The sequence below is a fragment of the Diplotaxodon limnothrissa genome, linkage group LG22, assembly GCF_057381915.1.
Source record: "Diplotaxodon limnothrissa isolate DT_005_m linkage group LG22, D_limnothrissa_male_GT1.1, whole genome shotgun sequence".
Classification (NCBI taxonomy): Eukaryota; Metazoa; Chordata; class Actinopteri; order Cichliformes; family Cichlidae; genus Diplotaxodon; species Diplotaxodon limnothrissa.
This window is the reverse complement of record NC_140616.1, coordinates 16262467-16363480: the sequence shown is the minus strand read 5'-3', so window position 1 is coordinate 16363480 and position 101014 is coordinate 16262467. Positions and strand designations below refer to the sequence as shown.

Sequence of the window (101014 nt, the reverse complement as noted above, 5' to 3'; positions counted from 1 at the left end):
GTTTTATGGACTGATGAAATGAGAGTGAGTCTTGATGGGCCAGATGGATGGGCCCGTGGCTGGATTGGTAAAGGGCAGAGAGCTCCAGTCCGACTCAGACGCCAGCAAGGTGGAGGTGGAGTACTGGTTTGGGCTGGTATCATCAAAGATGAGCTTGTGGGGCCTTTTCGGGTTGAGGATGGAGTCAAGCTCAACTCCCAGTCCTACTGCCAGTTTCTGGAAGACACCTTCAAGCAGTGGTACAGGAAGAAGTCTGCATCCTTCAAGAAAAACATGATTTCATGCAGGACAATGCTCCATCACACGCGTCCAAGTACTCCACAGCGTGGCTGGCAAGAAAGGGTATAAAAGAAGAAAAACTAATGACATGGCCTCCTTGTTCACCTGATCTGAACCCCATTGAGAACCTGTGGTCCATCATCAAATGTGAGATTTACAAGGAGGGAAAACAGTACACCTCTCTGAACAGTGTCTGGGAGGCTGTGGTTGCTGCTGCACGCAATGTTGATGGTGAACAGATCAAAACACTGACAGAATCCATGAATGGCAGGCTTTTGAGTGTCCTTGCAAAGAAAGGTGGCTATATTGGTCGCTGATTTGTTTTTGTTTTGTTTTTGAATGTCAGAAATGTATATTTGTGAATGTGGAGAGGTTATATTGGTTTCACTGGTAAAAATAAATAATTGAAATGGGTATATATTTGTTTTTTGTTAAGTTGCCTAATAATTGTGCACAGTAATAGTCACCTGCACACACAGATATCCCCCTAAAATAGCTAAAACTAAAAACAAACTAGAAACTACTTCCAAAAACATTCAGCTTTGATATTAATGAGTTTTTTGGGTTCATTGAGAACATGGTTGTTGTTCAATAATAACATTATTCCTCAAAAATACAACTTGCCTAATAATTCTGCACTCCCTGTATACTGGTTACTTTATTTGTTACATCTTGCTAGTACTTTCCATGACACAGATCCAACAAGGTCCTGGAAACATTCCCCAGAGATTGTTCTCCATATCGATGTGACAGCATCACAAAGTTGCTGCGGAGTTGTTCATGATGTGAATTTTCTGTTCCATCGAGTCTGAAGGCTGCACTACTGAATATGGAGGCCATCTGAGTACAGTGAACTCATTGTCATGTTCAAGAAACCAGTTTGGGATAATCTGAGTTTTGAGACACGATGCGTTATCCTGCAGAACGTACCCATTGTGCTCATAAATTCGGATTCTACCATCTTAATGTAGCAACACAAATCAAGACTCATCAAACAATGAAGTGGTTTTCTAATCTTTGATTGTCCCGTTTTGAAGAGTTTGTGTGAACTGTAGCCTCAGTTTCATTTACCTAACTGGCACAAGTGGCTCCTGGTGCGAGCCGGGGTCTTCTGCTGCTGTAGCTCTCTTTAGAGACACTCTTCTGCTTAACTTGATAGTAACTGTTGCCTTACTATCATTTTGAAGCTGTCTGGCCATTCTCACGTGACCTATGGGTTCGACAAGGTATTTTCACCATGAAAACTGCCGCTCACCGGGTTTCTGATTTTCTCTGTGAGATGGCCTCCCTGTCTTGCACCAACAACTATGCCACATTCACAGTCATATAAATCACCTTTCTTCTTCATTCTGATGCTCAGTTTGAACTTCAACAGGTCATCCTGACTATGTCTGTGTGCCTAATTGATTTGAATTGCTGCCATGTCATTGGCTTATTAGATGTTTGCTTTGACAAGCAGTTGAGTAGATGTAACTAATGAGTCTATATTGTAAGTTTCTGGATGTGAAACAAGTCAATACAAATTTAAGAAGCTGGGGACAAAATCAACAAACCTCACCCAGTCCCCATCTTTCTGCTGTCCAGTGGTTAGCAGTTAAACAGCCCAAATTTACACTCTCTGTACACGAAGAAGAAAAAAAAGACTGAATTGAGTTGCTAAAACTCCTCTCCATTTCAGTGATGAACCATTGTCTGGACACTGAGCTACTAAAAAAAAATCAAACACTGGAAAATACCACCTTTATTTGGCTAACTGAATCCTAAAATTTGGCATAAACAGGCACTGAGCTGCTCAGCTTACCTGTCCTGTGGAGTGCTACTCAGCCTGTGGAGGCTATTGCATAATTTGTTGAGACTATTTGTGAAGCTTTCCAATTTTGGGAAAATAATGCTGTAATCAGGATTCTCTACATTTTAGATTTTAGCCTGATGTCTTAACATCTTAACTCTGCATGTCCTCCTTCACTACATGAACATCCTTTGAGGTCTTCCTCTTTTCCTCCTGCCTGGCAGCTCCAGAGTGAACATCCTTTGACTAATATATCCACCATCCCTCCTCTGTATATGATCAAACCATCTCAGCCTCGCCTCTCTAACTTTGTCCCTGAGCTGGCATGTGAGCATTGTTAAAGGCTTCTTAAAATTCAAACCTCTCCTTTTAATATGTTGCTTCTTTGAGCAGACACCTCCGTGCTATGTGAATCATCAGTAGCCAGATTAACACTGGGTTACAGGTTAATTTGGGAATGTGTTGTGTTTAATTGCTGTTCAATTACATCTTTTTGGGGGGTTTCTGTAAAGATTGGACACTAATGCACCAAATCATCTAGTCAGTTGTTGTAGTGCTTACGCCAGATGCCACAGGTGAAATTAAGTTACCACAAACCAATTTCCACAGTCCCTGAGGGCTCTCTCAGTCTTTTTGCCTTCTGAGCTGCACCGATTCAGTAAAATGTTTTTTTACAGGACTCGTCACAGCAGCTATTAAAGCAAAAAATAAATAAATAAAATAAGTTCATTGAAATATTTTCAGATGCAAAAACTTGAAGTGCAGCATCCCTACTCTCGTGTGAGCCCCACTGCAAACACTAACTCTGCATATTCAAGAAGTAACTCCGCTGAACTTTCCAACTCGTACCGTTTTCGTCGATAACAGGCGGAACAGTGGGCTGCCGACCGTCATCGTTTCGTTGCGTTTTGTGGCGATTGCAAACTCCAGAGATGGTGCAGCGCAGGGCGGACTCTGCTGCCTCTGGAGGCGGTGGTTTCGCTGTATGCCTATCTTACGCTCTATCTCCGCCCTCTGGGGAGAGACTCCTCCGTTTACCGAGCACCTTTTTACGCGCACTGGCGTTAAATTACAATTAGGGGCTGACGGACTGCAGGAGCGCAAAGGACACCGCGTCAATTTGGTACCGGATTCCCCCTCATTTTTTCCTCCTCCTCCTCGTAATCAATTTCTGGATTATGGGGACGTCGCTGAGCCACGCAGGGTTATCTACAGACGCTTTCCAAGATTAGCTAGAAACATGGAGCACGCCAGAAACAATGTGCATGAATCAGACTTTGTTCCAGTGCTGCTACACATTTCAGTGATCTCGCCTGTAAATACGCCAGGATATTTATTTTAATGCTTCTGTGCGTTTCTTTTTCTTTTAGTGCGCGCAATGTGCAGCACCGTGGTTGTTGCTGCTGCTTAGAGTTGGCATAGCCCCACAGACATCAACCTTAATAATCATTCTTTTAAATGTAAGTGATGCGCAGACCTCCGTGGCTTTAACCGTAACCAATCCGCCGTTTTTAACGTAAATACAAGCGACAAATGATGAAATAATTGGCTGTGTTGATCGGTAGACACAAATGCGTTAACAGGAGTTCACGTTATCCACAGATTTGAAAAATAAAAAAAATAAAAAATTAAATAAAAGAAAAAACCGCGACGCAGGGGCTGTTTGGAGTCACATGCGCCCGGGACAAACAATTAAGATGACAAAAACGCTCCCCAGTAGAGATTGTCTTTATTGCCGAGGAAGCCGCATTCTTATCACATCACAGTTTCTGGATCGTAATAGAGTTGGAGGACAGGGAGCAGCAGAGGGAGAAGAGAGGGAGGAGAAGCAGATGAGAGCTGCCGAGCCGCACACCGGAGCCGCTGCTGAGGGGCAGGATTTGGCTTCAGTGGTGGACTGAGCTGAAGTTGAAGGGATCCCTATGACAGTCGGCTTCACGTTTCCCCCCGAAGCCTTCGCTCTGGACAGAAGCACGTATGGACACATTGCAGCACAGGTGAGGGACAAGAGGAGCTCTGCCAGTTGGCCTCATGATTAAAACACAACTCTCTCTCAAAGAGGACAGCATCGGGCTTTCATTTGGAAACCGTCTCTCAGGTCTGCACAAACTGATTCTACCTTCATCCCAAAAAGAAAGTAAACCTGCAACCTCAGCCTCCCGCTCCCCCACTCCCAAGTGCCCTGCAAAGCCCACCGGATACAGTCTGCATCCACAGATGTAACTAAGATTTCTTCTTAAGGAAGTCCTATAATTTTGGGTAAGTGTTATTCTCAAGTGTGGACAGATGGAAAATGTCATGTTGTGGAACTTAGGGATCTGTGTGAATGCACAGTATTTCATTGATCTCCCTGTGAAGTATTCACCTAGTGTTAGTGACAGCTGGTATGGTGATGCTAGCCCACCTCACAGCCTGCATATCTTCAGCAAAGACAGGAGGGTCTGCACCAGCTGTTCATACAGAAGTGAAACTCAGCAGACCTGCACACAGCAGGCAGGTGTCCTGGTTCAGCCTGTCGTTTTTAAGGTCATGCTTTACAGGATGCGTGACCTGTGAAGGGTTCAGCCAAGGTGTGACATCACGCCTGATGTAAAACAGTTTTACACAAAACCTGGCGCTGTATATGTGTGTATTTTTGCTTTTTCAGTTTATTGTTAGAAATTCTTCTCAAAATATTAAAGCTGTTCAGGTGATTTTAAGTAAATGACTGTAAACTCCCCCCCCCAAAAAAAAAAAAAAAAAAAAACGTGCCACCCTCACCCTCTGGTTTGGATTAGAGAAAATTTGCAGAAAATTTTCCTATTTGTGGATTTTTTTTCATAGAGCATATCTAAAATATTCGCCAATTATTTTCATTAAGACGATAGCTTAAGGTATGTTTGGTGTTTTTAAGTGTTTTTGAGGGGGGTCTCAAGTATTTGCGTATTTCAGGTATTCAATGGCAGTTGTGGTCCCTAACCGCTGGTATTCACAGCGGTTAGGGACTACTCAAAGTATAAGCTAAGGCTAAAGCGCTACATGTAGTACACCACCTTCTAAATTAGCAACATGCTGTCAGTATCCCTAGTACCCACTTATTGTGCCACCACAGACTGTATATAAAAGCTCAGTGTTGCCTCCTGGTTGTTAGTGATCTGTCGCGATGCCTGAGCATTTTTGCCATCACTACCCTGGTGGTATGAACACGAGGAGTGAGCGGTGGATCTGGCTGAGAAATTGGAGAAACGCTCCATGCTAATTTGGTAGCAACTTGTCATTCACAAGCCCTAAGGCATGCGCTGCTTTATCCTCCATTCTAATAGAGGCATTGTTTGGAGCAGAAGAACATCATGTTTATTCATTAATAGGTAAAAGTCTTAACTGAGCCAGTGTGCTCATTGGAAAAATATTTACTGTAGTCAAAGATCAAGAGAGACAAAAGGTTCTATTCCCATTGACTTCTATATAACCAGATGTTCTTGCTGAGTCTCCCCCTGCTGGCTTCACTTCACAGACCCAGAGACTGTGTCCATCTTTTGTATACAGTCTATGGTTTGCACGTACAAACTTCTCAGTGTCTGCTATGTTGTTTGTAGGGAACAAGACTAAATATGACAGTAGTTTTGCCCAGGAAGCCTCCTGATTGGTAGAAAGAAAATCATTCATAACATGTAATGTAGAAAAAAAAACTATTCATAAGTGTTTAAATGTCATAGCTCATGTTTTTAGAGATTTTCCCCAGAGGCACTTTTTTTTTTCTTTTTGCAGTACTAATGCATCTCAGCTGCATTCAACACTTTGTGCCCCACGCTAAGAAAAACAAGATTCATTAATTTACTTTATTTTAAGGGGAACTTCCATCTTAATCAATGCACAAACCTGCTGCTCTCTCTTGGCAGTCAGCGAAACTTTGCTTGCACTAATTTCACTGACACCTGTAGTTTCTTAATGAGCTATCTGTGGGTGTTGCACATTGAACACCTGCATGGACTGTGGAGAGGATGCAGGTTATCCATAATGATAGTTTAAAGAGCTCAGTCTTTATTTTTTTAAAAGATAGAAAAAAACAAAATCATTTAACTGGGTTATTTTAGCCCTGTCAGGTAGTCAGTTTACTATGACAACAAGAACTTTGGCAAGGTTTCGTTTCGTTACATAACAGCACTGGTGTTAGTGAATATCTATTATTAGGCCAAAATGGCTTTTGCCAGCAAGTGTCCCAGTTTCACTGGACTTTGTACTGGGTTCAGTATGTGTAGTTGGGAGCAATAGATGATTTGCCAAACTACGCATGAGTGATTTCATTTATTGCTGGTATTCCTCCATCTCTACTGGCAACGGATTGATGTTGGGACAGTGAATGACCACCATCTTCATGGTCCATTATGTCACACCGTCTCTGCACTCAGTAGGCTCTTTTTAAACCGTTCCCCATCCTAACCAAAAAGCATACTGTAGTGGAGACAGCAGTGCTTCAGTTAATGAAATGTCTAAGGCTGCACACTTGATGGAACAAGATAAGTTTGGCTCAGTCTGACTCATTGTCCCTCGCAGGATTTCCTCATCCTCCTCCATATGAAATGGGTATCTTCATAAGAAACGCCTATCTCCTACATCTCCTCCAGAAATTATTTTGTTAGTTTAGCTGAAATAGAAAGGCGTGAATCACGGACGTCTATTAATCTTTCTCAATTTCTCATGAACTGTTGAGAATCTGGACTCCTTGCCACTCTGTCACAGTTGTCAGCTGGGAGCCCAGCAGCCGGCAAAGAGCTGATTCTGCTCCAGTACCAAGTTTCCGTCGTAATTCTGCTGTTCTTCAGCCATCTTCAATACAATGCACAGAGGGGGCTTCTTCTTGCTGCCAAGGACAGCAAGGCTTTGACAGTCTAGCTGAATGTTCTCTGAAAAAAAAAAAAAAAGTTGGGAGTCTTGTCAATGAGATCCTGTCCTGCAATTTTCTCAAATTGTTTTCTTTTGCCTCAGGCCATGGATTTATTTCTCATCCTCTTCTTTTTTTCAGCCAGCTAACAGAAAAAAGTGGAGATATTTTTGTAGTTCTGGTAATTCTTTCCTATCCTGAGCCTCTCCTCCAACTTAACACAGTCTGACAACGTAATACCTTATAATACTCATCAGTTTGCTCTCGCAGAGCTGCCCCTCAACTCTGTCCCCACATTTTTCTCCTCTTAATCTCTTCTCTTACAGCCACTGGAGGCATGCTATAGTCACACTAGGGGAAACAGTAGTTGGAAACTGCGACACGACAACTTATTGCAACCGTGTGCAATCGCCTGCAATATTGTTGCCTTTGCAATGGTTGCTCTGAAGACGTTGACCAGTCTGCGACCAGTCTTCAAAGTGACTTTGTTACATCAAGGGTGGGAAGGAAATAGCAATGAGATGGACTCAGTCTGCTTTCAATTTGCAGTTGAATGAGGTCAAGTTGGCAATTAAATGCAATCTGTTTGTGATAATGGGGTAATTAACTTGGTGAAGATTTGAAACAGACATGTAGAAATTCATGTAGAAACACATAAAGTAGCTGTGAACTGACACAGGTGCTCAGCAACATTGTGTTCTGGATATATTCCTATATAAAAACAATCAGCTGGCAACCAGTTTTGTCCCCTATTGCACAGATGCTCATCGGCTCACACTGACTCACATTGATTGCAACACATTGCCAATCTATTCAAGTCATTTTTATTTATATAGCGCCAAATCACAACAGCAGTTGCCTTAAAGTGTTTTATATTGTGTGGTAGACCCTATAAATAGTACAGAGAAAACATAGAGAACCCCAACAATCATATGATCCCCTATAAACAAGCGCTTTGGCGACAGTGGGAAGGAAAAACTCCTTTTTAACAAGAAGAAAGCTCCAGCAGAACCAGGTTCAGGGAGCGGCGGCCATCTGCTGCGACCGGTTGGCGGTGAGGACGTGCTGTGGAAGAGAGCCAGAGATCAATAATAACTGATAATTAAATGCAGAGAGGTGTATAAACACAGTGAGTGAGAAAGGTCTGTGCTTATAGATTAAACGGTGATTATCTGCAAACGTTTGACAATCTGAGAGTGATTGCAGTCAGATCAAAATTATTCAGAAACAGGTTGCCTCACCTTGCAATCCAACGTGGTCACCCAGGGATCGAGGTTGTTGCACGGTGGTCCGTTAGTAACTGCAACTGCATGCAACTGGGTGCCGAATGTAGAAAAAATGCAACGCAATCACTAAAGAACCAGAGATTTATTTTTGGTTGCCATTCTGTTTTTGCTCTAGTGTGACTAAAGCCATAACCCACCTCAGATTTCTGTGGGTAGTCTCCCTTGTTAGCATCTCATACAGCTGTATTTTACGAATCAGTCAGATGCCCTGATTAGGACTCTCCTGATGTCATAGAATATTTATTTAAAGCTTTCAAAATGACTGCAAAAATCTCACCTGTAATGTGAGTTTTATTTTAAGAACCAGGAATTTAAAAAAAAAAAAAAAAAAAAAGTGTGCTAACCCCATCCACTCACTTTTTTTTTTTTAATCTCTTGGATGACAAACTGTCACTGTACAGAAAAGTGTAGCTTCAGGGCTTTTTTTCTTTCACATCCATCTGCTTAAGGTGGGTTCGGCTAAAATTGTGTGTTTAAGCTTCTTTCTCTGTGTAATTTGAAGGTCAACCCTGCTCCGGTAAGCATCTTAAATTGAGTATAATGCGAAAATCTGAAGCCTTCATTTGTTAAATACTGAAAATATGATGTGTAATATCAAGTATTTTTTAACCTTTTAAACAAAACAAAAAAGCACATTAGCATATTCATTGATACTTGATTTTTTTTTTAAGAGGCAGCTACCGTAAATGTCCTTTTAGGGAATTTAAAAGCAGGAAATTGAACTTTTTGTTGGAGAAATCATATCACAAACAAATCATCATTCAAAGCAGGATATTTTTATACTTCTTCCACCACACCTGGAGGGGATCCATGTCTGTAGGAACGCTTATCAATTAATGATGGAAGCTGCTTGTGGCTCTGCAGCATCGTGACATTTAGCTAGCAGATCTAAAAAAAAAAAGGGCAGATCTGATGGGGTGGATGAAGAAGAAGCTCATGCCGTGCTTTGCAGCCCAAAAACTGATATCTTTTTAATGACATGGACAAGTTTGTGTGTTCGCATGCTCCACAGCAGCCCCAGATGGTACCTCTCATATTACTGCATTTGAGTCATACAGCTAAACATCTGTTTCTTTTCTTTTTTTCCTGAAAGATAATTTCCCGCTGCTGTTTGTCTACAGCAACATTTTATCAACAGAAACCTCAAAGACATTCATACCATGCAGATGAAGAACGATTCCACCTACTGCACAGTAAAAAGTCATTTCAACTCCACGTTCAGCGCTGTTTACTACTATCTATAAAATTACATTTCTCTTTCATTTGATTTGTACAGTTTGACACATTCTCTCTATTAATGTTGCTTTACCGTTATTTTCAGGCACAATAACAGGTTCACGTTTTTTCCTCTGGTTGTTTTTAAAACTTTTTGTCATTGTTGTGTTTTTGGGGGTTGGGGGATTGTTAGTTCACTGATGTCAAAAACTAAAGGGAAAACTCTACTTGTGTCTGTGCCATATAGCTGCATGGACACATCTTCAAAGACGTGGCTGCCCCATCAGAGTCAGTTTGGGTTGGTTGGTCAAGCGGAGGCTTGCTGTGGTGGTGGACCTGGAGTTTTAACCCCAAGTGAGTCAGTTTAGCCGAGACCCAGTCAAAGTCTCCTTTTTTTCTCCGTCGTCAGCTTTGCGTATTGTCATTTCTTAGCCTCTTCTCCAGTCTGTCATGGTCCAGTAAGGTTTTTATCTGTTATATATGTTTTTCTATGTCCCCCCTCCTCCCCCTTAGTCTTCTGTTCTTTCTGAAATGCATCAACACTGCTGTTGCTAGTGGTTAATGAAGGGTTTAACATGCACTAGCCTCAGATATGCCGCCCTGCTTTTTTTTTTTTCCTTTTCCCTCCTCTGCCATGGTTTCCCAATCCTTTTCAGCATTATAAAGATTTACAAAAGTACCTCAGCACATTGATGATTTCATTTTTTATTTTTTTAAACCACTCGATCCTCCACTGGAGCGTCACTCACCGTCAGAGCCGCGCTCCGAGTTTTATTTTGACATCCTCTAGGTTTGATAGCGCCATTTGCCTTTTTACTCGGCTTTGATTCATTCCTCCTTCCTCCTCACTGTGCTCCCTTTACCTCCCCAGATGAAAGCAGTCATTTCTTTTCCCTTCAGGGACGGGGAGAGAAATCATTTTATTAGTCGGCGCAGTGTGTAAAGCTGTTGTCTTTGCTTTCGACATTAAGGCCTACAAAAAAACATGTTAGAAACAAAACAAACAAGGGGCGGTCAGAGGCGACTGTAGGGGGGATGGTTTTTGAGAATCGCCTCATTTTTGATGTGTGCTTTCACGAAATAATATAATATCTTAGCGGGGTCGATATCAAGAGCGGTATCCACATTGCTTCTTGATCTTCGTTCTCAGCTCTTTAATTTGGATCTGCTCATCTACAAGCATAGCATTAGAGCTTCTAAATACATTAGCAAAAACGGAGGTAGTTGGATAGAGAGCAGTGCACAAGCTGCGAACATGTTCCTATGGTAACTAGGCCACACTTCCCCTGGCTAGTACGTACACACACGCACGCACGCACGCACACACACACACACACAGAGGGAGGAACAAGGCAGGAGAGAGACAGAAAACACACACGTGATGGAGAGCAACTTTAGATTGTTTATTCGGGTTACTGTTCTTGTGTCTTCCTCCGCTCAGAGGCCATTTTTATACAGTACTGTCTTGGCCTTCAGAAGTAGCGGTTACACTGCAGAATACTCAGTGTTTCTCCAGAAATATCTGCCAGTTTTCAAGCCGATCGCAGGTTCTTCCCCGTGGCTCCCTCGCTCCCATACTGCCCCTGCTTCCTCAACCCCTCCACCCACCTCTCCTCTCTCATCCTGCAGCTCTTCTGTGCGTTTTACTTCTCCTTGATTACAGTGCTGCTTCTAAACTTAGAAGCAGAGTGGCTCCGAAGAGTCAGAGGTGTCGCTTTTCTACTTAGAATAAAGCCAGCTGTCCACATTTTTGTGAGGCGTGTTGAATTTAAAACATCTCGGTCTTTTGGGTGTATGTGCTGGGCTCATGAAACCGAGCTAGTAAGACCGTCATCTTTGGGTCCTCGCTCGAAAGGGTTTTTAAGTCTCCTAAACAGCCCTAATGTTTTCTCACTTCAAATTTAAATGCAGCGGGCACTTCAGGACTTTATACTTTATCTGATTCTCTAAATGCCAGCAGTTTGTACCTCTCTGCGCTCGCCATCTCCCGTGTCATTCTGTGTTTGGTAAATCACTGCTCACACTTAAACCGTGTCAAACCTCCTGGGGCAAGGCTGCCGGGCTGTCAAAGAGCCACGGAGTTGATGCTGCGAGGTTTTGCTTCTGTCAGTCATGCAGGATGATTGTTTGGACAGCTTGCTGTAAATGAATGGCCTTAACTTTCTACACTCATTACACCGTCTGCGTTTGCTTTTCAGCACCTGTGACGCTGCTCGAATTCACAATGGTGGATGAACCATGGGTCGTACTTGGCGTTTAGATGTTAAACTCTGGCTCTGAAGAGTCAGTTCATACAAATGAACACAAAATAAATTAAAATACATTAAAATACATTTCTCACTTGCTTCTTGTGTTAATGAGCCGTGCAAGCAGTTTTCTTATATTTCTCTATTTCTTCTTATAGATTATAGTGAATGCCTTTATGCCCATGGCCTATTCAGTTGCCTATTTTTTCTGGAAAAAGCCATAAATACTACTGGATTAAACACTATAGTCTGACACTTGAAACAAGAGTGTAATGAAGTGATTAAAAAAAACAAAGTGAAGTTTTTCCGCCATCATGAACAAAGTTGCGTTTACTTTCATCATACGGGCGCAGAGAGAATCTCAGATACATCAACACTTTGACTCGTTCTTAAATTACACACTTTAATGAGGCTGCATGTTTCAAATGTGATTTTAATCCTTTTTAGTTTATATTTGACCAGTTTACTAGTTTAAACAAAAAAAATCGACATAATTGTATTAGAATGTTGTTTTCTCACTAGAATCACAAACCCTTGCCCTAAACTGTGATGTAGAGGGAGATGCATTTCACCAGTTGAACATTTGAATACACTTTTTAAAAAGTTTATTTTTAAAAACATCTCTAAAATCTTTCGTAACAAATTTCTAAGCGTTGTGGTATAAAGAACTTTTGTTCTGTTCTTAATCAAGATGGTCCCACACTGCTTCAATAATCCTGAGGTTCAGGCTCTGGGGAGATTTTGATCTGCATGTTGGATCAAAATCTGACAGCACTTTTTTGGGTGCCATCAATTTTAATAAGATCCCCAACACCGCTGGCTTAAATGCAGTCCCAAACCATGACAGAGCCTCCACCTTTTTACACAGGACTGTAGACACTCATTGTTGCGCCTTTTCTGAGCTCTTCTGTTTGTATTGATGTAGATTTGAACCACTCCATCAGACCTGTTCTCGTGGATTTTCAGTCCAGTTGTTGTCAAATTTGGCACACCTCAGCCTTTTTTCCTGGTTTCCCTTCTTTAAGAATGGATTCTTCACAGCCATCGTTTCACTGAGACCATGTCTGATGAGGCTTCGGTGAACAGTACATGGCTCAATTGGAAGGTCCAGATCTATGTCTCAGATCTGCTAAAGATTAGGGTTTTTTTTTTTTTTTTTTTAGGCCTGACAGTTCTTCTTTTGTCCTCTTTGTCCAGTTATCTGAATTGATTTATGGACACACTGCACACCATTCTGACACACACCAAGTTTTCAGATAATGGCTCTCTGAGAATCACCTTGTTGGTGAAAATTGATGCTTGTCAAACTTGACATTTTTCTTATATTCGCCTAAGACGTGTTTAAAAAGAAAAAAAAAGGCTAATTGTAACAAAGTGCGTAAAGATACAATTTAAAATAGGTTCTTTTAAGTTTGTTTCAACACAACACTGGTTCATTTCTTGAGTCAGATGCCTTCTAAACGCCAACAAAAAAATAATTAATCTGAAAATGGTCAGGTGTCAAAAGAGAAACTTTAAAAAAACTACGACAAAGTTAAAATGTAAAGAAATGAGGGATGGCTCAAGACTTATGCACTGTACTGAATATGCTTGTGTATGTGCAAATCTCACTGTAACCTGGATTAAAGGTTATCACTGATGTAGCTGGAAAATCCAATATGCATATAAATGTACGGGACATGCAACGACATCCAGACTGTTTCTTCCTTGGAGCCTGTCCCAGCTGTCATAGAGCCATGAAGGGCTAACTCAGAATGACAGGCAAGCGCACGCTCTCACATCCCCACCTACGGCCAGTACAGATTCACAAGTTCACCTGTCATGCACGTCTTAGGGAGGAGGCACCCACACAGGCGCAGGGAGAACATAGAAATGCCACACAGAAAGACCTCAGCCAATCAGCATGCTCACCCTGTAATAAAATACCAGCCAGCTGTTTCACTGAATTATGAAGTTGTGTATCATATTATAGACAATCTAAACCATTTCAGAGCTTATGATAGTGAAAGTCATGACCTGTCTAAAGGGTTAACTGTCAGACATTGTAAAACATATATTTGGTTATTATAAGTTATTAAATGTACAAAACTTCTATTCACTTGAACTTAATATCCAGTAGGGCTGCACGATTTTGCATAAAATGAGAATCACGATTTTTTTTGGCTTAGAATTGAGATCACGATTCTCTCACGATTTTCTTTTCCAGTATAAATATTTGTTGCACTTATTAACTGCACATCAACTTCGTAACAGTTGAGACTGAACATAAAAACAATAAATAAACATAAAAACAACAAATGTCTCACGTTTTGTGGTTGCCGCAAAATGTTGTACTGCTTGAAATTCCGTCTCCACCGTTGCTCGACTCTGCGTGTATAGAGCAGGTAGTGCAACAATAGAAAAATAGTTGCGGGACGGCACTGTGTAGCGTTTGTCTAGGGTATTGATCATTTTCCTAAATCCCTTGTTTTGCACAGTGTTGATGGGAGCCATATCTTTGGTCAGGTGATAAGTGATAGCCTCCGTAATTTCTTTGTGCCTGCGGAAGTTCGACGGGTATAGGGAAGCGCTGTATAAGGTTCCCGTTATTGATGTTTGGGTGGTTGACCGGGACGGATTTTCTCCTGTCACTTTCTCGTCATCCCTGACGTGCTCTCCGTTGTTTTTTCCCTGCTAATTTTAGCATCACGCGGCACAGCTTCTGTATCACGTGGTATAAGGCTCCGCCCTTGTCATTTGTCAAGCAGGAAGAGTGAGCGCTTGTTTTCATGCAGATTACGTCCCGGATCAAAATGCGGTGCAATCGTTGTCGTCGTCTTTTTTTTAAATCGTTGTCATTTGGAAATGAGATCGCACATAAGTATGAATCGAGATCGCGATTTTCTAACGATTAATCGTGCAGCCCGAATAGACAGTGATGAAATCTTAATCCATAGTTTGCTGAGCCTATTGTTACATTACCATTAGGGTAGGATTAACTGCCGCTACCTTGACAGTTTGGCTTACTTTATGGGTACTCGGAGCTGTCATAAAAAGAGCAACTTCCCATGGCATAATCACGGGTTGGTTGTTGACATGGCAGTATTTACTCGTTGGAATATGGCAATTACGGAGACTTCCATATGACATGAAAACAACATCTGCCCCAGCAGGCCTGGTCTGTGAGTCACCGGAGCCTCCTTGTTGTCATATGCTTCAGACCACACATAACGAGATTTGGTGCGTGTGAACTGGAAACACTGTCACTCCGGGACAAACCGGACGCCGACATCGTGGAAAGACGTAGGCCTCAAAGGCCGTCTAACATAGCAGCATGAATGTGGATTTTTATCCTGCTTGAAAATAGAGATGCAGTAACAAGAGAGAGAGAGCAACTCTCCCTGAAGGCCAAGAGCTATACTATTTTATGTTTTTATTACAGCATGCTCACCGTGGCCTGTTATGCTGATATTGTGACGTTGTAGGGCGTCATATTGAAAAAATAAAAAGTGTGTTGCACAGCTCTCTCCAAGCCCTTCCATATGACATATTACTTGATATGGTTTCAAGAAATGCTTTTTTTCAAGGTGACCTTCATTGGGTGCTAACAATGAAGGTCAAGCTTAGCCAACCTAGGTACTCGTGTCCCCTAAGACCTGGTATATTGTTGTGAAGTTAAAAAATTGCGGGGACTGCTAACAAACAAACAGAAGCGATTATGTACTGTACTATGTCAGAGGGAGAAACTATGGAAAGGTGTTAAAAGTAAAAGCACTTTAATTGTCTTAAACTGATTTTTAAAAACTTTTATAACAAAGAGGACGCCGTTTTATAAACCTATTGACTTTATTTAACCTACATAAATCGAGCACAATATGTTTTCTGCATTGTGTTTACATTCGACTAAATAACCCTGAAACCTACATTTTCCTCTGCTATGGTCTGTGGGAATTTGAGCCATACTTTTACTTGTTTATTTATTTCTTTTTGAGTAAAATAACATTATGAGCGAATAAAACTGCGAGGGGCTATTAACAGCTTTTATAATATGTGTGAAAACCTGCTCACGTTGAGTCTTAGGACTGTCTTTTTTTTTTCTTTTTTTGTTTGATTACAGCCAAAATCCAAGAACTAATTATGGTATTATTTTAGGTAAAGACTCAGTTTTTTGCTTGATACTGATTGAATACCTCATCTCAGGGTACCTGCAGATCTGATACCAGCCTTCAGCTAACATGCTAGCACTATGCCTCTCATTACACTGATTGCTGTGAAGATTTGAGCTCCACAGACTGTAATTACTGCAGCTGCCTTTGGTGATCCTCTGAATTTTCTTTTTTCTTCATCTAAGGGAAGTGACTACTAAACTCTGACAGTCCCCTAACTTTTCATGCAGGTATCATCATCAGAAATAGAAAGGTTTATGATCAAATACCTTTAAAACTAATGAGCTTCACTGTATATTGGAGTTAGCTCTAATTAGCAGCGAGTAAGTTGTGTGTGTGTCTGTGTGTATCCCATCCTCTATTTAGGCTAAAAGCAAGAAAACAGATTAAGTGAGGGGAAAACAGTTGTCTAGTGTCTAATTAGAGTTCTCATTATAGCTAATATTATCATCCTAGGATGCAAACATCTGACAAGATAGCATTGTCATTATGAGTGAAAGCGTGCTAATGTTAGTGTTTACCTCAAATCACCTTCTGTGGAGAATTAGAGGCTCTGGCATGGCTGCAGCCCCTCAGTCTTGTTGAGCACCAGTAATGCTACGGTCCAGTGTTTTTTGAAGTGTCCTATTATGTAAGGTGGCATGAGACGCAGGATTAGTGAGGTTGCCTGTTGTGACGGCATCATTGGTTCAGCTAATGCTTATTTGGTAGATTTGGTGAACTGGTGGGTTATTAGTGTTTTTTGTAGATTTCACAAGTGTGTTTTCTGGAATCAACAGAGTTTTGATCTTTTTTTTTTTTTTTTTTTTTGTAGACATCTGCAGAAAAATCATAATTGTTAAATTGCTGTCGTGATCAGTCAGTTTCAAGGATAACTCATTATTATATACATCAGCTTTCGCACCTGATTGAGGATGGGGGGGGATTATTACCTGAAAATGATTTTATTCAAATGATTCTATAAAAGCAAAGTTTCCAGATATGTATTAATAGAGATATACATGCTAAAGGTTGAGTATGTTTCTCCAACACCCACTCACAGTCTTCCTCTTTCTGTTTTCTCTCTCTGTATCACAGTTAGCTAGAGGCTGTTGCCACCCACGCACTCAGTCCTGACAGCAATTTACATTCAGAATAGCCGATGCGAACGTATCCATGTGTTCTGATATGTCACGTTTCCTTAGATCACTGCATGCTGCAAGTGACTTTCTCAGTGGCAGGTGAAAATACAACCTAAATATTTGTCTGCTTGGTCATTTGATCCATTTGCTCTCGCGCTGAGACACGAGGCAGAGTTGGGATTCAGCCCCACAACGATCGAGGAAGATTTCCGCTCCCGCCCATCCCTCGTGGTCGGGCCGACAGGTCTGAGCATTTTTCTCACGCGTCTGTCGGGAGAAACAGATGCGTTGTGCTGCGTGTTGGTGTGTTTCATCATCTTTACTGTGCAGTTGTGTGCCCGTATCTTCTGCAGTTCAAGTAGGAGCCCTTGGAGTTGTTTCCATGGATACCAAACAATTAGCTGGGATTCAGAATAGAACCTGGAGAGTCGCCTATTTAGAGGCTTTGGGAGTGAGGAAATCATAGGATGACAGAGTGTCTTGATTCTGCATTGCAAAGGGAAGAAAAAAGGGCTCCCGTGTGTGATATCCTGGATTAGGCTCTTAAAAGGATCAGGACAGAAGGACGTGGATAGGTGCCTTTATTGAACAGCAGGACATCACACACTAACTTGTTGTTTCTTAGCGGTGCAGAAAACTACCCTTTTTTGTTGTTATATATTGGTCAACCAAGAACTAGCCCTGTAACAGGCACTTCTGTATTTTACCACTGGGGGGCAACAATTCACTCTATTACATTCCTCCCCTTTTAGATTTGTAATTGAAGTAAGCAACCCTTTAAAGAATGTATTTCACTGCCCCCACCAAAAAGAAATATTCTGTGGCCCTTACGAACAATGAACAAATGTAGCCATTACTTCCATTATTAACTCTTCACTTCTAAAATAACTGGCAGTAAATAACTAAAACATAACTCTACATTTTCAAAGATTCAGTCTCTTTGGGGGAACTCTGCGTCTCTCTGGGTATCTGCGTTCCACAGATGGGCTTTGGGTGGTTTCTGGGTTGGATACTGGTGGTTCATCGGTTGTCTGTTTAGGTGGTTCAGGAGGTAAGGAGTGTGATGTTAAAATCCCAGGTGGACTTGGTGGTATCTCTGGAACAACACTGTCCATAATCACTTCTGGCCGTCCCTCTGAAACCGGTGAAAATATAACTGGGGGTTTCTCCACAGTCTGTCTCCATGGTAACAGGTGATCCACATGTATTGTGCGTGTTCTCTGTCCCTCTTGTATCAGGTAAGTAACACTTCCCATTTTCTTCCGAACTGTTCCCTGAGTCCATTTTGTTTCCCCCCCCTGAAGTTTCGGATACGCACAGCGTCTCCCTCCGAAAAAACACGAACAGGTTGGGTTTTGTAATCATGGTGTCGCTTCTGCTCAGACTGTTTCTGTTCAATGTGTCTGCTTAGTTCAGGTTTCAGCAGGCTGAAGCGAGTCCGGATCTGACGTTTCAGGAACAACTCTGCTGGTGTACGACCCGTTACAGTGTGCGGTGTACTGCGATACATGATAAGGAAGTTTGCCAAACGATGACTGAGTGGCAATGTGGGCTTACCATCTGCTTCCAGCACATTTTTCATCAGGGATCGTTTCAGGATTTGTACTGACCTCTCTGCTGCCCCGTTTGATGCAGGATGATAGGCAGGAACAGCTGTGTGTCTGATCCCATTTAACTCCAGAAACTGATTGAATTCCTTTGACACAAGTTGAGGTCCATTGTCTGAAACAAGCTCTTCTGGAAGTCCATATGAAGCAAATAACCCTCTCAAAACCTCAATGGTGTTGTGTGAGGTAATGGATGGCATAGGGAACACTTCCAACCATTTTGAATGACTGTCAATGACAACTAAAAAGTACTGCTTGCCTTTTTCAGCGAAATCAATGTGAATCCGTTGCCAAACTCTCTCAGGCCACTTCCACGGATGGAGTGGTGCAACGGGTGGTGACTTCTGTACAGCCTGACAGACTGAGCAGCTTTGAACCAGTTCTTGTATATCACCATCACAGCCTGGCCACCACAGGTAACTGCGAGCGAGTGCTTTCATACGACAGATACCTGGATGTTCATGATGCAGGTCTTCCAGCACTTTCTGTTGGTAAACCGGTGGAATGATGACCCGTTGTCCCCAAAGAACACATCCTTGTTCTGCTGACAGCTCGTGTCTGCGTGTAAAGTAAGGCTTAAGTGATTCGTCTTGCATATAACTTGGCCACCCATTCATGGTGTAGCTCCAGACCTTGCTGAGGATTGGATCCTTCATGGTTGCTCTCTCAATGTCTTTAGCTACTATTGGTAGCTCTTCCACATGTGAGAAATAGAAGATACTTCCCTCAGCGGCAATGTTGTCTGGCGTATTCCGAGGTAGACGTGACAATGCATCTGCATTAGCATGTTCAGCTGATCTTCTATATTCAATGTCATAATTGTATGCCATTAGAATAAGAGCCCAGCGTTGCATTCTTAGTGCAGCGAGTGTTGGGACAGCTGACTTTGGCCCTAGTATAGCCAGCAGTGGCTTATGATCTGTTATGAGGGTGAATTTCCTTCCATACAGATATTTATGGAATTTCTTTACTCCAAAAATTATGGCAAGGGCCTCTTTTTCTATCTGGGCATACTTTCGCTCAGCTTCAGTTAATGTTCTTGATGCGAAAGCCACAGGCCTTTCCTCTCCATTTTCCATGACATGAGAGATGACTGCGCCCAATCCATAAGGTGATGCATCGCAGGCTAACTTCAATGGCAGATTTGTGCTGTAGTGCACCAACACTTTGTTCTGCAGCAGTAGACTTTTTGCATCCCTGAATGCTTTTGCACATTCCATGGTCCAAATCCATTTAGCATCTTTTCTCAACAGGTTATGCAAAGGCTGAAGAATGGTGGATGGATTTTCCAAAAATCGACTGTAGTAATTTAGAAGACCAAGAAAGGACTTCAGTTCAGTGACGTTTGTTGGTTCTGGTGCATTTGCTATGGCTGCTACCTTTTCCTCTAAAGGATGCAGACCATCCCTGTCAATACGATGTCCCAGGTACTCCACACTGCTCTGAAGAAAGTGGCACTTGGAAAGCTTCACTCTGACACCATGCTTCTCCAGATGTGTGAGTACTTCCTCCAACCTCTTCAAATGATCCCTTTCAGATGAAGCAGTGATGAGGATGTCATCCAAAAAGCAGGTGACATGCTCCATCCCCTGAAGGATTTGATCCATCACAGACTGGAAAAGAGCCGGAGCACTGGAAACACCATAGCTGAGGCGATTGTACTTATAGAGACCTTTGTGTGTGTTGATGACCAGATACTTCTCTGATTCTTCATCTAACTGTAGCTGCTGATAGGCATGAGAAAGGTCAAGTTTACTGAAGGATGTTCCTCCAGCTAAAGTGGCAAACAAATCTTCAGTATTTGGAAGTGGATATCTTTCCTCTTCAACACACTGGTTGACACTGACTTTGTAGTCACCACATATCCTAATTGTTTTGTCTGCCTTTGGCACAGTAACAATAGGGGATGCCCACTCACTTTTCTCAACCTTTGAAATAACCTTCACCTTTTCCAATCTGTCCAGCTCCTTTTCCACAGCTTCTTTTAGTGCATAAGGAACTGGGCGAGCTTTACAGAAAATTGGTGTGGTGTTTGGTTTAGTGTGGATTCTAGCTTTAAATCCCTTTATGCAGCCTTGGTCATCCGAAAACACTGCCTGATGGCGCTGAATCACTTCTAGTACTCCTGGCTTTGCTTCTTTCTGCACCAGTACCTTGTGTACTGTGAAAATCTGTTTCCAGTTCAGCTGTAGTTTCTTTAACCAGTTTCGTCCAATCAGAGCTGGTCTGTCTCCCTGAACAACGATCAGTGGTAGGGTGATGTTTTGAGTCCCATACTGTACTGGTAACATAATATATCCACGCACAGCAATGTGTTGGCCTGAGTAGGACTTGAGCTTTAGCCCACTGGCTGGTTTTATAGGGAAATGAGTGAGATGCATCTGATAATACTTGTCTGATACTACCGACACTGCTGATCCTGTATCCAGCAGCATGGTGGTGTTCTTGCTCCCAAGTGCAACATCCACTGTGTATCCCTTCTCACTGGAGGTGATGGAGTACATTGAATAAACTCCAAAAAGTTCAGCTTCATCATTCCTACTTGAGCATTCATCCTCAGTTTCCAAATACTGAGTTTGCTGACTGAATTTTTTATTCCTGCAAGCACGTGCAATGTGTCCTATTTTTGCACAAACATGACACTTTTCGCTCCTAAATTTGCACTCACGTGCTGAATGCTTTCCACCACAACGATAACATGGTTGCTTCATTCCTGTGTCTTTTTTAGGTCCCTTCCAGTTCTTTGGCTTGTTATTGCCCTTTTGCCTGTTCTGTCCTTTCCATCCTTTGTTGAAAAAATTTGGAGCATTTGTCAAGGCATTTACGTGGTGAGGGTCCTGGCGTCCTGAGAACTCCATCGTATTTTTCGAAGCGAGTTCCATGGATATGGCAATCTCACATGCACGTGGAAATGTAAGATCCTTTTCCGATAGTAGCTTGCGCTGCACAGCATCAGAACGCAGCCCACTAACAAAACGATCCCTCAGGGCCTCATCCAAATATTGTCCAAAATCACATGTGGCTGACAACTGCCTCAGGGCGACAACATAGTCAGAAACTGCCTCCCCTTCTTTCTGGTTACGTTTCTGAAAACGAAAACGCTCGGCTATCACCACTGGAGTCGGCTTATAATGCGCACTTAACGCCCCAGTCAGCGCTGCATATCCCATGGTACTCGGTACCCTCGGAGACACAAGATTCTTTAGCAGCCTGTATGTATCTGCTCCGATCACAGAGAGAAACGTGCACACTTTCTTCTCATCGGAAACATCATTTGCCAACATCCATTGCTCCAACCGCTCCAAATATGACTCAAAATCTTCCTTCGATTCATTATACTCTTCAACACGACCCACATGCATCGCCATGTTAGCTCACCAAAAGCTGTTCCGCTGCAGCCGTGAAGAAAACGTCTTGATTTGTCTTTTTCTTTACATGTGAACACAACCCTCCTACAGCCTCTGTCACGCTGTGGAAATCTTTAGAATCCTCGTCGCCAGTTGTGATATCCTGGATTAGGCTCTTAAAAGGATCAGGACAGAAGGACGTGGATAGGTGCCTTTATTGAACAGCAGGACATCACACACTAACTTGTTGTTTCTTAGCGGTGCAGAAAACTACCCTTTTTTTGTTGTTATATATTGGTCAACCAAGAACTAGCCCTGTAACAGGCACTTCTGTATTTTACCACTGGGGGGCAACAATTCACTCTATTACACCGTGGGTAATGGGTAACTTCTAAAGGAAAAATAAATAAATAAATAAAATGCTCCAGCAGATCAATCAGAGACAAAAATAGAACAGCAGAGCGACTGTGAACATGAAACACGATCACGTTTCCTTATGTGCTGTGAAACATATGGACGCTCTGAAGCTAGCTTAAAAGAATGCATGCATATAAAAGGGAATATGACCGTATTGCACAACCTGGGCTCACTTGCGGGCCGTATTGTAGCTTTTGACATGGCACATTCCCACTTGTGAAAGGCTGAACAGTGTGTAGCTGAAAATGTGATTGCTTTTTAAAAAATAAAACTTTTTTTAAGAAAAACCTTCATTCTTGGGGACATGAGGAAAGGCTAAATATAGATTGTGCTCCCATAGGTTTGCACATAAAGGTACACAAGCAGCCTATTATCTGAAGACTATATATATATATAAAGTGATATCATATGTATGGTGTGATTGTTGCAATAGCCAGGAGGTGATTAGCATCTGCTTGACTCAGAGAGAGGGAAACATGCTAGCTTTATTCTGCCTTAAAATAGCTTTGAAGATGTTAGCGAAGTTGGCGAAGGTACATTTGGGATCAGATTAACAAAATATAGATTAAGTAATTTGTTTACATTTTAAAAACTGAATGTTGTGGTTTCTATTGATGTTTATGTTCCAGAGTATTTGCTAGCTATGGCCTGTAACCTTAGACTAGAGCGACCTTGTTTTATTTCTTTTAGCTAAAGCTAAACAGTTATAGGCCATTGCCTGATATTTACTTACAGATAGGGCAGTCAAGACATTAGATTTTCTATGTATGATTACAGTGGCCAATGGAATTAAAGATGGTGACATTATCATGTTAACTATAGAAAATGTGTTACAGGAACAGCTAGGTACTAGCTAGGTTAGCTAGATGTAATTTGATTGAGATTCTGCAGTCAGTAAAAGAAAGAGCAAATAGAGGAAATATTGGAAAGTCTGGTTGTTCTTCATTGCCTCATTGCTTGGCTGTTTTTGTGCACAGCTGGGATTCTCGATCTGTGTCCTTGACTGGCTTTTTTTTTTTTTTTTAATGCTGCATCACATTTTATGGTGGGTGGTAAGGTGTTATATCATTAATTATAATCTCTGGAGAGAGTGCATTTATTTGTGGTGCTAAAACCAATATCATATAGCTCCATATAGTCCTAATGGTAAACTGGTATTAGTTGGACATAAGTAAAGGAAAAAGTTGACGCATCTTAATTTAACCAGTTTAATCTGACCGTGTCAGCAAACACAGAAACATTTTGGCCTTGCGGTCTGATGAAATCCAACAAACTGGTTATTGATTCTGTGTTATGTGAGTGTTATCGTGAGATCAGTGTTCCAGTTTTTCCCACAGTTACTATTTTAACTTGGTGTTTGAGGAACTTGAACAGTTAATGAATACCTCTCTTAGATTTCTGTCGTTCATATTTAAAGATGGGGATAATGTGGGATGGATATATTCGTACTCTGTGACCCTCACGCTCCTCTGCGCTGGAATTGCCTTCCAGGTCACCACATAGACACACACACACACTCGTGCAGAGAAAGTCTCAAAGATAGATCCATCACCATGTTTACTCAGTTGCTACTAGCCTAAAGTCAAACCAAGACCATGGGTTTCAAGATGACTCATCAGAGTGTGGGTCTTCCTCCGAATATAGTTCTCACATCAGGGTTTCTTTTTCTTTTTTTGCGTCATTTTCCACTGGCATTAGATATAAAAAGTTTTCCCTTCTGATGACGAATATCTGTTTGGGCATGCAGTTTTTTTTCAGACACTGTGTTGTTTTTTGTGTTTTTCTCGGGGGGCTGTAGATGTATGTTCTTGTTGCTGGTGTTCTTCAGCTTGAACTTCTCTGTGCTGGTATCTGGCCTGCTAATAATGTGTGTTCTGTCAGTGTTTTCTGATGATGTTTTCCTTTCTTGATGGGACTGAAGTGGCAGCTGCAAGGTAATGACGCAAGCTATGAGTAGGAAGTTTGTTGTGAAAGCAGTAAAACATTTCTAACTAATGGAAAACTAACTGTATTGTGACCTCAGAGAGAATGAAACAAAATGTAACAATAAAGAGCTGGCTGCCAGATTGTACTAGCTGGAGTTGCCTTAACATTGGTTGACATAAATATTGAACTGAATGTGTATGTAAATACAACCCAATTTAAAGACACAATAAGTGATAAATTTAAATGGCTTGAACTAAGTAGATGTAAGTTTAAAATTACAAAATTCTTACTGGTTTCAATCCCTGATATCCCCACAAAGTCTCAGCGTTTAATAATTATTGTGTTCGAGTTATGCTCTGTCACAGTCTGGCGAGGGCAGACTGTATGAATTGAAAAAGGACCCAAAATGCAGACTCCAAGGAACAGGGAACAAAACTTGAATGTTAACAAAAAGCGAGCCGTTTAATATGGCTGGTAAAAAAGGTACAAACAAAGGGCAAGGCAAACTGAAGCAAAATTAACACAAACCTAAACTGGGAAATCTAAACAAACAATAAGAAAAACCTAGACAAGAAACTTGGAAACATGGCGTGGACAACAGACGACCTGACAATCACACACTGAAAACAGAGGACTTAAATACACAGGAGGTGATTAGGGGAAGTGGCAACACCTGGGGAAACAGCTGGCACACATGAACATAATGACGTCACAGTGGGAGAGTAAAACTGAACACGATGAACACAGAAACGCCAGACCTCTTCACAATAAAACAGGAAACAGAGTGAGATATAGACATGACAACCTGAACTTGACAACATAAGCCACAGACATGAAATACATGAAAAGCAGGGGAGACTTAACATGGTGGAAGCACGAGGGGGAAATAATAACTAGAAACACTTAAGCATGATAACAAATGAACTTAGGAACCTGAAGGGCTTACATAAACTGAAACATCAAAAATGAACTAAAACTCAAAACACTGGGTCATAAGACCCAGGATCGTGACATGCTCCTGCATTTTTGAAGGTTTCAGTCTTTTCCATTTCTTATTTGTTTAACTCTGTTATTCTTGCTGCTTTTGTTTGGCACTTTTTCTTCATAGACCAATCTCGCAGGGCAAGTTTTGCCTCTGCAAGACAGTCAAGCATGGAAACTCCTCCCAATACGACCCCACAGCCTTTCAGACAGCCGGTAAGTACAATAAAACCATACAATGCACGCTCAAGTATGTGATGTAAGCTTTATTTATGCTTGTGTAGAAAACCCCATAGGGTAGCTAGCTCCTCTGTAAACTTCCCACTGTAAAACCATAACTTATTTTCCTCCTGTTTTTTTTTTTTTTTTTTTTTTTTTTTTTAATTTTTAGAGCTTTCTCAATCGAAGGTTGAAGGGTTCCATCAAGAGGGCAAAAAGTCAGCCCAAACTTGACCGGACCAGCAGCTTCAGACAGATGATTTTGCCCCGGTTTCGTAGTGCTGACCAAGAAAGGTAAGTAATCATAATATATATTTCCAGTTTGTGATCTGTCCATTGCTCTCCATTCCAGATTTTAAATATTATTACCTCAGAGCGACGATGTGCTCACAGTTCATCCAATATTCATAATGAAAAGTCAGAGGAGGCCATGGCTGCAGTTTGAAAGAGAATTTTTGATATGGTAATGGTCTGTAATCCAGAGACAAAAGGCAACCTGGAAAGTTACTGCTTTGCCATTTCACTGATTTTATGACAAAAACAAAAGATAAAAAAAAAGATTAGAGCATGAATTTGAATGCTGAAGGAAGTTAAAGTATGCAGAAGATACACAGACAAACCGCAACTGAATATAAAGAACCAGAGGCTGTAAACATTAACATTGTTTTCTGCTAGCTGATGTAAGCTGGAAAAATTAGACTGCAGATATCGCCAGCAGGTGTGGAATTAGTAACGTCCTGGTTATAACGAGCTCAATTGTATCATAGCCATCACTAAGATAGTGGATACAGTCCATTTATGCACCGAGCTTGGGAGCTAAACCATCAGCAATCAGAATCTGTTCTTTCTTGGGTGTCTGACAATCCTGTTTTTGTGCACTGTGTGTTATTTCAGTGGCTACTTCACATCACAATGGCAAAACCTCTTAACTTTTTTCCTGAAAGCCGTGAGGTTTTTTTTCCCCTTCTTTTCGTTGAGTTGCTAATGTCAGTAGAGTAGAGAGGCAATCAGTTAAGATTGCCTGTTACAAGCCGACTGACAAGCTGATTCATTTCAGTAAACTCAGGGATTTTGTTGTTACAGCCCTACTTACTCTGGTATGAATGACCAGTTGCCAAAATGTTAGCAAGCTCTAACCAACAGAAAATACATTTTATTGTCAGGCGCCTGGTCCGAACACTCATCCAGAACCATTCGTCTGTAAATGATTAATCTATACGGACCTTTTTTGCAGCAAACATCTGACTTATCACAGCTGGAGAAGTCGGTGTTATTTCCAGTAAGATTAACTTTGACTCTTTTCTATTCAAGTGTGCCACTTATTAATTTTCATTTTTTTGTATTTGCACTTTTCCAGCTGTGATGTCTGCTGTGAAAAAGGCCTATGGAGGACAACAGATCAATAAAAGAAAAAAGTAACGGGTCTGCACGCTGGCTTTAAAGCTTCCAAATATAGCTTAGGCAACATGGGTAAAAAAGGGACTGTTTTAACTTTAATGGTGACAAAAAGTGTATAAACACTGAACTGGCTACATCAATGCTGACATCATTATTTGGCTATTCTATGATAGGTCTCTATGCATGATAATATTAAATCCATTATCACTGATTGAAATGCTCTTTTCTTCTCTTAGGGCGTTTCTTTAAATCAACCGTACCTGCGCTTCGGATTATTACTCACATGTCATGCTCACATGCAATCATTAAGATTTGTGTTACCGTGATTAGAGATATGCATTAATCCTTTCATCACAAATCTATTTTGTGCTTTTAAAGGGACACGTTTGTCCTCAAGTGGCTCAAGCAGAATGTGTATGAATCTCCGAGGAGCTCATGACAGCCTTCGCTCCCACTGTAGCTCCTTATCAGCCACAAAAGCAGAGCCCCGTTGAAAGAAGGACGCTGCCTTTAGCGATACCTTCACAGATGGTTTCAGCCAGTGACGAAAGATCTTCATTTGAGTGATATTAATAGAAGAGCAGTCTATCCAATCATTGCAACGATGCTCTCTGAGCTGCGATTTATTACAGATGAACAGAAAATAAATAGGGGGTGAAGGCTTGTATTATCACAACACGGAAAAGGTTTGTTACTTCAGTTTGTTTTATGTCTGCACAAAAAGATTAAACAATAGCAGCTTAATTAGATGCACATTTATTTAAATATTAGGGGTGCAACGATATTCGTATCGATATTGAACCGTTCGATACAGTGCTTTCGGTTCGGTACGCATATGTATCAAACAATACAACATTTGTAATTTATTTTATCAATTTTCCTTCTGACGATGCTGTCTGTGTTGAGCGCTCAGTGAATCTGCATTCGACTACTCCGCCTAGGCTCGACAGTGCAGCCTAGGCGGAGTAGTCGAATGCAGATTCACTGAGCGCTCAACACAGACAGCATAGTCAGAAGGAAGAGCGCAGGGCAAGCTAGCGAGACAGAAGTTAAGCTCTCCTTGTAACAGGCAAATTGAACCTCATTCAGATCTGGCGTTTGGAATTATTTTGGTTTTCATGTGAGGTATGACCCTGAAGGTAAGCGAGTCATGGACTAAAGTAAAACAGTATGTTGGATGTGCCATGCAATGCTCAATTACATTGGTGTGAACTAGTGTGTTAGCGCAGTTAGCTCGTTAACGTGTTGGCCGTCTAGCCCCGTGCACGGAGCGATCGGCGGTAGCTCGTTAACGGAGATTTGCCGTGTTAGGTCATTTCAACGAGATTAACCTGAAAGCACTAGTGGGAACACAACGAATATGACTGCACATTTACGCTGACATCATCCTAGTGCAAAGACAAAAACAACAAGCATGCTACTAACTTTAGCCGAGTCATTTAGACAGCTGTTAGCACATGATTCTCCTTATGCTGCTGAGAATATAGCCCAGAAGAAGCGGATAGTATAGCTTTTATTTTGGAAAGAGCCATTTCTCTGTAATAAACTCTCTTTTCCAAAGATGAGTGATTCCTCAATCAGATACAGGGCTCGCAATATCGCTAGCCCGACGTCCCGGAGCGAGCGATTTTTTCAGTCGGGCTACCAAAATCTATCTCTTCCCTGCCCGTCGGGCTATTGTAGGAAAAATAAAGGTCAATGCTTTTGTATTCTTTCAGAAATGTAGCTGGGTAATTATGTCATTGGCATCGGTGAGCCACTGTCAATATGTGACATATTGAAATCTCGTTTGAATTTGCGCTTGTTTTTTTGCTTTCACTTTGCAATCGTGCGAACTGTGTATAGAGAGTGACAGCACTGATCTGTGAGTGATGATAATTTGTGCACCAATTCCTCTGACATCGTCTTATTAATCGTTAGCTTACTATGCAAACATGACAAGTGAAATCTCCCGCAGCAAGCTTAAACATGTGAGAGGTTGATCGCGCAGAGAATCGCTGAGCTTATGTGAGTGCGTGTGTAAAAGCATTTCAGTTCTGCTGAGCCAAATAAGACAGGTCAGGGTGAAGAAGTGACAGCCAAAGAAAAGCTTACCACAAAACGGAGAAGTTATGACAAATCAGACTATAAGGCAAAAAGAAAGTGCAGCTTTATGGTTTCATGGACAAAAGAATTTCTGTGGCTGCAATATGACGAGCTAAATAACCAGGGCTGCACACAAGTGGTCCGCAGGTGCGCATTCGCTGTCAAAATAAAAAACACGCACAAGGGTTAGGGTTAAATTTAAAAACTGTACTTTTGAGTTAAAATATATATTTATAATTTTAATAAATGACAAATAAAAAATGCATGAACATTTTTTTTGTATCGAAAAAATATCGAACCGTGACACCAAAGTATCGAACCGAACCGTGAATTTTGTGTATCGTTGCACCCCTATTAAATATGTACTCATACTCATGTATTTTTTATTGAGATGTCTGTATGAGAAGCCTGCTCATATATACAATTAGAATCACTGGTTTTCATCAGCACAAAGTCAGGAAAATAGAGCTGAAATGAGTGTAGTGTTGAAATCCGTTGGGCATTGCAGTGGAGACACTAGTGTGATTTTTCTTGTCGGGATGCAATAGCTTGCAGCTCTAGAGGCTTTCACCGCAGCTTTTTCTTGTTTTGCATTCTGAACTGAGGTCACATCCCGATGGATTCTCGCTTGCATTGTGATCAAAATTTTATGCAGTCCTCACACAATCCAGTCACGATGCACATATGGGAAGTACAAAGATGTAGAGAGGGAGAAGGTAAAAATCTAATGCTGACACTACACTTTGCCCTCACTACAGGAGATGCTGTAACAGACGCATTTAGGGCAGGTGTGGCTGACCGATCCTGGAAGTAATCAGTGTGTCATTTTTGCAAAGCGCGTAGAAATCCTCTGTTGTAAAATTCAGATTGCCGGTTCAGATGTTAAAGCAAGTTTTGCATTAACCCGAGGGTTTCTGTGGGGGCAGCAGTGAAGGAGGAGGAGGTGGTGGCGGGAGCTAAACGGCGATGGGGTTAAAGTCTGCCTTGGTCGATCTGCCTTTCCCCTCTAACCACAGCCGTTCACCGCTGCCTCAGACAGCTGCCTTCACAGCCTGCTCCGCGTTCTGCCCACACACGCTTAATTCACTCAGTAGTGTTAAGTTGACTTTGCAATAAACCCACAGCATTCAACTTCACACTCTAGCTTTCCAACGCAGCTGCTCGGCCTTTGCTGCCAAGTCGGTTTACCATGTCCTGCGTTCTGCGATGGCACCGTCAGCTCCCTTAACATGATGATTCACTCGTCTTCTGATCAGTATTAAAATGCAGCCTTAAATTTCTCTTCTCCTTTTACTGCATCATTATCCATTCAGTCAGGACCAGGATAGTCAGAAGATTGTTACTTCCTGTTGCAGTAATTTATATTTATAGCAGCGTGATTCTGCTCTGGGATCATCATAAGGGTATATAATGTGCATGGACCAGTTACTGCTACTCCAGGCATCAGTTACTACAGATATGACATTGATTAGGCCAGATACAACATGAAAGAAAAGCTGGGATGTAGGTGGGTTGTAAAGTGGCTTGCAGATGTGTAGTAACTGCAATAACAGCTATCAAATGAAATGTGTGTGACCTGCGTAACTGATGCTGCGCTAAGTATGTGCATTCAAAGCACCACTACATGCTGAGTCATACTTTTGGTGCAATTAGACCCCATATTCTTTTGCTAATCGTACTTTAAAGTTAATTTTGAAAAGCTTCCATTGTGAGAAATTTGCTTGATCACTTTCTGACCAAGGTTTGTTCACAAATACATTATTTTTCCCCATTCTTTTTTAAAAGATCCCTGTCTACATCAAAATGCAAATGCCACAACAACATACTTGATGTGGCGATATAACCTTAACCGTACAGAAATGTTTATCAGTCAAAAGCCTACAAACAGTGACACAATACTACGATATCTAAGAGGAAAAAAAGGTGATAAAGGAACACACCTTTAAAAATCGCAAGACTAAATCTCAGTTTTCACTAGCTGGTTAACGTTGCTTTGGCTTGCAGGAACATCTAAAGCTCAAAAACATTCAAAATCACTGTATTTTTCTTATTTCTTGCATGGAGTATATAAAGGGTTAATGACCGAGCCTTCGAGGATTTTGTTTGTTAGGAGAACAGCTAGGTGTTTGCTTAATAAGATTTTATAAACACTGTATGTTCCTTTTTTTTTCTTTCATTAAAGCCAGTTTTGGAAAACATTATAGGAATAGACTGACATTTTGGGTAATCTATTTCCATATCTTTGGAATCAGCCGTTAATTCCAGTTCTCGTCTAACTAGAAAGCGAGGAGTGTTATTTTTAATTACAGAATTTAAAAATAAAATTTTTAACCATTCAGTCTAAACTGAGCCTCCAGTCGTGACTATAGAGCAGCCCATAGCCCTCTACATCTCTAATGTCTGTCTGCCAGCAAATCAATTTAATGGTTCTCATTCAGTCTCTGTTTGCTGCAGCCTGAAAAGCTACAGTTAAACCAAAAGGACAGGCGCCCACTCACTAGTTGAGATGGTAACACACACAGCAAGTTAAACAATAGTTTATATTTAGGTTTCCTCCTTTTCCCATTACTGTGAGCAACAAAATCCCTTTCCTTGCTCCATTTTTTCCCAGTTCTGTTGCCTGTTAAAGACAGCTTCTTTCACATTTCTGCGTTCAGTTCCACCACTTTTTCTGTTCTTTGACAGAGCTGCCCTCTTCAAAGGTTATTCCATGATCAAGCCATAATCCTCCCTGCGTTTTTATACCTGCACTAGAGTGCACACTGCTGAGCTGCTTCTCAGCACTTGAATTTACATTACTAGACAGTAATATCGACCTTTAAATTCAGTTTTTGTTACTGTAGTTTAGTTAAAGGTATATTTGCATTTTCAGACGACACCACGAGCTGGGCTGGTATAGGCCGTTTCCTAATACACATTATGAGTCACATGAGCAAAGTCAATACACCAAACTGAAAACGCAAGAACTGAAAATCTGGTGTGGTTTACTTTTTCCATAAACTCATTATAAAAGGATCACATCTAAAATAATTGTGTTGAAATTGCAGGAGTGACACATGAGGATGTTTGAGCTACAGTGACTCATATTGTGTGAAAACACCACCATAATCACATCTGAATTCTGAAAGTAAGTCAATATCTTCCTCTTCTTCTCTAGGACTCGCTTGATGCAGAGCTTCAAAGAATCCCACTCCCATGAGTCCCTCCTTTCTCCTAGCAGTGCCGCAGAGGCTTTGGACCTAGTTTTGGATGAAGACGCCATAATCAAACCCGTCCATTCTAGCATTTTAGGACAAGAGTACTGCTTTGAGGTGCGTTGCGGTTGTTTAACCTTTTCCCTCTCCGTGGTTTCACCTCCCTGCTGCTGGATTTGTTTTATCTCACTGTATTTATGTTGCAATTCAGGTGCCACTACAAAGCCACTTCACACCTCACTTGAAAAATAAATGAGGTGACCCAGTGGTTTATGGAATTAGTGCTTTAATAATTGAGTTAATTATATAAAATTGGAAACTGAGAATTGATAGAGTTTGGTCTGTTCGGAGTTACCAAAAAGCACAAAAAAAAGAAGTAATTTGAAGACACAGGACCAGATTTACTAACTGGATTAAGTACCTCGAGGCTGCAAAAATGTGCCAATGGAGTGTAAGGTTCTGCAAGTGATCTATAAGCATGGGCAGCAAATACTTTTCACAAGTGACCCGATGCGATATATGATGTAAGAGCAGCACAAATTAGTGAGTCAGAAATGATCAGATCTGCGCAAGTTTTTCTCTCCATCAACAGCATGCCAGTTCAGCTGCAGGAGAATCGATATGTTTTGATACGAGGGCTAACTTTACTATTAGAAAGTGATGGAGACTGTGTAAGATGTAGCATCTGTTTATGGATAAATCAGACAGCCTAGATGTTAGACCTCAGCTTAGATAGCAGAACGTACTCAGAGAAAAGACTGCTTCATTATAGACGTATAAACCTGAAATCAGCATATAGCAGCTGACCTTCGTGTAGAACCCGAACACATATTATTTACCTTATGGTCTTGGCCACTCTAGATGTTTATAAAGCTGCTAATAATGTGCAAGTAAGACCATGTGGGGGTGCAGCTATGTATTAAAAAGCCAAATATAGGCAGTTTTTGCAAAATCCCAAATTAGAATTAGTGAAACCTGATTGACATAGTTGTCTTTATTTCAGTTTGTTATGTAATAAAACTGTTACTAGAGAGAAGTAAAAAAAAAAATAATATAAGAAAATGACACAAAAGTCCATTTGTGATGTTGCAGAGCTCAGTGTGTGCGCATGCAGAGACTTTTATGTACTTTGGGCTAATCTTAGTGTAGAAATGTGGCTAAAAACCTGAAACACTGAGAGGTAACTAGGCAGAACAACACAGCTGGCGTACTCAGGTGTCCCCTGTAGAGGTGGGATGCAGAGGAACTCTGGCCATGAGGTGAGCCACTTTTCTGAAGAGCATGAGGGGGATCAAGGACAGGCCTTCCAACAAGTTATCAAGTCACTCAGAGGCGACTGAGCAAAGCAGCAAAAGGCTTTGGAAGAAGAGGAAGGACTCTAACTGGGCTAAGAAATGTCTGCCATGGGGGGTAAAAGCAGAAAGGGCATATACCTGGGGTGCCAGGTATTGCAGTTGAGCTTTCTGGTGGTGTCATGGCGCTGTCAGTGGAACACCAGTGAAAGAGGGTGCCCAACTGGTGGCCTTGACAATGTTTTTTGCCCCTTTCTCGATGACAAATACTGTTACAGATTCCAACAAAAAGTCCTATGAGCTGAACTAAGTTAATTGAAAAACACTAAAGATGATCAAAAATAAAAATCATTGTTAACTATAGTTTTCTAAGGAATCTTTCTTGATCATGAACGCAAAAAAGTGATATGTTTTATCCACAGGTAACGACTAGTTCAGGGACAAAATGTTTTGCCTGCCGTTCAGCTTCAGAAAGAGACAAATGGATCGAAAACCTGCAACGAGCTATCAAGCCCAACAAGGTAGATTCAGTAGAACAGATTATATTTCATCCTAGTATTACACTCTCACTGAAAAGGATCGACTACATTGCAACATTATGAGACAGTTTTAAGTAAGGACTGTTATAATGCAGTAACAGAACTCCTCGTTTCACTTCCAGGATAACAGCAGACGGGTGGATAATGTCCTCAAGTTGTGGATCATCGAAGCGCGAGACCTTCCAGCTAAGAAACGCTATTATTGTGAGCTGTGTCTGGATGACATGCTGTATGCACGCACCACCAGCAAGCCCCGCACCGACACCGTCTTCTGGGGCGAGCATTTTGAATTTAACAATTTGCCTACCATTCGTAGCCTTCGTTTGCACCTCTACAAGGAAACGGACAAAAAAAGACGCAAGGTAACGGAAGTGTCTCGTGAAGTCATTTTTAATGCTTTTCGCCTAAACATTTGCAATAAATACGTGAAATAAACATGTTTTTTCTTAAAAATCTAGGAAAAAAGCACATACATTGGCCTTGTTAGCATCCCCATATCCAGCATCACCGGCAGGCAGTTCGTCGAGCAGTGGTACCCGGTGATTCAGTCCAGTGTTCTGGCCAAAAGTGGCGGTGTTGGAAGTACCAAAGTTATCAACGCCTCACTACGCATCAAGTCTCGCTACCAGACAATGAACATCCTCCCGATGGAGCTGTACAAGGAGTTTGCGGAGTACATTACCAACAACTACCGAACACTGTGTGGGGTTCTGGAGCCTCTGTTGAGTGTGAAGAGCAAAGAGGAGGTGGCATTTGCACTGGTGCACATCCTTCAAAGCACGGGGAAGACAAAGGTAAAGAGAGGTCAAATTATGGCTTGTTGGTGTATCTTAAATAATTTATTTTCTTGTCTCCCTCTTTTCTGTTTGATTTGTGTTTTTTAATTTGCAAGAATTTTACAGAAGTACGGTTAGGTCCAAAGGTTTCTGGACAGTGGCACATTTTATTGTGTTTTTTCCTCTTTACAACAGCTCAGTGGATTTTAAATCAAGCAACAATCAAGACTGCAGACTTTGAGCTTTAATTCAAGGGATTTTATAAAAAAAAAAGATTTAAATGAACAATTTAGGAATTACAGATATTACAGTGTGTTTGTGTGTACAGCGTCTCTTTATGTCTGTCTCCACGTTGGGTGAGTGCTGAGTAATTGCATATGAGAGCATGAGGGTGGGAATGGATGTTTGTATCTGTGTGTGCCTGTTGGTTTGTGTCTATGTGTTAGGTTGGGTATCAGACGCCACCTCTCTGGGGACATCTCAGGCCCTCCAAGGTATGGAGGCCTATCTCCCCCCACCACTTCCCCTGCCAGTTGCAGATGCCCTCAGACATCGGTGCATTGGTGGTTCTTTGTGTCCGGGGATGGGCGTCCAGGTACCCACCGGCTCACTCCTGGTGGCTGCTTGTCGGGGCCTGGAGCCTGGGGCTCGCTCTGGCTCCTTCGGGGGTGGGGTGCCCTCGGCCTCTCGGCCTGGGGCTCGGTCACTCTGGCACAGCTGGCTGCCGGCGGAGCTCACGGGCACGTCACTGCAACCCCCCCTGGCTTCTGCTCCGCGGTTGCTGAGCGACCCCTCATCTGGGGCTCTCCTCAGCTCTTTCCAGGATAGTGGCACGGTTGCCCCTCCCTTGGTCTCCTTTGCTCTTGGGGCCTCTGGATGTCTGGAGTCTTGATCTCCTCCATGCGTGCTTCATGCCCAGGAGGACGGGGCTGTGGCCCCCCACACCCTCTAGCAGATCATTACATGAAGGAACCTTTTAAATACAAGCGCGCTCATGCTCACAGGTGTACACACGGGTGCTCACACACACAAACTACACCCTTTTTGGCTCCTACCTCAAAGCACACTGTGCTTATTTACTTTAGTTGTTACGTGTGTTAGAAGCTCCAAAAATGAGCAAGCATAAGGATTTGAGCAAGTTTGACAAACTGTGGCCAAACTGTTTTGGCTAGATGAGTGGGTCAGAGCATTTCCAGAGCTGCAGCACTTGTGAGGTGTTCCTAGTCTGCAGTGGTCAATATCTACAGAAGTGGGCCAAGAAAGAACAGTGATGAACCAGCGGCAGGTTCATGGGCAGCCAAGGGTCAGTTATTTGTAATGTTAATGTTGATGTTGGTTCTGATAATACATTTCTAGGATACACTGTATAACCACAGACCAGTCAGGGTACCCATGCTGACCCCTGTCCACTGTTGAAACGCCAACAATGGGCATGTTAGCATCAGAACTCGACCACGGAGCAATGGAAGAGCGTGCCCTGGTCTGATGAGTCATGTGTTCTTTCACCTCATGTGTATGACCAGGTGCGTGTGGTCTTTTACCTGGCCAGCTGAAGCAATGTGATGCTTTAGGCCAGGGGTCAGCAACCAAAGAGCCATTTGGGCCCGGTTTCCACGCAAAACAAAACACTGGGAGCCGCAAATACTTTTTGACATCTAAAATGAAGATACTGTATATATTGTTTTTTACCTTTATGCTTTGTGTGAACAAATAAAGAGTGTTGCTTATGAAATCTATGAAGTGCTAAAGAGAAAATTACATTTTATTTATGCAATGAACACATTTTGAACTCTTAAAGAAATATAATAAAAAGGAAAGACACCCAGCTGAACTAAAATGATCCATGTAGCAAAGAAAAACTTGTGTACTGCCACCCTTATATCGCCTTTGAGCTTTTGGAGCGTAGCAGAGCCTTGACCTCAATTAAAAAAATAATTGGTGTAAAGCACTCTGCTACTAAAAAATTGAAAAATAAATATTTGCAAAATTCTGCATAAATATTTATTTATTTACTTATATTTATTTTACATGGTAAATGTGTGTGGCGAGGCTTAGTTTGCAGTGCCGCTGCATGGGAGTCGGACGCACCTGAGCGGCACCCGCAATCACGCCTCGCCACCTTAAAGTCTGTGCTCTCTTTGCTGTTGTGTTGTTGGGCTGTGAGCTGAAAAGCTACAGCCAGCTTTATGCATACAGCAACCGTGTGTGAAAAGTGGTCAATAAAGAGATGCTGAAAAGCATGTTCATGGAAACATCGTCGGGTCTGCCGTGATATGTTTACAATGGGACTTCTGCTCCTGAACCTCTGCGCACAGTGAAGTCACTTTCATCTTTACGCAGGACTGTAAGCTGTCATCTGTGAGGCGTGAGCGGTGTTTGTTTTTAACATAGTTCGCGGTGGAGCTGCTGACATAATGTGGATCCAAAGATCCATAATTGGCCTACCTGGGGTTGAAAGTCTCAGTAAATGCACAGCGTTTCGGCGGGTACACCGGCTTCCGCGAGTGTGACGCTTATTTTGAGCGACGAAAAATAATAAAATATAATTTTATTTTTATATTTCAGTATCACAATAATCTTCCAATTTAGAACTACAAGTTTAAAAATAACTAATACAAAAAATACACTTCAGCTAAATACTTGTCATTTATTTTCCCAAACCACGCGGAGCCGCAGTATAAGGACTAAAGAGCCGCAGGTTGCCGACCCCTGCTTTAGGCAATGTTCTGGTGGAAAACCTTGGGTCGTCCCATCCACGTGGATGTACCGCCTACCTAAGCATTGTTGCAGACCATGTACACTCTTTCAAGGAAATGGTATTTCTTGATGGCTCTTTCAGTAGGATGTGCACCCTGCCACAAAGCAACAATGGTTCAGGAATGGTTTGAGGTGTTCACCTAGCCTCAAAAGATCCAAGATCTGTGGGTGTGTGCTGGAGAAATAAGGACAATCCATGGAGGCCCCATCTCGCTACCTAAAGGACTGAAAGGATCTGTTGCTAATATCTTGGTGCCAGATTTCACAGCACACCTTTAGGGGTCTAGCGAAATCTATGCTTCAATGGGTTAAGGCAGTTTTGACAGTAAAATGGGGACCAACACAATATTAGGCAGGTGGTCATAATGTTATGCCTGCTTGGCATATGAGGCATTTTCAGAGCCTAAAAAGTAATTAGATCATTAATTGACAAGCAATACTTTTGTTAAACTCCTTGAATTAAAGCTTAATTTTCAATGCATGCACAGTATGATTGTTTGATTTCAGATCTGCTGTGGTGGTGTACAGAGGCAAAACTACGAAACAAAAGTGTCTTATAGACTTAACTGTATGTGTACTCAGCTGCACTGTAAGTGTAATCTCTTCTCAGGAGTTCCTGTCAGACATGGCGATGTGTGAGGTGGATCGATTCATGGAGCGAGAGCACTTGATCTTTCGGGAAAACACACTCGCTACAAAGGCCGTGGAAGAGTACCTCAAACTGATAGGTCACAGATACCTCAAGGAGGCTATAGGTAAGGCTGCTTTATCAGTGCCCTGCTGACTGAATGAAGGTGTGTGTGCTTGAAGCTCTAAGTAAATACCTTTTTACTTCTTACTAAAATAGGCCAAGTTCATGCATAAGTAGCATCTGGCATTTAGTGTAACCGATTGTGCCATTGTTTGATGTTGTGCTTGTTTTTGTGACATGCACAATTACTCCCGTTTGTCGTGGCTCAATTTCAGAAATGCAGTCTCTATGAAAAATAGTCTGTCGCATCAGCAGAGACAAATTATATTTTAATAGGATTTCTGTGGCACAACATTAAATGCAAATGTATTTTTTGTTAGCTTACATCTCAAAATACAAATGAATGGGGTGTCCGGTGTAAGACAAGTGTAACTAATGCAAGTCTAGTTAGACTAGCTGATTTTCTTTTTATAAAAACTAGCTAAAATCAAACACATTTAGACATCTCCACTTTCATCCTATTTTTCATTATTTAAATGAAGAATGGTGAGAATTTAAGCTGTGCATCTCTGTGTGTGCGTGCAGCACCACTTTTATTAATCCTTGAAATACTCCTCTGCATTTATAAAACAATCTGTAAAGTAAAAACTATGCATATTTTATATTTATGTTTTTAAGATTCAGCCATTATTAAAGCAGTGTTATATTCACAGTTTTACATTTATTTACTTTAGTTGCGCCATTTTCTAGGGAAAAGGAAACAAATGTACAGTATGTGCAGTTGTGTGCAGGTTCAGTTGTCATTGCAGCTTCTTTTTGTATATAGTTTTTTTTTTCCTATAAAAGTAAAGACTACGTAATCTACATTTTGTAGGTGACTTTATTCGAGCCTTATATGAGTCTGAGGAGAACTGCGAGGTGGACCCCATGCGTGTCCCACCATCAGTCCTCGCTGACCATCAAGCCAACCTTCGAATGTGCTGCGAGCTCCTACTCTGCAAGATTATCAACTCTCTCTGGTCAGTCTTGTGCCCTCAGAAAGCTCTGTATGTGCAGAACTGTTCTCATTGCATATTAATTGGTGCCTGAAAGTAACAGAGGACTGAAACTTTCAGTCTGCCGTACATTTTGCCCAGACGAGTCATGTTCTCAATTTCCTTGAAAGCTGCAGAATTAAGTAGAAGTCAGTTAAAAAGGATATTAAACATTTTTTAAACTGAGGAAAAGAAACTGAATTATTAAAATAAACCCTGAACAAATACATTGTTTTGAGCAAGGAAAACTGCTCTTTTCTGTATGTTTTAAGTCTCCTGACCTTGAATTCCCAAGGGTTTCGCATAAGCTATAGCATTTTGTCTTGCTGTTCTCCCTGACAGTGGGAAATAAAATCATGTTCTTGTTTCAGCATATTTCCCCGGGAGCTGAAAGAAGTTTTTGCCTCATGGAGAGCCAGATGTGCTGAGCGCGGAAGAGAGGATCTCGCTGACAGCCTCATCAGCTCCTCTCTGTTTCTTCGCTTCATGTGCCCAGCCATCATGTCACCCTCCCTGTTCAACTTAATGCAGGAGTATCCCGCTGAACGCACGTCCCGCACACTCACGCTCATAGCCAAGGTGATGCAGAACCTGGCCAGCTTCAGCAAGTGAGTGTCTGTATTCACCTGCCCTCTTACGCCAGCTGTGACGTTACACTCATTTGATTCAGTTCAGTTTTAAATCTGCAGGCGTCTGACACTTGTGCTAGGTGGGATGGGTGTCACAGACTGACATCATGCAAATAGAGATTTGCAGTTTTGACTGCCAGGTTATAAGCTGTTACTCACCGACGTTGAACTCTGAGCCACCGCTCTGCACTCAAAGAACTGTCTTGAACATCATAACGAATTCCCCTGGTGTAACTAGGCCCCTGTGATTAGGACATCAAAATCGCACACAGTGGTAATTTATTTGACGGCTTTAAAGAACTGTTTAGGATGTGCTCTCAAGGTCACACCTGTTATACCAAAAATAACTTTTAAGATGAAACTCAGGCTTATTCTTAATTATCCCTTCTAACAGTTACAGACCTGAAACAATTAACTGATTAAACTTAACCTTCTGGATGGGCACTTTTTTGTCAAACAAGTTACAGAAAAAAAATCAAAACAACACTCTGATAAAAGAGACTCACTTTGGTGACACTGAGATAATGAAAGTAATTTCTTCCAGTCATACTCCGAGTTTTTAATTCCACACGTACATATAATAAAACATCAAAAGTAGCCAATCACATTTTATATAAAAGAGTATCTTTGAAGAGACCTTAGTTATGAACTAATCCAGTACAAATATTTTCAGGTGCACTTGATCAGAAAATTGCAGGCCATTAATTTGGAGTGTCTTAAAGTGCACACTAGGATTCCTGTTATAAGTTTTTAAAGTGTGTGTGCAACATATTCATATAACAATAAAAATCCACCCTTTTCTCCTCCTCACTTGCCTCCATAATTTTCTTCAAAACTGCTTTGATCCTTCGCTCATACCGAGAGTGCTAGCTTGTGGCTGCCTTAGCTAAAGCTAATGCTCTGGATAGCATTAGCTTTAGCTGCTTTGCCTTCATTAGTGTCTTTAAGATGTCTAAGTTCACCGGGGGTTTGATTAGGTGTGTAATTATGTTTGTTGTTTTGAACATTTTTATGATGATCCCTCGCTGTTTACTTGCTTACTGAACTTCTCGCTCAGAGTGAAGAACGTGCTAATGGCTACAGCCAAACTGTAACAACACCTGGCTGCTTATAGCGTGTGGCTGTGGGTGTGTGAGCGACTATTTGCCTGCTGTGCTTTGTTGTGCATCCATGAAACAGGCAGGCTCGTAATACGACATACGTAAGGCTGACCAGTCTGGACCGAGCGTACTGAAAATCAGGCGATCAAGCAGAATATCTTCAGTTCTTGTACTTATTAAAATTTGATGCCAGCAACATGGTTTAAACAAAGCTGGATCAGAACACTTTTGTAATAAGATACAAAGTAAAATCATTTAACAGTAGTGTTTGTTGAGTTAAAATAAGAATTTAGGTATTTAATATGTCTACTGTATAAAATGTTTTAAAAGGTTCAGAGAAACAAGGGAAATCTCCTTCTGTGAGGTTTAAGGTCACCAACTAATGCAACATTAAAAACTGTGATTCTGTCACTACACTCAACAACCAGGGATGTCAAATTCATTTTATATCGTGCGCCACATACAGCACACTTTCATTCAAGACCAGTAAAACTCCCCTTTCTGTCAGTGTAATGAAGTTTAACTACAGATTTAATCCCTGATATATCTTGATATAAGAACAAGCACTGCAATTTCAACAGCACATCTCAGTTTTTCTACACGATAACGAGATGCTGCTGTAGTAAATTAAAATAAATCAGTATGCTTGTTTGGGCTTAAAATGTAAGAAATAAATATGAAAAATTACAGAAAAAGCTTTAGTAGTTAATTCCCCAGACTGCCCTATAATTATGAAACAGAAAATTTAAAAATCACTTAAAAGAAAAAAAAGTGGACACACTGTAAAATACAAAATAAAACAAAAGACCTCCGGGAAATTTTTTATTTAAATTTTTGGACTTTTCTCTCATTTAATTTTTTACCTCTACTAAATCACTCTGAGACCCTGGGATGGTCTCTATCAGTGGATAAAGCTGTAAAACCTATTAAAATACATGTAAAAGTCCAAAATTTATGCTTTCCTTGACATTTTCCATCAGTGCCCAGTGGGCTGGATTTCAGCCTGTGCTGGGCCAATTCTGGCCCTCGGGCCTTATGTTTGATACCCCTGCTCTAAACATCTATGCATCCACAAACACATGTTAGCTCTTTCCCGCTTGGTTGCCTATTAAGGGTAACCCTTTTTTTTCTTTCCTGAAGGGAGGGGTTTCCGGCCCACTTCCAGAACTTCCAGTTTACTTACTGAAGCTACGCTCGGAAAAACTCGGAACCAATTGCAATGGTCGTTAAACCACATCTTTATTGATACACATGTTGAGGTGTCTTAATCCGTCATTAACTGCACCAATTAAAGGGAAAACATAAATGAGACAAAGAAGAAAACTGTCATGTGGTCTGATTAAAAACTTTTTTTTGGAAACTATGAAAGAAGCCAAAAGAGAGAGTCTTGGTTTTGGTATAAAGTTAAAAAGCCAGCATCCGTGATGGTATGGGGGTGAAATAGTACACTTCTGTAAAAGCTTCCTGAATGCTACATGCAGCTTTTGGGAGCAAACCCATGCTACCATTCAGATATAATCTTTTTAGGGAAGGTCTAGTTTTTGTTTGTTTGAATATTATTAATTTATTTTTTTTACAATAAGACAATGACAAAACACATTAAGCATGTATTAGAGCATTAGAGCAGCATGGCTCTGTAGTACAAGAATCCAGTTGCAAAACCGGTGATTGCAGTCCAGACTCGTCACCCGCTGAGAACATTTGATGCATTTCAAAATGAAAAATGCTACAAAGGTGCTCTGACTTGCTGAGCAGCTGAATTCCTACATCAAGCAAGAATAGGAAAATGGTTAGCAAATGCTCACAGTGTGCCGTTATAAGAAAAAAGTGATGCAATGTAGTGGTAAACATACCCCTGTCCTGGCTCTTTTGACACATGTTGCAAACATAAAATACAACATTTGCATTTATTTAAACATTAGAGTTAAGTGATTTGCGCATTATTTGGTGCAGCGTGCTGTAACACACTCATAATATCAGAATTACAGAACAACAAGAAAGTCAACGAGCCTTTTGAGTGTATTTCATATAAAACTGTAACAGCTCAAACCCTACGCTTTAGATCCGCTAACAGAGCGCGCAGCGTGTTTCCAAATTCATCTCTTGTCTTCACGTGTCCTACAAATGTTGCCTGTGATGTGTGTGCAGATTTGGACCCAAGGAGGAATACATGTATTTCATGAATGAGTTCCTGGAAATGGAGTGGGGCTCCATGCAGCAGTTTCTCTATGAGATTTCCAATTTGGACACTGGAGGAAACGCAGGAGGGTTCGAGGGCTACATTGACCTCGGAAGAGAGTTATCCATGCTCCACAGCTTACTGTGGGAAGTCATGGGCCAGCTTAGCAAGGTAGGTGGAATAACTCGATGAGTTCAAATAAACATTTAGTGTCTGTTTGAAAGTTGTTGTTAGTGGAAAGTGAACCATAGTTTTCTGACAAACACAGGAGAGCAATCAGCTTTCTAAAAACTGAGATATAATTGGTTTTATAATTAAACTCCAACTTCCTCTCACAGTCCACAGACATGCATCGGGTTAAGTGAACTGGCCATATGTGTGAATATGAGCATGAATTGTTGTCTATCTTTGTGTGTTAGCCCTACAAGACTTGTCATCTGTCCACCTCTCGCCCTGTGGTGGCCCTCTGAATCCGTAAACATGTCAGGAATTGTGCAATGCTCAATTTCCTGATAGTTAGCTAGCTGAATGGAGCTGTCAATAAGACCCCTGAGTGAAAGGATGCAAGTTATAAATGAAAGCTGGAACACACGATTAAAAACCCCCAAAAGACTGATGTGATGTGTGGACTGGCTGCATGTTTAATAAAGTAGAATATGAGTCAGTTTCATTGAATCTCTAATAAATATTTATTATAGCTTTAAAATATTTGTATGGCAATTTCCTGTCTCTGCGCCCTTTTTTAAAATCACTCCCTGTCAAGCCTTCACCAGCAGTATAATGAATTAAAACCTAGCTCATCAATACACAAGATAATTCCTTTTACCTTTTTATCTCGTCTTTTTTCCGGTTGGATCTTTCTCCCAGTTGGCAGTGCTGCTAAAACATGGTCAATAAAATAGCCGGCAGCGGGAAAATAAAAAAGAGTGTGGGAACTGCTGTTTGCAACCATTTGAGCTTTTTGTCTATTCTTGATTTTGAAAACCTGTCCGTTCTGCAGGATGCTATACTCAAACTTGGACCCCTGCCTCGACTGCTGAACGACATCAGCGTCGCTCTGAGGAACCCGCAGCTTCACATGCCGACAAATCACCAGCCGGACCGACCGAAGGACAGACTCTTCTCCCGCCCGTCCTTCAATCGTCTTATGTCCTCTGATTTCCAAAGTCTTATGATGCGTGACTTAAACAGGTACCTTCTTGTGTTTGTGTTTTTTCTTGCCAGCGATTCTGGACATGAAAATATATTTGCATACACCCAAAGGGAACAAAGCCACAGCAGGATCAGTCCCCGCTGTGACTCTATCAAGACAATATATATTATGCTCACTCAACCCACATAAAGACAGTTTCACAAGGGTGTAATTAGCGACAACACATAAAAAGGCCAAGAATACATAATAAGAGAGTTTTTATTAGCTCAGGACTACACGGGTGTATTTCTAAGAGCCTCTAATGCTAATGCTAATGCACCTCTTCAGGCTTTTAAAGTATTTTATCAATCAGTAAATGTGGGCACCATCTGTTCCCAGACTCTCCTGCCTAAGCTTTTTTCCCTGTGTGCTTTCATTCATGCTAGCGCTGTCAGATTGTCAAGAGACTGTTGTGCCATGACTGCCTGTCTAAATGGCCCTTTAACGTGAATAACAGTGATTACATTTTGTGGCGCATATTTTGTGTTTGTTAAACGCAAAGTGCAGTCATGTGAAAAGAACATTTGCACATGACTGTGCAATAAGTACACCCTTACTGCTTACACAGGAGGGTAAGTAGCAGTCAGCTGCTGCTAATCAAAGGTACCTGATTGACTGATTATCAGCAAGTGTGATCAGCTTTATGAAAGTTTGTTGGTCTGGAGCATTCAGGTGTGTGTTAAACGCAATGCTGGAAACTTATTTTTAGTTTCTCTGCACAAAGAACAAAACAAAAAGTTACATCTTAGTGTCTACAGGCCTCAGTTAGCATGTCAAATGTTAAAATTCATGACAGTACAATTAGAAAAAGATTGAGCAAGAACAAGAAAATGTCCTTTTGACTGATGAGACCAGAATGAGATGTTTAAATGTAATGCACAGCCCCACATTTGGAGAAAACCAAACACAGCATCTCTGCAAAAAGAACCTCATACCAACTGTTAAGCACGACAGTGGAGTGGTGATGATTTGGGTTTGTCCTGTGGACACATGTCCTGGGCACCTTGCAGTCAGTGAACCATGAACTCGTCTGTATACCAAAATATTCTAGATTTGAAAACGAAATTGGGTCATGCAACATAACAATGAACACTAAGCAGAGCAGTGAATCTCTAAGAGAGTCCAGACCTTAATCAGACTGAAATGCTGTGATGAGACCTTAAAAGAGCCGTGCATGAAGAAATGCCTGCAAACTTCAAAAGAGTGGGCCCAAATTCCTCCACAATGACTGCAATTAAATTCACCTTACCAAACATTTTATTTGTTAGGGACGAGACCAGAACTAAAACTGTAAAAATTCATTTAAAATCTGCTCATTGCAAATTTAAGAGGACAGTGATGAAACACCTGGAAAGTCAACATCAGGAATGACACACCTGCCGGCGTTAACTCCAAGAGGTATCACACTGACAGAAATCATTCGTCGGATTAGATAATTGTTTTTTTTTCTATAGTGTATACTGTACTCTCATAGTTGTAATGCATGACTTGCTACAAGGCCTCTAGTGTCTAGTAGGAAAATAAAATCAGTCCGCCAAAATCGAAAACTAAGACTTTTCCCATAAATACTCCCTACGTATACAGTGTTTATTTATTTATTTTTTTTGTACTTCAGATGGGGTGTGGAAATTATGGTTATAGAGTTCATTTTGTGTGTCACCCATTCTACCCTGCTGGATCACTCACTACTGAAAAACGCACTTTTATTTAGTTTCAAATGTGCGATTTCAAATTCGACTGCTACACTTTGGAAAAAATTTAAGCTATTTATCTGATTATTCAGATTTATTTATATATATATATATATATATATATATATATATATATATATATATATATATATATATATATATATATATATATATATATATATATATATATCAGTTTAAATCAATACAAGCAATAAACAGGGGTTACAATATTAAAATACCTCCTTTGTATCAAGGAAAAAAAATTGCCAGCTCTGCAGTTGCTGGACTGCTGAACTGCTCTACCACCTGAGCCAAAGCCACATGACAATCAAATGGGATAATCGAAGATAATGAGCAGAAATATCTTGATGGAGCTCTTTGGTAAGGTGTCTGTTTATTTTTTCTTTAGTTCAATAGACATCTCTCGCCTGCCGTCCCCCACTACTGGAGTGTCAGCTGTAGAATCCCTCACGTCTAACCTGAACATGAGGCGGCACGCTGAACGCGACCTTCGTTCGTCGAGGGAAGTGTTCTATGTGACCCGCCCACCCCTGGCTCGATCAAGCCCTGCGTACTGCACGAGCAGCTCGGACATCACAGAACCTGATCCGAAGGTACTGTGGGTCAGTCACCTTGCATGTGTGATAAATTTCAAAAATCTTTTTTTTCATGGATGCCAGACTGCCACACTTGTTCATACCACCCAGGATAAACAACAAACCACTAATGACTCTATTAGAGTCTGAGAAATTCAGACCCTGTTAACAGTCAGTGGCGTCCCATGTCGGACAACAAATTGGTTGGTTGTTCGTTATTTAAAAGGGACAGTCCACATTAGTAACCATATCTATGAGCTTCAGATTGGTCCCAGAGCTGTTTTTCCCATCTTGACAGATGGTCATCCTAAAAACAACATATAGGCATATATTTTCTTTGCCATGAGCCAAAAAAAGCTATTTATTAGTATCTATGCTTCTCTTTGGTGCTGTATTGTTTTCTTCTGTCTCTCAGGTCCACAGTGTAAACAAAAGTGTGTCTATGATGGACCTTCAGGACTCTCGTATGAACAGCATTTCCAACCTGAACTCTGTGGGAGACATGCTCACCTCCTCTCAGGCCTCCATCGCAGGTCTCGGCCACAGCTTTGGGAACCTCGGCGGTCCTCTTCGTATGGGCGGGCATTTGCCGAGTGGTTCAGCGGGCTCTGGTCTGAGAATAAGCCAGATGGGTCATGTAGGGGGCCCGACCGAATCCATCTCTCAGCAACAGCAGCAGGCAGCAGCAGCTATGCACTTCCCCCTGTCTTTCCAGAACCCACTATTCCATCTGGCCGCCCAGAACTCCCCGGCTCAGTCGGCCCAGCCTCCCCCTCCTCTTCTCCTCGCCCCTGAGCCTGAGAATGGCCATCACGACTACCCACCGGCCTTTGGCAACAGTGCTTTCTCTCGCAGCGAGGACTTGTCCGCCCTGCAGTCACAGAGCAGTCTGGTACAGCCGAGCATCGTCCACTCACACAGCTACAGTGATGATTTCACCCGGCAGAATCAGAGCAATGACTATGCCTGGCACCAGCTGTCGCTGCAGGTTCAGGTAGGAGTCTAATTTTTCCTGACACATAGAATAAGAAAGTTTGATGTTTCTTTGGGTTTCATAAATAACAGCAAAACATATACAGTTAGGCTCATATGTATAGGGACAGTGACTACATTTTTGCAGTTTGCTTCTGAAGACAGCTACAGTGGATTTTAAATTAAACAATCCATAATACGTGATTTAAGTCCAGAGTTTGGGCTTTAATTCAAGGGATTTAACAAATGTATGTCATTAACTGTTTAGGAATTTGCAGCCATTTCTATACATCAAAAAAATTAGACTGGAAAATTTTTAAATATGAGGATTTTTTTGAGTTTTCAAAAATTATATGGTGGCTCATCTGATGCTTTTTGATTTTTCTGATCTCATATGAAGCAAATCTCTTAGAGGACTTACTATTTAAGCTGCTTTAGCCTGACAACAGTTGTATCTGCAAGCCACTTTGCAACCTCCTCCTTTCATGCCATCTTTATCTGTTGTCATCAGTGTTTTCATTGTTTTACATGCATGTTTTGCGTCTGCTCTCCTTGGAGATGTCAGAGTAGATTTAAAGCATTAAATAGTACTGCACCCCTTTGTTTCTTAAAAGAATATATTAATTAAAAAAATTATATTATAAAAGTTATATAAACAATGCATTTATGCTGGCTATTTTTGTTAAAACGGGTATCATTTTGTGTTGTAATACAGCAATGTGCAAATGTCTGGAGTAACACTTTGTTTCTTTATATTTTTGCTTCCAAGGAGCCAGACTTTCATTTTTTTTTCACTTTTTCTCAAAAATGGTCTTGAACGGTACTTCATCAGGCTTTCTTTGGACTTTGAAAATGGTCAGGTACAAGGACTGAACTGAAAATGAGTGAAAAAGAAACCGGAGGAGTGTTTTGTTTGGTTTTTGTGATTCACTTAACTCTAAACTATGAATCATTAAGGCATAAAAAGGCACCTTACTCAAGGGATAAACCAGTGTTTTCTACACACAACATATAACTTAGCAAAAAAATAATTTAAATGTTATATTTTGCCATTTTGTTACTTTGTTTTTATAGACACATCATTTGTTCCCTGTATTTAAATCAGTGAAAAATGCCAAAGATAACGCAATTTGTCAGGCCCAAAAGCAAAATATTTTTGCAACAACAAGGTGATTCCCAAAGACTGATTAGCTGTAACCTTGGCATATCTTAGCTTGGTGTGCAGTGCGTCCTTAAAAAAAATCTGAGGAAACTGAACAAGAGGACAACAGAAAAAGAAGCGGTAGGCCTAAAAAATTATTTGCAAAAAATGAACAGTATCTGAAGAAACGGGGAAAATATCCAGCAGAGAGCTAACACAGGACCTGAAGGAAGTATCTGGGCCTTCAGTTTAACTACTGTTCATCAGAAATAGTTTCAGTGGAAGGGTGACTGTGAAGAAGCCATTATTAAAGAAAGGAAACATGGAAAAAAGACTTCGGTATGCCAGATTACACAACTGGACTGAAAATCAATGACAACAGGTCCGATTGAGTAAAAAATTTGTAATTTTTTGGTTCAAGTTATCGTCATTATATATGGACGAGCTCAGGGGAGTGACAACCATGAGGGTCTACAGTCATCTGTAAAACATGGTGGAGGCTCTGTCATGGTTTGAGGCTACATTTCTGCCACTGGTGTTGCAGATTTGGTTAAAATTGATAGACATGCAATGTTATCTGGGAACCAGCCTTATTTTTCAGCATGATCCCAAATGCACTGCCAATGCAGTAAAAGCATACCTGGATAGAAAAACTCACAATGGCACACTGTCAGTCATGGATCTTGGCATAAAACAGAATAAAAGGCAGCAGATATCCAAAAAGAGCCGTGAATGTCCATCAAGAAACCTGGAGAACTATTCATGCCGATTAATTAAAGAAATTATAATAAAGCTTTGTCAGTTAGTTAAGGCTGCATTGAAGAATAACCATGGTCATACCGAACACTGACTTTTAAGCTCATTAGAATTATATAGCAGTTTTTACCTCATATATTGCATTTCCATGTATTTCCATGTTTGAATAAATGCTTTGCCAATTTCCCACTTTCCTAGCAAATATAGAGCAACAGGAGGTGATTCAGAACAGTTGCACAAGTTTTTTTGTTTTTTTTTAAATTCCCTAAATATATGATTTAAAATATCACTACTGCGTCTTTTGCATGTTGTGATGAGGACGGCCACAGCCAAGCTCTGTTAAAAAAGATCTGTATTGTTTTGGTTGTTTTTTTTGTAATTCCCAGCCAAATTGCCTAACATACTTGCCATTTATTCTTAGTGTGAGTTTAACACCTCGACTGAGTCACTGAATTCAGATTAGCAGTTGGAGTCCATTAGGTCCTCCTTGCACTTTTGTTTTCGCTGTGTTGAGACTGATTGTCAGATTGCATATAAAGCTCAAATGTTTTTTTTGTTTTGTTTTTTTAAATGGCCCTTTCCTGAGCTGCATGATATGCAAATGCGACAGAAACCTAAGGGTACTTGACAGGCTACAGACAACGCACTGAAGTATCATTCACTCGCCTGCTCTGCTGAACTTTATAGAGCGCTTGACATCCATCACACACTGTGTCCTCATTTCGACGGAGCTGGATACTCGCGGTCGGTCAATAGGGCAGGAAAAAGTGTTGAAATGCAGATACTACGCGGGTAGTTATTAATCAGTCTGTGTCGTAAGATTGAAAACTTGAGTTAAAGCAATTAAGTTAAACTGCCATTTGTTTAATAGAGTTTAGAGATTCTCGCATTTTACAAAAAATGTAAATGAAACGGCTTGTAGTGAACTTTTTGGCTTTTTGGGGCTGTTGATCCATCACAGTGACAAGTTTACTATGACATCTGTGTAAAATGATAGCGTTTAATGACGGTGTCATGTAGTTGAGCTATTTCTGTCCTGATGCGTGGGCTTTAATGGAACAAACATCACAAGCCTCCTGCGTATTAATGCAGATGGTGTAATCAGGAGAGTGCTTTATGAATTCATTACCTTTCCATCTATCTGTTTATTCATATGCATACGTCTGATGTTTTAGCACTAAATGGCTATTCATGACCATCCACACCTCTCGGGTTAACTGGGGCGGGTGTGTTTATGTCTCCAGTGTCAGAACGAAACATCAGCTTTTGGTGGTTATATACTCACCTGAAGGCCGAACCCAGAAACCCTGGGTTTCAATTAATATGTGTGGCACTGAGGTAGTAGCCATTAAATACAGAGCAAAGTAAAGGTTAAAGACAGGCTGATGTCCAATCAGCTGCTTTTGTGTTTTCACATGCACCTCTGTTCAATAAGTCAGAAAGGTTGAGTGAGTATTATTAATTATTTGCCTTTAATTCTCCTCTTCTCTTAGGAGTCTCTTCAGCAGCAGCACCTGATGGGCGTCACATCTCAGACACCCACAGGCACAGGCACGCCTGCATCTTTGGCCACGCCTCCCACCACAGTCCATCCTGTCCGCCAGACATCCATCGCCGCCCAGCACCTCAAGTCCCAGCGGTCCATTAACACCCCGGCCACTTCCACGCCTCCAAAGGTCCGTCCTCAGAGCAGAAACCTCCTCCTTAACTCTTCTGAAACAAACTCGAGCGGCAGTCAGCCAAAATCCCGGCAGGCTCAGCAGCAGCCACAACAGCAGCAGCAGCAGACGCAGCAGCCGACGGTGCAGACGCAGCAGGACGGGCAGCTGTCGGTGACAGACAGTCCGGCTCCTGGGCTCCCGTACCAGACGAGCTCCGCCAAAGAGAACCAAGTCCCGCCGGCAGGCGCAGAGGAGGCAACGGACACGCCCACAAAAAGCACCAAGAAGCCTCAGCAGTCACAGCTGCAGCCGCCACAGCAGCATCTGCTCAAGCCAGTCGTCAATAAGCAGGTGAGTTTCAAAACAACAAAAATATACACAAGAATCACTGTTAAATGTCATGGGACAGAATCTAACTACTTAGACCAATACGTGCTTGTTTCAGGGTTCTCAGTCCACTTTGAACACCCCGTCCCTGAATGAGCGGACGGTTGCCTGGGTGTCCAACATGCCACATCTCTCTGCTGACATCGAGAGCCTGCGGCCGGACCGTGAGGGCCAACTCAAAGAGTACTCAAAGAGTATGGATGAGTCACGGCTGGAAAGGGTTAGCAATTTTTTCCCCCCCTACACCTCTTCAAATAATACACATAACGTTTGCACCTTTCGTCCACACGTAAACGGCGTTTTCGGTCACTGAAAACGGAGATTTTTAAAAACTCCGGCCAGGGTGGATATTTTTGAAAACTCAGTTTTTGCATTTACGTGTGGATGAGAAAAACAGAAAACGCAGCATCAAAGGTGTGCGCCTTTTTTGACGTCACACTGTGCGCCACGTTATTGTTTTGGTTAGAGATGGCACGATACCACTTTTTTATGTCCGATACCGATATCATAAATTTGGATATCTGCCGATACCGATATGAATCCAATATAGTGTTTTTTAATCAACAAAACTGTTTTTTAAAATATCTTGCTGCATTTTGCAAGTCTGCAAGTTCATACTCAAGTTTAAAACAACAACTACACTAAAGCTATTCTGTTATACCTGTATACAAAAAAAATATTTCATAGTTCAGCAATACTGATCAATCTAATAAACTTAGACCTACACCATCCTCCCTATTCTGGTATTTTAAAGAGTACTTAGCGTAAATATTAAGCAACCTAACTAATAGGGTTCCAACTCCCAGCAACAACAAAATTAAATAAATAAAAAATAGGGAACCACCCCTCACGCGCCACCTCATGATGCTTAATCGACGTAATCAACCTTAATTTGATGCAGTGTGAAAAAAAATGCACAGAAATCAATTATTTTTCAAGAAATATTAAATAGATTCAACATCTTTCTTCAACAAAATTGCAGACTGCACAGATGGTACCTTCCCAAAGTAAAAAGTACTATAGCTTACTAGGGTATATATATTAGACTTAATAGTCACTATATACAGTAATTGATTTCTATTCATTTTACATCAAATTAAAACTTTGGGTGTCAGATAATTATTTATTAAAAGCTAGACATTTTAAATGAGAATAAGAAAGAAAAGTATGTCTTTGTGCCCCCTTTTCCCAGTTAATGCCCTATCGGCCCCCCTGGCTAAACTTTGCTAGATCCGCCCCTGCACAGTTACCAGCCGTCAGCTACGTAGAAAAAGATCCTGGTGTAGAAATTAATATTAAATAAATTCTAACAACAGCTTATCAAGCTTAAACGTGCTGCTGTTGTTCAGCCGCTGGTTTGCTCTTTCTGGCGCAAAGTGGACCAAAAACAAACGAGAGACAGACTCGCGACAGAAAAGCCGATCAGCTGATTTAAGCAGTTTCACGATTGAAGTAGCAGCCGGAGAGCGAGAGGCAGTCGCTTGTTAAGCTTAACGTGGGAATGCTTTACAAACATTCAGAGATGGACTTACACACTTGCTTTACTTCTCTCGGGGATAACTTTGTCGGAGATGAAATGCCAGGTTGCTAGCGAAGCTCCACATGCTATCCAGACCACCAAATCAAATCAAATCAAATCACTTTTTATTGTCACATCACATGTGCAGGCACACTGGCACAGCACATGCGAGTGAAATTCTTGTGTGCGAGCCCCACAAGCAACAGAGATGTGCAAACACAACAACACAAACGAGCAAAATACAAGAATGGCCAACCTGAAACTAATAAATATATGTACAATATATAATAGTGTATGCATTCCTAGATGTGTATACTAAATATTTTCCTACGTGTGTGTGTGTGTGTGTGTGTGTGTGTGTGTGTGTGTGTGTGTGTATACACATTTTTACAAATTAAATAGTAAAAAAATAAAATAAAATAATAATAATAATAATAAAATATATAAAATATACAGAGTTGAATATGTGCAGGTCCTGCATGCCACAGCTGCTCTATCACGTGATGCATACGTTCTGAGGTGAGTTACGGCGTGTTGCAAGTTTTGTGAGGTGCTTTCGTGATATTTAATGGATCGGATTACATTTTTTATTTTTCTCCGATATCCGATCCAGTAATTTAGGTCAGTATCGGACCGATACCGATACGTAATATCGGATCGGTCCATCTCTAGTTTTGGTGAAATGAATTTCTACAATACTGTTACTGTTAATTGTACTCTCTGCAGTTTTTAAATGCTTACATATACACACAGTTACTGTCCCTCCACACATACCACTCGGTTCTGCTTCTATGCTCCATCCTTGTTTACTATTTCCCACCGAGGCTTCTAGACTTCTGATTGGCCAACATTTCTACACGGTTAGGAATATATCGCCACCTGTTGCTTTGGCATGTTCCTAGCAGCGTTTTCCTTCATTTCTGCGTTTACGTGTGGACGGGATTATTTTTTTAAAACGAAAACGGAAAATCTCCGTTTTCAAAAATACCCGTGTACGTGTGGACGTAGCCTCAGTTAATGCAATGTGTTTAGGCTCTGTGGCTGCAAACCAGCACAAATTATCACCCTTCCACCACTTGACAGCTGGTATGAGGTGTTTTGTGCTGGTGTTTGGTTCCTGCAAAACGTGGTGCTGGTCATTATGGCCAGACATCTGCACTTTGGTCTGGTCTGTCCAAAGGGTTTTGTTGTGAAAGTATTTTGGTTTATTCTTTCTAGAGAAAACAGGCTTTCTTCTGGCAACCCTTCCAAACAAACCGTACTTGTTCAGTCGTTTTCAAATTTTATTGTCATAAACTTTAACATCTAACAGGATAACTGCGGCCTGTAAAGTCTGAGATGTATCTCTCGGGTTTTTTGTCATTTCACTGAGCATTTTGCCATTTGACCTTGGGATGAAATAGCTGGGACGTCCACTCGGAGGAAGATTGTGGCATTGTGTTTACTAATACCTGAATGCCCCAGACCAGCAAACTGCCAGAACTTCTGCTTTTCTAGAAGAGCTCACAGTTGTTGAAGATCAGTTAATCAAGTGCATTTGATTAGCAGCACCTGCCCTCTGCTTACCCTCTTAGTTCCTATAGAAGCTTTAAAGATGTACTTAGTTTTTTATAGGGCTGTAAAGGTGTCATCCTTGTGTAGCCATGAATCACTTTGATCACTGCTGTCACATTCTGACCACTTGTGCATCTGCGATGTGTGTTGGATCTCCTTCATTGTGTCTGATCAGGATCCTTTAACTGAAGTTTAATTTAGAAGAAGCAGCTGTGCAGATTCAAATTTCTTATAAAGAAATTTTGGGGCGACCGTGGCTCAGGGGGTTGGGAAGCGCATCTGCAACCGGAAGGTCACCGGGCTCTCTGTCCTGGTCGTTGTGTCCTTGGGCAAGACGCTTTACCCTACTGCCTACTGGTGTTGGCCAGAGGGGCTAACAGAAGCCTCGCTTCTGTTAGTCTGCCCCAGGGCAGCTGTGGCTACAACCGTAGCTTGCCTCCACCAGTGTGTGAATGCGAGAGTGAATGAATAGTGGCATTGTAAAGCGCTTTGGGTGCCTTGAAAAGCGCTATCCAATCCATTATTATTATTATTATTATTATTATTATAAAGCATGGTGATGACTGAATATTGTGTTGCTGTGTTTAAAAAATAAAACAAACACAAAAAATGCAAATTCTTTTTTTTTTAAAGTCAATGAATGCGGGAGGACTGTCGTATGCTGGCATCTGTCACAGCTGAGGTCGTCAACCAAATGTTCTCCCTCAGATGCCTCATAATGTTTAGGATACTGCGTTGACAGATTGGCCCTGAGGGTACAAATTGTACAACACAGTAAAAATCAACAAAAAGACAAACTGGTGTGTGAGGATCTTTCATTTCTGTGTGGATCAGTTGAATCAGACTGATGCAGAATTTGATATTTGCTCTGTGCACAAGTTTGAGTTCCCTTGTGAAATCACACATATGCACAAATGGTCAGAACAGGACTTGTAAAAATAGCAGCCACGCTGGAAGCAGCCCAGAGGTGCACAAGGAGATGACCTCAAATGGAAGATTGGCTAAATATAAAAAGAGTGCAGTTGATTTTTATACATATGCATGCTTCTCTTGCCTCCAGATTGGAGCTTTAACACAATTATGCAGGGGTATTGGCAGAAAGCATTTTGTATAATGAATAACTCCCACACTTGCGCCTATTTTAGAAACAATGCAGTGCTTAAGAGATTGAAACTGGTGCACATTAAAGCCCAACACTACTCCACTTCACATTTATCCCACTTGTTGCTCAGCATAAAAGAGAACTGAACAACAAAGTGTCGTCTCCATGGATAAAATCACTCATCATTCAGGATTTTTTTTTTTTCGGAATACCAATAATGACATGAGTGAAGTGCAATTATTTCATTCATTCTTTCAGGTTAGAGAATACGAAGAAGAAATTCACTCGTTAAAGGAGCGACTGAAGATGTCTCATCGCAAACTTGAAGAATACGAGCAGCGACTTCTGTCGCAGGAACAACAGACCAACAAGATCCTGCAGCAGTATCAGAACCGCCTGGAAGACAGCGAGCGCCGCCTGAAGCAGCAGCAAATGGAGAAGGACTCTCAAATCAAAGGCATCATCAACAGGTGATTAGTGTGGCGTTCAAGCTCAGGCTGGTAGACGTGAGGCTGTGCCAGTTACTGCCGGGCTTCATCGTGCTAATGAGATTTATCACACTGATATACATTTTTTTTAGTTGGCTCGCACACCAAAACTTTAAGTCAACACTAAGTTTCAAAATAATGCCCAACATCACAATAAAATATCTAACTGTAAAGTGGAGTGCGATGAAACAGAAATGGTGCTTTTAGCATGGGTTACACTCAACACTCATGGGACCTGGTCAGATAAAGACTTCTGTCATTAGCAGTCCATTTTGTTTAAAAGCACTGCGAGCTGTAGACTGAAGCTCTAAAAGGTGGTTAAAAGATGGTCACCAGCTTCTCTAGGTTTCCAGAAATTGCCTCTAGCTGTTCTGAAGCTCAGAATAACACCGCTCGGCTGAGTGGAGGAAGCAGCATTAAATGCCATTCGAAACTAAACTCAAAGACCTTCACAAACTATGACTAAATATTAAGTACTGAAATGCAGCTTGCGTCATGCCACATGTATCATTGTTCAGCATTTTGGGAAACGTTCTCTTTCTTTCTTGCAGAGAGTTTAGAGAGAAGATTGGAGACAGTTAGCATTAGCTTAACCGTAGCGTTAGCATTAGTTTTTAGATTTCTGTTGGTTTTTTTTTTATAGGATTCAGAGGATTTCACTATGTATTTCTTACTTACTCACTTACTTTTGAAAACTCTTTACGCCAAGCTAAACGCCCCCTGCTTTGACTCTGTGGAATTTTTGTGTAAAATCAACTGATCGTCACCTTTTGTGTATTCATCCACCTATTTTTACGCATGTTACACAGCACATACAGTGGATACTGCACTGTGCAAATGTTTTGAGGCGCTGCTCATTTCTTTATATTTTGCCTGGAAAAATGGTAAATAGATGTAGCAATTAACAGAGTTAATATAATTTTAACCCCCCCGCCCCTTTATTCTTCAACACAGCCTGAACCCCTTGATGCAGCTTTCATGTCATTTCTTTAAGTAGTCTTCATGAATAGTTCTACAGTCTTCTTGAAGGACATTCAGAGCTCTTCTTTGGATGTTGGCTGCTTTTTTTGTTCTGTTTTCTGTCAACATGATCCCACACTGCTTTATAATGTTAAGGTCCAGGCTCTGGGGAGGCCCATCCATGACTGATAGCATTCCACTGTGTATTTTTCTATCCAGGTAGGCTTTTACTGCATTGGCAGTGTGTTTGGGATCATTGTCATGCTAATAAATGAAGCTGTTGCTGTTATGATGTCCAGATAGTATTGCATGGCACCTCAAAACTAATATTACCTATCTCAGTTTTCATGCGATCTCTAATAACGCTATCTTAAATTCTGAATATTTATAGATGACTGTAAACATTTATCTCAAATTTGAAATTTACATTCATCACTCCTTAAGACCTGTTGCCATACCTCAGCCTTTTCTTCCTGCTTACCTTCCTTAAGAATGGCTTCTTGACAGCCACTCTTCTATTCAGATTATTTATGATGAGGCTTGAGTGAACAAACAATAGACTGACCAAAGGTCCAGATGCATCTCTCACTTCCTGTGTCAGTTTTTTGCTGGATTTTTTTTCCGTATGTCTTAAGGATGAGACTTTCAGATACTGTTCATCTGCTGTAGATGTTTTTTAGGCCTGACGTCTCTTTTTTTTTGTCAAGGAGATATCAAGGAGAGATTTTCCTCAAAGCTCTTTTAGGAATCACCATTGTGGTTCAACGATAATATTCTATGCCTCTCAAACGGTGCAATCTTTGGCATTTTTCATAAATTCAACAGAAAAAAATGAGAACACACTGCTAGTAACAACGTTCCTGAAGAAACCATTTCAAATTGGTTCTTTGATAAGTTGTCTATGATGTGTAGACACAACACTCATTCATCCCTTGAGTTTCTATGTTTCAGTTATGCTTGAATAAAGATCACTTTTTAAAAAATCAAGAAAGTCGGCCTCCTTCAAAGCGAAAGATAAAGAAATGAGGGTTCACTCAAGCCTTATGCACAGTATGGTATAATCACAAGTATTCTTCTTTTAGCTGCTCCCATTAGGATTAGCCACAGTGGATCATCTGCCTCCATCTCATCCCAGCACTCTGCATGTCCTCCTCAGCTACATCCATGAACTTCCTCTGTGGTCTTCCTCTTTTCCTCCTGCCTGGCATCTCCATAGTCAGCGTCTCTTATCCGATGGATCTACAATCCTCCCTCTGCACATGTCCAACCATGTCAGTCTTGCCTCTTTGGAAAGCTCAACCCGAGCTATCCTTCTGAAGTAGTCATTTCCAATCTTGTCCATTCTGGTCCTTTCCAATGAAAATCTTATCTTCAGCTGTTCCACCTCCACCACTTGTCTTATAGTTAGTGCCACCAACTCCAAGCCTCCTCTCAGCCTAGCTTCAACAACTCTTTCCCATATCTTCATGGTATGGCTCATGAGCTTTATTCCACCCCCTGTAGTTATTACATCTCTTCTCATCGCCCTTGTTCTTTAAAACTGGTTCTAGTGCATGTCTTCTACATTCCTTAGACATCTCATGTGCTAAAATCGAGTTAACCACTCTGGTCAATAAATGCTCTGCCCTCTCTCCTAGATATCTCCACATCAAATATGTCAACCACCTTTGTACTCTTCATCCAACACTGTGCAGGATTCTTCCTTCTTCAACTTCCATCACTTAATCTTTGTCTTTACTCACTTCCTCTTCTCGATTGTGTGTCAACCTACACACTGCCATCCGATGCTCCCCTGACACCACCTTGCAGAGTTGTATCTGTTTCACATTGCACCTTCTGCATAAGATGTAGTCCACCTATGTACACGCCACTCTTATACATACATGCTGTATATTCACAAGTATGCAAGGCTGAAATTTTGGGAGCACTGCATGAAACAAAATTCATTAAAGAACGAAGGAAACAGATTTATTATAGATGTGCCACTAGTGCATTAGACTAAAACATCCCATCTGTGCGAGTGGTTAGACTTTAATGGTCCGTTCCCACCTAATGTGTCATTCGTCACAAAAACTGCAGGAAAATTAAAAAAACTAACAGCGAGGGAGACCGTTCATATTGGCTGTGCATAACCTGTAATCGGAGGTTTATTCACCAATCAGCAGCTGGCTCTGTTTAATAAGTCCAAGAAAGGGTATGAAGAGTGTAGTGTAGTGTAGTGTAGTACTTAAAAAAGAAAAAAATATATATGTAAAAATTACACACTTGTCCTGTGGGTGGCCTAGTATCTTTCAAGCTTTTATCCTCTACCAGAGGCCTGCGCAGTATCTTAGCTGTTCCTAGGACTGCGCTCTTCTGGACAGAGATCTCGGATGTTGTTCCTGGGATCTGCTGGAGCCACTCGCCCAGTTTGGGAGTCACTACACCGAGTGCTCCGATTACTACTAGGACCACTGTTACTTTCACCCTCCACATCTTCTCAAGCTCCTCTCTCAGCCCTTGGTATTTCTCAGGCTTCTCATGTTCCTTCTTCCTGATGTTGCTAACACTTAGTATGACTACATCTATCCGGCTGCTATATATCAGCAGTAAAAGACTGATGGGGTATTGGTGAATGCCATAACTACAGAACGAGGTGACATTAGAGTTTAAAACTGAAACCATAGGTGCATCTACTAAAACTCATTATTATTCTGAGTTTGATTCTCAGTGTTCTCAAATTTAAGGACAGAGGTCAAGTTTTCTAATAATCTTGTGAGTTTGATGAAGAAAAAGGTAGGATTTTGAAATTGATATCATAATTGCATCTACCAGGGGGCTGAGGAGAAGCACTGAGAGCTGCCAGTATTTTCTTTAATTTTGTTTTTGCAGTTTTCCACCATTTGAGATGTGACTCGCATACACAGCATCATTATTGTTCTTGTTTTATTTTTGTTTTTCTCCTTTCTCCACATTGGTTAAATGGCATCAGACTTTTGTTTCCACAGGGTACCGTTTACTTGCTGAGTAGAGTCGAGATAATCTCAAACCTTCAAACACAAAGCAAATTAGGCATAATTCCCAAATGTGGTACATTTAAATATAACTAATGCCAGAAACTTCACACCCATTAAACTAGAATATCAATGTAAACACTTCTGGTGTGGTTATGTGTCAAGTTATTTAACACTCATTGATTTTACTGTAGTAAGTATTAAAGGGAGGAGGAAACCAGGCCAGAATAACAAAGATGATAGCTTTGGGGCAAATACTACTTGGAATGAAGTTGAGTTTATAACTAATGAGATGCTGGTGTACCACAATAAATTCCTTTCTGAAAGCTACATTTTTACAAAATGCACAAAGCTAACATGTCATCTCATTGGGTTGAAACCATATGAAAAGATGGGTGTACACTTAACCGTCTTAAACACACTCATTTCACAAATTCTCTATCTCCGCAGTTGAATGTGAACTTCCTCAGTAGCTGAATCAGAGCCTCCGGAGGCTCTGATTCAGCTTCAGGCAGCTCTGAGGATGGCTGAATGTGCCCACAAACATGTCAAGACCTTAATATCATCATATGGCCGCATAATCCTACAGTAAAAATGAAGAACACCGGCTTCATTATTCTATTTTTGTCAACCGGTATGTTTGTTTCTATTTCCCTGTTGTCAGACTCATGGCTGTGGAAGATGAGCTGAGAGGGGGTGCCATTCCTGATATTAAGCCTCGAATCCTCACAGACCAGGTTTGTGCCTGTGTCTACCTCTTTTATCATCCCTATTCGCTAATCCAGTCATGTCCTAAAACACTTTTGCTTCATTCTTGCATCACATCCAGAGCATTTGCCGCAAAGCCAGTGCAGGGGAAAAGTTTGCAGCTGTCATACACGCCGCTTATCCCCATCTTTCAAAAGTACATATGTCACATCTGAAATCACATCTTACCATTTACTGCACACGCCTGAAGGGGGAATGGCGCTGATTCTCAAAATCAACACCTGGGGTTTATGTACTGAGTGTGTCTATGTGAAGGAATAGCACGTCTTCAACACAGAAACCGAATGTTATTTACCACAAAAACACGCATTCATCATTAGAAAACCTTGACTGTGACTCACCAGCAGCATCACAGTAATCCTTCAGGGCTTGGTTTCATGAATGCACCATGTGGGCTGAATGGTGACGCAGGTGAAGAGGCTGCGCGCGGCTGCTGAGTTAGTGCCGAAATGTGCTGTACTTAAAAATATACTGTCACCTTCTTTTGAAGCTCTCGGTGTCAGGAGCAAACAGTAAAAATAGCCTCTCGAAAATACAGACCACACATAGAAATCTTCAATGGGCCTGCTGTGAGATTGTAAATGTTTTTACACCAGACTTCTCAAACAAATGTGAGTGAGTGATGAGGAAAAACAATCAAACCTTGCAACCAAATTTAGACCCTAGTAAAACAGTTTCATTTGGGCTAAGCGCTAAGTAGGATTAGTCTTTTAGCTCAAAGTGCTGTCATGGGGTAAATACTCGCTGAAGAAGAATAAATGTGTTGAGAAATGTTATTCCTTCAGATCGGGGGAGTTGTGCTAATTACGATGAGCCTCCTCATGACCGAAACTGAAATTTAAACAAATGGTTTAAGACATGTTTGTCTGCCTTCTTCAAAGGAATTAGATGGAAAAAAAATCTTTATAGAAGATTTGAAACTGCTGCTAGCAAACGTTAGCTTAGCTTAACACCAAGACTGGAAACTGGGGGGAAAAAAGCTACTCTGGCCTTTTCCAAGGTGTCTTTCATGCACCTCAGAAGCCTCATTATTGATGTATTAACAGCAGATTTGGATTAAAGCTAATATCAAACTAAAAAAAAATCTATGAAACTGAGCCTGCATTGTTTTGGTTTACTCTAGATTAAAAGTGAATAGTAGGTTATGTGTTGGTCTGGAACCTCTGCTGGTTGTTTTGCAATAGTTGCTTTCAGTCCAAACCTCTCTGGTGGCTACAGTCTTGTGCAAAATCTTGAGTCACCCCTCAGTTCTTTATGAGGTTTTTTTTGACATACACAATTTGTGCCAATTTCTTCAGTTAAATCTACAAAAAATGGCAATGAAAACACAGTTTGATGGGCATAAAACAGTATTTTTATACCAACAAGGTGATTGCAAAAGAGCTATTAGCTGAAATCTTGGCATGATGTGTAGTGTGGAGGGGGAAAAAACAAGTGTCAGGCCTAAAAAAAAAACCTACCTACAGCAGATGAACAGTAAGTCATGTCTTGTAGAAACAGGAAAAATCCAGCAAAGACCTGACAAGACCTGAGAGATGCATCTGGCCCTTCAGCTGATTCATCAGGCATTTGAAGCCTTATTAGAAATGATGTCTATGGAAGGATGGCCACCCAAGAGGCCATTCTTAAGGAAGGGAAATGGGTAGAAAAGACTGAGGTATGACAAATTACACAAGAACTGGATTGAAAGTGATCATCAATGTTTACAGAGGCGGTCAGAAGAGAGGTACAACAGTCTGTGTCTACAGCTAGTTGTGTTGGGGATCTTTTCAAATTTGATGGAATCATTAGTGCAGAAAAATATTAATTTTGATCTACCGTGCAATATCATCTGGAAGTCATCTGATTGGCAGCGGCTTTATTTTTCAGCACTGCCAATGCAGTAAATTCATACCTGGATAGAACAACAATAAAACACCCTCAGTCACTGATTGGCCTCCACAGAGCTTGAACCTCAACATCACTGAAGCAATGTGAGATCATCTTGAAGATGAACAGAACAAAAGTCAGCCAACATCCCAAAAAGATCTTTGAATGTCCTTCACGCAGGCTGGAGAACAATTCCTGAAGACTACTTAAGAAACTACAAGATAGCTGACTACAAGAGTTCAGGCTGTGCTGAAAAATGAAGGTGGTCATTACCAAGTGTTGACTTTAAAGATCATTAGAACTGTACATTCTGTTTTTGGTTTATGTCCATTTAATAAGTTTAATAAGTTTGCACCTTTTCTCAATTTTTCTAGCAAAATATAAAGAAATGAATGGTGGCTCAAGATGTGTTTGCACAGTACTGCACCTGACTGTGACTGCCAACTGTGGAGTGCAACCTGTGAACTAAATAGCCTGGAAGTCTTTTTCCCTGTATTTGCATTCTCATCACTAATAGGAGGTCTGAAGTGCTGTATTGACCTGAGAGCAGCTGATACCATAACATAACCTCTTGTTATAGCAGATGGCCAGTAGCAAGTTAGGGGTAATTGCTAACCAACATTTTATATTTTGCTTTGGCAACTCTTGTGCATTAAATATAAGTACTTACTTTGTGTTAACGACCTAATAATAATCGAGTACATTGAGTTATAAAGACTGACAGTGACTCTGAAAAAGTCTCTGCACTGTGAAAGCACCTACTGCCTACCAGCTAACAGATTTTGACAGAACCACAGTAGCTGTTACCAGTCTTTGTGCTAAACAAAGCTAACCAGCTTTTTATATGCTATACAAACATGTGTGGTATCAGTTTTGTCATCTAACTCTCAGCTGGAAATCCTATTTCCCACCCTCATGAAGATTTAAATGAAGAAAAGTAGTAATTTGACCCTTTTTCTCTCCCTTTAGTCTATCAGCCAGGGATATGGATCCTGACTGCCAGTTCCAAAGTGACCAGAGTTCATGATGGTCACTTCAGTGTAAGAAGACTGACTCAGACCCTTCTCTAACAACCCCCATCAAGACAAAGCTCTGCAGTGGATCCAGCAGGACTACTGGAGGCGTCAACTCACATTCTTAAATAAATAATGACAAAAAAAAAAATATTGCACATATTCAAACTTAGCCTGTACCAGAACTTGACAATCAGCTTAGCACGAGGACCAATGTGGGAAGTGAATCTTCTTATGAGCCAGTGCCACAACAATGGCAATACTATACCTACTGAGTTTCTTTATTTAATCGGGAAAAAAGTAAGAAGAGGTGTGCAAAACTCTGGGGGATAAAGATGTGCTCACGGTGTTCCCTCCTACACGCAGCACGGTTTCTTCTCGCTAAGGTGGCTGCAGACAAAATGTAAAATAGGCTTTTTATAAGCACAATATCCCTTCATGGTGACGCCTGTGACGAGCGACAGGCGTCGAATCATTTGCCAGCTGTTATCCTCTGATGCAGGGCCCAAGCAAAGACATATTTTACTATTTGGCTCTGGTGAAATCATATAGTAAAATATTGTCATTGCAAAAGTATTTTCACTAAAAAAAGAAAAAGAAAAGGTGGTTATCATGATTTTTTGCATCCTTTTTAGTCCATGCATTCCATCTAAAAAGATGCCAAACAAGTCCTACAGTCACCTTAAGTGTTTAAGTACAATCTGAATCTTCTCGTTGGTTTACTTTGTCCTGGCACGCAGTGTAAAGCCTTGACTTTCAGTGTACAGAAAAATTATTTCGTAAAGCTACTAAAATCTTTGCAATAACGGCGAATACTTTACAAAAATAAGCTTAAATTAACTTTATAGTATTATTAATAGTGATAATTGTGATAAACTACAGTAAATCTAACATTTCAAAACAGTGCTACAAAGTGTTTCAACGCAGCATTAAAGAAAAATTATGGGAGAATGTAAACATTTGGTTTAAAGATGCACTTCACCAGTTTTATACAGTGTGAGAGAACTAGTTAGCCTTCTTGGTGTGGCTGATCAGAGAAAGTGATCCTGTCAGTGATGCCATCTGTGCTTGAACCAAGTCCTGTGCTACGGAGCAAGTTAAGCATACCCAGGATATCTGGCTTCACTTACCCTAACATTTGCAGTCAGGCTCAGCGGTCACGTCAAGGTGGTTATCAACTTAATAAGTTCACCCAGAGTTTATCCGTCTAGCTACGTTTACGTTAAAGGGGTGGCATTAGCAGCCATGAGACCACTAGCAGCAGAGCGACTGATTTTACAAAAGTAAGCAAAACTATAATATTAGAAAAATATGAAGAGCTAAACACAATACAGATGTAAAGCAACAGAGCTGCAGACAAAACAGTAGAAAGGCGCTGTAGAGTAGTGTTAAAAGCAGTGCATGAATGTGTGTACGCTTTAAGTGCTTTTTTTAGTGAGGCTGGAAAGACCTGCTGTATTTAGAAAGTTGAACCTATCTGAAGCAGTATCAGTGCTCTGTCACTGAGTCACAGGGAAATCTGATAGATACGCCATTAAATCAATATTGTTGCTTACAGGATGGTTTTAGCTTTTATTCCTGCAGCTGGTGTTCAAGGGTCTAAGAGCAACAAATATTAAAATATAATTTGGTATAAAGTCCACAAGTACAAATAGGTGCTCTGAGGGATCTTCCAGGAATAGTGAATTGGTTGATACTTTACTGATTTTGTATTTGTTGATCTCTGATCTCAAAGATAACCTGCTCTGGACTGCAGGTCAGCAGCAGAAGTTGCCAAGGTGATGTACACGGGTTAAAAGTCTAGCGCCTTTTGTAATAATGAAATCCAGGGCAAAGCCTCAAGTTACCTGGATGAGGCTAAATCCTGCTTTGAAACACAGGTCTTTGAAGACTCCCAGGGTTTGTGCTACAAACTGGGACTGGGGACATGACAGTTTTTCCTTCCTAATAACTACCTAACTCCCCTGGCCAAGGCCGATGCCTTAGTTTAACATTTTAAAGAAAGTGATCTATAACTTAATGGTCCAAAGGTTAACCTCTCCCCATGTTTAATAAAGACGGAAACAGCCTAAAGGTCTGGGACGTTTGTTGTGCTAACTTCCAGCAGATCCTAAGTCATGTTACTACTTAATTTCTTGTTGTTTATGATATGTTTTCAGAAATGTCTTGAAAAGATAACACTAACACAGCTCGTCACAGTTTTCCTGACCTCATAGGAACTTAATTGGTTACCTTAATTGCCTGTGTGCTCTTTTCAAGTAGAACTGCAATAATGAGCAATTCAGTGAACTAACAAAATTAACCAGCAACCGTTTTCATGATGAGATTATCAAACAGTGTTAGGCTGATGCTTCTCTTACAAAGTAAACTGGATTTATTTTGGGTTTTTCTTTTTGCTCTTAGCGATGCAAAATGTCCATTTGAAAGCATCACCTTAGGCTTTAGGAATATTTCATTGAGCATAGTGGTTCTAACTTGGCCTAAACCAGCCTATCATGCCTGGTATTTTTTTTTTATGTGTATCTTTTTTTTAATGTGGTTTTTTTGTGTTGATTTTGCTGCTTGACACTTTGTAACCCTGGTTTGAAAAGTGAAATATAAATAAAGAAAATTTAACAAACATGGTCTTAAAACGAGACGTGCACCCGGACGCAAATCTTATATAACAAGTAGTGAGTTACTCATCTGTTGTGTTTAATGTCTCTGAAGCATAGGTGTGCAACAGTTCTGCATGTGCTTTTTAAATGCAAGGACGAGCAAGTCGGTTTGCTGTCAGATATACTGATGTACAAAAAACAAAATTTACAAAAAAAAGAAAACTACTTTGACACGGCTTTCTAATTGGAAGGCATCTTTTTTAATCCAACCTGCTGACTCTTCTGCTTTTTTCCAGAAGAGTGTGGCATTCAGCCTTTTGCATTATACAACATGGGAGTATAGTGAGAAATGGTCAGAAATCCGAGAAACGAGAGAGGACACAGTGAAACCAACTGAACAATAAGACGTTTACAAGCAGGGATATGTAGTATATGTGCATAGGATTTGACTGCCTTACAGTCTGTGCCACAGGGCCCAAAATAACAATGCCAATACAAAAAAGCTGTAAACTTTGTATATTAAATGTCTTTTTCTTTTTGTAGTCAGGTGATGAATTAATAAGCAGTGTGTTGGTTAACTCTGTATGTTAGAAACATTTACATTGCAAATTTCATGGTTGATATCATTTATCCTAACCTCTTTGCCTTTAAAAAGACATTTTATTTCAAGATAAATATCAATGATACAAAGTTAAATGTTTATGTTACCAGAACTGTATAAAATAGCTTCATGTATATCTATTCTTATATGTAAAATGTATTCGAATCAAGGGTAGGCCTTCAGGCATGTTGAAGTTGTGGTTTAAAAAAAGAATTTGATTCTTATATTATTCTAACTCTTAATGCTGCAATCCAGAAACTGCAGCGCTGCGGCTGCGTTCGTGGGACGACAGCTGATTAAGTTCATTTTTGCTCCAGATGAAATACGACAAGAGATTCGTCTTAATAGCTCGCCTACTTTGTGTAACCAAACTAGCAGTGGTGCTTTCAACAAATGCTGGATTGCAGTTTTAAGCAGTCTTCTTTTGGAAATATACGTTTATTTATCTGGCCTGCATTGCAATACAGTATTTTGAAATGTTATACTGCACTTCTGTTTTCACTTTACAAGAAGCTGCAATCCATAATCTGCGAAAAATGTTTTTAAAGAATATATATATATATATATATATATATATAGTATACCCATGTATTATTGAAAACTTTCTCTGTATTAGCTGCAGTGGTACAGTGTGCTACCTCTGAAATCCTCCCCTCATCTCCCTTTGAAATTTAAGGTTGTTTTTCTGTTTCGTAACGTTACCTGAGAGGGTACTTTATTCCATTAAGCTAAAAATCCTCCTTTTATTTTAAAGCTACTGCTAACAAACTAGTTATAATTTTGCTTGTTTAATTGCTTAATTCTATTTTTGGATTTCCTGTATGAAACCGTTGCCATCGCAGGACCGTTTCTAAAGTCTGTCCTGTTTGCTATTGTATTTAAGTGCCATTAGCATTGCAGTCATACTAATGTTTTTTGAATCGTGGGATGAGATTGAGCGTGTTCCAGGTATTTGACTCTCAGGTGTTATGAGGAACACAGAGATTTGACGCACAGAATAGCGAACTACAAATTTCAACGCCGAAGCAACACAAAGTTCAAAGAGCGCATTAAATGAGGGGTTTGTGCTAACGCTAAAGCAACCGCTCTGCTTTTATCTGGGCTGGCTCTCTGCTCTCATCTCATTCTTACAAATAGTTTAATTTACACCTTCCCTTTTAGCGTTTGTTACATAAGAGGAAGAGGAGTTTATTTTCTTGGTCCAAATAAAAAAAATGTGACAAATGCCCCACTGTAACAAGACTTGATGAGGAATATTATATAAGATGCTACTGAAGAAGTGCTTTATCTTTACATAATCATGACATATTTTAGACGTCGTATGAACCTTTGTTGACCCAAGGGAGAATAACTGCCGCTTTGCTGCAGCTACACAAGATAATAAATGACAATAAATGAGATTATATATGTTGTATATTTTAAATAAGGGTACTTAACATCAACATATTTATGTTTCTAAAATGGATGTATAGCATTTTAGAATGAAGCAAAATATTTTTCTTGGCAGCTATTATTCTGCACAATTGACCTAATGTGTCACAAATATAGAGTCAGTGGGATTTCTGACTTGAATTAGGCCTAGTGGATGTAATACCTTAATTTACTTGACATTTCTTTTGAAATAAGCCATGCCCCATTGATAAGCCATACCCTCCAGTCCCCTGATGTTGTGTGGTGGATGTTTAATGTTGGTAGTTTTATTTATAATGGTAGTTATTGTAGGTATGATTGCGCTTGTAATTATTATTATTATTAGTGTAAGTATACTTGATTGATATGATTTGTTTTGTTTGAACAAAGGGAATGTATTCATTTTTCAGGTGATTTTTCTGAGTGATTTAAATAAATTATTAAATCCCTAATCAAGAATCTGTTATTTAAAGTACTTGAGTAAGTTACTTTTAAACTGAACTGTAACACGTTTGATCCCAACCATCTTAATGGGGAATCTTCTTAACACATGAAAGTTGCCCATGGAGTTCCACATGGTTCTATGCTGGGACCACTCCTTTTTACATTATGCATACATTCCTTAGGCAGTATTATCTGAAATGTTGCATATATTTTCTTTGCTAGCCAGATGATACCCAATTTTATTTATCTGTTAAGGCAGATAATGCAAATTGGTTAATTAAATTATGGTGTCTTGAAAATGTAAAGGCCTGGATGGCCACTAATTTCCTACTTCTAAATTTAGACAAAAACGAGGTTACGGTATTTGACCCTAAAAACTTCATAAACATGGTGGTTTATATACTACTGCTGCATGTCATTAAGCGGTATCTTCTCTGTGGATGTTTTATTCAGTCTCCCCGTGCTTTTTTTTTCTCTTCTCTTTTCCCTGAAACTGGTTCTACCAGAAGTTTCTTTCTGTTGATGAGTTTTTCTTTCCCACCGTCACCAAGTGTTTCTCCTGGGAGATTGTCTGATTTTTGGGGTTTTCTCTCCAAAACTGCAGTTTTTACTTTAGAAAATTTATTGAAGCAACTGTTGTTGTTGTTTGGTGCTACATAAAAAACCCCGAATTCACATCTGATATGTATACTGAAATTGACTGTGCGCTCAGTTTGGAGAATTGTAAGATTCAATATCTAAGAACCATAAAAGCACATTTGAAAAGACAGAAAAGTCACTGTGAGACTTTTATGGGGACAGCCTGGGGTACATTTTCTGAGCTTTTCAGTAAAGCAGTTGATTAAAAATCCACACGCACAGCCCCAGATCATTCTTAGTCTCCCACTCATTGTGGAGGAGGTGCCAGTCCTCTGTCTGAATCCATTTCTTGTCTTAAATAAGCAAAATTAAGATTCAGTAAATGAACTTGACAGCTGTACCAATCAATATTTCATAGTAAAAACAGTCGAAATGTCTAAGTGAAATGTGAAAGAGGTCATCCAGAAGGACAAACCCACAGAGAATATCAACCAATAGCTCTACTCTCTATTGAACAGCTTTACTGTTTTGGTTCACTCTCAGCAGCCGTGTTGCTTCTAAAAAGAGCCAAATATTTCACCAGGAGAGTCCAAACACAGAGTTACATGGAGAATTAATATAAACATAAGAAAAACGATATCAAACCCCTGATAATTTTGGATGCTGCTGAATGTGTGTGCTAAACATGTTTTTTGTGGCATCTTTAGAGGGCGATAAAATTCCAGATGGTTTCATCTTGTTTTGATGCCCTAAAGTAGTCAAGTAAGGAGCTAAATGAATAAACAAATGCTTCTCTTAAAGAAAAAGTGTTACAAATTAGGAAGCGCACTTATTCCGTTATTGGGAAAACTGGGTTCTCTTATACAACACAAAGACTGGTGGTGCCAGGCAATCAATGAAGTTCTAAAAAAATGAAAAATAGTATTGTACAAATGAATTTTTGTATGAATTAAACAAATATAACATATCAATTAGCTTTTCAGCTGAAGGAGGTACTAGGCAGACCCAGCTGCTGCTTTTTATTTTCAGTCTTTGTGCTAAGCCAACTGCCTGCAGCTGTGGTATGACACAGTATAAGATAATTACAATGAGAGTTCAGTGTTTTATTTGGTGCAATACCACAATAACAACATTTTAGTTTCGCATTCAGCAAAGTCATAAAATCTTCCAATGTTGACAAGCTTGGCCTCAAAGTCGATCTATATTTACTGATGCTACTCAAGCTGCTATAATACCTCCCAAATGTATACCTCTTAATGCTTTAAACTTTCAGATATACTGCCAGAAGCTTCGCCAGCTTCTTTGTCATTACAAAGGAATAAAGACCAAACTATTTTCAGTCAAAATGCACTACAACAGAACTTGTCCTCTGCAAACTCGCAGATTCCTTGTGTCACAACTAGGCTAATCATAATCCATCCCCTCAAGTAACAACCTGGCTTAGCATTTTCCCTTGTCATTTCAATGGCTGAGTGGGTAATGGGATGTCAGCTGCTCTCCATCAGAGATCTGCATGATGCCAAAGGACTGCAGATAACCAAATGTCTGGTACCCTGCAAGAAAATGAAGGTGAATCAGTTTCACAGCTTCTGCTGCTCTTTCGGTTTCCTCTCAGCAACTCCTTCACAAGTCCCGTTGGCTTGTAATATATTTATGCTAATTATTGCCACACTTATATGTCTGCAGAAGCCCACACCTTCATGGTGAATTGAGTCATGTTTTTCAATGTCAATAAAGCTCATTTAAATGTGAAAACACAGAGAGATCTCCTTTTTTTATGATGACTTCTCTATGCATCGTTAAAAACTGACAGAAATAATTCGTGCATAAGCTACTTATCGGGGTAAGTTGCTTTATAAAATACAATTAAAACCATGAGGATTTCTGAGGCCATTCTTGAGGATTAGCTAAATGCAGAAGGTAATGGACTCAATGTAGCATCTTAAGGGAATAGCTCGATATTTCAGTATTCTCCTGCTTTCTTGTCCTTACATTAAAATCACTCTCGTGTCTGTGTGTTAAACGTAAATCAGGAGAAAGTGGACAATTAGGAGGAGGAGAAATGCAGCTAGCCAGGCTCAGTCTGAAAGAAATAAAATCCACACCTCTAATGCCTCAGTCACATTAAAGTAAAAACAAAAAAAGGATGGTAACTTCCTCGCAACTGAGAGAAAAAATAAAGTGTTGGTTGCCTAGCGATTGCACATTTCACCTGGTGTCAGGCAACTTGTTTCCAAGGAATCGTGAAGTGAGGCCATGGTCCAACTCAGACTGACCAAAATCACTGTCAGACAGATTGACAAAGGTTTTCCAATAACTTCAATTCAGTTCAGTTTTATTTATATAGCACCAAATCCCAACAACAGTTGCCCCAAGGCATCTAAACAGGGTGCTCAACTCAGCTAGTTGCAGACTGGTGGTTTTCTGGTTATACTCCTATATAACAGCAAGGTTTCCCAGTGCCTATGCCATTTTGCTCTTAACTTGCCATCCTGTAACAACTAAGTCACTATTTGTGGAGGACATGTCTGTGCAGGTTCTCTGTCATCCAGGTCATAGTACTCTAAGGAGCTTGCGAAGACTTCTTTAACTTAAACAAGTCCAGTCACTTTCAATCCAAGCTCCCCCTTTGAGCTTGAAGGTCTGGCTCTGAGTGGCAGCAGTTAATGTGAATTTCTGTTAAAGGTAGATTTCGCTATGTAGACATCAACAGATGGCAACAGATTTCTGATTTTTGCAGATTTATCTCACTTAATCACCGCATTATCACAAACAGATTGCACGTAGATGCCAACTTGACCCCATTTGGCCCATTTAATTGCAAAGTGATATCAGACATGAATCGGTCTTACTACCCCCTTTATCAACATGTTGAACACCAAAGTTGCTTTAAAGAGCCAACTGTCTGCAACTGGTCATGCACCTAGTCCCCATCTTTGAAAGCAAGTACACTGCACATGGTTGCAAACATTGTTGTCATGCTGCATTGTTCAACTGCTGTCTTCCACAGAGTGACCGTAACACTATTACTGCATTATTCCTTACTTGTTTAATCAACACTTTTCTTCATTAGTAAAACAGGCCGTTACTTTTATTAAGCTAACCTGTTACATGTTAAAGAGACAAGACAGTAAATTAGCATATTTTCCTATCTTTGAAAAAAGTATTTTTTAAAAAATACTAAATTTATATTTTCACTGGATAACAGCCTCCTCTGAAATGTGAATGTTAGTATGCTGAGAGTTTGGGCCTCATCTGGTTTTAAAGATAAAACAATAGTGCCATCTAGTGGCGTACTCCAGTGTCAGACTGCTTTATGACCACTAATCACATATATTCATTTTTATCCTTCTTTCGAGAGAGTGAGGAAGTGAGACACAGAAATCAGCCATATTTGACAGGTGAACTGAAAAACAAAAGAGCAAATTTCTCCTGGGATATACACATTTCACCCAGAAACAAAGCACAGAATGTGCAAAAATGGCCAAGATGATTGGCCTACAAATTCCCCCACACTACAGTCAGTAGTGTGTCAGTTTTTGAGTATAGGATGTGCTGGAAAAACAAGCCTGCTCCCATCACCTTACAAGATCTGCCATGTGTGATTTCTTTGCATGTGTGGAATGGATGGGTTGTTACTGACATCTGGTGTGAATTTGATGTAAATCTCATATTTAGAAATATATTAGAAAACCTAGAAAACTGGTGATGTGCTCAATATTTTGTTTCCCCACCTCATCATTTGGACCACTTGAGTGAAGAGCAAACACACAATACAAACTCACGAGTTTAAGATTAAGATGGATTTTATTTTTTATTTGTATTCAAACAAATGACTCGCACAGTGTAAAACCAACACAATCACAATTTTGACTAACTGTTCCAAATACATCTACACATAAGATTTAAACTATTGTATAGTGTTTTAAGAAATAGTACAAGCAACTGGAAGATGCAAGTGAAAAGAAATTGGACAAGACACTAGAAAGAGCCATTCTTAGAGCAATTACCGTGTGATTGCTGAAAGCTGTTGCAGGTGGCGGTTTTACATGCTAAAAAAGGGCAAGAGTTGCTTGACATTTTAAGCGTGGAATCACGTCTCAACCCTATATGAGAGTGTAGTTGCATATACAGCTGAGCAGTTTTCATTTTAGTAGATTAAGCAATCAACCTGGCAAAGCAATGTAGGCAGTGGAAGGATCTCCTCCCTTTTTGCCTTAATTACATAGTGATAGTTACATGACAGGAAAGTGGGGAGACAGTACACAGGTTACAGGCTGCAAATGGTCTGGTGGCGGAAGCCGGGAAGGACCCAGCCCCCACACATGGGGCGTGCACTCTACCAGGACCTCTTTTAATTAGATTTATACTGAATTAGTGAATACATTTTTACAAAGTGTTACAGACTAAAGCACAAAGCTTCATGCAGACACAAAAGCTTCGGTGCAGCTTTAGTATCACAGCATATCTCAAATATGTATCTTGCACAATCTTAGATGGGAAACCTTTGTATTGCACACTGAAACCTCGGAAAGCATCCATCCTTGTTCCATCGTGTTTCATAAAGGTGTAAGTGTTTCTGTGACCTCACAGCGTGGAGGTTACAGTTGGCAGTGTTGACAGAGGGACGTATCTCCTCGTGTCAGTTTGGGACGTGTGGCTGAAAATGCTGTTGACTGGAATACCCAGCTGGCCTGCTTGCCCTGACCCCGCCTCAGAATTTATACCATAGGGCACCTTGGACGTAATGGCTAAACTTAATTTGAAAAGCACATTAAGGAGAGCCGCACGGTACTCTTTTCTAACCAGGCAGTAGATGATGGGGTTGAAGCAGCTGCTGGTGAAAGCCAGACAGTTGGCCAGAGGGAAAAAGTACGCTTGAGCCGAGTAGAACGAGGGGCTGATATCAACCACGTCAAAATGAATCAGGGCTCTCCAAACCGTGAGGATGTTGTATGGGAACCAGCAGGCCCAGAAGGAGAACACCACCACTGCCACCGACTTTGAAATATCAGTCTTTCGCCGAGGGTTGCCGCCTTTCAGTTTATGCCGACAGAGGAAGCGCATCAGAAGCAGGTAGGAGAGGATGATAATGGTGTAGGGCAGCAGAAATCCCAGCACAACTCGCAGGAGGTGGTTTACTTCGAGCCATGTTGTAACAGGGAAACGGAGCAGGCATATTGTGTCGTTGCCAAGGCCCACATTTTTCAGTTCTGCAAACACAGCTCGGGGTACGGCCAAAATGAGCGCTCCGGCCCAAATAAAAGCTGTGGCCAGCGGGAAAGTCCAGGATCTGCTGCAGAAGGAAGCGCCTGGTTTGAGAGCAGTTGCCACATAGCAGTAACGAGTCAAACTCATAGCTGTGAGGAAAAAGCAACTAGCAAACACATTCAGCCCAGTGAATAAGGACACGGCCTTACATGTGCCCAAGCCAAAGGGCCAGCTATAGTCCAGCGCAGTATCAACAGCCCAAAATGGTAACGCCAGCGAAAACATTAGCTGAGCCACAGCTAAGTTAAAAACAAAGAAATTGATATTGCCTGTGGTGATGGTGTGAGTAGAGTAGAGGAGGAACATTACTAACAAGTTCCCCAGTATTCCAGCTGTAGCCACAATAAAGTAGACCACAGAGATGACAATCCTTAGCCAGTGGGGAGGATTAGGAAACTCCAGCCAGTTGTAAATACTCATATTTTGAAAAATCAGCTCAGAGTTGTTACAGAATGTGCCTGAACCGCAACTGCTCATGATGCTTTTGTAGAGCTCAAGTCTGTGCAAGTCAATGTTTGACATTTTGTCAAAGTGAAGGTGAAGTTTGTCCTGAAGATGGCGAGATGTGTCCGCTTGTCCTCTTTTTAACTACAATAAATTAAAAATGTAAGTCTTGGCAGTCTGTTTATTAGATGACAATCATCGGTCCCTGCAAGGAAAGAGGAAGTTATTACTGCATAATAGGCGCCGGAGTTTATGAGCAAATAAGTAGATTAGCTCTGTCAGATAAACAAATTACACTAAAGTGTTAGCCACAGAGTTCAGAAAAGCCCCAGAATTAGTTTGTAATGGCGCAGTTATTCTTGTATGAAATAAAAGTTCTTTTTGACAACAGCCAAATAGATTCACATTGCTTATATTCCCGATAAGTGCTCGATTTATTAGTAAATCACTTATCAGTTATCTTGGAGATAACAGATGTGTTGCAAGTGTTGCTTGATGAAGAAATATTCCTTTTGAATTTTACAAGTTTTAAGCTGCAGCATGAGATGACCTCAATATGTGAATATACTGGGACCCTGAGACGGTCAAAGCCGGAAAAGCCCCTCGGATGAACAAGGATTTCTTTTTAAACAAAAATAAGTTCTTATTTTTTTAATAAAATTTCTTTTCAACTTTTCAAGCGCAGTAATTTTTTTCATTTCATTATGTAACAGATCAACAGATCTCCTGGAGACCTGTTATTTGTGAGCGAAAAGGAAAACATAAGAATCGAAATGTTTTTTTACATTAAAATACACTCCTGGATTTAATTTTTTGTTGTTGTTTAGTTTTAGAGTGAATTTCTTATAGCTTTAGAGGAATTAATTGTTCGAGTACATTAATTACATAGACATATATACGAGTACATTATCATCTAAAAACATTTTCACTTGAAAAATCATGGCATCGACCTGCAGAGGTAAACTGTCTCGCATGCACAGGGGTTTTTTCCAAGTTCAGAAACGTATGTTCTGTGTAGCTTGATTTCACACTAATCTACAGGCTGTAGCATGTGATCTGTGTTGGCAAACATTACAGAGCATCGCTATCAGTGTTATACGGGGTAAAATAAATATTTTCACATTTGCATCTAAACATTTTAAAAACGTAAGTTTTTTTTTTTTTTTAAGTTTTCTTGATAACCAGAACATTTTTCACCACAGGGGACTTTAAAAACAAAAACATCTGCCATCTTTTAAACGGTCCCATTTACAAGCTGCGGGGCGAACACAACGTGTTTCTATGCTTTTTAAAACATTATCCTTTTTTTGTAATGTGTGTATTGCTACACGACATCTCTTCATTCTCCTCTTTCCATTTTTTGTCTGCCAACACCTGATTTCCAATCTTTCTATGTGTTTCATTCGATCTAATATGTTATATCAGGGTAGATAATCATATTGGTAAATAGTGTGAAGAATTAATGAAAGTGTTCGCTATATATATATATATATACAAAAAATTATTTTACTTACATTATAATCAACTTGGATTTGCTTTTTGTCGATTAAAATATGATCATTGAACTGTGAGTTTTAGTTGCTACAGTTTCTGTCGCCCTCTTGGCTAAATCTGTCTTTAAAAATAAACTTTTAATGTCAGTGAGACTTTTGATGGATACATAAATAATATCTAACAGCCACTTTGCCCAGAAAAAGCTTTCACTTTTTGATAGGAATGGTCCTTCTTGCTCAAAATGACACGACATCATTCATAAGAGATTTGTTTGAAAGATTTTCGTTCAATCAAGCGTTTAAATTCATTAAGTTTTGGGGGGAAATGCCGGGAAATACTTTTTGGCACAACACTGGAAGGTTGTCAAGTCGAAAACGAGGAAAAGTTAGTTACCTTACCGATAACTAACGTTTAACAGTGTGACTGTAGCTTCGGTCTTTCTCCATGAGCGTTGGTTTTACATGTGAACATAGCCGAAGCCACAGCACAGCCGTCCTTTAACGTGTGTGAACGGGGATTTGTAATCAGCTGGCTGATGTGAGTAAGCAGGAGAGAAGCAGACAGATGTAACGCGTTTCCCTGTTCTTGTGAGGACTTTACTTTTAAAGAAAAGTTAGAAACACTGGCACAGTGCCAAGCTTACATTTATATCCCACCTTGCAACTGAAAAGGGTATAATAAAACACAAAGACTGTGTCTTTGATTACGGTAATAATCCAGTTCAGCTTGTTATAAAGTTTTTTTACCCACGACTTCATAAATAGAAATAAAATTTACATAATTATATCTTACCCGACTATCAAAAGGTGGCAGGTCTTCAGCAGGTTTTTGTAGCCTCTGTTGCATCGTGTCAGACAACAGCAAGAATGTCCATGCAACCCACTCTGAGTGCATGCAGCTCCACCCCATTCTGTCTTTCAGTTTGCATATTCAGAATCAGCTAAAAAGTTCGAAACACTAAGAAACGTCCCTTCCACGGGAAGTCACACTGCAGAAGCTGCACATATACCTAAATGGACATAAATGACCCTGATTCTAGGTGGAGCAAGGAATATTCTTTAAGATGATAGGATAAACCACTGAGTCTTCACCAACTTGCATATGCATATATATATATATATATATATGCATATATATATATATGCATATATATATATGCATATATATATATATGCATATATATATATGCATATATATATATATATATATATATATATGCATATATATATATATATATATATATATGCATATATATATATATATATATATATATGCATATATATATATATATATATATATATGCATATATATATATATATATATATATATGCATATATATATATATATATATATATATGCATATATATATATATATATATATATATGCATATATATATATATATATATATATATGCATATATATATATGCATATATATATATATATATATATATATATGCATATATATATATATATATATATATATATATGCATATATATATATATATATATATATATATATATATATATATATATATATATATATATATATATATATATATATATATATGCATATATATATATATATATATATATATATATATGCATATATATATATATATATATATATATATATGCATATATATATATATATATATATATATATATGCATATATATATATATATATATATATATATATATATATATATATATATATATATATATATATATATATATATATATATATGCATATGCAAGTGTATCATAGTAGATACACTTTAGTATTTATAGTACTTACTTATTGAGTAATTGTTCTTTGACTGGTTTCAAAAGACATTGTGTTAGGTGGGGCTGTGTGCAGGCAGGAATAGGACCCAAGGTGCAGACTCCGGAGACAGACGTGAACTCAAAAAAGGCTTTAATTCTGAACGCAACATGACATAACTTGAAAAAACTCAAAATAAACTTACACCGGTGGACAGACAAAACACACAGCAAAATAAACGGTAGATCGCGACACTGACACAGAGAAACACAGGGCTTAAATACACAGAGGGAGCAATCAGGGAATGAGTAACAGGAGGGAAACACAGCTGGGACAAATCAGAACTGACGAGACCAAAGAAGCGTAACCTGAACACACTGAGAAAAGACAGAGACCTTCAAAGTAAAACAGGAAACACATAACACAGACTGAACAAAGACACAGCCTCACATGTAGGCACTACAGAGGGAACAGACGTGGGACCAGGGCAGACACAAACACTGAGTGGACACGGGGATATAGGAACTAAGGATACACATAGACGCGAACTAGACAAGGGGATGCAGGTGATAGGGGAGACAGAGCAACTAAAGAAGACAGAGACATAAACCATGAGACAGAACTCAAAGAAACCAAAAAACTAGAAAATATGAATAATATCATACACTCAAAAACCCTGGGTCAACGACCCAGGCATCCTAACACATTGATTGTAAAGTAAAGAAGCAAGAACTGAGACATGCTTATAAACTTGAATTATTTTTTTCTTACACTGTCTTTTAATTTGTAAATTGATTTATTAATTTTACTACAAAAACTTCTGAATAACAGATTTTATAAAACATAAAATCCACATTTAGATTTCTTGAGAAAAAAAGTAATAACATTTCAATTATTCAGTTCTTGCTTTACTACATTTTAGCATTTAGACATTTCTTACTTGCTATTCTTTTCTAAAGCAACAGTATATAGACCATACGGTAGTTCTTGATTTAGCTCCAAAAGGCTACAGTTTTCCTGTAAATTTCTTCCACAGAATCCTATAACTTTGAATGATTAATCTTCCTCTAAGGATCTTTGCCAGGCGGCTACAGGTAACAATGTGTTTGACATATTGATTATGAGCACAAGATTATGAACACAAAAGTACAACAGCATTAATTTGTATTCTTGTTTTTTCTTCTATTTATATCCGAGTCATTGCTTGGAGATTAGATTGAGCAGCCGAGATGACTCTTTGTTACAAATTGTTGATAGTGGAAGGGACATCAGCAGTGACCTACGAAATGAGATTAGGTGGGAAAAAGCGGAAGAGTGGGGAAATTGATTTATGCTGCTCTGTCTAAGCTGAGGCATCGCCATAAACTGGCTGAACAAAACAAGCAGCTCTCAGTGTTCCTGTTTTTACTGCCAGCAACAGGTTTTCAGGAACTGCATGCTAGTTCCAGCCTGTGTACTTTCCTCAGTGACCGGTCTTTATCTTAATAGTGCGACAAAAGAAGAGGATTCTGAGCTGTGTGAGAACTTTGCAAACAATATTTTGAAAAAACTGAAATAGCAGATTAGTTATTGTCCAGGGCTTGTCTATAATAATCTCCAAAGCTGTGCAGTTATTATGTTCTGTGTTCTTATTAAACTGCATTAAACACAAATGTTGAAAACATTGGGTTATGGTTTTGTGAAAGATTATATGCTGTGCTATCATTTGAGCTTTAGCTGTTAGATGGTCTTTGTTAACATTTACCAGAGCCAGGCTAAAAGTTTCATCCTGTTTGCAGACATTGCACCAAGCTAAGCTTAAGCAATCCCCTGAAATTTCCGGATAATTTCCTGCAGATCTTGTATCATCGGAAGAATGTGAGTATTTCCAAATCTGAAAATATTTATCTAACTGAGTGTTTCAGGCGGGCCTCCAAAGCAGTAACTAAACATGGTAATAAATCACTCTTCCCAGTGTCAAACAAACAAAACAGATACCCAGATGTGATAAATACACTTAAATGTAGTTCAATGGGATTTACTTATTAATTCCCACAGTTGCCACAGTGGTGCCATAAATCTAGGACTATTTAAGTGTATGGATCCCACCTACACCAAAATGGTGTGTCCATCTCTGAGCGTGCCAGCTGAGTTGCCTCAGGGAGCACAAAGGTCTGTGGGCAGAATGAGACATGGCTTTGTCGCCACCCTGTGTAAAAATGAGAAAACAGCAGATAACTTGAGTCTAAATGTAAATGAGAGCGTGATTGAGTGAGTCCCCTAGTGTCAAATGCCTGAGCCAGCAACATGCAGCCTGACCACATTTACTTTGAGGCTTCAATAGCCTGCAGATTTTGCAGATTATTACTTTTACTTGAGGTTGTTTTTCTATTTCTTTAGTATTTAATGAGATATAGTAATCCTATTGATGGCAATAAATGCAAAGTATACCAAGAAAAAAAAATCAAATTAAAAACGAAACTTGAGGTATTGTAGTGACCATAAAAAGTTGTTTTAGTGATCAGATAGTAGGATAAAAAAAAAGGAATAAAAAGCACCATGTAAGGTAAGTGCAGTTTATTAACATTCAAATTCAGTGATACTAAATCAATACGTTTGAAAATGAAAGCAATGGGCAGCTTGGAGATTCTTACATAATTAAAATGAAATGCACACGGTATTCACTAAATTGTTGCTGTTCTACTGGGACCAGTGCATGTGGCTAAAACCTACAAAACAGCCCCAAAATAACTGCTTGTAAACAGTGGTGGTCCTATTTGGCGTCCTGGGCGAACACTCCCCTTTCCACGGGTTGTGTGTGAGACTTTAAATCATCAAACTTCTTATATATATTGTTTGTTTACTTGCACTGCTGTAACTGGAGCCTCGTCGTCTTGTCTCTATATACTGGACTGTATGTAGCGGAGATGACAATAAAGTTTACTTTGACTTCAGCAGCAAGCAGGCGCACCGAGGGCTCTCGCGCTCACTTTTCGTGTATAGAATTTCGAAAAAACATCGGTGCAAATTATAAGTCTGTATCACAATGTCTGGTGTTTTCGTGTTTGTTAGTTTGTTTTTATTTTGGTTGGTTATAAGATGCTGCTCCAGCCGGTCTGAGAATCCACCGCCGCTCCGCCCTCTCCTCCCTGTGCCGCAAGCAGCAGGCGCACCTCGCAAACGGAGGGCGCCCTTACTCCCAGCAAATGGGCGGCAGAAAACCGATTGGTGCCTATACCATTCCCAATATGCGCTGGCAGGACATCGAGGCAGCATGGGTCCGAGCAATTTTTTTATTTTTATTTTTTGCCGATGCACGTGATTCCGCCCCCCACCACGATGCCGCCCCGGGCAACCGCCCGTGTCGCCCGTATCAAACACCGCTACTGCTTGTAAAGTTATGTTTCTGTTAAAACTGTTTGAAAAAGAGAAATCGATTCACCTTTATAGTAATGTTTGCAGTTGTATGTTGTGGTGACTATAACTCAGATAGTCTAGCCTATCACTGGGGAGCCTAGACTATGAGAAATGCCTCTGATAGTGTGAACAAAGTCGTGGAAAGACACATTATAGCATAAAAAACAAACTGAATATTTTACACCTTCCCATAGCTTAAGTTTTCATTTTTCATGTCTGTCTATGAGCCATCCATTAATAATCAATGCCTACACAGCAAATCCATCATGTCCAAATTAACACTGTCGGATTTGATTTCAACACTATTAAAGTGTCTATATGGGTCCACACCAGAGAGTGTTAATTTAACTCTTTTTGGAGAGTTGGTACGTTAACTCTGATTTAGTGTTAAACACCAAATCTGTCTGGAGTTGATAATTTAACACTTAAGAGTTTATATATTAACTCTCAAAGAGTATTTTAGTTTAACTACATAAGAGTTATCTTCTAATTCATTCTAAAAAGCGGGAATTTTACTGTTCTGAACTTCTAGAAATTTCTTTTGGAAATAAACATTTACTAAAAAGATGCAATGGTTTTTGAAAAACATTTATTCTGAACTGTGCACCACAATTTCAAAACATTTTCTGAAAGATGTAACAGTATACATGTTCTCACTTTCATTAGAATTTTGTTTATCAAAAGGTCTGACATGGTAAATGCAAATAACAGCATTCTCATCACTTATTTCTTCAATACAATATGCATGTCCTTCATTCATCACTTTGTGGAACTTCAACGCACTTCTGCTCTCCCCCATATTCCATCTTCACAAGCATATCCTGTGCGGAGATCGAATAAAAATTAGTTGACACTAATTAATGGCACAAATAATCCAGTAAACAATTGCAGCACAGTTAAAAAAAAAAAAAGTAATCCTCTTTGAGCCATTACTTGTGTAAAGTATTTTCCCAAAAGACAAGGACACAGGCAACAGGTAATACTGAACTAAATGTAAAACCTCAACCTTTTTCATTTTTACCTAAACCGTGTGCACAAAACTCTGGAGGGATCTATGCTAACGTAGAATCCAGTCAGGACGTCAGCTACTGCTGTTTGCTCGGTTTTTTTTTTTATTTTTATGGGCGATCGTTTTCAGGCTTCAAGTAGCACCATTATACCAACATTTCACATTCTAGACATTGTTTTAGGTGTTATTGACCAAAAGTTTGACTGAAAATTCACATGCAAGCTTTTTTTCAAGGCTGTGGTATTTGCCCGCAAACAATACCTTTCAGCTAGCTAAAACAGAATATTATGCTATCACCGAGCAACATGGCTAATGCCTTTCACACAGCTTTGTCTCAACTCCAAAGAGCCACAGAAGTAAAAGCTAATAACAATTGAAACAATCTTTGAAAAAGTGACTTACCAAGCATGGCAAACAACTCAAATATGTAGCAAATGTTCTGAAACGGCTTCACTTCAGCTTCGATTGGAGCCGTGCTGGGGGCGGAGTCTGTGAATTTACTCTGTTGGTGTCATAGCCCCTGTAGGAGTTCAGAGTTAAGAGGTCAAGAGTTAATGTTTCCATTGTAACACCTCCAGATTTGACAGAGAAACACTCATTTTTAACACTCGATTTTAACTACTATCATTTTACACCTCAGAGTTACATTAAAAGAATGTGACTCTGCTTAGAGTAAAATTAACTCTACTTTTGCAAGGAGACTATTAACACCAAAACATTTAACACTTTTGAATTTGCTGTGTATGTTAACATATATAGATGTACATATACTGCATAGTAGATTTACACAATATGAAATAAGTAGCAGTAGTAGTACTTTAAGCAACTTGATGACTGGAAATAAAAGCAGTCTTTTTGCACCCCCAAGTGGCCAAATGAAATAAGGTTGGGATGAAAACATCAAGGAGTTACTGAAATATGTCCTCACTTTCAGTATGACAGATATGCTGCAGAATATGGCCTCTGAAAATATGCTTCACTGCCATAGATCCCAATACTGCTGGAACTGGCATGACAGAGAGTTTGTTTCTTACATCATCTATTTAAAGGATTTCAAAAGGTAACTCATTTGTGAAAATCTCTGACATTTGGCCCACATGTTCTAAACAAGCTGCTGTGCTGTACAGTCAAGGCATGGTAAAAATTTAGCAGACTTTCACTAAACAGTATGTCTAAATAAACACATTACTGTTCAGCTTATGGATTTGTCACATTCTTCTAGCAGAATAAAGAAGAAAAACATGCAATAATAAAGTTTTTGCCCCCAAAGTAGCACCTGCATCAACTGTCTGCCTCTATTAATTAGTACTCTTAATTTTACAGTGATCAAAACACCTGGATAAGTAGTAGGAAAGTAACGTGGTATGTTTACTCAAGTCCTTCACTAAAGTAGAGGTTCAAATTACTTTTATGTTGTGCTTCTCTCTGCTTCCCCACGGACATTTGCATTAACTCTATCATTAGAAACAGATTGATGATTTCCGATTGATGTTTCTCTCACGTCTTTTCACTCTGTGAGTCTATACACCATTGCTGTATTTAATCAAACTCAAAAAGACTGCTAGCTGCTAAAATCTCCAGTTGTTCACAGATGGCTCCTCCTCTCTGAGCCTGGTTCCTGTTAAAAGTGAGTTTTTCCTTCCCACAGTTGCCAAGTGCTTGCTCATAGGGGTTCGTGTAATTGTTGGGGTTTCTTTCTGGTGTTGTAGGGTCTTTACCTTACAATATAAAGTACATTAAGGTGGCTCGTGTTCTAAATTGGTGCTATGTAAATAAAATGTAATAGAACGACTGTATATGCAAATATTAGCATTTAAAATCTATACCATTTATTTGAGGAAGTTTTTAATTTATATGCTTCTAATATACTTTAAATCAGGGGCGATTTTAGCCCATTTTTGGGGGTGCTTCAGCATCCCCAAAATGAATCAAAGCACCCCAAAGATTTCTTACTTTTTTTGACAATATTTGTTGTTTGTGTGACACACTGCTAAAAATATAAAAAGCATACAGTACTTGGTTGAGACATAACATTTTAACAACAAAAGTATAGAACCCCCCTCCCAAAATGGTTTGTTCCAGCTCGCCTCTCCCCTACTCTGGCTCTAGCACCGTTGCTGCCAGAGCGATGGTGGTTGAGACGCTGCGGAGCGGAGGTGTTAAAACAGGACATATTAGCTGCATTTAACCTTCAGTTACTCTTTATATAGTTAGGTAGGAGTCAGAACATGTTTCTTTTTAGCTGAAAAACATTACACCCAGGTAACCTGGGTGTAAAAAAACTTGTTTTCAGGCGATGTTTGCTACCCTACAACAAGTCCTACACTGTAGTAAAATCAGCGACATTTGACCGTCCTGTTGCTCCCATTGAAATGTATGCAGGCTATTTAAAACCTAAAACTTAAAATTGTCCGTAGCCTACTGTTTTTACCACTGTCCTGTTTTAAATGGATACTAACTAGCTAACTGACCGAATGCCCATTAACCTTAGAACTCCTGTTGTGTGTGAATGTGTGTGTGAATGGGTGGATGACTGGATGTGTATTTATATCTTTTATTAGATGTTCACGTGGTTTGGTTATTTTCCTTTTGGTTGAAAGTAAACTGAGAGAGGACTTTTTGTTAGTGATCTTAATAGTATTTTTTCATATTAATGTAATTTTTCATCTAATTGAATACAATCTATTTGTGTATGATTTTCAGTCCAAAGAGGGAGAGAGGAAAGAGATGAATGTGAGGAGAAAGTACAAGGTCAGGAAGAACCAGGTAAGAAAACAGACAGGGAACAGTGACAGGCAAAACAGAAACTATTAAAATGGCCTGTATTTATATAGCGCTTTTACTAGTCCCTAAGGACCCCAAAGCGCTTTACATATTCAGTCATCCACCCATTCACACACTGGTGATGGTAAGCTACATTGTAGCCACAGCCACCCTGGGGCGCACTGACAGAGGCGAGGTTGCCGGACACTGGCGCCACCGGGCCCTCTGACCACCACCAGTAGGCAACTGGTGAAGTGTCTTGCCCAAGGACACAACGACCGAGACTGTCCAAGCTGGGGCTCGAACCGGCAACCTTCCGATTACAAGGCGAACTGCCAACTCTTGAGCCACGATCTGCCATTGCAAACTGACAAAGAGAAAAAACCTTATTTTACTCATACAGTCTGGAAGTTGTGTTCTCCCTATATTAAAGCTGCTATACAGAATCTGCAAAACAAACTGGTTTGAAACATTTTTGACCCTCTTTAACAACATTCCAACATAACATTATAATTGATCGGGGAGATTAAAATTAATAATATATTTTTATGTGGTTCAGACACAACTCTACTAAAACCTCAGCCAGTAATGGGTAGACCAACTTTTGGACCGTCCAGTTGTCTGTATGACTGCCGCAGTACGTGCGCCACATTTGCACACTATCAGAAAGTGCCAAACGGTGCCGTGGTGGTGTGAGGAGCTGTAAAGAGAAGCAGAGTGCTCTGTTTATATTCTAAAAATGTTTCAAGCCAGCTTGTTTCAAAGATTCTGTACCGCAACTTTAAATGTTTTCCAAAAGCACACATACACTTATCAGTGTTTCTTAAACTTTTTACAGCGTGTACCACCTGATAAAAATGTCAAGCTCTCCCTAGTACCACTATGAAAGAATGAAACCCATAAATCTCACGACACAAAATTAGTATTATTAAATTAGTAAAATTAGTGTCTGCAGTAAAGATTTTTATTTGTAATAATTTATTCTGTTTTGGGAGTGTTTTTTTATGTATCTGTATTATATTATACATATACATTAAAAGTGAATCTCTGTCCAAAAAATGCACTCTGTTTGCTTTTTACTCACTATGTGCATAATTCATTATTCTCCCCCAGTAATTAAGGTTAGGATATGTATTTTTTTTTTTTTATTCCAATCCATTCTTCTTTTGCAGCATTTAAATAACCTTTATCAGATTTGATGGTTTTGTTACAGACTTTTCAAAAAAAGTGTTTTGCTTTTCTTTCACAAATGTGGGGATTAAATTGTGTTAAAATGTACAAAACAGTGATGTCATGTTTTGAGACGAGGACCCAGGGACAGGGAGACTTGATGAATTTAAGAATTATATGATTTATCTTGCCTGGCTGGGCAGCTCTCTGGGTGCTCAGCACCCCCCAAAGCTCTAATCCTAGAATCGCCTCTGCTTTAAATCATATAACGTGTGAACTAATAAGCCATTAAAATAGGATTTAAAGTTTTTTGCTTATATGAAAAGTCTATATATTATTTATTTTATTATTATTATTATTGCAACTATTGTTGCAAAACATCGCAAAACAATAATCCAAACCGTAAACTCCTCGTTTCTACTCAAGGTGGCATTAGTGAAGTGGCGGTGTGGGCACACTTTTACCTCCATTTGGGCCGCAAACACGAGCTCGACCTCACTCAATGTTCCGCACGCGCGCGCACCGGTCACCTCTCAGCAGTCAGGCTCAGCTGCAGTGAATGGAAGCGAGGCGCGCGCACGCAGAGATCACTCGCCCTTGCTTGTTATTAACGTTAATAACGTTATCTCTCGCGTCACTCATGTCCCCGGCGACGACGACGGCCGCCGCAGCAGCCGAGGAGCGGAACGGGAACCGCGGTTCAGGTGCACCGCTGTGATTGAAATACGCGGAAGTTTTGACGCCACCGAGCAGAAAGGAGATGAGCACACCGCTCAAAGGATAGCCCCCCTCCGCCTCCCTCCTCCTCCGCTCCCCTCCCTTCGGTTTGTGGACAAGTGTTTATCCGCTGCGAGGCGAGAGCTCGGTCCGTGATGGGATTCCTTCAGGAGCGACCTGCCGCCTATCGTTAACCCCTCTGGAGGTAAGGAGTGAAGCCAAACGACGGTTAACTAACAAAAGAGACCCGGTGGGGTGTCGGACGGGAGCAGCTTATACGAGAAGTGCTCCGTTTTGAGTTTGTGCTGGCGAAAGTTGACTACAACATCCCCGTCGGTTAGTTGGCAACTAAATATGGATGTCAGTTATTTGTAACGCACTCGGGAGAAGTCGTGTGTCCCGTGAAGCGAGGCTGTTTCCTACATGTAGCGACTTGACACCCCCTCCCTGCCAGCTCCACACATTATCGCTTCTTTAACCATTACCATCATCTCCGGTGCTGTTCGGGCACAGCTGTGAAGGCGGTCGACGCACGCAAACTTGTGGTGAGTAAGTGAGCGCAAACGGGACAGACAACAAGGCTGCCATTGTACCGGATCAGCGGCGGATTAACGGAATTCCTTTTCTCTGCTCTGCACTGTCTGAATGGCCTCCAGCCTCTCTCTCAGCCTGCCCGCCTGCCTTCGTGTCACAGTGGGTCTAACATCTTGATTTCTAACCACTCTCACCCCTTGCACTTGTTAGAAACAGTGAGCTAAAATACCCACCGAGCCTCCACACCACAGAGGCCTCAGTGAAACATGTGGATGGGCCACTTAAACTGTATTGTTATCAGGAGAGGACTGATGAGTAGGGTCCAAAAGTCAAAAAAATGGTGTGTGTTTTGCTTCTTTTGTCTGACCATTAGTACCAAACAAAGCAAAAGAAACAAAAAATAGCGCATAATAATCTATAACAAAATATAATTGAAACCTTTAACCTTTTATAAAGATTGAGGCTGATTTAGCACTCAAACTGGATTTCAGCTGGGCTAAGCAGGAGGAGCGGTCCCAATTTTTGTCAGAAAGGGCTAGGAGGGTGTTGTTTGTCTACCCCTGCCTCAAAAAGCTCTTGTCTTATGACTGATCATGCACAGCATAGCACTGAATGATAAAGATTGTTATGTGGGTGCTTAAAAGTCTTATTTACATCCCACAGAGAGTAATATTGGTTTGTCTTTTATAGTACTCACAGGCAACAAACAAATCCAGGTCTAGATTTTAATTTTAATTTTTTAATATGTTTTACTCCCCCCCTCCCTCTTTGCACTTGCACATCATGCACCATCTCCAGCCCTCCCCTCCTCCCCTAGAGTAACCAGCCAACATGTGGGGAGGTAATCCCAGCTATTAGGGTAATCTCCTCAGCATGGCGATCAATAGGGGAGGGTGTGCGACAACTACCAGACAAGACTAGTGGGGGGGACAAAATTTGTGCTAAAGAAAAAATGATTTAATCATCTAGATTAGGTCAGGAGGCCGGGGGTCTGGACAGAGGCTTGTTGCTGGAAGGGGGAGGGGTGCAGACAGCGCAGGCAGGAGGATGTGAGGGGTCAGGCCATCTCCACTTTGGGCAGCACCCATTGTGATAGTGGGCTGAAAGTAGGGATGCAGTGATTGGGAAATTCTGTGTGGAAATTGTGTTGAAAATAAGACACTGCCCATGCTAATGTTTTTATGTAATAACCTGTTTTGTGGTTGCAAAACAAAGGCAATTGTTATTGTAAGTGAAAATAAGCACAAACACAAGTTTTAAAATGGGTGGTAATAATCATTTCAATTTCCTTTCTTTTTAGTGGGCAGCACTTTAATCTGGGGTGAATGTCAATGACCTCATCAAATGAAAATGAAGCTTCTTAGTCTTTAAATTATTTTTACAAACCTCAGTTTACAATAAAAAAAAATCCCTGAAACCATTAAACCGTTGTTCCCTGTGAATCCAGCATGAAGCAGTAAATACTCAGCATGTTTTCATGTTTCTGCTTTGTGTCTCAGTGACACCAAAAGAGAAATAAGATGACAACCTCCTCGAATCTACAAAAAAACAAACAACAAACTTCAGTTGTAGTTTTTGTTTGATTGTTTTTTTTTGCATTCAGCGACTGATTGAAGTGGCTGCGTTACCAGTTGGTCGCCCACAGGCTGAGTGTGCAACATCCTCAACCTCTGGGTGGCCACTTTCGATCATAAGGCTATTCCTGGAGACAGGCAACCCGTCTCCAATAATTTGCCGTCTAATTGCCAACACTGATGAGGGAAACTCCCATTCAACACGTGTCTTTGCAATAGGGCACCCGACGCAACTAGTTGTATTCAGGTTATAATTGTAATTTTTCAGATTGATCACAAACTGCCTACCTAACCCAGTCTTTGAAACAGCCATTTCAAAGGCAGTAAAATTCCAAGTTCACTGCACCTGGTCTCAGTACTTTTGGTCGTGCGGCAAACACTTCAACCAGTTTCCTGTAGCGTTGTTAAAAAAAAGTCATATTAACACAAATGGCCAAACATGAGCTGCAGTGCTGCTGTTGATCACAACCTCTGTTATCACTTACTGTTTTCATACAGACACTCTCCGCCCCAAATGTTTTAAGCAATCCAGATCATGCAGTCATGTAACTTTAAACCATCTTTGAAAGATTTCCTCGTCCCTGAGGGAAAAGTGGCTTTAGTCAATTTATTTCTCAGTGTAACATCTATAGTAGGTGTAACAATCTTTCAGTTATGTTTAACATACATGCAAATCACAGTGGAGTTAGTTTTTTCAGAATGAAACAACTAAAAACCCCTAAAAAAGAAAACAAGTTCTGAGTGGGTTAAACACAGGAAACTGAGCTTTACACTTAGACGTAAAAACATCTGCACTGTTCAGTGGGCCAAATGTCTGCAGCGGGTGAATCTGTGGCTAAAAGGCGTACGCGTTCTTGCTGAGTGTGCATCCTCTCTTTTGATGTGATTACCTAACAGCACATCATACAGATGGATCACATGCTGCATTCAGAGCATGTGGTGGTGGTCACATTACCTGGGCCTTATGTAAACAGATGAGAAACATCATCCTACAGAAAATCTTTAGGGACAAGCTTAAGCATTTAAAATTTAAGCAAGTAAATCTACTCAAATTGCTATTTTTTCCTAAACAAAAAAAGAGAATTATAAATGTAAAATATTTAAACATGCTTTTTCTTTTCTTTTCTAAAGTTCAAAGTTTTAACTTTTATAACGTGTTTGCTAATTTTTCGACACCAAATTAATTAATCAGGAAATTTGTCTTCTAATTACAAATGAAAAATATTCATATTTATGTTAAAAAAATTCTGAAAATGTAAATGTAAAACAAATTGAATTTTCTTTAGGAGCTTATTGTGATCAGTTCTTTGGGCAACACTAATTTAGCTACTGCGTCATTTTTTACAAAACCACAAAGCAGCGTTTCTTTATTTTAGCACAATTAAGAATTGAATGGGCGGAGAACATTTATAGTTTTTGATGATTCATATAGGTTCCTCAATAAAGAAAAGAAAGAAGAACATGGCCTTTAAGTCTCCGGTGGAGGAACTGGAGTGCAGACACTGGCAGATGGAAGATGGGAGGGATGAGTAAGGCGTTCACAGATCCCTTCTGTTTGGTCCCATTGAGACCAATGAGATGAGATTGGATGGGTCTGGAGGAATCAGGTTACTATCGGCTCATTCTATTCCAAAGAAGTGGTGGTGTAAAAGATGCAATACCCCTATGGGAAACCTAATCCAGACCCTCCTGCCAGCTGTCATTCTTTTGCTCCAGGGTAAAATCGCTAAGCAGGTATCCCCTTACGCTTTTTCAATCCTTACCTTAATCATCAGGAAACGGGAAATTACACACACATGTCGTTACAAATCATTATCTACTACGTAACTTGAGAATTATGATCTTTTACGCAGATAGAGATCAACATTAGATGTCAGGAAAAAGCAAAACCAAAGCAACTTAAAGTACGTTTGATTAGAAATATCAGCTTTAGCATTTTGTATTTATTTTAGTTAAAATTATGTCAAATTTCTTTCTGATTTGCAGGGGAGTGATTCAGCCTCCTCAGCCTCTGATGCACTTTTTGCATGCAGACATTAATTCTGACTGTAAACCTGTCATAAAAATAATATTTACTGTACAGTTAAAGTGGCTGTGTCCATTATTTGGGCTCAATCTTCATTAGTCTGAGGATCAACTCAAGCTAAAGTTTATCTCCAATTTAAGATGCATAAGATTACAGTGACAGCCTCCTTTTTGATGAACCTATTAGTCAGTCACCAGAAAAATAACTAGAAAATGATGATAATCATAAATAGGCTTAACAAAACAATAATACTTTTACATAATTTAAATCAACAAAACATTTTCTAATAAGTGTTCTGATTTACTGCTTCTCTTGGCCTTATTCTGTAGGCTTAATCTCCTTTAATCTGCTGTCATTTCTTTTACTTAGTGGCTTGACTCGCATTTAGGTGACAATGAAATCAGTGTCTTCGAATTTACACCTATGGACAGGAGGCCGAACGATGAGAGGAAGGCCGATAAAGTAAAACCAGAGTGATAGAGACATAAAGGGAGACAGTCGGAGTGAGTTTGAGTTGACCTTGCCATGATAATCTAATCCCTGTCGAGAGTGCTTTTTTTAGAGAGCAAGTTAATGCCAGCAGATTATACTCCAGTGTCTCCCACACTAGCCAATCCGAACCGAAAAGAGAGTGGGTACACAGTGGATCCTCAGGCCTACCATGGAGGATAAATCAACAGTAATAATAACCTATAGTAATTGAAAATAGCCCTAAAAATGACAACTCTTCATCTTTGCTTTTCTGCTCTTTAGTGGAGCTGCTCAGGTAGTTTCTGATGTCTGCATGAGACCACTGTGTATTTCTGCAGCAGGTAAAACCGCTGCCGTCTTTTCTCTGTCATGCCACGGATGCCCCCTTTTGTGCACAAAGGGGCATCCATGATAAAAGCCACTCATTGAGCAGCTCATCTCATGCAATGAAGAGTAATCCCTGTATATGTTGTGTAACCAAGTGGAGAGTTGCCTAAGGAGGGGGATGGGCACGAATGTGCGCAAGTTTGTCCGTACTTGTGACTGTTGAGCTCATGGCTGTCTAATCTTTTAGGTACATTAGGCTGGTCGCCCACAGCGCCTTGCGGCCTCACTGTTTTTGTGCAATTAAGTCATTCTAGGAACGCCATAGGCCCTGAATAATAACAGGAGTTGCTTGTGAGCTGTAAAAGGATAATCCAGCTGTGGTGGGATGGAGAGTTGTCTGGAAGGACTGAGCTGTGTACTTTTATCAATGTGTGTTGATCTTGTTTTGCCAGTTTTTTCAAGACTTCACTCTAATGAGGTTGTTCTGTGGTCACTAGGTTATTCTAAGACCTCTACTGCTGCATTCAGGCCACGCTGGCAGGATGGGAAGAAGCATGCCTGTATTACTCTGAGAAAGTCATTGTTAGCTCTGCAGTCACACCACGCAAGTGGAAAAATATCTTGACATTTAACATTTTTATGATGACACATATTTCTTTATATTTTTATAGAAGGTATTTGACTGAAGGATAGAAGGAAGGCTTTTTTTTAAAACACACTGATATTTCTTTTGTTAACTGGACGAGTTTGTATTCAAGGCAATATATCTGATGTCCAGTTGCTGACTTGTATTGTATAGTTGCTACACATGAAGTCATGCTTGCACCTGGAGTTTGTGTTGAGCCCACAAAACCTGTAAGAAATTATCTTAAACTAACCAGAGAAAAAAATGGTGAATTGACGAGTCTAAAAGACAGAAGACACCCTGACACAAAACTGACATACACCTGCTTGTTTCATACATCAGAGTACTGCACAACAGCGCCGGTTAGCATGGCTATCATCTGTTTACTTGTTCCCCTTCTCAGAGAGCGAGAGAGAGAGAGAAACGGGTAGTGAACTGGGACCTGCTGTTGAACATTAATAAAATAAATAATACATTTAATCCACTAGTATTTCTGGCATTAACTTGGAAGGGCAGCAATATTTAAATGTCTACTCAACTATTTATTGTTTTTTAACATTGACATTCAAAGTAAAAAATTATTATATCAATTAACCAGAAGCTGGCCCTTTTTGCTTTGAAGAGTAGGTAATCATAAAAGATCGATAAAAGATGGGCGTAGCTGCTGTGACATCACCTGATCTAAAGCCTTGAGCGTTTCTGCTGTCGCTTTCTTGGTTGCAGAAACTAAGATGGCTCGAGAAGGGGCGGGTCTGACTGTGAGACCACATGCTCAATGACTTGTGATTGACAGCTGCGAGTGTGCGAGTGTGTGGTTTCATACTTCCATTTTGAACCATCGTATGATCAAGATCTACAAATTTTGTGAATTTGATTATTCAGTATATCCGACAGTGAATGACTTGAGTGCATAAAAAGGGCAGGAAATTGTCTACAGAGGTCAAGTAAGAAATCCCCTTTCACGTAGATTTCTATGGGATTGAAGGCCATTAATTAAAAGTAAAGTGAGTAAAGTAATTAATCTTTACAGATCATTGAGTTTCAGTTGTGCCTACTATAGATATATCTATGCCAGAAATGTAAATGGTAAATGGTAAATGGCCTGCATTTGTATAGCGCTTTTCTAGTCCATAGGACCCCAAAGCGCTTTACACTACATTCAGTCATCCACCCATTCACACACACATTCACACACTGGCGATGTAGAAGTCAGTAGCAATACCAGTAGAATTACATGATTCCCGATACCCAACTCCTTTATTAAAAAAAACACTTGAACATTACAAAATTACATTATCTGTAAATAAAAGCAGTACAGAACAAGAAATGTTAAGATTTTACTTTGATAACAGGAAATGGACTGAAATGTGAGTAGCTTAACTTTAAAAGGTAAAATTAGTTAAATCATTAGCCATTATAGTTAACTTCACAACAGCAGTTCTTGCTTTTAAAAACAAAATGGTAATATGTATTTCAGGAGAACATGATACTTTGCATATTTAAATGCTGAACTGAAACTCGGTCGCCTTTCATTCTGTGAACTGGTCTAGATGTCGGGCTTTTAGGTTCTTCTCTTAACTATTTTCTTGCTTGTTCTAAAAATCACAGTAGCATCATTGAACATTGGCTTTTGTGAATCAATAATCACTCCCCGATCATCCTCCTTGCAAATGCAAAGTATTTCCATATCTGACTCTTGCTGCCTTTCTTTGCCTTTCTTATCATCGGGTTGGGGTGCAGCTATTGCAGCAGCTGCACGAGTCACCATCTTCCACATGTAGTGTTTGCTATGCTATGCATGTAAGAATAGAACATTTTGTAGGTTTAAACCGCCCCACACTTTCAGAATTTTCGTAATGAAAGATGTGATAATTATCAGTTCTGAGGATATCTCTGGTCCACTAGGACTTGATGTGGCAAGCTCGACTTTGCTTTTAATTTGTTGTGAAATATCCCTTGTGCAACACTGTATTTCCTGTAATCCGCTAACAACTGACACAAGATTAATCATACTGTCAGGAATGACTGATGGGCAGAAAGGTTTTTCTTAAATTTATTGTACTGTCCATCTGGATAAGTTAAAGATGGGAACAATATGATAGAAAATATCCTGAATATAGACTCAGACTATATTTGCAGCAAAGATAACGTGTAATATTTTCATTTGTGTTTGCAGTTGGTGGACAGGATTACTGGACACAAAACGGTAGATGCGAGGTGAGGCTTAGCGAGTCACTGTGGCTTTGAACACTAGCATAAGGACAGTCACATGCCATCTCCAGTCAGGGGTATGTTGGCACAGGTTTGTGGATGTGAATATTTGGATGACTTCAGCACATGCACACACACACTTGCACTGTGTGCACATATGCATGCACACAGTCATGGGGTATACACACAGCAATGATTTTTCACATCTCTCACTAGTTTGCAAATACAGAAATGCGCAGACGTCAGCTGTTGTGGACACTTCTTTATTGCAAAAGGAAAAATTGGTATTTGAGGCTTTTTTAGGTGTTTTTAAAGATTAGATGGGAGACTTCCAGTCCACAGCAGCAACCGGGCACACAGTCAGTGCGCAAACATGCAACGCTGTGGATATTTTCATGCGAGTACACACGCACATCGCAGAACGCAGGCTCTCAGCATCAGTGCCCTGACCATAGGGAGTTTGTGCTGAGCTGGTTGGGACGTCAGGATGAATCAGTGTGCGGACAGCTGACTGGACGTGCCTATTCATCAGCCAGAGAAAAGAGAGTGAAAAATGGAGCGAGGGATTCTAAAAGAAATGAGTTAAGCCCCAGAGCAACATGTTTGGCTATCTGCATTACTTTACAGATCCTCCAATGGGCTTTGACTGTTGTATGGGATAAAGGCTGAAGAGGTGGAAAAGATAGCCGAGTACAGGAAGGAGAGGAGGGGGTAAGACAAGGGGAGTTTTCACGATTATTTTTGTTGTGTACACATGCAGTAGTAGGACACTGCAGATGCAAATATTAGCACTCACTAAGCAGATAGGCTGCTTTGACAAAGGCATAAGCTCATACTGTAGAGGCGGCTACCTCCTTTCTGATGGCCTGTTTATTCCCATCTGTTGCCCTCAGCTCTCTGACTTTATCCCCATTGTGTTAACTCATTACATTCGCCTTAACCATAACCCCTTAATTGCCACCTTCCAGTTTCTCTCCCATATCCTCCCCCCTCTTGGAGACAGTGTGCCACATTGCCCGTGCGTTAATCTGATAGCGTCTGCCTACCAAACACCTGCCATGTCCAGAAAAAACCCTCCTAAACTCCTCCAGATTCTGGGTTCAGCACCCATTGTAGCGTGAGCGGATCAGCACACATGATAGCAAGCAGGCAGGCACGCATTTAGACAGATGCAGATGCACATACAGCAGATAATTAGACGAACAACCTCACCTCCTGGAAATCATGCTGGAGTCAGTGTTTTTGCTTTAGCCTTTATGAGTATGTGTACCTATTTTTCCCCCTTGCATTCAAAGAAAGACGAGACAAACAAACGTTGTCTTTTGTCTCGCCTCTTCGCCCATTTGAAGACAGTGATGGGTAGGCCCAGGCCTCCTCGGTTTAACAATAACTCTCTTGACCCCCTAATGAGGGGTGGAGGGCCAGACATGAGGCGATGTGACAGTTCTGGTGCGGCTGACACAATAGCAGGTTTTTCTTTTGACTGCCTGGCTGAGCTAGAGTACCTTCTTTCACTAAAAACAGCCAAACAAATGGTCGTCGTTGCCTGAGGAACATGTTTAGCTACATCAGGCTGCCTCTGCCATGCACTGTTCGTTATGTAGAGCACCACAGCTGCTTGTATGTTTGTCATTTTTTGAGGTCTTGATAAGAAGTCTCTAAAGGAGCTTCTCACATCAAACTCATTTTCCTGGCAGACAAGATCATTTATCTCTAAAATGATGAAAGATTTATCGCTAGATTCCAATTTTCTTTAAGCAATTCTGATTTTTCTCTAAGCTTGACCTGCTGATAGAGACTTTTGTCAATTTGGTGTTTCTTTCTAAGAACTGTCAGCATATACAAGCAAAAACCTGGTTTTCTTCAATGCAGAATATCATATTTTGTAGTAAAATAAGACTGAATAAGGCTGAGAGGGAGCTAGCAGAGTTAAAGATGCACAAATTGCTTTTATAGGCAAAGTTAGAGAGGAAAGGTTGAGATGGTTTGAACTTGGGCATCCCCAAACCTCTCCAATAAACAACAATAAATAATTAAATGAGAATGAGTGGCTTTACAGGCACCTTTACCTGACATGTTTTACCCCACCAGCCAAAGCAGGTGCAGCAGATGTATATACAACAAAACAAATATCAGGTGTCTTTATAACTTCACCAGATGACACAAAAGGGCAGATGTCCTGTTTTTTTACCCATCTCCATAATTTTCCTGGTAACTACTTTGATTCTTGCTTTGGTGAACTTGATGACTATGATGAAATATATTCGCCTACATGTGCATTATGGAAAAAAACACTGAAGTTGTTCTAAAGTTTATGAGGTCAATTCATAGAACAACAAACTTATTTTTTCCCCCCAGTGTTTCCCTGGAAGTGATCATGTTTTGTTTTGTTTTTTTTTTAAAAAAAGGGGAGAATCTTGTATCTCACGAGTTGGTCGTTCAGATAAAAAAGAAAAAAACAGTTCCCTATATGAGTAGAAAAAGAAACATGTTGCGAACATGAGCAGCTGACCTGTTCAAGATGAGTCTCAAAGCATATATTGGACAGGCTGTTCTAGAGCTGGGCGATATATCGAGTTTTTAAAAAATATCGATATATTTTTATACGAGATATAAGATGTGACAATATCCTTTATATCGATATAGTCTATGTTACGTTATAATTATACTTGTGGAGCCGCAAGTTTGCCTCTCTTTCGTCCACTTTTGTCTTTACGCAACGTTACTCGGCCTCGCCTCTCCTTCACTCAACACAACTCCCCCTCCTCCCCCATCGCTTCACCTGCAGGAAGCAACAAGATGGACACGGCAAATCTGCGTTAACGAGTTACTGCGCATCGCCCCGTGTGTGGGGCTGGACCGCGTCAACGTGTTAGCTAGCTAACCACGCTAACGAGCTAACCACGCTAACGCCATGCAGCCCAGAGGGGCTGCACGGCCTAAAACCCTTTCATTCTCTCAAAAGTTGACAGCGCGCCTTTTGTATGAATTCTGGTTGTGCTTGATGGCTGCGAACCGATTTTATGTGGTACACGGCACTCAGCAATCTGTCAAAATGTTTTAGTACGACTTTGGTAAGCTACGGAGCTGCACCGCTTGATGGATTGTCGGAGCATTACGGCTGAGCCTCGCGGAGTGATACGTACTGTGCTTCAGCGTAATATTACCGTATTGTGTGTGTATAAGGACCATAAATGGCACCTGTTAAGAGACGTGGTTACGAAGCGGATTTCAAACTCCAGGCTGTCAGTCACACAGGAGAAGTTGGGAACAGAGCAGCTGTGAAATCTGTCTATGTTATTGTGCTCAGCGTCTTTTAGTTTACATTCTGACTGCACAATTGTGAGCTTTTTGTTATGCACAAAAACAACATTGTTTTCTTTTATTTATGGAGCATTATTATTTAATAAATGCTCATAATTTATTTTTGAGTAAATTTTATGTACATCTGCTCTATGTTAATAAAAGTGCCTGTGTGACATCTGGGACACAGCTTTGACTAAGAACTCTCTTTTTGTTCTTACTTTATGGCTTTAAAAAAAAAAATCGAGATATATATCTTATATCGCCATCCAGCTAAAAAATATCGAGATATGAAATTTGGGTCATATCGCCCAGCCCTAGGCTGTTCCAAAAAAATGTGCTGCAAACATAAAAAGTTCAATTTTATGGTTATTTTATGTATTATATGATAATATTTAGCTAATGTGTTAAATTAACCCTTTTAAATACCATTTCCTATAACTTCACGGTCACCAACATTTCTATCTGCTACTGAATCTTGTTTGATTCACCACTAAATATATGATTATGAATCAGCATCGCAGGCCATGCAAAAATGACCCAGTATGTGCTGATTAGCCTTGTGTTCGTGTTGCCAAAGTTTTTTGGAGTTTTGATAAAACATTACTGTCCGAGGCAAGCTATTTTAAGATAAAAAAAAAAAAAATCATCATCCTTGAAAAAAAAAAAAAAAAAGCCAAAAATATAGGTATAAACCAGGTCAGGGATCTGGACAAATGCTACATCACTATACCTGCAGTCTCAACAATGATTTGTGTGTAAAACCTTAAAGATTTAGATTATTTTGATACTAAAAGTTACAAATATACATTCTTACCTTTTTACTTACAATCTTGCATCAGCACTCAGCCCAGAATCCGTGCTCTGTATGTGCGAGTAAGTGAGTTTCTAAAATGAAGTTTGTTGATAATGGATTATTGATCGTGAATTAGAGTGGATGGCCCCTGGGGGCTCATCCTGGCCGGCCAGGAATGAATACATCTCTTCATGCTTCACCTCACACACTCAATTTCGGCATAAGCAACCAAAGGTCTGACAGACACACGCATGTTGAGAGACTGACCCGTGGTCTAATAGGTACAGACAGCCGTCGTTCATCCAGTAAAGGACAAAGGTTATTCCAAAATCTCCGTGATGCAAATTGCCTCAGTGAGCTCTCACCCTCTCTTAGCACAGAGTAAAACAACCTTAATGTGAATCAACAACTGCTTGATCTTAAACAGTTTTTAAACCAAAATATTATTCGGTTATTCAGTCATCAGTTTATTCTATTTAAAGATATGAAATTAAACCAGGGGTGTCTACTCTCACTGCAGTGCTTTTTTATATGTTGCAAATCTCTTGTTGGTATAGATTGTTATACAATCTGGTGTCACAGTCTGGCGAGGGCAGACTGTATGAATTGAAAAAGGACCCAAAATGCAGACTCCAAGGAACAGGGAACAAAACTTGAATGTTAACAAAAAGCGAGCCGTTTAATATGGCTGGGAAAAAAGGTACAAACAAAGGGCAAGGCAAACTGAAGCAAAATTAACACAAACCTAAACTGGGAAAAACTAAAGCACAAGGAGCCACAGGGAAAAATCACACAGCTATGATGGAGGACGCAACACTGACAAAGAGAAACATGGGGCTTAAATACACTGAGGGATAACGAGGGGGAATGAGCCACAGGAGGAGAGCACAGCTGAGAGTAATTAAGCAGGACGAGGCAAGGGAAGCAAAACTAGAAACATTAACATAGAACAGACTGTGAAAGTAAAACAGGAAACACACTGACGGAACTCAAGACATGTGGACTTAACAGACTGGGGGAGACAGAACATAGGGATCTGAAACATGGAACAGAAAGGCACAGTAGATCAACATGAACATAACAACGCCACAGGGGAAGAGTAAAACTGAACACGATGAACACAGAAACACCAGACCTCTTCACAATAAAACAGGAAACATAATGAGACGTAGACATGACAACCCAAACTTCACAATGTAAGACACAGACATGAAACACATGAAAAGCAGGGGAGATTTACCATAGTTGGAAACACGAGGGGGAAATAATAAGAACTAGAAACACTTAAGCATGATAACAAATGAACTTAGGAACCTGAAGGGCTTACATAAACTAAAACATCAAAATGAACTAAAACTCAAAACACTGGGTCATAAGACCCAGGATCCTGACATCTGGTTTATAAGATAGTGAGTCACAAATGCTGTGGCCACTGTCACATTCACTTTTAAGCTTTAATAGTTTTTCTGTGTGGCTTCTCAGTTCTGAAGAATTAAAGTTTTCCTTTTTTTCTTTTTGGACATCAGCTGCTTTTTCACTCATTTTCAGTCCTTGTACCTGACCATGTTTATTCATCTGTTAGGCCACTTAACACTGAGCTCACATAAAAACCAATGTTGTGTCAACTTGGACAAAAAAGCAACTATTGCATTAAATTGTATCTTTAGACACTTTGTTACCAGCAGCCTGTCATGGAATCATATGAAGTGTTC

General features: G+C 40.2%; 2 protein-coding genes across 2 annotated transcripts; one reads left to right on the top strand and one right to left on the bottom strand.

The window, feature by feature from the left end:
- Positions 1-9681: 9681 nt before the first annotated feature.
- LOC146609673 (ras/Rap GTPase-activating protein SynGAP-like) lies at positions 9682-63758 on the top strand. The gene is made up of 19 exons (XM_085346965.1): positions 9682-9784; positions 25348-25436; positions 25612-25733; positions 32080-32233; positions 33831-33929; positions 34049-34309; positions 34406-34741; positions 38091-38235; positions 39046-39190; positions 39577-39813; positions 43083-43284; positions 44114-44304; positions 46406-46610; positions 47008-47586; positions 50955-51473; positions 51568-51729; positions 55943-56154; positions 60790-60862; positions 63732-63758. The coding sequence occupies exons 1-19, from the start codon at positions 9682-9684 to the stop codon at positions 63756-63758; spliced, it is 3861 nt and encodes a 1286-aa protein (XP_085203091.1).
- A 10235-nt stretch (positions 63759-73993) lies between these two features.
- LOC146609672 (relaxin-3 receptor 1-like) lies at positions 73994-75199 on the bottom strand. Its single transcript, XM_085346648.1, has one exon. It carries the CDS (start codon positions 75197-75199, stop codon positions 73994-73996), a length of 1206 nt encoding a protein of 401 aa, XP_085202774.1.
- Between the last annotated feature and the right edge of the window lie 25815 nt (positions 75200-101014).

What these genes read in the sequence shown, in the direction of transcription:
- LOC146609672 (XM_085346648.1), bottom strand. Translation starts at nt 75,199, where the DNA reads ATGTCAAACATTGACTTGCACAGACTTGAGCTCTACAAAAGCATCATG.
- LOC146609673 (XM_085346965.1), top strand. Translation starts at nt 9,682, where the DNA reads ATGGACACATCTTCAAAGACGTGGCTGCCCCATCAGAGTCAGTTTGGG. An exon ending in AAAGCACGGGGAAGACAAAG is followed by an intron (nt 34,742 to 38,090) that starts GTAAAGAGAGGT and finishes ATCTCTTCTCAG; the next exon opens with GAGTTCCTGTCAGACATGGC. An exon ending in ATGATGCGTGACTTAAACAG is followed by an intron (nt 44,305 to 46,405) that starts GTACCTTCTTGT and finishes TTTTTTCTTTAG; the next exon opens with TTCAATAGACATCTCTCGCC.